The sequence below is a fragment of the Mytilus galloprovincialis genome, chromosome 6 (genome assembly GCF_965363235.1).
Source record: "Mytilus galloprovincialis chromosome 6, xbMytGall1.hap1.1, whole genome shotgun sequence".
In the NCBI taxonomy this organism is placed as follows: Eukaryota; Metazoa; Mollusca; class Bivalvia; order Mytilida; family Mytilidae; genus Mytilus; species Mytilus galloprovincialis.
The window spans coordinates 489,598-607,246 of record NC_134843.1 but is presented as its reverse complement, the minus strand read 5'-3'; the positions used below and the strand labels follow the sequence as shown (position 1 = coordinate 607,246).

At 32.9% G+C, this 117,649-nt stretch overlaps 2 protein-coding genes across 9 annotated transcripts; both read right to left on the bottom strand.

Annotated features, from left to right (window-relative positions):
- Window positions 1–5,965: 5,965 nt before the first annotated feature.
- Window positions 5,966–16,372, bottom strand: LOC143077948 (uncharacterized). Its single transcript, XM_076252999.1, has 7 exons — window positions 16,343–16,372; window positions 15,600–15,670; window positions 12,417–12,538; window positions 9,577–9,705; window positions 8,315–8,410; window positions 7,248–7,371; window positions 5,966–6,633 (listed from the first exon to the last, which is right to left on the bottom strand). Exons 3-7 carry the CDS (start codon window positions 12,522–12,524, stop codon window positions 6,446–6,448), a joined length of 645 nt encoding a protein of 214 aa, XP_076109114.1. The 5' UTR covers window positions 12,525–12,538; window positions 15,600–15,670; window positions 16,343–16,372; the 3' UTR covers window positions 5,966–6,445.
- Window positions 16,373–25,013: 8,641 nt separating this feature from the next.
- LOC143078649 (nephrin-like) lies at window positions 25,014–116,594 on the bottom strand. Of its 8 annotated transcripts, XM_076253504.1 has the most exons (23): window positions 116,443–116,594; window positions 97,921–98,012; window positions 73,084–73,218; window positions 65,307–65,438; window positions 52,115–52,300; window positions 50,881–51,213; window positions 50,091–50,381; window positions 48,275–48,565; window positions 47,860–47,985; window positions 45,613–45,780; window positions 44,286–44,591; window positions 41,721–41,990; window positions 39,615–39,896; window positions 38,997–39,115; window positions 37,529–37,904; window positions 36,812–36,910; window positions 35,704–35,862; window positions 34,985–35,142; window positions 33,710–33,835; window positions 31,431–31,590; window positions 31,040–31,122; window positions 28,647–28,860; window positions 25,014–27,996 (listed from the first exon to the last, which is right to left on the bottom strand). In XM_076253504.1, exons 3-23 carry the CDS (start codon window positions 73,130–73,132, stop codon window positions 27,884–27,886), a joined length of 4,041 nt encoding a protein of 1,346 aa, XP_076109619.1. In that variant the 5' UTR covers window positions 73,133–73,218; window positions 97,921–98,012; window positions 116,443–116,594; the 3' UTR covers window positions 25,014–27,883. The 8 variants fall into 8 exon arrangements, with proteins under 8 accessions (XP_076109619.1, XP_076109618.1, XP_076109621.1 ...); XM_076253503.1 differs by lacking the exon at window positions 97,921–98,012 and having other exon boundaries at window positions 116,443–116,567; XM_076253506.1 differs by lacking the exons at window positions 97,921–98,012; window positions 116,443–116,594 and adding an exon at window positions 76,683–76,761.
- Window positions 116,595–117,649: the final 1,055 nt, after the last annotated feature.

The window sequence follows — 117,649 nt, the reverse complement described above, 5'->3', positions numbered from 1 at the left end:
GTCGGCATTCCAATGGGAACTATCCGTGCCCCTCTTCTTGCAGACTTGTTTATTATGAGGCGGACTTCATACAGGAAATCTTAGGAAAAAAGATTAGAAAAGAGAGGGACGAAATATACCAGAGTCAGCAATATCCGTTAACTTTACTTTCCGCTATATAGATGATGTTCTCTCACTAAGTAATTCAAAATTTGGTGACAATGTTGAACGCATCTATCGATTCGAACTATCGGTTGCACTTTGTAAATACAACTGTTTCTCAAACCACGCCTCTTTTGGGGAAATTTAGAATATTCACAAAAAAATAATTTTGTTTACATACTGGTTCCCAGTTATGATCTTTGTGTTCCATCTTATAGAGACAAAACTTGGTAATGTTGCCAGTAAATATACTAGTTGTATGTGCATATTGTTTATATTTAAATCTGTGGTAACCTTTTATTCGAGGTAGGGGTTGTTAAGAAAATTAGTGTTAGTTTAAACTGTGAGAAGTTCAGGGCATATAAACGTTGAAAATATGCCGCACAGCCCTATATTTTGACATTTGTAAAAAATGAAGTGCATATGAACTTTCAATTCTAGATTAAGATTTTATTCAAAACTTCATAGTAAAAGTGGTACAGTTTTAGCCGTTAAAGGAGTTCATATGGGAAATTGCATTGTCAATATTTACCGAAATGCAACATTTACTCTATTACTAGAGATAAAAGATACAACAGAGACAGTCAAGTCGGCCTCATATCTTGACTTACATCTAGAAATTGACAATGAGGTTCAGTTGAAAACAAAACTTTACGACAAAAGAGATGATTTCAGCTTTCAAATTGTGAACTTTCCATTTCTAAGTAGCAACATTCCAGCAGCACCTGCATTCGGGGTATATATCTACCAGTTAATACGATATTCCCGTGCTTGTATTTCCTATCATAATTTCTTTGATAGAGGGTTACTGCTCATAAGGTAGCTATTAAATCAAGAGTTCATTATGGTGAAGTTGAAATCATCCCTTCGTACATTTTATGGACGCCATCACTAGTTGGTTGACCGTTATGGAATAACTGTTTCACAGATGATATCGGATATGTTCCTTTCGTTGTAACTACAATCCCCTTCCCTTTCATGGATGTGACCTACCGAATTAGACTATTTACTGGATTTGCTATAACATGAGCAACACGACGGGTGACACATGTGGATCAGGATCTGCTTACCCTTCCGGAGCACCCGAGATCACCCCAGTTCTGTATCTGTATCTGTATGTATACGTTGAAGACACCAATTCTGGCTTTTACTCAACGGGAGAGAGAGACACATATTGGCGGTGTTTGAGAGCAGCCTGAAGCTCTCAACTGTATCTGCGCATACAATACGGTATTCCAGTTGGTTCCAGTGTAGTATGCTCTTGACAAAGAAAGAGTTCTTATATGGATCGGTGTTGCTAGGAATAGTTTCTAGTGCCTTAGAATTGTTCTTAACTGAATTTGGCACTTACAAAGTTTTAGGTTTGATTTTTCTCTTAGGTTTACTTTTAAAAAAAAAATCGTCGGGATTAATAGCTGGGACCAACCCCTCTACCACTTTGTACAGAAATACCAGCCGTTGACTTGTTCTTCTCGTTTTTAGGTTGTCTAGTTCTAACTCGGCTAGCATTTTGGTGACCGACCCCTCTTCTCTAGACCTATAGTCGCCTGTTATGAATCTAGCTGCTCTGCGTTGTATTCTTTCCAATTGATTTATATCATGTTGTGTATATGGGTCCCACATTATGGCACCATATTCCATAGTTGATCGTACTAATGATATATATGCGGTCTTTTTGCTATCTTTTGGGCAGAAGCGTAGATTTCTTCTTAGAAAGCCGAGTGTCGAATTGGCTTTCTTGGCTACATTTGAGATATGCGTGGTCCATTTTAGGTCTTCTGATATTTGTAAGCCTAGGGATGGGTTGTGTTGGACTTGTTGCAGTACATGTCCGTCTAGGCTGTGCATCTTCTGGCTTTTGTTCTTGATGCTAAGTATATAGCACTTCTTTGCATTGAAGCGCATACCCCAGTTTTTGGCCCGTACTTCTAGGTTTTGGAGGTCTCGCTGTAGGAGTGTGTGGTCATGTTGACTATTTATGTTCCTGTATAGGAGGCAGTCATCTGCGAAAAGTCTGACAGATGATCATACTGCATCTGGAAGGTCGTTAATGTGGCCGAAGAAGAGAAGGGGTCCTAGTAATGTACCTTGTGGTACACCGGAGTCAACTGAAGCTTCTTCTGATTCCTCCCCATCTACGACAGCTTTCATTTTCCTTTGGGTTAGGAACATCTCCTACCATTTGTTTAATGGTCCTCTTATACCGTATTCATTCATTTTGCTCAGCAGTTTGTTGTGTGGCACAGTGTCAAATGCTTTGGAGAAGTCCAGGATAGCTACATCAATTTGTTTTCCTGCGACAAAGGCTTTCATGAAGTCATCTAGTGTGACTAGCAGTTGAGTTTCACAGGAATATCCTGACCTGAAGCCATGGTTTAGTGATGTAAGTACTCTGTGCTTCTCTAGATGTTTAAGTATATATCTATAGATAATATGTTCCAGTAGCTTACATGGTACAGATGTTAGTGATACTGGTCTGTAGATTTCTGGTGCATGTTTATCTCCCTTTTTGAAGACACTTGATATATTTGCGTTTAGCCAGTCTCTTGGTAGTGTACCAGTGTTGATGGATTTTTGGAATATCATTGTAAAAAGTAAAATCACAAAAATACTGAACTTAGAGGAAAATCAATTCGGAAAGTCCATAATCACATGGCAAAATCGAATAACAAAACGCATCAAGAACTGTCATATTCCTGACTTGGTACAGGCATTTTCAAATGTAGAAAATTGTGGATTAAACATGGTTTTATAGCGCTAACCCTCTCACTTTGATGACAGTCTCATAAAATTTCGTTATATTTACATTGATGCGTTCAGGTGCTAGTTGTTTTGAGCAACCTTTCAATATACGGTTTGGTTTGCCGTCTGGTCCTGATGCCTTGGATGTATTCAATTTTTTCAGCAGCTTGTCGACTCCATCTGGTCTTATGTCTAAAGGAGGTATTGTGCTTTTTATATGCTTTGATGTTGTTGGCAGAGTTTTGTCTTTATCTCTTGTGAATACTGAACTGAATTGTTGAATCAGTAGTTCTGCTTTCCCTTTGCTGTCATTGATTAGGTGTCCATTGCTTTTTAGGGGTGCTATTCCTATGTTGTCCTGTTTTCTTGATTTAACATATTTCCAGAAGGGTTTTGAGTTGTTGTTTTCTAGCCCTTCTAGGATTGTGGTGTTGATGTAGTTATACTCAGCTTTCCTGATTTGCCTCTTACATTCTTTTTGAAAATGTCTATAGTTGGTCCAGTTGTTAGTTTCCTTTGCCTGTTGGTATAGCCTTGTTTTCTTTTTAAACATTTTCCTGACTTTATGATTGATCCAGGGTAGACTGGTTTTAGATAGGATGAGTTTTGATGATATATGGTTGTCAAGGTTCGAATAAAGGTCTGTCTTGAACTTGTCCCATAATTCCTGTACTGTGGCGCCTGTACGGTACAGTTCAATGATGTTGGTTGAAAGGATAGTCAGGTCTTTGTGTAGATCTTCCCATTTTGCTTTGGAGTATATGTAGCATTTGCGGGGCTTCTTACTCTGATAATGTGGTTTTGTGTCGCAGTCTGTTACAATCATATCGTGGTCAGATATTCCTGGAGCATTAGAAGATGTTTTGATAAGTGACAGGTTTGATGTCAGCACTATGTCCAGTAAGTTATTGCCTCATGTAGGTGTTTCGTGTATCTGTGTTAGTGAATGTGATATGATAACTTCCATTAGAGCTCTTTGGAATCTTTGTCTTGTGCATTTTGGTTTACGGACATGGTGTTCCAGTTTATGTCTGGGCAGTTGAAATCTCCAGTTAGTATGATGGTATGATGGTTTGATTTTTTGTTTGAAATATGGTCTAATGATTTATCTAATTCCTTTATGTGTTCCATGTTCCGGTGTGGCATATAGAATGAGCCTATTGTGAGATCTTGTTTGTCTTTCAGTTGTATCTTTACCCATTCTATCTCACATTTTGTTACAAACTCTGGTTTTTCAATTGCAATAATGTCATTTTGTACAAGAATGAAAACACCGCCTCCCAGTGTACCTCGATCATTTCTGTAGGCTGTGTAGTTTTCTGGAAAAACTTCACTAGATTTAATTGCATCTTTAGTTGGGTTTTTTTCCAGGATGTTCTCCTTTCAGCCAAAGACTCTGTGCCACAGACACTCAAATCAATGAATGTGTTCGTAGATAGTAAATGTTTTTGTGTTCTGTTAAATTGTTCCTTTTAAAATTGTTATACGATGATGACTGATGTACCCATATTTTGACTATTTTATTTATTGTGTCTGTTTATTTAACGCATCAATGTAAATATAACGGAATTTGATGAGACTGTAACTAAAGTGAGAGGGTTAGCGCTATAGAACCAGGTTTAATCCACCATTTTTTACATTTGAAAATGCCTGTACCAATTCAGGAATATGACAGTTCTTGTCCATTCGTTTTTGATACGTTTTGTTATTTGATTTTGCCATGTGATTATGGACTTTCCGAATTGATTTTCCCCTAAGTTCAGTATTTTTGTGATTTTACTTTTTTCCACAGATGATGTCAGGTTTGATGTAGCTGACTGCAGCTGAAAATTCAGATGTCTTGTCCCGGATGCTTTTACAGTTCAGTGTAATGATTCTTAAGTTTTGTTTCTTTGGTATATTGAATACGTTGCTGCTGTTTGTTCTGTTTTTGCTCCTATTACTCTTTGATGTGTTGTTATTCATTGAATTATTTCCTTTTGGACTGCTGGCTTTTAGTGGATTGAATGTATTTGACGTAATTGATTCGAATGTGCTGTTGTGGTTTAAAGGATCATAATAGTTTGAAGTGTTCAATTCGTAACTGTGGAAAGTGAAAGTAGAAACGTTGATGCTTCACATTTACAACATAGCCATTGTACATTAGATCTTTGCAGTAGGACGTAGTCTGCAGAACATAGTTCTGTTTGTCTTTTTCATTTATAGCCATGGCGTTGTCAGTTTAATTTCGAAGTATGACTTTGACTGTCCCTCTGGTATCTATCACCCTCTTTAAGATTCACATTAGCGAACAAAACATTATGTCAGTGACGTAATATACATTTCTTGAATCACCAATAATACAAATATAAGGTATTTGGAAATAATTGTCTCAATACTGTTAAATCAAAATTAAATTTTAAAAGAAGTCCGTAAATTACCAGTTTATCGTGCTTCATATTAGTTGACCTTCCTTCAAATCATATTCTATTATACCAGGATACCAGTTTAGTGGAGGTACGTTCTCAAAACATACTTAAGCCGCCTATTTCCATGTGCCAACACTAGTCATAAGCCTGGTATTCAGCGGTCTTTTATAGCTGAACATGCGGTATGGATTGCACTCATTTTTGAAGGCCCTTCTGTTACCTGTAGTTGTTAATTTCTGTGTCATTTGATCTCTTGAGTTGCCTCATTGGCAATCATACCACATCTTATTTTATATTGATTATTATTTTTAGGTACCTTTTGGTAATTCAGCTCTTCACGTATTTTCATACTTCTTGATTTCAAATATCTGGATTTAAGCGTTCTGGATGAAGGCAGATCCATAAAAGCGATTCGAAAGCACAATTATATTTTATATTTTTATACATACATTCAGAAATGAATGTCGGAACACCTACGAACCTTAGAACCTATGGGCATTCTGCATGGAAATAAACTCATCATAGATACCAGGACTAAATTTTGTATATACGCCAGACGCGCGTTTCGTCTACAAAAGACTCATCAGTGACGCTCGAATCCAAAAAAGTTAAGCCAAATAAAGTACAAAATCCAAAAAAGTTAAAAAAAAAAAAAAAGGCAAATAAAGTACAAAGTTGAAGAGCATTGAGATCCAAAATTCCTAAAAGTGTTGCCAAATACAGCTAAGGTAATCTATGCCTGAGGTAGAAAAGCCTTATTATTTCAAAAAATTCAAAATTTTGTAAACAGTTAATTTATAAATACAACAAAATCAATGATAATTCATGTCAGCAGTGTCCAGCTACAATCATCTATTTCCCATCTATTGCTAATGTTTAGATTATTGTCAACATAATGCTTCATGAAATATTTGCCACTGGACTTATGAGCTATTATATTAAATTATTCACAAAGTTACGAAACAAAAACATTCTGTCACTTTATGCGCACTTCTTGGATCACTAATGCTATTTAGATACTGTATTTGACTTTTTGAATCACCAATCAAAAAGATAAACGTATTTTGTGATTGATTATCTCGATATTACTAAATCAAAATCGGATTCGAAATAAAATACAAAAAAATAAATAATCCCAAAGTTTAGATATAGTTTCATATGAGACAATATGACCTATGGAAATATTCAGTATTTGTGACACATGTTGTTTGTAAAAGGGTGTAAAACGTAGTTGAGAGACACGTTGTTTCTATTCTGTAAGACTCCCAAACTGGTAGACAAACTGCTCTTCTCTTTCTTATCACGTTACCAACGTTATTTGAATTTCCCGGTAACTTCACACCTGAAAGTATTATGCAGTATATCACACCTGGATCAACCCGAGACACACATATCATCCCCAAAAAAGTCTTTCCTTAAGGCAGTCATATCTTTCAAAAGACATTCACTTGTATATATACCTCCCAAGTTTCCGGTATTTATACATCTTTGGCTTTCAGGCTTCTCATTTTGCGCGTAAATAGTGAGAGTAAATCCTGAAAAGCTTTTCGGACTTTCGGCATATTGTTTAACGTAGATATATGAGCAGACGAGATATTTCTGCGATTCCAATCTTGTTTCTGGTAAGTATTTCGTTAAGATAATTAACTGGCATTATAGTTCAATAAATATTTTAAATTTTATGCTTTGTAACAGTGAAAATATGTTTTAGGTATTTAGATATCTAGGTTGACAATGTTTGTATTAAAAATAAGAGTTTTTTGTTCCATGTTGATGGCTTCGCTGTGACTTTGAGACGAATAACAGAAATATATGTGTTGTTCCTTGCGTTACGATCCAGAGAAAAAGGATAGAACCGAATCTTCTTGGTTTGTGAACGATGTTAATATGACTTACATTATTGGAATTGATATTCTGAATAAAAGAATTTGTTTCGACTACTTAATTGAAACTAACCTTCTTGGGAAATATGTGTGCACATCAATAGTTCTAGGAACTCAATATATCTATCCCCACATATTCGTTTGACCATCTGCATGCTACTATACTGATCTTGTTGAGTAACTCTGTATAAACATCTCTGAAAAAAGTGTGACCTTAAAATGTTACTTATATCCTATAAATTAACGTTTTTAAGGGTAAGACTATCTAAAATTTTCTCATATAAAAAAATATAAGGATCTACTAGTTCTGAAGGATAGAATTGTCCAAAACTTCTCTAGACTATACTTTCCAGAATCTAGAATGGAAGAATTGCCAAATTTTTCAGGTTTTGCTGCTTTAACATTTTGTATGGAACGTATCTGAGCGTGTTTCCCGGAAAACATGTGGTTTATAGTCAGGCCCTTGAAGTGTTCAGTTTCAATCTTTTATATGAATCTGGTTATATAATTTTCTTATGTGAGTATGAAGCAGGAGACCCTTACTGAAGTTGTGTTCACTTAATTCATTTTGAAATTTATTCCAGGTCATATGGACATTAATTTCATAATAAGGTCTTCAAATAAACTTTAAAATAAATTATTTAGATTAAACAATTTCAAATCATCCCATTCTAATTCATCCCCGAGACAGAAAAAAACCTCTTAAAATATAAAATACCCTGAACAACAAAAGCACACAATAAACACTTAAACAAAATAACACCATATATTTGTTTAGACAGTTACTATAGATTGCCGTTTTAAACATTACCTCCTTGCACTATTCCATTCAAAATACTCCTTGAGATATTGAGATAAGACGTGGCACGGTACTTGTCTATCCCAAATTCATGTATTTGGTTTTCATGTTATATTTGTTATTTTCGTGGTGTTTTGTCTGATGCTTGGTCCGTTTCTGTGTGTGTTACGTTTCGGTGTTATGTCGTTGTTCTCCTCTTATATTTAATGCGTTTCCCTCGGTTTTAGTTTGTTACCCCGATTTTGTTTTTTGTCCATGGATTTATGAGTTTTGAACAGCGGTATACTACTGTTGCCTTTATCTATATACATTTTTCATCATAAGCCTTAAAGTATTATTACCTGTAGTTGTCCTGTTGTCTTGACCATTTTGGTATTTGTGTATTTATACATCAGACAAATATCGTGTGGTTGCTTCATCACTACTACTTTTAAGTCCTAAATAAAAGATTATACATATGGATACATAATGGTATGAAGCATACATGGTTGTAACTATATTTTTTATATTATTATTTTTATTACTGCTTATATCAAACAAAGGCATATATTGTAGTTATTGGGTTTTATTGTCGTCAAACAAGAAACTTCTTTACATAGTTGGTGAAAAAGTATCAGGTTTTTTGTATTTGGTTGTAAAGATATGTTAATTAACTTCAATTAAAGCAGGTTGAATGATTAAAATAATTAAAAAAAAATAGACTAAATATACATGTTTTAAGGGGAGACAACACTGTAAACAGTCTGGGTTTTTTTTGCAGTGAAAATTGAAAACTTATTTGCAGCCACTGTAGCTCTTTTCGGAGCAGACGAACGTACCCTGAAGCCTTAATTTTTTGAAAGACCAGGTAAAAATCTATGAATCCATAAAATTTTGATTATGAAAAATGTGCAGGTATCATGTCTTCAGGGGTATGCACATGACCTGATTTCAGTTTTTTTAAGCTTAAATTAGGCAATGTTTTTCCCAGTTTCTCTGGATAAAACTTTTTAATACTATTAAAAGTACACTTTTTTATTTCATTATAAACTAGAGAACATTCGGATTCCAGTGATATCTAGTTTTATATAAGTATCTTAATTAATCAGTCCACCACTAAGGGTCACTTATACATGGTCCCTCAAAATATGACGTCATAGAAAAAACTGTTGATTGCACCCTAAAAATAATGAACTGAATTCAAAACGGAAATTCCCTAATCAAATTCGCAAAATCAAAAGCTCAAACACATCAAACGAATAGCAACTGTCATATAATACAGTCATTGGCTTTCGAACGTCTTGGTTTGAACGTTTCATATAAAGGTAAAGCCAGAAATGCACCAAATTTATAAGGAATATGGATTCCTTTACTGAATATTGCATCAATTTTTCTTGAGACTAGAGCTCATATTGTCAATTGTTACTAAATCTTTCACCTACTAGTACTTATGATGGGACTGATGCCCATGTCAAAACTTACTGCATATTTGACCTAGTTCTCCAAATCATTAATACTTACTAGAAATCTGTTAGTCCTGACTCTAAAGCCTACATTGTCAATGCTTACTGGATATAAAATCTGTTATACTCCAATGACTAAAGATTCTATTGTCAAAACTTACCAAATCTTTGATGTGATAAATGGTCTGATGGTCACCGGTATTGGTTGTCAATTCATCTACTTGTAATTTATCATCGTCATGTACAGTTGTGGTCAATAGGTTGGAATTTTTTTCATTACCATGTATAATCTATAATAAAAGTTATTCTTCAATAGTTCTTTGTTAGTAATTTTTTGATACAGTTGATAGATTCTGGAAAAGGCAAGAGGATTCTAGAATATGAAGTCGTCGGTGTATAATAATACAGCTCGTCGAAGTTATGATACCGACAAACAGTTAAACGGACATCAGTATAGGAGCAGTAGACCATCTCTCGATCAGCGGTTCCAAATGGCAAAGCAGAGCTAATCAGAGTGAATTATAGATACTTCAAAGATGTCAAGTAGCGCTCAAACCATCTTTGCTAGCTAATGGTTAAATTTGGGCTTGCGAAGGAGCACCCAAACTTGTTTTGAGGACATTGATGGTAGTAAAATGGCTTGTAAAAGAGGGACGAAAGATACCAGAGGGACAGTCAAACTCATAAATCGACAATAATAACATTAACGGTACAAATTTTTCTGCATTAGATGCGCATTTCGACAATACATGTCTCCTCAGTGATACTGACAACGCCATGGCTAAAAATAAAAAAGACAAACAGACAAACAATAGTACACATGACACAACATAGAAAACTAAAGAATAAGCAACACGAACCCCACCAAAAACTACAGTTTGTTTATTTAACGAAAATTCGACTAGAAATCATTTCCTATATGTATTCAATCACATGTAGAACAAAGTGATAAGACATCTGATTTAAAAGAGGCTGACAATAAGAAGAAATCATAGTCTACAGAATTTTAATTTCTACAGGAAAATTATGTAGCATTCTTAAGGAAGGTTAACGAAAAATCGGGTATAGTTTTTGACGGTAAACTTGGTTGCTTTCCAATCACAAATAAAATAGATAACAGAGGAAAGCGACAGAAACAACCCTATAATAGACCTTTGCTACATCACATTGAAACAAAATTCAAAACCACAATATAAATTTGTAGTGCAATGCATTTTATAACAATTGTTGGAATGAACTAAAATACAGTTTGTTAGATGAAGAAGTATTTTCTTCTTCGTGATTGGAATACTTATTCGTTTGAGATATATGACAACATGGAGAACAGTGTTGACACTCGATTAGGAATAACGCGATTGCTCTAAAGATGATAATTATACACGAAGTAGTAGTAAAATAAGACTGACAATAACGTAAGAAGATACTTCGATGAATGGTTATGATCTGACCCCTGAAAAAAAAAAATTGACAAGCTCTATGCATTTCCCTCAGTTTAAGTTTGTAACCCGGATTGTTTGCTCTATCGATTTATGAGCTTCGAACAGCGGTATACTACTGTTGCCTTTATCTACCAAGACTTCGAATAAATTCAACTTGGGGAATAATTTATGCCGATTATTTAATGCAGATATCATACTGTATAAGGAAACATACATGGATTTATTTGTTTCATTTATATAGGTATCCAAGTTGAGGTAACGAATGATAATGGTGACATTTGTCACATTGACGAGAAAAGATAAAGACTGATGCACAGTTACCTAAATATATAGACAAGTTGTTTTTTGATGAAAAGAAGTTAATTACACAAGAACAGACCGACCTAGTTTGGATAATGTTATCACATGATGAAATACTTATCAAAGAACCCCCGAGAAGAGTATCCTTACTTCAGAAGCATATTTTAAAAAGTAAAGTAGAGTAACGATAACCGAATAATTTAGTCTTTCCTCGTTATCGATCTCTCTTACTTGTGAGGTAAATGAAGTAATAGTAGATCAGTGGAATATAACGACTGGATTTTTCGGGTTAGAGCATTAGAGTCCACTACCATCGTCTTACACCAAAAATAATAAATCATAATTGAGGATATGTGTAGATTACCGAAAATTAAACGAAAAGATCATAAAAGATGTGCATCCGATACCGAGGATTCAAAATGCGTAGATCTCAGTGATTTATATCAGTTAACTTATGTATTGATTATCAATCAAACTCTATCTAGTGACAAGGAACAGAGTGCGTTTATAACCTTAAATAGTTGACTTTTTGTTATGCATCAAACCATTCGGGACTCTGTAATGTCGTTTGTGTAGGTGCTATTTAACATTTTCAAACGAGACTTTCAATTGATCGGCAGGGGTAATTGTAATAATTTTATCAGAGTAAGTCTTTGGAATACTTATAACTGATCTTAACTGTTTTTCTTGAATTGAGTTGAAGACAAGTATTAGGTGGACAGAAGCATTGAAATCGAAGGAGTACACAAATACTACTCAACAAAAGTAATGATACACAACTTTGAACTCAAATTTATCATAAAATATAATAAATAGGAAAAACTGTTAAATTATCTAATGGAAAACTTTCCATTTGCAAATGTATATGATTAAATAATCTGATCAAATTAGAAAATATCGTGTTAATTAACACAGGGGTCAAACTTATTTTGCGGAAAATGATGACTTAATTTTGAAGATGAAAATTAAGTATTCAAATATCTACACCGGCATTTAAAATTTTAAGCAGCGTTTAAAGTTTAAAGTTCGTTTACTACTGATTTTTCATTTTTGGTTGAAAAAAACGATTTTTGAAATAATCGCGCTTTTGCCTTGAATTAATGGTTTTCATTAGTGAATGATACTGCAAATCTTAGACCAATTGGGCAATTATTAACCTTGGCACAGTGTAACCATTTTCATCATATACCGAAAATACATTGCTTGTATCGTTTCGTTTGTTGACTAGTATATGATTTGAGAAAAACTTAATCATGTCTTACCGATAATTCATCTTCTCCACTTTCAGAGCTACTACTATCATCAAAATCGTCACCATTAAGTTTATGTATGAAAATAATCAGGTATGTGAGTAAAATTCTTCCTTTCATTTTGTATAATGGACCTGCAAAAAAAAATCTAATGTATAAAATGGAAAATCTAAACAAAAGAGCAGATATAATGATAACCCTTTAATATATGGTCTATTTTTAATAAAACACTTCAATTCTTCCAGATTAATGTACATTTAAAGGAAAATTGATATGATGATCTATACTTATTTATATATACTGTAGAGGCGCCATCCTTGTTGTTGGTGTAATAAATATGTCAAAATTGATAAAAACAAAATAATCATAATACGCATAAAAAATAATCAATACAAAAAAATCAATTTAATTGATTGTACATTGTCAACATCATAGCATTACAATATGACAAAATAAAAGTGAACAAGAACAAACAGTGACGAAAATCATGACAATATAGCATAAGACAACTACTGACGAAAATCATGACAATATTAAATAAGGCAACTACTGACGAAAATCATGACAATATTAAATAAGGCTACTACTGACGAAAATCATGACAATATTAAATAAGGCTACTACTGACGAAAATCATTTACATATAACATAACGCAAATACTGACGAACATGATTTAGATATAACATAAGGCAACTACTGACGAAAATAATTTAGAATGAAATTCAAAACAGTGTGGCTGTGGCCATTGATTGACACATTAAATTCATCCATTGACTGGGACAATTTAGTGAACGTTTGTATGTAACAACTACTGCTCACTATGTACTTTTTAAAGACACCTAAACTATGGGGTCACCAAAGGTTCTCAACACCTTAATAAAGTAATTCGAAAAACTAATCAGAAATAACACGATGTTTTGATTTATATCAATTATATAAATCAAAACATAAAAGCTTATTCCTGATTAATTGTTTGAATTATTTTATAATTAAAGGCGTTAAGAAACCTTTGGTGATCCCACAGTTTAAATGTCTATCGTAGGTACGTCGTGAACAGTGGTCGTTACAGACAAACGTTCACGTAAATTGTCCCAGTCAATGGATGAATTTAATGTGTCAATCAATGGCCACAGCCCCACTGTTTTGAATTTCATTCTACATATGACACAAGGCAATCACTGACGAAAATCATTATGATTTTTTCCTTCTCCTAAGACTTGTAATGTCGCTATCTGCAATGAACAGCAGTCGTCGAATTAGAGTACGTGAAGATAAGTATTTAACAGAAATTAATTGAAACTTATTCCTTATAAGTTAAATAAAATAAAAGATTTTCTTAATAAAATCTAGTCTATGTACGAAAATCAGTTAGATATTACATAAGGCAACCACTAACAAAAAGTCATTACGATTTTTCTGGTTAAATCTAGATCAGTGGACAACGGGAGGTCTAACAGAACAGACAATGATGACCCCAGGAAAAACACCCAACTATAAAAAAAAAAAAATGGAATACAATTCTACAAAACCACAAGTAGAATCATGTTTGGTTTGAACTTTTCATGAACATGGTTCATTTAAATGATCCAAATTCTAAAATATCTATGAAGAAATTTCATAAAATGGATTTTTAACATTGTCATTTCTAGTTCATGGTTTTGAGTTACTAAATACCGGTGGTCGAAAATTTGTCTACTGCTTAAATAAAGTCATCATAGAAACCAGGATTAAATTCATATTTACTCAGACGCGCGTTTCGTCTACAAAAGACTCATCAGTGACGCTCGAATCCAACAAAAAAAGAACGAAGTTGAAAAGCATTGAGGACCAAAATTCCTAAAAGTTTTATCAAATACAACTAAGGTATTCTATTCCTTAGGTATAAAAGTCTTAGTATTTCAAGAATTCAAAAGTTTTTTAAACATTTAATTTAAAAATATTACCACAAAAGTGCTGACTACTCGGCTGGTGATGCCATCGGGGAATAAAAAATCCACCAGCAGTGGCATCGACCCAGTGGTTGCATATAAACTCATCCATCATAGATATCAGGATTTTATTTTATATTTACGCCAGACGCGCGTTTTGTCTACAAAAGACTCATCAGTGACGCTCGAATCCAACAAAGTTAAATAGGCCAAAGTACGAAGTTGACGAGCAGTGAGGATCAAAATTCTTAAAAGTTTTGCTCAAAAGTGTTGTAAACAGTTAATTTATAAATATGACCATATCAATCATAATTAATCTGAATCAGGGTTTTCATTTCTGAACTAATTCTTTCATATTTCTCTGCATTCTTTGATTATAATTTTCCTATTATGATTATCTATACTGTAGCACCCATTTTTTATCTGTTATTTTGGGTCGATTTCTCCCTTTTCTATATTTTTTTGAGTGCCTTTCTCTTTATTCTTTATTTTTTATTCCAATCTTTATTTCTTGTGTCCACATTACTCTACTCGGTAAACCCCGTCTAGACCCTTCTCCATTTGAAAAAGCAATTTTGTTTGATGCAATTGCCAATTTTATTCAAGTGGCATTGGATACAAATATAAAATGTCCAAATACGAAAGCAGAATGATAATGAAGAACTAAAAATAACTGTAGAATATAAAATATGAAAACTAATAATATTTAAATTATATTACGTGTTTAGGAACACGAGGACAGTGTTATATACCTAACTTTCAAAATATCTAGTGTTCAGAACCTTTGAAGGCTTGAAAAACGAATTACATTGTAGTTAATTAATTTGTGTTTTGAAACTTCTTCATTCGACAAACTAATTATTAATAACACATTGACTTTGAAAAAAATCATCCCCAACCTACAGTGATGCCTATATATTAATTAAAAAAACCATAAATAAATACATTAGAAACAAAATAAAGTATCTTTACTACTTCGGGTAATAACCTAGCATTCTGATAGTGGGATCGACCTGCTGGTAAAAAATCAAAAGAGTTATTACCCTGAGTGTCTCTGTATTTACTTTAAGAAGGAAGATATCAACATGATGTAACATCCATGAGGAGTTCACTTCCACATCGTGCCACGAATATAAAACTACTAAAACAATGCCTCAGCTATATTATTCATTTATTTTTTAAAACATCTATAAATTGATATTTTTACCCAGAAAATTTAGAAACATTTTAAAATAAACTTTAGAAAAAATATTTAGATCTACTTACATATGGTTACATCGATCTTTACAGGGTTTATTAAATGAAACTAAAGTTGTCGATCAGTCATCTATTTAATACTGAAATAATTAGAGAATTTACAATCAATAATTACCTAGTATGATGACATTATGATGCATTATAACTTTAATACCTGTTATTTGTATCAAAGACTATTTAAAGATGTATCGGTATAATAAATAAAAACATGTAAATTATAGCCTACTAAACTACTTTTTACGTCTTTTCATTACATTCGTTTTACTAAAAAGTCATATATCCACTAGAATTGTTACACAATATGTTTTCGATGCCACTGCTGGTGGAATTTTAATCCCCCGAGGGTATCACCAGCCCATTAGTCAGCACTTCTGTGCTGAAATGAATTATTATTGATATGTCATATCTATATATAAACTGTTTACAAAACTTTTCAATTTTTGAAATACTAAGACTTTAATACCTTAGGAATAGAATACCTTAGCTGTATTTAGCAAAACTTTTAGGAATTTGGGTCCGCAATACTCTTTAACCTCGTACTTTATTTTTTGGATTCTAGCGTCACTGATGAGTCTTTTGTAAACGAAATACAAAATTTAATACTGATATCTATGATGAGTTTATTTTTACATTTTATTATAAAAAAATTGGATTTTCAAACTCTAAAATAAACAACATTGACGTAATATATATAGTAAGTATATCAAGATAAATAAGAGTTAATTATATAACTATAGCGCAACAGTACTCACATTGCAACGAGTTCCCAGTTTGCACCCATTATGCATATAAAGTGGCGGATATTTTATAGGTTTTCTTTATCAATCATCATTATGCATGCTAAATATCGAACGTGTCGAACAGCTGATATTTTGCAGATCTATACATACAAAGACCGATATTGATATTGAGCCCTTTCAGTGGAGTCCGGAGTCTCATTAACAGCGGCCGGTGCCCTATTGTTAGAACCCGGACCCATCATTTTTTGTAAAAAGAACCCGAGCGAAAAGAAATCATGAAAGGTGTCTTCTTAAAGGAGACGGGAGTCCATTGTGTGGAAAAAGAAACAGGTACTTGTCTATTGGAATAAATTGTTTTGTTGACCTATACGGATGTCATTTTGGTTTTGGGTTGGATAATTTCATTGTTCATTAACTAAATCCATGAAAAGGAGAACGATATACGTTTGTTTTATTCAGAACAACTGAAAACAGGTAACATAAAATATAAATCTGACACTAGCTCCTTCGCATAATTGACAGTTATATTTATAACGTGGCAGATGCTTTCGTCATTCTTATTGATGAGGATTGTAAGTTCTCCTGCAGATAATTTGTGGTTCTCTCTGGCACTACGGCTTCTCCACTAATATAAACTGACAGTCACTTCTTATTGATGAGGATTGTAAGTTCTCCTGCAGATAATTTGTGGTTCTCTCTGGCACTACGGCTTCCTCCACTAATATAAACTGACAGTCACTTCTTATTGATGAGGATTGTAAGTTTTCCTGCAGATAATTTGTGGTTCTCTCTGGCACTACGGCTTCCTCCACTAATATAAACTGACAGTCACTTCTTATTGATGAGGATTGTAAGTTCTCCTGCAGATAATTTGTGGTTCTCTCTGGCACTACGGCTTCCTCCACTAATATAAACTGACAGTCACTTCTTATTGATGAGGATTGTAAGTTTTCCTGCAGATAATTTGTGGTTCTCTCTGGCACTACGGCTTCCTCCACTAATATAAACTGACAGTCACTTCTTATTGATGAGGATTGTAAGTTTTCCTGCAGATAATTTGTGGTTCTCTCTGGCACTACGGCTTCCTCCACTAATATAAACTGACAGTCACTTCTTATTGATGAGGATTGTAAGTTTTCCTGCAGATAATTTGTGGTTCTCTCTGGCACTACGGCTTCCTCCACTAATATAAACTGACAGTCACTTCTTATTGATGAGGATTGTAAGTTTTCCTGCAGATAATTTGTGGTTCTCTCTGGCACTACGGCTTCCTCCACTAATACAAACTGACAGTCACTTCTTATTGATGAGGATTGTAAGTTTTCCTGCAGATAATTTGTGGTTCTCTCTGGCACTACGGCTTCCTCCACTAATATAAACTGACAGTCACTTCTTATTGATGAGGATTGTAAGTTTTCCTGCAGATAATTTGTGGTTCTCTCTGGCACTACGGCTTCCTCCACTAATATAAACTGACAGTCACTGAAATTAGCTTTTAACCCCACCAATCCATAAATAAAACCATTTCATCAAGGTCCGTTTTTGTTGTAAACTCTCCAATGTATTTAATGTTGTTTTGTTACGTTTGGGTCCTTTTATATAAAGCATATTGTTAAAGCTAGTATTTTGTTCTTGTTTTAAAATATCGCAGGTATTCTCACAATGTGCTCACTAGCTCCAAAATAAAAGTGATTCTCGTATGATAATGTTGGATTTTTTATTATTTCATATAGGTTATTTTATGCCTCTGTTTCATAGTGGAGATTATTCACAAGTTTTGTTTCAATTTTTTCAACGTGCCTTTTGTTAAGTGTCTGTACTTTCTGAAGATATAGTTTTAAAATCGTTAACTAACTGTTTATACATACTAAGTAGTAGTTTAGCTCATTGAACTTAAAAACAGAAAAAAAACAGAAATATAATGATAAAAACCAGAAATATAATGATAAAAAACAGCCATGTACAAGTGTGAATAGAAAGACATAAGTTTAATCAGTCAAAGACGAAATATTCAAAATGAGTCAATCAGCTTTTGTTTAGTTTCCTGGTTCAAAGTTTTTGTTCATCTCTTTTGTTTTAAAAACAATACTTACATTGTAAAGTTACCGCAATAATAACACCAGCAGATACATCAAAGATGTCATCAACAAAATGCTTAACCTTTTTTTTTATTTACCTAATATACTAGTCAATAAAAGAAACGATACACAAGTTTGAACTCCAATTTATCATAAAATTTTTAAAAAATTAGGAAAAACTGTTCAATTATCCAATGAAAAACATTCATTTACAAAGCAAATGCATAATATGTAGAATAGAATCTGTCCAAATTGGAAAATAAGAAAAATATCGAGTTAATGAACACAGGGTCAAATACAACACCTCTCAGTATACAAAAAGAAGAACTGCGAAATCATATGGTTGCAATGACACAGTAGATGGTATTGATAGGTATTCTGACTAGTCCTTTCGGTGAACGTGATAAGCATTTTCATATCTACTATTTGAAGTAGACGCAGTCATGATCATCGTCATTATAAACCACCTTATACCGGATGCCTTATACAAAGGCCGTTAAATATTAATTACATAAGCACGAATCTGCAATCTCTACAACTATTAAAACTTCATTCTCGGTATAACTTAAATAATTATTAAAAAACCTCATTCAAACCAATACCATCATTACAGCCATGTGATCATCTCGGATATTGCAAATCACAGAATTTTCAAACTAGTTCACATAAAATGTTCCTTCGCTAACAAAGGTATTGATGCCATAAACTTGGGCAAGATCCTTCATCATAAATCAGTTCACTCGAAAATATCTCCTTATTTTAAAGATCAGTCTGTACAAATCATTTCTTATACCTATACCAAACTAATTGGAACTAAAATATGCATTAACAAACACATACTGAAGCATATCAATATTAACGACTTCAAGTCATATAATAAAGATCGTACCTGATTGTGCTAGTTCCAAATTCCGAAATAATCCGGTTGGTCGCTTTATTACTGGTGACCTTTAAATTGTCAACAACACTTTTCTGTTTAATGAGTTATCCAAAGGATGAAAATATGGTGAGTCAAAATTTATCAATTGGAAACACAACTTCAAAATACTGATGGATTCAGTCGTGGATTATGCCAGGCAATAGGATAAACACGGGAAAGAAGATGTAGTTACTCTTTACGAAGGGATGAAGTCTATGAGGTCGTTGATACACATAAGCATTAAGAATACAGAATTGGTCTATAAATATTACCCATACTACATCAATCTTTGAAGACCGAAATGTTGCAAAGCACCTCTCCTACCTGTATGACAAATATGATGTTGTCCCATAAAGCACAAACCAATATTGTTTTTATGTGTAAATCACATAAACATAAACTCCTTACTATGGAAAATGAATTCGGTATTGACAATTTACTTGGAAACTCAACATATAACCCCACAACACTTACCAAGAAGAAGCTCGTGGATAATGATAGGGCTGTTCTATGTTTCTTTGAAATTCAATCAAAGATGAAGGACTGGATCTTCCATCAGGTATTGGATACATAAACTACATAAGTGTCCTTAAAACAACATTATTGTCCAGGGTCTTTCAAGTGTTCCATGAAATCTCTTTCTATATTAATAACATCAATTTTATCAGTTATCAAAGCCTGGCTTCAAAGTTATTGTGAAACTACCCAATCTAGGGTGGCCTGATTCAGATGTGGATAATAAAAAAAATCATACATCTTTTAGAGTACATACAAATTAATATAATCTTAGGCTTACATCTTGTAATAGCATTAAAGAAATTGACGTTTCTACACTTACAAAAGTTTTCCCCATTCCAAACCAAAAGACAAATTGATAGAGTTTGTCCTGATTTGTTTCCTAAAAAAATTACCAACGTATGTATGAACAAATAACTATTCACAAGGAGGGATACATCGTACTTTGTAAACAAAAATCTTTGATCCAAACAAAAAACTCTGAAACTGACATTATCTAGGTGATTGATCTATTTTTACACAACAAATTTGTTACGTTTTGAATTTACATTCCTATTGGAACCAACTGTGCTCCACTTCTTACCGACTTTTTTCTTTATTCATATGAGGCTGACTTCATACAGGAACTTCTTAGGAAGAAAAAAAGAAGCTTGCAGTATCATTTTAACTTCACTATCCGCTATATAGTTTTGTCTTCTCTCTCATTAATTCAAAATTGAAATAAAGGACACAACAGAACAGTTAAGTCTGCCTCATATGTCGACCTACATATAGCAATTTACAATGAGGGTCGGTTGAAAACAAAACTTTACAAAAAAAGATATGGTTTCAGCTTCCCAGTAGTGAACTTTTCATTTTTATGTAGCAACATCCCAGCAGCGCATCCATATTGAACTCCCAGTCGATACGATATTCCAGGGTTTGCGTTCCTATCGTGATTTCCTTAATAGAGGGTTGCTGCTCACTTATAGAATATTAAACCAGGAGTTTCAAGTGGTGAAGTTTAAATCATCCTTTCAAAGTTTCCCGGACGGCATCACGAGTTGGTTGACCGTGACGGAATACTTTCACAGATGACAACGGACACTGAAAAATGGATTAGATAAAATTAAGAATAGAAATCTTTTTGGAACAAAATTGTCTAGCAAGGAAAACATCTATGTATAGGAAAGTGACCACCTAATGCCCATTTGGGTAAAAAACAACTACTAAAGTACCAAATGAAAAATCACGAAATCCGGGAAGGTAAATCAACAACAATGCTTTCACGTCTTGTGTGATTCAAATTACCATAAAATAAATTTGCGGATACAGTTACATAAACACACCAACACATGTCTAAACAGTAGTGACGGCCAAGCGTTTATAGATAAACTAAATGAGGCTAGTGCTGAACAACTCATCCTGTTTCCAACCGAGGGAAAGTAATACACTAGTTTCGATTACAACCCTACCAGGGCAGTTTACAGATATCCACTCACCTGATTGGTTAAGCAACCACGACATTGCCATTGGTACTCTGAGATGCACAATTCTAAGAAAGAAAAAAAGACATGAAAGGACTTTCTTCCAATACGCGAAGGGTAACCACGATCAGATGAGAGAAGACACAAGGGACTTCATCAGAGACAGATACTTCAATGGGCATCAAAACAAAATGTCTGTAGAAGAAAACTGAAACAGAAAATATATACCAAAATTAATTTACAAACTAAAACACCACAAGGAAAACAGTCAATACCATGGATAGAAAACAGCATCAAGGCCATGATAAAACGAAGAACACAACACACGGCAACTACTAGTATAAAAAAATAACCAACAGCGAGAGAATAAAACGAAAATGGCAAGAATTATGACGCACAATTAAAAGAAAATTGAAACAGAACACAACTACGTCAACACCTTAATATGCGATATAAAACAGGATTCTAAGCCATTTTGGAAGTATTCTTACAACAAGAATGCAGACCAACATGCCGGGAATACCACCACTTGGAAAAGATACTTAAATGCGTCGAAAGTGATCGGTCCTGATGGTATACACCAAGGGGTACTGAAACAATTAGCAGAGGTAATGGCTAACTTTTTTCAACCATACACCAATAGAGGAACCATCCCAGATGAAGCAAAAGTGTTAATATATACCCATTATTCAAGAAGAACTACAGAACCATCCCTAAATAATTACAGACCAGTATCTCTAACATGTATCTCTTGCGAACCTACTTGAACATGTCATTTGCTCAGAACTTATGCAGCATTTTGAAGTTCACAACATCCAAAATATTCGACAACATGCATTTAGAAGACACAGCTGTGAAACATAACCAATCAACGTCAGACACGACTGGTCAACTGCCATTGACAACAGAAAACAAACTGACATATTTGATTTGTATTTAAAACAAGAATGTGTCCTCAGTACACGAATGCCCCACTCGCACTATCATTTTCTATGTTCAGTGGACCGTGAAATTCTGGTAAAATCTCTAATTTGGCATTAAAATTAGAAAGATCATATCATAGGGAACATGTGTACCAAGTTTGAAGTCAATTGGACTTCAACTTCATCAAAAGCTACCTTGACCAAAAACTTTAACCTGAAGTGGGACAGACGGACGAACGGATGCACAGACCAGAAAACATAATGCCCCTCTACTATCGTAGGTGGGGCATAAAAACATTTGACACCGTAGCGCACAGCTATTAAAAAGTAAACCTGAAAAATTTGATGTGCCGCATAACATCTTGAATTGGTTGGTTAACGCCTTCTTATATACAAGAACTCAGTGCATGGTAGTGAACAGGATTAAACCGAGATATCACTAGTACTAATACCACACAACGGTTCTCGGAACCATCCAATTTCTAAGCCATATACATAGTAGAAAGTGTAACACCTAAAATAATATTGTTCTCTGACAACTGTGTATGCTACAGAGGAATAAAAAATGAAGATGACTGTGCAATACTACAAAAAGATAGCAATGCTACTAATTTTGTTATATTTTTTCAATCAATTTAATGCAACATGATGACATTGAGTCACAAGAAGAAAAAAATACCATTTGAATACACTCTGAAAATACGGAACTCTTTTTTTTATAACATCTATCAAATATCTAGAAGTAAACATCACAAATGACCTACACTAAGGAAAGTACATGGGGATATATCCAACCAATCTTCTTATTTTAAGATTACTAAAAAGAAACCGCTCATCATGTCCAGTTGAAGTTGGAAGTTGTACTCTTGGAATATAAAGGACTGATACCATCTGTTTTAGAATATGCAAGCACTGCCTGGGACCAACATCAAATATACCAAGACCAGCTGGACAGAAAAGAGCGGTTAGGTTTCTAACATGAAACTACAACTACCAACCAGGAAGTATGACTGCAATTTTAGACCAGCTGTAATTACATCACTAAAAGAAGGCTGAACACAAGACAGTCTCTTCGTGTTATGCAAAAGTATACATGGTCAAGCAAACTTACAATCTAACCAACTGAAAAAAAACACCATTGAAGGAAAAGGACCTAAATAGTTATCAAAGGCACCAGGATTATAATTTAGTACGCCAGACGCGCGTTTTGTCTACATAAGACTCATCAGTGACGCTCATATCAAACAAGTGAAACTGCGAGCTACTGCTCACTGATGATACCCCCGCCGCAAGTGGATAATATTAATAGTGTAAAAATATGCAAGTGTTCGGTAAACAGGAAGTTGTCGAGTGATGAATCTGAAAACGCATCACACGGTATAGCTGACTTATAAAAATCCTGAAACCAAATTTCAGAAATCCTTGTATTGTAGTTCCTGAGAAAAATGTGACGAAAATTTTTAACTTGGTTATCATGTGTAAAATCATACAAGTGTTCGGTAAACAGGAAGTAGTCGAGTGATGAATTTGAAAATGCATCACACGGTATAGCTGACTTATATAAATCCTGAAACCAAATTTCAGAAATCCTTGTATTGTAGTTCCTGAGAAAAATGTGACTAAAATTTTCAAGTTGGCTATCATGTGTAAAATCATACAAGTGTTCGGTAAACAGGAAGTTGTCGAGTGATGAATCTGGTTGTCGAGTGATGAATCTGAAAACGCATCACACGGTATAGCTGACTTATATAAATCCTGAAACCAAATTTCAGAAATCCTTGTATTGTAGTTCCTGAGAAAAATGTGACGAAAATTTTCAACTTGGCTATCATGTGTAAAATCAGACAAGTGTTCGGTAAACAGGAAGTTGTCAAGTGATGAATCTGAAAACGCATCACACGGTATGGCTGACATATATAAATGTTGATACCAAATTACAGAAAGAGTGGATGTGTAGTTCCTGAGAAAAATGTGACGAAAGTTTCATGGGACGGACTGACTGACGGACGGACGGACTGACAGACAGAGGTAAAACAGTATACCCCCCCTTTTTTAAAGCGGGGGTATAAATATTTATAAAGCCAAACAAGTACAAAGTTGAAGAGGATTGAGGATAAAAAATTCCAAAAATTTGTGCCAAATACGGCTAAGGTAATCTATGCCTGGGATAAGAAAATCCTTAGTTTTTCGAAAAATTCAAAGTCAAAGCCTAAAAAGCCAATATTTCTTGAAGCTTCAAACAAAATCAGAGACATTAAAATTCAGTTTCATACCAAACACCTTAAAAGATTGGAACCAACTGCTACCAGATATTTTCACCAAAATTCAGACAGTAGAAGAACCAACTAAAGCTTTCAGTGAAATTATCAGAAGATTGCTTGACACACTCATGGTGTATTGATATCCTTGGATGTATCACCATATACCAAGATCAAGACATAGAACCAGATCTGATTACGCTTCCGGAGCAGATCTTAAAATGTTAAAGTTTTCAAAAGGAAAACCAACAGTCTCAATTTTGCTAAAATTATAAATCAAAACTAGTGTAGCAGGGAATTACATTCTCTTGTCTTTGCAGGGGAAAATCTTGGAATATCTCTGACATTTCATATCTCATCAAGAACAAATTTCTTCACACATTACAATTCTTTTACCAATGAAGCCAAACAATTTTACAGACAATGGATGGAAGACTTGACAATACCTTGTCTTCATCAGACCACCATGAAATATAACAACCGAACAACCCAACTTAAAAGATAATTGTATTAATAAGAAATATTCTATCATTTCAAGAGCTTTAATATTAATTTGTAAAATGTAACACTTTGTTGAAATCTCATACATTCATTCAGCTTTTAACCTAAAAAAAATGAAAAATAAATATAAATATTCTGTTATTGTCTTTAACTGTCAAATAAAAATATTTCTTTCCCCATATAAATCCAGTTCCTTAACTTCATCAATAACATAGATATAATAATGCACCTTTGTAAAGCTAAAAATAAAAAGAAATTTGCTAACACAGGAATCCTAAATATTCCAATCAAACATTATTTACACTTATAAAAAGCCTGACATAAAGCCAACCCATTCTATTGATCATTCTCACTCACTTTAACAACAGTTACTCATAAAACACATGAATCATATTTTTTCATTTTGATGCACTGTAGCAACAGCTATTCATAAAACAGATTTAAAAAAAAATATCAGAAATATGACATTTTATTTGTATTTTCTAAATGCATGACAAGTGACGCTGTGCCCATACAGAGAGTACAATCTTTTATCATTACTCCAATGCTTAGTGTGCTGCTCCTTATTGAGTAGAGATATAAAGAACATACAATAAAAAAAAATATCAGGCTTTTAACAATAAAATAAAGCTAGGATCAAAATGGGGTGGAAAACTCAAACTTTAAATATAAATCTAAGAACTTTAATTTTTTATTTCTTTTTTTAGAAACGGTAATATTTTAATGAACATTATAAACTATAAATAACTGTTACCTTGACTCATGTAAACACAACAAACTTCTCTCAAAATTTTATTATCTTATTATCTAAGATTTCAAAAAATATAAAAATGTAAAATAAATGGTCAGATGATAATTTGGGGAAAACTAAGAGATATGGCTATGTGATGATATGTGTGAATATAAGAGTTAAAAATTAAATTAAAAAATAAGCTTAAATATGGAAAATTGCACTAAAACTTTGCTGTAAATTAAAGCTTCAAATTAAATGATACTGATTAATAAAAAAACATATATTGCTGATAAAAAATAACAAACAAAAATGTGTCCAAAGTACACAGATGCCCCACTTGCATTATCATTTTCCATGTTCAATGGACCGTGAAATTGGGTAAAAAATGTAATTTGGCCTTAAAATAAAAAGATCAACCAATAGGGAACATGTGTACTAAGTTTCAAGTTGATTGGACTTTAACTTCATCAAAAACTACCTCAACCAAAAAATTTAACCTGAAACTAACACTTTGAATTTCTATGTTCAGTGGACCATGAAAATGGGGTCAACAGTCTAATTTTGTTTTAAAATAAGAAAGATCATATCATAAGGAACATGTGTACTAAGTTTCAAGTTGATTGGACTTCAGCTTCATCAAAAACTACCTTGACCAAAAACTTTAACCTGAAACTCACACTTTGAATTTCTATGTTCAGTGGACCATGAAAATGGGGTCAACAGTCTAATTTTGTTTTAAAATAAGAAAGATCATATCATAAGGAACATGTGTACTAAGTTTCAAGTTGATTGGAATTCAGCTTCATCAAAAACTACCTTGACCAAAAACTTTAACCTGAAGTGGGACGTACAGACGAACGTACAGACAAACGTACAGATGAACGTACAGACTGAAGGACGCACAGACCAAAAAAATGTCCCTCTACTATCTTAGGTGGGGCATAAAAATGTATTAAAAATAAACATACAAAAACTGGAGGAAGCTTAATCCTTTCATCCTTCAGTGTTATTACAATGCCTGAATCATCATCCATAACAAAATATATATATGCTTAAAACAAACTCAAGGAAAAAAAGATGGATATATCTAAATCGTTTGAAGAATTCAAACAAGAAAAAGAGTATCATAAAAAAAATCACTTATTCCAAATTTTGTCTTAAATTAAAAAATTAGCAAGTATGAAACAAATAATGCATTCAAACATTAACAAATCTGATATACATATAAAAACAAATCAACGTTCAAAGCAATCAAGTGACCAAATTGTTTTAATTATGATACTTAATATAACAACTTTAACAGAATCTACTAAGCAATGACCAACAGATCTATGATATGTTATACACATGATTGACTAAGGTAAATAATAAGGTATACATATGACAAGGTGGGTGTTTGGGTGTAAATAAGACAAAGTGGGTGTAAACAGGACAAAAATCTCATCACTTGATGAGAAATATACACAGTTTGTATACAGGAGACAGTTTCATAGCATATCAATGAAATAATGGTTTAATTGCTACTCTTCATCAGGAGGGTTACCTAAAGGGTGACAGCAATTTAATTTTCTAAGTGTTTGGCAATATTTATAGAAATCTAATGGACAGTATGATATGAAGTGATAGACTGCTAATTACACAAAACATAATAAACAATGCATAATAAACTCTTCATCACAAAGATACAAAAATAAATGTAATGCATAGCACCATAAGAATGTTGACAATGGTGATGATTATACTGACGAGGGCAGTGATAGTTCAGTATAATAACTGTAGTACCCATATAATAATACGGGAATTATTGTCAATCTGATGAGATGGTGAACATATTTCACAGTACTTATTGAACACTATAATCACAGTCCATAGTCATTAATACTGGTCACTATATGTATCTGTAATTATCATGCCACTAATTGTTTGGACAACAAAGATCTGTTTACAATTGACTCACAACTTTATACTGTTTCTTGTTATCATCATCAAACTAGTTCTATCGAAAAACAAGATCTGTATATAAGCACCTCAGATCTTACTTTATTATATATAAATCCAAGCTTAAAAGATAATATTGAGATGGTTTTTTGGAATGATTCTTGTAAATACGCTGGTTCTACCAGAACTAAATCACAAAGGCAAGAATCACAGACAGACTGCTACACAAGATGGCCTCTCATGTCATCTTCTTGATATGTCCGAGAGGGGGCTCTAGATATTGGTCCATTATAGGAAGGATTTGGTATAATGTTTGTGGAATAATTTTCTCCTCCTGCAAACAGAAACAGATAATTTCAAATATCAAGCAATCCAAAGGTTATACTATGTTTGATATTCAATGAATAATTCTCTCCAGAAAATAGAAATTATAAATACATGTTTTAATTGTTATAATAGAAAAGTAAAATAGTAAAATGTGATATTACTAAAGCTGATTTATTATTAATAACATACATAAAGGATTTCCCCACTGAAGTTCTTAAGTTGTCTTATGCACAATGAAAAGTGCAAGATATAAAATTTGTGCATTACATATTACAAAAAATTCACAAAAATTTGTATACTGAAGATAAGAATGAATCTACAGAAGGTGAAACATAGGGATACAAACAAAGGTATAGTATCTCTCAAGGCAACATGCCTGTTTAATAGTTGACCTTTATTGGGAACCAAATGAAAGTTTAAACTTTTCCAAAAATGAGCAAAACTATACCCTGAGGAATATTTGCCACTTAACTTGATATCATTCAGTGAGTGTTTAATGTGTTGTTAAAAGTTCTGCTAAGTGTCTCATGATTATTTTTTCCTGCTATCCACTCTGAGTTATATCCTGATATAAAAGAGGTATACTTTAAAGGGAACATCATTACACTTTAATCAGTGTTTTGATTTTATAAGTGACATCGGTTAATATTAACTTACCTGGTGGGCAAACATATCGTTCATCCTCAAAAGGTGGAGGTAACTCCTCCAAGTCATAATTTCTGGCTGGTAGAGGAGGGACTGGTGATTGACAATAATGATTTGTAGCCCCTTTACTGGATGATCTGATAGGAGGCTGAGGGGGTGGAGTTTTACCGCCCAGTCTACTACTGGATGTTGTCCGACTAGATCTGTCAGAGAAATCTGTTGTACTCTACAAAAGAAATAATGATGTCATCACCAGAATATACACAAAATATAACCAAGTTTATCAAATATTTTTTTTATAATTTATCAAGTTTTGATTAAGAATTTGAGGAGAAATGATACAGCAACCAATGTATGTAAACCAAAGAGAGACACCTACATGTCAAAAAACAGTTTACTGTCAAACATGTTTAACCCCGCTGCAGTTTTGAGCCTGTCCCAAGTCCGGAGCCTCTGGCCTTTGTTAGTCTTGTATGATTTTTAATTTTAGTTTCTTGTGTATAATTCGGAGTTTAGTATATATGACGTTCATTATCACTGAACTAGTATACATATTTTTTAAGGGGCCAGCTGAAGGATACCTCTGGGTGTGGGAGTTTCTAGCTACATTGAAAACCCATTGGTGGCCTTTGGCTGTTTGTCTGCTCTAGGTCGGGTTGTTGTCGCTTTGACACATTCCCCATTTCCTTTCTCAATTTTACTATAATGGACACTATAAAACAATGCAGTGATTTTGATTTTGATTTTTGGTGTTTTAAGCCACTTTTAAGCACAGCTTTTGGCTATTTCCTGGGGGCCAATTTTTATTGAGAGAGAAAGCTAGAGTGTCCAGTGAAAACCCGACCTTCGGTAGGAAAACTGACAATCCTAGTCAAACAAGAAAGGAGTTGAGGGAACCCGCAAGAGTTGGATTGTTACTCATGCTGTTTTCTGCATTATATGTGGCATTAGGAGTAAAACAAAAGACATTTGTAAAGGGCCATAACTCTAGAACAGTTCAGGCGGAAACCTAGTTGAAATAGAACAAAAGAATCGAAGCTCTTTGTTAGAGAAGGCCATAAATGCTTACTGTAATGTTTACTATAGTAACAAAAATTTTAAAAGTTAATAGAAACAAATAAAACGACAATTTTCTTCTCAATTACAAAGTGTTTTATTTTAAAAACACCATTTGTAAAAAATTTTTTACCACTGACAGAGAACATACCAATCTATTATTTCAGTATTTTTTGTGTCTGCCCTTCCATTATGTGACTCAAGAAAAAAATCCAAAAAATTGGTAACAATTGTATCGAAAAGAGAAAATCGAGTGCACCTTTTTATGTTAGGGCGTGTTTGAGGTGTATATTTTGTCTTTAAAACGTACAAAGCAGGAGTATTTGATATATCATCTCTCTTCAGATTCTATCATTTTTATATATCAAAGCTACAGGTTGACTTTATAACATAAAAGAATCACAGTGCAAAAAGATGAAATATATGGGTCAAGTGAGATACCTATCTTATGAATCACAAAAACAGAGTAGGTGTGTTTGAATAGCTATTTTTTTACTGAAAGTACTTGACGACAGTCTTGTAAGTTGGATGATGAAAATGCATATCTTCGAAAAATATAATTTTTTGTGTGTGATAACTAGGGTTTATAATCTTTAACCACTGCCCTTCTACTTATATTTAATTAGAATTTTTTTACATGATTAAGAATTTTTGAAAATTCCACCTGACAACAGATCAGACAATAGTTTTAAGTTGAATCAATGCAGACAAGATCATTAACCGATGCTCATTAGCTAGTAGATACATTTGTCTTTTAAAATAAAACTGACATATAAGGATCGTAATGGTGCTATGTGGATAAAGTTATTGGTTTTCAAGACCAAAATTGGCAGCGCATCATCCCTACAATGGCTTCCATTTCTATGATTGTGAAAATGAACTGGCGTAATGGGGAGATAATTTAGACGAAGTGGAACACCACAAAAATTCAAAATTGATCTGTATTTTGTGGTAATAAGCATAGTGTATAAGTTTCAAAGCGTTTGGTTGAGGCATAATAGTTAGAGAATGGAAAAGAAAAATTCAGCGATTTTTCACTTTGTAAAGGGGCATTACTCTAAGATGGTTAAGTGACGCCACCGAAATTTAAATTTGATCTGTGTTTTGTGGTAATAAGCATTGGGTTTAAGTTTCTTAACATTTGGTCAAGGCAAACTAAAGTTAGATAACACACTAGTATTTAAACTTGATCTGTGTTTTATGGATATAAGCATTATGTATAAGATTCATAACATTTGGTTGAGGCAAACTTAAGTTGGAGAACGGAAACCAATTTTGGGACGTACCGACAGACAAGGGTAAAACTTAATGCCCCCTCCACTTCAGTAGAGGCATAAAACCATACTTACTTTTGGTCGAGTATCATCATCATAGCCATTGTCTATATAGTCATCAAATGAACCTTTACCTCGACTATTAATCTTATATGGATCTGTAATATCAAAATGATTGATTGTTTAAGGACATTATTATATAGATCTCATCTAGAATATCAAATAGTTAATATCTTTAGAACAATATTATGAAGATCTGGAATATCAAAATGGTTGATTGTTTAACATTATTATATAGATCTAATCTGGAATATCAAATAGTAAATTATCTTAGAACAATATTATTTGGATCGGAAATATCAAAATGGTTGATTGTTTTAGAACAATATTCAATGGTTGATCAGATGAGGTGTCATGTCTTTAGTAGAATATTATGTGTTTGTTTGTGTGTATCTTATAAACTGACCTTCATATCTCCATTGTTGTCTGTCTGGCTCATCTAAATAGGTTCTAGAATCAGAAAGGAATGTTTTATGGTTCATCATTGGTGATTCAGATTTACTGGGTGTGTACGGCCTACTCTGATAAGCTGGCGGAGGCAGAAAAACACGCTTCACATCCTCGTCCTGTAATAATATATTTATGAATGTTTGTTCTCTGACCATAGTTATACTCCACATTATATAAAGGCTGATATCTACTCTATAATCTTAGCTTTAAGGCAAAGTGCAGAATTTGGTATAAAAGAAATAATTAAGCCATGTGCAGATTTTCTATAAAAATATACTTTACTAGTGCATTATGTATACATGTACATGTATATATAAAATATATGTATAAATATATTCTTAAATTTATGCATTACCAATAGAAAATCATTTATTTTTATAAGACGTTTCACTCAATTACTTATTTCATTCTCCAAAAATGGTAAATTTATGCTCCTTTTAAAATTAATCCTATATGTAATATATAAGGGAAAGATATCAATGGACTAGATGGAAAGGAAAGGATGAAGTGTTTTAATTCATGACACATTTGAACTATCAGCTTGTCCCTGAAAACATTTGTTTTATTCTGAATCCATCTCATAGATGAACAGAATGGACACATTTTTGTATGATATAGATGCTGACTTGATGTATTAGTAGTTTATTTTAATTATAGGTTACAGACTTGTAGGGTGCCATCTCCATATATTACCCCCATGTCTGAATGCTCTTCCTGTGACTATTGCCTTAGAAAATCTGTATATATGAATCTTTCCACTGATAATCTTTTCTCCTGTAAATCTCAGAACATAAACAAACAAGTATCTATCCCTAAATAACCTTCACCCAGTGACCTTCACCCATTGCTGTCGTGCTACCTTTCCTGACAATGCAGTTATTCATTATCTGTACTAGAGAGGACTTTTAGGGTGCTGCAGCCAACTTAGTTCATGTAATTACTTTTAATTATTCATTTAAAACAAATATTCATTATAATTAATTGATTATTTCTATATCAACAAGAATGTGTCCAAAGTACACGAATGCCCCACTCGCACTATCATTTTCCATGTTCAATGGACCTTGAAATTGGATAAAAAATATAATTAGGCATTAAAATTATAAAGATAATATCAATAAGAACATGTGTACTAAGTTTCAAGTTGATTGGACTTCAACTTCATCAAAAACTACCTTGACCAAAAACTTTAACCTGAAGCGGGACAGACGGACGAACAAACAGACGGACGAACAAACAGACAGACGAACGAACGGACAGACAGACGGACGAACGGACGCACAGACCAGAAAACATAATGCCACTCTACTATCGTAGGTGGGGCATAAAAACTATATTTTTACTACAACTTTTCTAAAGCTTTTGAATGATATACTGATTCTTTGACTTCTGTATTTAAAATAGTATCAATTCCTATCCAACAAGCAGATAAGAGGTACACATGGCATTATGATAAAAATATCCTTTGAAAGAGTCCTTGAAACCAATGATTAAGGAAAAGCATTGCTGACAATTAAAGTAAAAGTAAAAATTATGATAAACAATGAAGTTACTTCAAGATTTTCACAAAAGTTCCAATGCAATTTACTCTTGTGTTGTATTTGAAGCTAGGATGACTTTGTACATTGTTAGAGCAGATAAAAAACACAGACTATAACATTTACCTTTAGGATAATTTATTCTCAATTTGAATGAATTTTTTTTTCCGGTGTTATAGAGAATATCTTTGAAAAAGAATACTATTAAAAATGAAGGTCCAGTGATGGAAAAAGCTGGAATGGCCTTTTACTTTTAGGCTGGGTGAACCAAAAAGTGAAAAATATTTTTTTTCAAATTAAAAAAAAAAAAAAAAATCCTTTATCATGAAATGCTATTGATAAAAAAAAAAAGAAAAGCATCAACCTAAAGTATTCATTCCTGATGCATATTATGGATGCTTTATGGATCCTTTACAATACCACAAGTGTATAGAGAGATATATCAAAGTAGTGGGGAAACTGGTGCCCTGTATATGCTGACAAAGATTAGACACTCAATGGACAAACTGGTCCCTTGTATATGGTGACAAAGATCAGATAACTCAATGGAGAACTGGCACCCTACATAAGATAATATTGTAAAGTTTACCCCTGATGAGTCGTGTGGATGGCACCCTACATAAGATAATATTGTAAAGTTTAACCCTGATGAGTTGTGTGGATGGCACCCTATATTAGATAATATTGTAAAGTTTACCCCTGATGAGTCGTGTGGAAGACAACAGTTTCCCTTTATCCCTCGTACACTTGATCTTACTCCGACCTTGATCTGGTAACAATTACAATGAGAACTGTTTGTACTTGTACTTTTACCATCATTTTGCTACGGAAACAAAAAGTTCAAGGTCATGCAAGTCATGCTGAACTACATGCAGGTAAAACATTGAACAGTGCTGTTTGATTAACCTGACAAATTATTTGTCATTTGGGCTTTACCTCAAAATTATAATTTAAAAAGTTGCAAAAACCATTCCTTCATTTCTTGATGTTAATGTACAAAAAAGCTGTTAAGCCAAAGCTATACTACTGATAAAATTGTGCAATCAAAGCATATAATCCAGATCACTTGAAAAAATCTTTTGTTTATTTCAAACATTTTACATATTGTTTTAAGTTTTAAACTTTAAAATATTACTAAAATATTTGATAAATATAATATTCACTTTAAATATGAATTAAACCCCCTCTTTTTTTTAAATAAACAATCAAACAACACTGTAAATTTAGAATATTAACAATTTTGTTAAAAAACAGAAAACAGGGGAGATAATTATCCAAGGGAGATAAATTAAATTAACCCATGCTAGGTATAAAATTGGAATTTAATTTTATATCTCAAATATATTGGCTTCAGATATGTCATCTTCCAACCTTATTGAAATGTTATTTTATAAAACAATTATATGAAGTTTTAAGCTGGACAATTATTAAGTCAACAGTGTATTTGACAATACATGAACATGATGAACCAAATACTGTAAGGATCTCTTAGATGGACCAATTACTCAAAGGTTCTCCAACACAGAAATACTTGTAAATAAATAAAGAAGATAACAAAATTAAAACACTCAATACCTTTCGTTTCCTCTAGATAACAGAAACACAAAATCATTAACAATATGTAAACATGCTTGAAATTTATCTTTTCTACTTCTGAAACAATACTGTTGCAAATGTGTTTTCTCTCCCACATATATCTATAAAAACTAGCATGTCATTCATGCAACAAAATTCTGATACTTTGTATAATAACATTCTTTATGGAAACTTATAATTGAAATTGATCATGCAAAATATATCGTTAATTTCAGACCGGGAACAGGTAACAAGATTCACAATTATTATAACAATGCTGGACAATAAGGATATTAGCTCAAAACTGACACAATCCATTATTATAAACACAGGAAAATCTCACACCAGGCTAACGTCTAAAACTTCTAAAGAAAAGTGAATACAGGGAAAAATTTACCTCATAATTACTGTAATCATCAGAAAAGCCATCCATATTCTTCTCATAAGTTCCATAACTCCTACCGTCATCTGATGGAGTCATGGGATACATACTGGCTTCCTTATTTGGTCCATATAACTCTATAGTATTGGTATGACTGGTTGTATCACTGTTACCTACAATAAATAAGTTACAATTATAACATGGTGTCATTGGATACATACTGGCTTCCTTATTTGGTCCATATAACTCTATAGTATTAGTATGACTGGTTGTATCACTGTTACCTACAATAAATAAGTTACAATTATAACATGGTGTCATTGGATACATACTGGCTTCCTTATTTGGTCCATATAACTCTATAGTATTAGTATGACTAGTTGTATCACTGTTACCTAGAATAAATAAGTTACAATTATAACATGAAGTTATATGATTGTGATACAGATATATTGTGTCAAATAAAATATAGATATGACAAGGACATCCACCTAAAACAATTCTCTATATTATATGAAGATATAGATGTTCGGCTGTAAAGGATTCACATATCTGTACAGTATTAATGTTATCTATATAATTATTTTTCTCTTCCTTATATAACAAAGAACATTACCAGTCTACTGATAAGAGCCAGTTGAAAGATCCAAACAATACAGACAACCAGTTCAACTAAAACTGGTTACTTTCTAATCTCTAAATCTGGTACCCTATACTTACTACCCTATACTTACTTTCTAATCTCTTTTTTCTCTTCCTAACAAAGAACAGTATCAGGCCAATATTCAGAGCCAATAGAAAGATTCCAACAATACAGACAACAAGTATTATTATCACTGGCATGTCATCATCGTCCGACTGAGCTAGCTGATTATCTCCTTCCTGTGCGGACACTGAAATGTAAATAACATGTCCTCTTCAACTTAATAAAATAAGAGTTCATGATTGATTTACACCTTAATGGTTCATTTTTTTTAATTATGAATTATGGTCACCTAGAAGTGGTATTCCCTGATTAAAAAGGACACACAAAATCAGTATCTTCTTTGTGGGAATTGTAGATGTAAAATTTCCATTTGTTTTTTCAGCTCAGAATTTATTTTCAGTACATTTTTTAATGTCAGTTTACAAGGAGGTTTCTGATTTGTATTGAAATGAGAAATTTTAGTTGATAATTTACAAACTATGTTGTTTTGATTTGATTACGTTCAATTTCTATTACAGATTTGTATATTAAAGTTTTCCCTTGTAAGGGCTTTTCTAAAATCAATTGTTGCTCTATGAAATGATAAGTAATTTCTTGGTACCTCTTATTAATGTTAAAAAACAGTCACTATAACACTTACAGAGTAAAGCATTTATTTTCATGCAACCTGTTTTGCTATATTTATCAAGGTACGTTATTCACTGTGTTTTGTGAAATCCGTAAAAAGATCAAAGTGCAAGACATGTTAAATTTTTCGTTTATTGTGAAATGGCAATTTTATTTCGGATTCATCCGTGCAGATACCCCCCTTTACGCTCCTCATTTATAAATGACAAACAAGAACACAATAGAATCTTCCCAATGCTGCTTTATATCAATTAAATGAATGATTGAATTTTTCTTAATTCCTTCTGATATTTGTACAACCTTCAACGACCTTCAGTAGGATCTAGTGTGGGAGATTATGTCTTATTATTTCTGGTCCATTTTTTGATTCTGTAATAACCTTGATGGTCCATAGAATCTATACAAATGTTGACTTTTATTGGTGCAGATAGAGGACATGAGAAAGTCTTAACTCAGGTAGTCTTTAATTTGATTTAACAATTGACTTTGCTTTTACAATGTGTACTTACACAAAGTCTTGGCTTTTATAGGTACAGGAGAAGATGATGCTGGACCATGATCATTCTTGGCCTTTACTGCAATTGTGTATTCTGTAGCTCTTTCTAAACCTAAAAATAGTCCAACATGTAAATAAAGATTAGTCATAAAATAATAGCAAGACTTCCAATGTAGTCTGCATTGTACACATTTTATCTGTCCAAAGGTAAGAACTAATAAAACTTTTCTTTTTTCTTAAAAATTCTTATAAATTTTTAAAGAAAAGAAGGCTGGAGAGCAAATGCAATGCAATTTCTGATATATTCATTATTTCAAAGAGGCATATCTCTTTTAAAAATATGTGATTGGCACTGATTTTCAAACTTGTTCGAGACAATGATTGCATAAACCTATGATATAAGTTTCATAAAAATCTTGGTGACCATTTTCGATATTGACATTTGTCCAAGACATAGGTGATATAAACCTTTGATATTTCATAAATATATGACAAGAATACATGAGAGTGCACTGATTTTAAACTTGTCTGAGATGATGTTGATATAAAGCAATTATAGTTTGATAAAAAAAACTGTCCAGAATTGTACATGTTAGAATGCTAACAAGACTGGAAAGATGGCTGATATGTCTATGCCTCCTGCAACACATCGCAAGGGGGACAATTAAATAGTTCAACATAGTTATTGAGATGAGTACTAAAATAATTTGAAAGTTCTTTGATTGCCTACCTTTGATTGAATAGATAGTACCATCCTCCTCTTTAAGCTCTATGGTTGTCTTGGTATTCATGTTAGATTTACGTATTATGACAATAAAAGTCTGTGTTAATCCCCCATTAAATCCTGGTTTCCATGCGACCGTTATACTGTCGTGTGTAGAGTTGATGAACTTTAAATCGTATGGAGCATCAGGAATACTGGTTCCATCAACATTTATTGTAAACATGTCTGTGACTGTCATATTTTTATTAGCCACTTCACAAATGTAACTTCCATAGTTAGCTTTCACTACATTCACTATCTTCAGTTCTCCTTGATAGAGGTTACCCTCTAGAAATTTACTGTAAACTTGAAACTGGCCTCCATTAGAAATTTCTTCATTATCCTGTAACATATCAGGATTATCTCAGATTATAGAATTCTTAAATTTAACAAAAACAGTAAAGTTCACAAATTTTAAATAAACAAAGTAATATTTCTAATGATTTTAAATACAAGTTTTTTAAAAACAGTTTTTGCAGCTATATTTACCCCTGTGTGTTTGTAATAGTTCTGTCCCCTTTGTATTTGCAGTAGGACTACTCCCTTTGTGCTTGTAGGAGTGCTGTCCCCATGTGTTGTAGAAGTGCTGTCCCCTTGGGTTGTAGGCGTGCTGTTCCCTTGTGTTTGCAGTAGGACTACTCCCTTTGTGCTTGTAGGAGTGCTGTCCCCATGTGTTGTAGAAGTGCTGTCCCCTTGTGTTGTAGGCGTGCTGTTCCCTTGTGTTTGCAGTAGGACTACTCCCTTTGTGCTTGTAGGAGTGCTGTCCCCATGTGTTGTAGAAGTGCTGTCCCCTTGTGTTGTAGGCGTGCTGTCCCCTTGTGTTTGCAGTAGGACTACTCCCTTTGTGCTTGTAGGAGTGCTGTCCCCATGTGTTGTAGAAGTGCTGTCCCCTTGGGTTGTAGGCGTGCTGTTCCCTTGTGTTTGCAGTAGGACTACTCCATTTGTGCTTGTAGGAGTGCTGTCCCCATGTGTTGTAGGAGTGCTGTCCCCTTGGGTTGTAGGCGTGCTGTCCCCTTGTGTTTGCAGTAGGACTACTCCCTTTGTGCTTGTAGGAGTGCTGTCCCCTGTGTTTGCAGTAGGACTGCTCCCTTTGTGCTTGTAGGAGTTCTGTCCCCTTTGTATTTGCAGTAGGACTACTCCCTTTGTGCTTGTAGGAGTGCTGTCCCCTTTGTGTTTGCAGTAGGACTGCTCCCTTTGTGCTTGTAGGAGTGCTGTCCCCTTTGTGTTTGCAGTAGGACTGCCCCTTTGTGCTTGTAGGAGTTCTGTCCCCTTTGTATTTGCAGAAGGACTGCCCCCTTTGTGCTTGTAGGAGTGCTGTCCCCTTTGTGTTTGCAGTAGGAATTACCCCTATTTTTGTAGCAGTGGTGCCCCCTTTGTTTGCAATGGGTATGACCTCTGTGTTTGCTACAATGCTGACCCTTTTCATCTGACTGACCTTTTTCCATTTGAAATGAACTTCTGGTGATCCTTCAGCTTTACACATCAATTCAATTGTGTCTCCTTGGTCCCCTGCAGCCTTGGCATACTGTGGTGACTTATCTATCTTAGGGTCAACTGAAATAGAGAGAATATACTGTGGTGACTTATCTATCTTGGGGTCAACTGAAATATAGAGAATATACTATGGTGACTTATCTGTCTTGGGGTCAACTAAAATAGAGAAAATATACTGTGGTGACTTATCTGTCTTGGGGTCAACTAAAATAGAGAGAAAATACTGTGGTGACTTATCTATCTTGGGGTCAACTAAAATAGAGAGAATATACTATGGTGACTTATCTGTCTTGGGGTCAACTAAAATAGAGAGAATATACTGTGGTGACTTATCTATCCTAGGTTCAACTGAAATATAGAGAATATACTACTATGGTGACTTATCTATCTTAGGGTTAAATAATGGCTTTCATTATCATTGATTCCTTGCTGTCTTTGCTTTATTTGTTAAAAGTTATTTTTTATATAGTTGCATTTCCTAGTACAACATGAGACCGTGGTCACATGTGTATTCATCCTATATCATATCTTTTTATAAATTATTTCTCTGTTAACTTACAAACAACAATAAGTTTGGCCTCTTTTGTTGACGGAGAACCTATTCTGTTGTCTGCTGTACATGTAAACATCCCTGAATCCTCTTTGGCTAGCTCGGTCACGGTCAGGTAACTTTTACCAGATGAGTCATATGTCTGCTTGGTTTTAGTCATATCAAAGCCTTGTCTAGACCATGTAATCATATTAGGGACCAATGGATTAGCTTCAGCCTCACATTCAAAATAAGCTATTCCACCAATACCTTTACTGACTTCTTCTGTAATAGTGGTAATAGAGGCAGGATCTGAAAACAAAATGACAACTTAGAGTTTTACAACTTATAACAAGTCAAGGGAGGTAAATATTGATACAGACACCTGTCTATTGTAATAGTTATAATAGAGGCAGGATCTGAAAACAAAATGACGACTGATAGCTTTACATTTTATAACAAGTTAAAGGGAGATACCTATCTATTGTTAATAACTTATGTTGACCACTTAATCTTTAGGCTATATGTGTTGTAGGGTTGCCGTTTCATTGTCATATAACCCAAACCCACATCTCACTTTAAGCATACTGTTTAGATGCACACATAGAAAGTGTGCTTGGTAGAACACATGCTAACATATGCTAATATATTACGGATTACAAATGTGTCGAGGTTTGTGATTGGATAACAACACAGAGATGTCAGTATATATTCAGGAAACTGCCGGGGTATATACGACGTTTTTTACCCCAATTGGAACCTCAAAAACGTCATCATAACAACGGTTACTATGTGACGTAGTCAAAAGCTATACAGAACACTAAGGAATGTCAGAGGCTCACAGAGGGAACATAATGACGTGCTTCAGTCAATAATACATTTTTAATACAAAATCACGCAATTTACACTTTTAATACTTAAATTTAATGTTAAAAGTGTTTTTATAAATTATTACATACACGATAAAATCATGTTCACAGCAAGTTAGAAAATCCATCACGTATGCCGAAAATATATATCAAGTTGGGTTTTTCTATGTGTTGCAGTAAAAAACAAAGCCACACACACACATACAAACACAAAATATGATATCTAAAAACCTTTTTTGAAACTATTTTTTAACGGAAAACAAATTGTCAAGATAAAAAAGGTGCATTTAAATGAATTTCTCAAAATATTAAAGAAACAATACACATGTAATGAATATACATGCTGCCTTGTGAATGTTCAACAAATACCTGCACTGGAAAATAACATTAAATCAGGGGTAATCCATAATATAAGTGTAATTCAGGTCTCAGACAGGGTATATACTGTGACATTCCTACAGCTCCTTCGGCTCAGGGGATATAACACCTAAGCCAGGAATGTCACAGTATATACCCTATTTGAGACCGGAATAACATATAATATTCATGGGCAAATAAGAAAAACAAGTTCTGTTTGCTTCTGTTTACTTACATGTTACATTAATAGTAAAGTTGTGATATGTTGACCCTTGAGTGTTTTCTGACTTTAGTGAGTAGGACCCAGAATCACTCTTAGCTATACTAGACAGTTCCAGTATACCATTACTGATGTCCACAGCTTACTTACATGTTACATTAATAGTAAAGTTGTGATGTGTTGACCCTTGAGTGTTTTCTGACTTAAGTGAGTAGGACCCAGAATCACTCTTAGCTATACTAGACAGTTCCAGTATACCATTACTGATGTCCACAGCTTACTTACATGTTACATTAATAGTAAAGTTGTGATATGTTGCCGCTTGAGTGTTTTCTGACTTAAGTGAGTAGGACCCTGAATCACTCTTAGCTATACTAGACAGTTCCAGTATACCATTACTGATGTCCACAGCTTACTTACATGTTACATTAATAGTAAAGTTGTGATGTGTTGACCCTTGAGTGTTTTCTGACTTAAGTGAGTAGGACCCAGAATCACTCTTAGCTATACTAGACAGTTCCAGTATACCATTACTGATGTCCACAGCTTACTTACATGTTACATTTATAGTAAAGTTGTGATGTGTTGACCCTTGAGTGTTTTCTGACTTTAGTGAGTAGGACCCAGAATCACTCTTAGCTATACTAGACAGTTCCAGTATACCATTACTGATGTCCACAGCTTACTTACATGTTACATTAATAGTAAAGTTGTGATATGTTGCCCCTTGAGTGTTTTCTGACTTTAGTGAGTAGGACCCAGAATCACTCTTAGCTATACTAGACAGTTCCAGTATACCATTACTGATGTCCACAGCGGAGGAGGAAGCCTCCACACCATCCTTGTATAAACTGTATGTAAGGTCAATAGGATTTCCTAAAGCTGTCATGTTCAAGGTCGCACTCTGTCCTTCTACTATCTCTATGTGATGGGTGGCATAGGCATTAAATACTGGTTTAACTGTAAAAATAAAATATAGTATTAAATACTGGTTTAACTGTAAAAATAAAATATGGTATTAAATACTGGTTTAACTGTAAAAATAAAATATAGTATTAAATACTGGTTTAACTGTAAAAATAAAATATAGTATTAAATACTGGTTTAACTGTAAAAATAAAAGATAGTTATCCAATACTGGTTTAATGGTAAAAATAAAATGTAGGCATTAAAAACTGGTTTAACTGTAAAATTAAATATAGGTTTAAAATAATGGTTTGACTGCATATATAAAGCAAAAGTATATTAAAAATTCTTCGCTGAGCACAATCTAATATGACCGCAGAGGTCCAACCCTGCACAGATTGGGCAAATCTGGACACAATATTCAAGCTTGATACTGTCTGAATTTAGACTGCCATCATATTTTTGACATAGTATATGAAGGTTTCCAATGCAAATTAAATGTGGTCAAAGATTTTTAAAATCTATTACACAATACTGTGGAAATGAAGATTTCTTCTTGAAACTCCTCCCCCCTTTTGGAGCAATTACCACCAAACTCAATCCCAGTCATCCCTTTGTAGTATTGGAACCTTGTAGTACAAATCCTTCCCTTTGTGATATGGAACCTCATGCATGGTACAAAGTCAGAGAGATCCATACACCTACACACAACCTATTATCCCGAAACTATAACTAGAGGCTCTAAAGAGCCTGTGTCGCTCACCTTGGACGTCGCTCACCTTGGACTATGTGCATATTAAACAAAAAGTAAAATCACAAAAATACAGAACTCAGAGGAAAATCAATTCGGAAAGGACACAGATGGATTTATGACAAAATTGTGTTTTGCTGATGGTGATGTGTTTGTAGATCTTACTTTACTGAACATTCTTGGTACTTACAATTCTCTCTATCTATAATAAACTTGGCCCTTTAGATACAGAGGAAAATATTTTGTAAAAATTTACCAAAATTTACCAAATTAGTGAAAATTGTTAAAAATTTACTATAATGGGCAATAATTCCTTAAGAGGTCAACTGACCATTTTAGTCATGTTGACTTATTTTTAGATCTTACTTTGCTGAACATTATTGCTGTTTACAGTTTATCTCTATCTATAATAGTATTCAAGATAATAAACAAAAATGGCAAAATTTCTTTAAAAATTACCAATTGGGGGGCAGCAACCCAACAACTAGTTGTCCAATTCATCTGAAAATTTCAGGACAGATAGATATTGATTTGATAAACAATTTAACCTTGTCAGATTTGCTCTAAATGCTTTGATTTCAGAGTTATAAGCCAAAATCTACATTTTACCCTTATGTTCTAATTTAAGCCATGGCGGCCATCTTGGTTGGTTGGCTGGGTCACTGCACACATTTTTTAAACAAGATACCCTAATAATGATTGTGGCTAAGTTTGATTAAATTTGACCCAATAGTTTCAGAGGAGAAGTTTTTTGTAAACTATTACAAAAATTTATGAAAAATTGGTAAAAAATTACTATAAAGGGCAATAACTCCTTAAGGGGTCAACTGACCATTTTGAACATGTTGACTTATTTGTAGATCTTACTTTGCTGAACATTATTGCTGATTACATTTTATCTCTATCTATAATAATATTCAAGATAATAACCAAAAACGGCAAAATTTCCTTAAAATTTCCAATTCAGGGCCAGCAACCCAAGAACCGGTTGTCCGATTCATCTGAAATATTGTAATGGATAGATCTTGACCTGACAAACAATTATACCCCTTGTCAGATTTGCTCTAAATGCTCTGGTTTCAGAGTTATAAGCCAAAATCTATATTTTACCCCTATGTTCTATTTTTAGCCATGGTGGCCATCTTGGTTGGTTGGCTGGGTCACCGGACACAATTTATTAATAAGATACCCTAGTGATGATTGTGGCCAAGTTTGGTTAAATTTGGCTTAAGTAGTTTTAGAGAAGAAGATTTTTGTAAAAGTTAACGACGATGATGGACGACGGACGCCAAGTGATGGGAAAAGCTCACTTGGCCCTTCTGCCCCCAATTCCTAAACTGCTGGTACCATAAGCCCCAAAATCAATCCAACCTTCCTTTTGTGGTATTAAACCTTCCTGATAGATTTCATAGATATCCATTCACTAAAACTAAAGTTATGGTGCGGAAACCAAATGTGTCTTCAGAAGACAACTAAAGCAGACTATGACAACAAACCATTAAACAAACCTAAAAATATTTTTATGGTCGTGAGAAATTAGAGGAATTGCAGGAAAGGCTTACAAATAATAACATCATAATTTGATTTTGTAAACTTACATTTAACATTGAGTGTGACTGCATCCGACCATCCTTTGTCCAGAACGAGGTTTTTAGCTTCACAGAAAAATGCAGCTCCATGATCGTCATAAGAAGGACTTGCTATCTCTAAGATATTTGTTGTTGTATATCCACCATGGTCTGCTGGAGTGTTTCCCTGGTTTGTCCCTCTCATCCTTGTACCACTCTTCACCCAGATAATAGAAGCTGCAGGATTACTTGGTCCAGAGGTACATGTCAGGCGTAAAACTTGTCCAGATTTAGGTTCAGGAGGTGAAAAAGAGATATTAACTGACATGGGTGGAACTGCAATAATAATTTAAAACATTTAGATTTTATAATAATCGTACTTAATATTTTTTTTAAAGAAAAATTGTCTACAGAATTTGAATTTCTACAGGAAAATTAGTAAGGTGAATCAGATATTAAGCTGAGTGATGTAGCTTTCTTATTAATTATATCACTTATTTCACTGATACAAGGATAAATATTAGAATAAGGAGAACCATGATGATTGTCATTAGGATAATGATCCACAAGAGACCATAGTATGAAGAATGTCTGTTTTCCTTATATCTTGTAAGTTGAATAAATGTTGTACTTACAATACACAGTAATGGTCAGTTTTCATTATAACTCATAAGATAAGTGCAGGACTTATAATACACAGTAATGGTCAGTTTTAATTATAACTCATAAGATAAGTGTTGGACTTATAATACACAGTAATGGTCAGTTTTCATTATAACTCATAAGATAAGTGCAGGACTTACAGTACACAGTAATTGTCAGTTTTCTTTATAACTCTTAAGATAATTGTGGACTTACAATACACAGTAATTGTCAGTTTTCTTTATAACTCTTAAGATAATTGTGGACTTACAATACACAGCAATGGTCAGTTTTCATTATAACTCATAAGATAAGTGTTGGACTTATAATACACAGTAATGGTCAGTTTTCATTATAACTCATAAGATAAGTGCAGGACTTACAGTACACAGTAATTGTCAGTTTTCTTTATAACTCTTAAGATAATTGTGGACTTACAATACACAGCAATGGTCAGTTTTCTTTATAACTCATAAGATAAGTGTGGACTTACAATACACAGTAATGGTCAGTTTTCTTTATAACTCATAAGATAATTGTGGACTAACAATACACAATAATGGTCAGTTTTCATTATAACTCATAAGATAAGTGTGGACTTACAATACACAGTAATGGTCAGTTTTCTTTATAACTCATAAGATAAATGTTTGACTTACAATACACAGTAATGGTCAGTTTTCTTTATAACTCATAAGATAAGTGTTTGACTTACAATACACAGTAATGGTCAGTTTTCTTTCCAAGGGAACAGACGTAGCTTCATTTGATGCTGTACATTTAATTTCTGCTTGGTTATCTGAAGGTTTTGGAACATAAATCAAATCTGATGTCACCACATTGCCAACATTCACCTGAGGTTCAGAGGTCAATTCTTCATTACCTGGAAAATAAAGAGCAAGCATATCTTTAAACCAGAACCATTCTCTTTAAAAACTTATTAAATAAAACTATTCCATTACTGCATTTGGATTTTATTTAATACTTTAATAATAATGATAAAAGATTGGAAACACAGTTGTTTTTTACTACATACCTTTAAAACAATATGTTGTTCAATGTAGTCCTTTGTTGATGTGGTTCATACACGTTTGTCATTTTTTATATAGATTGATTGAGTTAAGCCATTTCAATTGATATTTTATAGTGTGTCTTTCTATGTAATGTTCCATTATTTTTTCAGATAAGTGTGAAGGTTTGGTACCATTAAAACGTTTAAACCTGCTGTTATAGACCACTTTCGATTTTGTCTGTCACCGAAAATAAAGAGCTGCGCTATAAGCGCATGATACGCTCGTTGCTCTTTTAGCTTGTCTTTATGCTTTAAACGAATTTTTTTGTACATTAATTAGGCTGTTAGTTTTCTCATTTGAATTGTTTTACATTTGTCATTTCAGGGTCTTTTGTAGCTGACTTTGTAGTATGGACTTTGCTCATTGTTGAAGGACATACGGTGACCTATGGTTGTTAATTTTCTAAAATTTTTTGAAAGGTCAACAGATATAAACAATTCACCAAAGTTTCATAAAATTTTGTGAAAGTGTTTGAGTGATTGTCCTAAAACTGGAAAATCCCCCCTTTTTTCAGCATAAAAATTCATAACACGGAAACGTAACATCTGAAATTTGTAAAATTCAAAAGGGAGCATAAGTTAATAGATATAAACACTTCACCAAAGTTTCATTAAAGTTGATGGAAGCATTTTAGAGTTATTGTCCGAAAACTGGAAAATCTCCTTTTTTAAGGATAAAACTTCGTAACATGGAAACGAAAAATCTGAAATTTATAAAAATCGAAAAGGGAGCTTACGTCAATAAATATAAACAATTCAACAAAGTTTCATAAAAGTTATTTGAAGTACTTTTGAGTTATTGTTCGAAAACTGGAAAATCCTCCTTTTTAAGGATAAAACTTCACAACATGGAAACAAACAATCTGAAATTTATAAAAATCGAAAGGTAGCTTACGTCAATAAATATACACAATTCAACAAAGTTTCATAAAAGTTGGTTGAAGCGTTTTTCAGTGATTGTCCGAAGTGTGGACGACAGACGGACAGACGAACAGGCAACGGTATACCATAATACGTCCCGTCTTAGACGGGCGTATAAAAACTTGTCAATTATGCAAAACTTTATGACGTCATTTACCAGATAGAGGGGATTGTCTGTATCCCTGCACTATAAACGTTCATTAAGCGTCTTAGTGATCTTCATTGTGCAGGATAAATTAGAAATAGTATTTGATCTGTAGGTACTTAATCACAATTCCCTAATGATAGCAGTGCTGAAAGACAATAATGAGAATTCCATTTGCAGAATAATTCCTGCAATGTAGCTTGTTGTCTGCTCAATGGTCTGGTTGTTGTCTCTTTGACACATTCCCCATTTCCATTCTCAATTTTATTATACTTTTCCAGTCACTTGCTCAACATTGGAATGGAAGTGACAACGCCCCTAAACGCACGAATGAACTTCACTAAAACCAAAGTTTTTGATGGAAATGCATCGAACTCGAAAGTTGTCTATTGTTTGCACCTGTCCTAAGTCAGGAATCTGATGTTCAGTAGTTGTCCTTTGTTGGTGTGGTTTATAAGTGTTTCTTGTTTTTTATGTAGATTAGAATGTTGGTTTTCCTGTTTGAATTGTTTTACATTAGTCATTTTTGGGCCCTTTATAGCTTGCTGTTTGGTGTGAGGCAAGGCTCAGTGTTGAGGCCGTACTTTGCCCTATAATTGTTAACTTTTTATACATTTTGACTCGGATGGAAAATTGTCTCATTAGCACTATTACCACAACTTCTTATTTATTTCTCTGAACCACTTCAGGGTGACAGGTGGATGTTATTTTATGTTTATGAACCACTTTAGGTTGGCAGATGAACCACTGCAGGCTGACATGAGGATTTTATAGACATACCTTAGAACCACTGCAGGCTGGCAGGTGAATTTTATTTTACATACCTTTGAACCACTTTAGGGTTGCAGTTGGATTTCCGCCACTTGATACACACTTCAGGCTTTTGGCAGAGCCTGCTGCGATGTAGTCATTGGGGTTATAACCCTCTATAGCAGGTCTTCCTGGGGGGTCTACAATACAAAACAAATGAACAATACTATATCTTTGTTTCTTATCTGTGCTTGATGGTCAAAGTTATTTACTAATTTACCTTAGAAGTCATTGGAAAAATTCTATAACAGATTGATATTTGGTTATGTGTAACAGTCAACGATTATTTCATAACAGATAGACCAATGGTTTAAGTTAACAGTCAAGCCTATGGTAAGATATTACTCATCTTACTACATGTTGTATTTCAAAACTGACAAAAGATGATTTCGTGGCAGTCATTGTTGACTTTATATAAAACATACTTACACAAAACACTTAGTTCTATGGTGCTGACAACAGTACTGTAGTTAGCTGCCTGGCACATAAACAAAACAGTAGGCTCCTGGTTTGTAAGGGTAACAGTTAAGGTTGATGTAGTGATGTAACCTCCCTGGTCAGAAGCTTCCACCTGTTCGTTAGCTCCAGCCACGGTCAGTCCTTTAGACAGCCATGCTAGATTAGTTGGAGGGTTAGTATTTGAGGATGTACATTTGAGTTGTATCTGCTCTCCTGCCTTCCCTAACTTCTGTCCTGTGATGGTTACAGACTTTGGAGGAACTGAAATAAACAAATGTTGTTTATACTCATATCAGTCATGCTAGTGATGGTAATTGACCACTGGACTGAAGGAGGACTAGTACTTTAATCATTTTAGTCGAAAGATTTCTAAGGTGAAAAAAATCATACAATAATTCATTGAGTGATATTAAAAATATCAGTTTGCACATAAGTTGAAAAATATTTTTGTTATTCTGACCAAATTCAGCTTTATGTAATTAACTCTGCAGTTTTAAAAACACTGATATGGTCAAATGTAAGCCTGACCAGTCAAAGTCAGCTTAGGTAAATATGTAAAGTTTAAAAACACAGATGAACTCTATAGAAAAAACCTGAAAAGGTCAAATGTAAGCCTGTTTCTTGTTTCTCTTTTTAATACAGATTAGACCGTTGATTTTCCCGTTTGAATGGTTTTACACATCATTTTTGGGGCCTTTTAGGTGTGAGCCTAGGCTCTGTGTTTAAGAACGTACTTTGACCTATAATGGTTTACTTTTATAAATTGTGACTTGGGTGGTGAGTTGTCTGATTGGCACACATACCACATCTTATTCTATCTATTGAATAGAGAGTTGTCTCATTTGCAATCATACCACGTCTTCTTATATCTACTGACCACTTGAAGTCAGCTTAGGTAAACTATGAAGGTTAAAAAACCTTGAAAAGCTCAAATGTATGAAAAAAAACATATCCACTTCTGGACCCTTGGTCATAGTTTGATAGATGGCACTAAATAAGAAGAAAATAACACTACTAAAACTATATCCACTTCTGGACCCTTGGTCATAGTTTGATAGATGGCACTAAATAAGAAGAAAATAACACTAATAAAACTATATCCACTTCTGGACCCTTGGTCATAGTTTGATAGATGGCACTAAATAAGAAGAAAATAACACTAATAAAACTATATCCACTTCTGGACCCTTGGTCATAGTTTGATAGATGGCACTAAATAAGAAGAAAATAACACTAATAAAACTATATCCACTTCTGGACCCTTGGTCATAGTTTGATAGATGGCACTAAATAAGAAGAAAATAACACTAATAAAACTATATCCACTTCTGGACCCTTGGTCATAGTTTGATAGATGGCACTAAATAAGAAGAAAATAACACTACTAAAACTATATCCACTTCTGGACCCTTGGTCATAGTTTGATAGATGGCACTAAATAAGAAGAAAATAACACTAATAAAACTATATCCACTTCTGGACCCTTGGTCATAGTTTGATAGATGGCACTAAATAAGAAGAAAATAACACTAATAAAACTATATCCACTTCTGGACCCTTGGTCATAGTTTGATAGATGGCACTAAATAAGAAGAAAATAACACTAATAAAACTATATCCACTTCTGGACCCTTGGTCATAGTTTGATAGATGGCACTAAATAAGAAGAAAATAACACTAATAAAACTATATCCACTTCTGGACCCTTGGTCATAGTTTGATAGATGGCACTAAATAAGAAGAAAATAACACAAATAAAACTAATCTTCATACAAAGAATACTTACAATGGACAACAAGAGTGACTTGTGTTGTCAGAGGTAACTGTGTTGCCTGATTGGATGATTCACATCTATAAATAGCATCATTGTCTAACGGATCAGCAGTAAATGTCAACTCGTTTGTAGATTTACCATGACCAATACTAAAGGAATAGTCTAGCTTCTTATCATTCTTGAACCAAACCACTTGTGGAGCAGGATTCCCTCCTACAGACTCACAGATCATACGAACTGTATCCTTGGCTCTTACAGGACTTTTAGACTGGTACCCTGTTATAATAGGGATGGCGGGGGGATCTGTAAAATAAAAGTAAATGAAAATATACACCCTATTTGATTTTGGATTGGGGATATATTACAGTAATGTGAAATGCAGATGAAAAACTGAAATTGAGGCACTTTGCCTTTGCTTTTGTTTCATCAATATATTATCACATAAAGCTTTCTTTTGCATTGAACTAAGAGTATAGTGTCTGGATAAATGTTATCAATAGATCACACACAAATTACTAGATCAAGGCTTTTCTGCCCCTGGTATGAGCAGATTACTACTAGCTCTATCTATTAGAACCTATACAAAACATGGCATAGACATTGATCTATATCATTAAGGAATTTTCATGCCATAAGTAGTGGTATAATGCTAAATCAAAACTATTCACCTCTGTCTACCAATTATTGCAGAAGAAATTTACCAAATAAATATTTTTTCATGTAATGTTGCTTTTCCCATGTCCATAGTTATAATCTAATGTTTACTTTGAGTTAACCGGCTACATTTATAAATCAGACTTACAAAGAATATTAAGTGTAACCATGGTCTGTAATGTTGAGATTGTGATAGCTTCATGTGTAGCTCGACATGTGTACACAGCTCCCTGTTGCTCATTCCTGAGATCTCCTCGTATTGATATAACACTCTTAGTATTCTCCCTTTTATCACCTTGTATTGGTTCAGTAATATTAACAATATTTGTGGTAACAAGTCGTCCATTTTTATACCATTCTATCCCAGCACCAGGTCTGGCATTCTTAGCGTGACAAGTTAACTGTAGTATCGGTGTGGATTCATTAACATCCACTTTTGTACCATTACTATAACCATCAATCTCCACAATGTCTGGTGGAACTGAAATTATTATCATTAATTGGATATGGAGTAAACCTGTAAACTTAGATCTCAACTGTAGTATATTTACTGTTCTTTTTCAGATATATCCAAAAGGTTTACAATGTAGTTCACTGTTAATAGTGAAAGCCTTACTAAGAAAATAATCACCTGTTATTGTCATGGTAGTACACTGTAGCTCTGGACCAATGGACCATGAGCCATTTAATTTTCTAATAATATAATCAGCATAGTTTAAGCTCTGAGAGAAGCCTCGGTAGCTGTGTGGTCTAAGTAGTTGAACTACTATATCAATAGTCAGTCAACATTGAGGTTGTGTATAGGAATCCCATATTGATCAAGTGAACTCTAATTTCAATTGACTAGGATTGTTAGTTTGTTAGTTTTCCTACCAAAGGTCAGATGTTTTCTCAATGTACTCTGGGTTCCACACAAATAAAAAACTGATCACCACAATAGCACAATAGTATTGAAAGTGGCTTTCAACCCCAATCAATCAATCAATCAATCAAGCTCTGAGTGGAGGTAACTAAGGCTCTGTACCTATCTTCATCAACATAATATCTACCTAATTTTGTCAGGGTAGCTCAAGCTCTCATTATGGAGGTCACTCAGGCTCTGTACCTATCTTAATCAACATATCTACCTAAAATTGTCAGGGTAGCTCAAGCTCTGTACCTATCTTAATCAACATATCTACCTAAAATTGTCAGGGTAGCTCAAGCTCCGGTTATAGAGGTAACTGAAGTCCTGTATCTATCTTAATCAACAGAAGCTCTGTACCTTTATTATGCATTATAATTACATGTACCTAGTATTGTCAGGGTAGCTCAAGCTCTGTGCCTATCTTAATCAACAACAGGAGCTCTGTACCTTTATTATGCATTATAATTACATGTACCTAGTATTGTCAGGGTAGCACTAGCTCTGAGTGGAGGATTGCCATCGCTGGGTAAAACCTGGCATTCAAAGCTTCCATCATCTGACAACTGAGTATTGACAATATGTAGATTAAACTCATTGATGTCCCCATCTGTGTTGGTTATAACAGAATACCTGGTAAAGGCAGGAATACTAGGATCAAATCCTGAAAAATAGAAATGTGTATATACAGATCACAGGATCCAATAAATTCATTAGGTAATATATAAGTTACAAATAGGAATATAAGGTCAAATCCTCAACAACAATAATACATACCTGTTGTTACATGATGAGTGCATCATGTGTATTGATATTTGTAAATTGAAAAATACAAACACCAATATGAAAGTCAAAACAGGGGCAGATTCAGCCATTTTCAAGAGGGGGGTTCCCAACCTAGAATAAAGGGGGGTAGGGGTTCAAACCATGTGTCCCCATTCAAATGCATTGATTGTCCAAAAAAAGGAGGGTTGTTACAACCAGACCCCGCCCCTCTCTGGATCTGCCACTATAAAAGCTGGTATGTTTGGAAACTAGATGGGTGATTTGTCAGTCCCAATCTGCAGCCAAAGTTATCGATTAACATTTGATGGAATCTTCAGCATCAGTCAGTTAAAAAAAATCCAACTAAAAGTGTGTTCAATTTGCATTATTATTCTGCTGAACTAGAACACTTTTTTTTAAATTTTAAGAGGCAGCTGAAGCCTGCCTCTGTCTGCAGGATTTTCTCAGTGTTGAATACCCATTTGTGGCCTTCAGTTTATTTCTGCTCTTTGGTCAGTTGTTGTCTCTTTAACATATTTGAAATCATTTGTCCTAGATATAAGGGTCAATACAATATGGTTTAGGAATGCAGGGTGATTAGGTCCACAGTTTTTATGCATTTCCTTAATTATCCAGTGATAAAATACAGAATGTTGACAACTTTCTCTAAATAATAAAAAGACGGACTAATAAATCCACTTTGTTTAATTCTGAGACATCCATTCTTGTTTAACCAAGGATTGGATTTGATTGTAAACACCATAAATATAATTCCTCTCTTTTAAACATTTAATATCACTTCACCTGACGGCAAGATCGAGGGTCAAATTCCATTCAAGGAAAAATATCACCTTGGTAACTGTAAAATGTTTCAATATGTAGTATTTAATATCTTTTTGTCCTAAGGGCTAGCAAGGTTATATGTTTGATTAGATTTCAGGGGCGAAGTTAAGATTTGAAGTTTTTTGTTTTTTGTTTAATACTGAAAATATGCCAGAAGAAACGAAATGATTTAATTCTGAAACCATCTACTGTCTATTCACTTTATTTGTGGAAATCTAATTTAGGTTGATACTGTCGGTAAACATAAACCAAGATTTACATGTTCAAAGAGTTGTATACAAATGTACAATTTTCCCTCAATTCCATAAAATGTGTACTTACGAAAACTAATGAATGTTTAGTTACGAAATCATTTATATAGTTATACCAACATTTTCCATATTATCATATAATATAATTTTCCATATTTTTTATAGAAAAACTAATCGAAGAATTCAAATAGAGAAAAATATTCAACGAATGACCGAACACCACATTAATTCATGAATGCGCATAGCGCATGAGTTAATTATCAGTGTTGTTTGGTCACGAGTTGAATATTTTTCAATATTTGAATTCTTTAATTAGTTATTCTTTTTATTACAATGGCAAATATTTTTTTTAAAAGAAATTAATGTAAAATATGTAAGGAACTATATCTTTTTTCTACGCATTCACAATTTGTTTTGATCCGCCGTTATCAACGTCTTGACAACGCCTATTGTTGTATAACCACGTTTATTTCACATGTGAAATTATCGGTTTTTATTTAACTGGGAAATCAATGTAATTCATTGCAACCAATGTAATATAATTTTCCATATTTATATTATAATATAATTTTCCATTTTATTATAATATAATAAGATGTAACTACATCAATGATAAGGGCATGAAAACTGATATTCCTAGATTTTACCGACTTATTGAGGGCCCCAGACAGTCATAAAAATCACTGTTAGAGGTAAGAGCTATCCAAAACCCTGAGTGCTATTGACAAACTCCTAGGCTAGTGGTACAATCAAGTACTGCAGTAGACAGTAATGGACTCTGGCACTGATTACTGGGTTATATACTCTCAGGTGTTACAATGAGTAAGATATACAGTTGTTTATAAGTTGCACATTGTTTCAAAAAGTACTGTTTAGAAAGTGTCTAGTCTACGACAAAGTACACTCAGCTTGGCTGCAGATAATGATACCATTCCTCACAAATCAAAACAAATGTTTTTCTATTAGAAATATCTTTTAACCACAGAACCATAAACTCATTATTGATAATGGATTATGGATTATTGATTATTGATAATGGATAACATTGCATCTCTTGCCTATCTTTGATCCCTGACCTTGGCCACTGGTGTAACCTTGGATAGATAAGTGATGCAATGTATCCTTCGGGTTGTTGTCTCTTTGACACATTCCCCATTTCCATTCTCAATTTTATTATTATCATATTGAATGTATTGTTAAGAATCTCTATTCTAAAGTTTTCCAACTGTTTTCACTAATCTGTCAGCTAGTATTTCACTTTTAAGATCTACAATGAAATTGAACCATTCTGTTAGAATGATCAGATTGTTAACAGTAAGGAAGGGTGTCATGTGTACATTATTAATGGCCAGATTGTTAACAGTAAGGAAGGGTGTCATGTGTACATTATTAATGGCCATTTCTAGTAATTAGTATAAATCACATTTACAGTCATAACTTATCACTGTATCAGTATATGACAATATCAATTGCTATTCTATCACCTCTTATTTCTTGTACAAATTGTATATGCAAATGGCATTTTTGTGCAAATAGAAACAAAGAAACCTAATCTATAATTTTTTTTTATGTAAATTAGCTATTATGATGGGCTTTCAGAAAGTAAGCTCAACCCCATAACTAGTAAATGTAAAATCTGAAATTTATAAAAAATTGTGAGACAAATATTTTTTATTTAAATTACACAACATCTAACTTCATCCCTCTCTTGGGCAACTCTTATATGGACTCCTCATATATGAATTTACTGGTAGTATAAACATGATAATAGCCATTTACTATACTGACAATTCAATGATTGTACAAGCCTGGAATCAGATAAACCTATCACAATGGGAAGTCTATAGCAGTGAACCCAACAAAATTCCTAGCACCATCAACTCCTATAGTGTGAATGAAGAGAAAAATTAATTACTGTATGTATACCTTTAGGTGCACACCATTATATCTTTATGTATGTTTGTAAACCTATTGGTGAAATGCCAAACTTCTCAATTCAATTACTCTCCTTAAAGTGTTTTTAATGATAGAAAATTACAATACCTCAAATTACAGTGGAAACTTTAGGATTAATACAGGAATTTTTGTAACTAATTATGTTGAAATCAATTGAATTCAATGTAAATTTGAAAATTTGATAATATGTATTATTTTTTTTCTACAATACATGTTTAGAGTGGTCGTGTGACAGGACTTGTGGATTTAATTAAAGTGTTTAAGATATGTTAATACACCTGGATGGCAGACTAAACACCCCTACTGATACAACAACACCTGCAAATGGAATTTAACTTTTTATCTACCTCTTATGTTTGCTTTTCCAACAGGAATCTGCAAAATGTTTACTATATTCCATCTGGGGTTCATTGAATAAGTTTGCAAAATATTTGCTTGCATAATGATTTAATATAATAAACACTGGAGTTAGTAATAACATATTTCTCACTTACTTTGAGATCCCTCCTAAAAAACAACATACATAAAGCCTCAATAAAAAGATCAACCTTAAAAATAACATACTAAAGCCCCAACAAATTTAGGATCACCCCTCTACAATAACATTAAAAAGCTTCAACCAATTGGAACCCCCTCTATATAATTACAAGCCTCAATAGATTCAGATCCCCCTTCAATTACATCATTGAGAGTCCCCCCTATAGCTCAGTATTTTTTCACATTTCAAACAATATTTTTCTTCAATGGTCAAAATAACAATTACTGACAGAACTGTACATATCAATATTATGTAGTCAAGTGACCTATACTGTCAATATTCATGTATAATATTAAAAACTTGATACAAAATATCTGGGAAAACATGGATAACAGAAAAAAAAGGAACCTGTTAAATTGTATAGAAGTGTCGGTCTTTTATCATTCATATTTCATTAACATAAATTGTCAGAAACATGCATGAAATATTTGCCACTGGACGTTAAGCAACAATCATCAACATATAATTTTCCTGTGTTGTGTACCATGGAAAATAAATATTTTTTGACTTCGAAATTTTTAAAGCATTGGATCTGTTTTGTTCATAAAAAAACACCATGAAGTAAATTCAGAATAATAAACCATGAGCCATCAATTAACACCTTGTAAAAAAACAGTAAATTCAATATAAAATGGAGAAAAAAATCACACTTAATTCACTGTAATTATCAATAACAAATAATTGTTGTCACTTCTGTCAAAAAATCTATAAGTTCAATACCGCAGGGCACTCTGTTACAATGGATGTTGCTGTAAATCTTAATTAATGATAGTAACATGAGTTATCTCCCATGAGCTATACATTCATGAGGAAAACATACTTCTCGTTAATTATAATCAGCCAAAATGATTAACAAAACATGAGAAAAAGCATTTCTGAAGACAACATTAATGTCCTCTTCCTATAACCTCGGTGTTATGGACACAAATATTTAAATTCACAAGCATTTGGGCCACAATTGGCACACTAGCAGATAAATATTAGCATCATGAGTGTTATGTAGAGTTATGTTTAGTGACAATATTAGAAGCCTGGTATCTTTGATGAGTTGGTGTCTGTGAGATTTAAACTTGGTTTTGAAAATTATTACTGTAACTTACTGACTCGATATTAGTGGAATAGTAATATTATGGTCCTCTCAGATACCATTTTTTCCCTTGGGTACGCCTCAAGTCAGGGCAATAGTAGCTGCGGAACCGTAGCTCTTAGGTCCTTATGTTATTTTTTACCGCAAATAGTCAAAAAATAACATAAGGAACTAAGAGCTACGGTTCCGCAGCTAGGGCAATAGTTGCATCTCAGGGGACAATAAACTTACTATTCCACTGCAGGTACTCAGTCAATAATTATAAATCGTTATATATCTAGAACTTCCATCTCTGAAACATTCATAGGGATAAGCTCAATTATTTGTATAATTATGTACCTAATAGTAGATTAGCAGCAGGGACATGTCTTCTGACTGGGAGAATATTCCTGTATTAAATAGAGGTCAAGAAGTTTGCGTTTCTTGCACTTTCAATATAAGCCATCTGAAGTACAGAAAAAAAGCTGGATTTCTTTATTACTTTATTAGGAGAAAGGTGACTGCTCCTTATTACTTCAGATAACAATCAAACTTATCAATATGGTGTTTGTAATGACTAAGTTTACATTTTTCTAAAGGTTTTCATCAAAACTACACATTCATGATGATTTTTATCTTTTCAAATCATATTCTTGTGACTCAAATTCAATTTAAACTTAAAAGCATTTTAATTTGAATTTAAATTCTAAAGTAGATATGTAATCATGTGAATTTTCTCACCAGAAACAAGTATTTAACTTCAAAGGTTTTCTTTTGACACAGGTAAAAAGTCACCTGGTATGGTGATGATTCGTGTGATGGACACACGTCAAACTCATGCCATTTGTTGGCCTTTGCAGCTTTAAAAAAAATGTCAATAAAAAAACATTGGCTACTAAATAAATCGTATAAATCTCTCTGCTGGGTGTTGAATTTCTTTATATAAAAAGACATTATTTATTTTTGACATTGTTTCTAGTGTTCAATGATGATAAATAATTCTGCAACTGAAGTGCGTAAAAATCGATGAGGACTTCTAATGTCAGATAGCAAATTATTTGAATTAAAGAATCTCTGTGATAAATATGTGGTTGACTGACATTTCATTTCACACTAATTCCTTATGGAAGAAAGAACTAAGAGCTGAGTGGACATGATAAATTCTTAGGAAGAATAAGCTTGACCTCAGTGTTACACCAACTTTTGTCAGATAATTATGAATTCTAAGGTCATCATGTACAATTTCATTACAATCCAATAATATTAGCTGAAAGTTACATTCGTTTATATGTACTACAGAGAAAAACTATCAGGACTTAAATCAAGTGTAAAAACAAAGTGAAATTAGTAATGGGTTTGTAGTCTCTGTAGCCACAACAATAAGGACACAGCGTGATCAAAGAAAAGTGTATTCTGATAAATTCTCTCAATATCAAATTGGTTTATCTAAAACACAGCTTAGAAACTATAAAGAAAACATATCTTCATAGTAAATATGATTGCTCTCAGAAAACAATTAAAACCACTATCTAATGTTGATTATCTTATGGTATACATTGTATATAAAGCAAGAAAAGGACAATTATTTTCTGAAGTTGTTATCTTTTGTTTTGGCCAATCGTCAACACCTTCATTAACAAATAAACAAGGAGAGTTACTCTTACACAATGTTTTTATACAATGCTAATTACTTCTTTATTTCAAAATAATCTAAAAAAAAACAATTTAATCATAAACTGGACTTAAATATGTGATTATTATGGAATACCTATCAACGATAATTAAGGGAAAAACTCTAAATTAGCACGTTAACAGATTTGATGATTATATTTCTAGCCCTATTATAGATTTCACAATAACAATTATCTTTTGATATGGGAACAATTAGTTAATTTGTATCGTCAGCATCATAGTCTGAAAGACCATGTAATTAGAGGCAATATTTATTTTGCTTCAGTGGAGTGAAGAGAAAAAGTAATCTATGGAGGAATCAAGTAATAATGGGATGGTACCATGTGCTAAGAAAATACCAATATCTGCCTGCAGCATTTATCCAAATCACATTTTTGTATGCCAAATTCATTTTCCTATTAATTTCCATACAGCTTTTCCAATCTTTTGATTAACTGGCACATCTCAGATATCTGATTTGGTCGAAAATGTCCTCTTTACTTAATTGCTATTCTTCTAGAAAAATGTCTTGTCACATAAATATCCACGGGGAAAAGGAGACATTTATTCCTGATTGTTCATTTCACTTAAGAAAAAACATAGCTAAAAGGTAACATAAATAATGAATTTACTAAGTGATAAAATATAAACAGTGCTATAGAATGCATACCGACCATGCCGTGGTGTAGTGGTTAGTATATCACCGACCATGCCGTGGTGTAGTGGTTAGTATATCAGTGGTGTAGTGGTTAGTATATCAGACGACCATGCCGTGGTGTAGTGGTTAGTATATCAGACTACTAACACAAATGTTTTTGGGTGATCCCCGTTTCGTGGCGAAAATTTCAGGGCAAAATTTTGGGCTCTTCCTTGACACCATTTGTGAGTATGGTCTTGAGAAACGATGATAGCCCATTAGATTTGAACGATAAATTAAGAGAGAGCCATAATCTCTTGCACGTAAAAGACACCCTTTTTCGAAAAAGAGCAGGCTAATGCTGCTACAAGGCAGTACTTGCACCCACAAAGTGGAAAGGGATTAATACAAGCATGGAAGTATTATATTGTCAATATAATACTTCCATGATACAAGACACAAATACTTGTTTCCCAATCCACTACAAATAGATATAGGAAGATCTTGTATGAGTGCCAATGAGACAACTCTCCATCCAAATAACAATAAACATGTTTAAACTTTACCAACCATGCAAGACCCTAATGGGTACACATATAGCCAAGATTGTTAAAAATAAAACTCGTCAACTTTGCAAATTGTTTTAGGTCCCTAAAATTGTTATCATCTGACCTCTATTGTCTCTTTCCCATGACATGTTTTCAGGTTTTAGACCACTTTGTCTTTTTTATTTGTGGTAAATATGTCAACTTAACATCTTCACATGTCTAAGTTAAATAATAACTATAAAAATAAGTATGGTTATGTTCTTCTCATATATGTTATGATGGTATGAACGGGAAGGATTGTACCTGATATTCATATGATGAAATCATAATCTTTCAATCAGTTTAATTGAAGTCTGGAGCTGGCATGTCAGTTAACTGCTAGTAGTCTGTTGTTATTTATGTATTATTGTCATTTTGTTTATTTTCTTTGGTTACATCTTCTGACATCAGACTCGGACTTCTCTTGAACTGAATTTTAATGTGCGTATTGTTATGCGTTTACTTTTCTACATTGGCTAGAGGTATAGGGGGAGGGTTGAGATCTCACAAACATGTTTAACCCCGCCGCATTTTTGCGCCTGTCCCAAGTCAGGAGCCTCTGGCCTTTGTTAGTCTTGTATTATTTTAATTTTAGTTTCTTGTGTACAATTTGGAAATTAGTATGGCATTCATTATCACTGAACTAGTATGTATTTGTTTAGGGGCCAGCTGAAGGACGCCTCCGGGAGTGCGGGAATTTCTTGCTACATTGAAGACCTATTCGTGACCTTCTGCTGTTGTTTTTTCTATGGTCGGGTTGTTGTCTCTTTGACACATTCTCAGTTTTATCTGCGAACATTATTTAGTTAGTTGACCAGCATTAGTTTGTTTACAAACATTACTTAGTTTACAGCATGTTTATCCTCAACAAGTATATATATACATTTATATGAACCTGATTTATGTATTCATCACATTTTTGATTAATTGATTGTTGCTTGCTTAACATCCATTAACTTTTTGATCTGAATGTCACTTATTAAGCAATTTTTTTTTTATTAGAAATATTAGTAATAAAGGTTTTTTAAGGAGTTAATTGATTTGAAAACTCAGTCTTTCAATCCCAAACTTAACAATGAAGGACTTGATTCCTTTTAAGACTGAGCACATCAATATACAATGTTATTACTGTCTGGTAGTTTATATATATCTCTCAGTACCAATATCAGTAGGAAATCTGTTTATCTCTTTATGTCCTATTAAGAAATCAATTTAACATTGAGATCATTAATTACCAATGGAATGAAATCATGTGTCTACAAACTACTAATCATAATGTCAACCTCCTAGTCTGTCATTAACAACACTATTTATACAACAACTTTCTACAAACATTTCTCCAAAGAAATTCTAAGGAATAGTTTACACTCACAGAGCCTGACTAATGAATGTTTATATTTTCTAACTAATACACTGATAAAAGTAGAATAATAGTAAAAAAAATATGTCACTTAGCAACTTCATTATCATTAGAACAACTGTGACCCTGAAATCAAGGTCAGATCATCCCAACTATACCATAATCACTGACCCCTGAAATTAAGGTCACATCATCCCAACTATACCATAATCACTGACCCCTGAAATCAAGGCCACATCATCCCAACTATACCATAATCACTGACCCCTGAAATCAAAGTCACATCATCCAAACTATACCATTATCACTGACCCCTGAAATCAAAGTCACATCATCCAAACTATACCATAATCACTGACCCCTGAAATCAAGGTCACATCATCCCAACTATACCATAATCACTGAACCCGAAATCAAAGCCACATAATCCAAGCTATATCAAGATCACTAACCCCTGAAGTCAAGGTTGCATAATCCAACTTTACCATAAAAACTTGTCCCTGAAATCAAGGTTGCATCAACAAAAAACTAAAGGTAGAGTCTTCAAAAATAAATAACAAGAATGTGTCCAAAGTACACGGATGCCCCACTTGCATAATCATTTTCCATGTTCAATGGAGCGTGAAATTGGGTAAAAAATATAATTTGGCATTAAAAGTAGAAAGATCATACAATAGGGAACATGTGTACTAAGTTTCAAGTTGATTGGACTTCAGCTTCATCAAAAACTACCTTGACCAAAAACTTTAACCTGAAACTTGCACTTTCATTTTCCATGTTCAGTGGACCATGAAATTGGGGTCAAAAGTATAATTTGGCTTTAAAATTGGAAAGATCATATCATAAGAACCATGTGTACTAAGTTTCAAGTTGATCGGACTTCAGCTTCATAAAAAACTACCTTGACCAAAACTTTAACCTAAAACTTGCACTTTCATTTTCTATGTTCAGTGGACCATGAAATTGGGGTCAAAAGTAATTGGCTTTAAAATTGAAAAGATCATATCATGAGGAACATGTGTACCAAGTTTCAAGTTGATTGGACTTCAGCTTCATTAAAAACTACCTTGACCAAAAACTTTAACCTGAAGTGGGACGAATGGATGGACGGATGGACAGACAAACGGACAGACGGACGGACGCACAGACCAGAAAACATAATGCCCCTCTACTATCGTAGGTGGGGCATAAAAATCATCAGCTATAAAATATGTGACATGACAAAAACCCAATTGCATGACAAAACTGTTATAATTAAAGACTTATAAATCAGAAGAACTGCTTGAAAACATTTAAATTTATCACTTCCTATCAACATGATCAACTGCCTTCAGAATACATAATAAATTCATATTCAAACCTTTTCTCTTCGACATTTAATACTTTCAGTTTCTAACATTCTATATAAAATTCTATATAAAATTTATACTGTGAAGATCAGTTTTTATGACAAGAATATGAAATAAGCTAGTGAATAAATGTTTTTATACATATATATGCAAATTAAAACAATGTAGTCATTCTGTTTTGGTTTGCTTTCTACTTTTGATGGATAGTACCACAAAAAACAACAAAAATTAAGTATTTATGATAATTAGAAAAGTCTTGTTTTTATAATCTATTTTTTATACATTAATGGCCAATTAAATTTTTTTCTAGATCTTAAAATCTACGTCTGCCATAAAAATTGACCTGAGCCATTTGTCTGTCCTGATAAATGATGATAGATTGGGAGAGGGATCGACCACATCTGAATACAAAGTAGGATTCAATATATCTATAGGCTGACGAAGAAATAAACAAATCTCCAGGTAATAAAGAATGTATATATAATAACCTGAATGACGTTAAAAAACAACACTTCTACATTGTACATATTTGTGAATTAAAGTGTTGTTAGGTCTCTTGTTGAACTGTTTTTTACATTTGAATTCTTGGATCAGTGATAATTGATGTAAATATTTAGATAGGCTGTGAATTTTACTTTTTCCATACATTATAGACAACAACTATTGCTGCATGAACTTTGAACTTAGAATACAGGATTTATTAGTTTTAATTTTTTAACATATGAAAAATCAGTTTTAATTTGATGCATAAATCACTATAATTCACTACAAGCAATGTAATTAAGCATTTAAAGTATAAAAATCTTACTTTTCATCTTGTTTGCCTCAGAATTTCTTTAATAATTTTGCAATGAAACTATAAATTTATTGATGAGAAACAAAATCCACTAGTATTGATGATTGTACTGTGCATACATTATACCATATAAGCCATAAGTCTGATGCTCCAGACTAGTAAAATGTTTATTGGGACTAGTAAGTATTTGTTAAGACACATAATTAAATTGTTAAAATATTGGTCTTCAGACTAGTAGTTGAAATAGACTTGTAATATGCAATTTATATTAGATTATTAGTGACTTTATTGTAGATATTCATCTTGATACTTGATTTAAGGGGTTATTAAGAGAGAAGTTGTATAATCTTGGATTTACTCTTGAGGTTCCATAATAACTACAATGTCTTTAATGGTAGAACAATTAAGTAGCTACAAACAAAGTGAATATATAAGTGTTGTTTTAATTTTATCATACATTGTGAACAAATTGAATTTCCCATATATCATGATATATATGCAATTTTAGTTATATGATGAAAATTTACACTCATGATAAATCTTCTCACTAGAAAAGTTGTAAGGAGTTGCAAGGGTTTTAACATGTTCTACTGCACCCAACCAAATATAAATCCACTGTTTAGACTGGTAACTACAGTAACCCAGTCACACTGTAATGATTTATAAATCCACTGTTTAGACTGGTAACTACAGTAACCCTGTCACACTGTAATGATTTATAAATCCAATGTTAAGACTGGTAACTACAGTAACCCTGTCACACTGTAATGATTTATAAATCCACTGTTTAGACTGGTAACTACAGTAACCCTGTCACACTGTAATGATTTATAAATCCAATGTTTAGACTGGTAACTACAGTAACCCAGTCACACTGTAATGATTTATAAATCCACTGTTTAGGCTGGTAACTGCAGTAACCCAGTCACACTGTAATGATTTATAAACCACATATATAAGTAAAAAGGTAGGTGTTATCATAATGGTAACTCTTATTTCAATTTAAATCTCAAAATCTTCATAAATTGAAGTGCTTTATTATTAGAAGTCCATTAATGATTTACCAAAAAAATGATTTAATCGACATTTATGAAAGTTTATTTCACGAGACAGAAAATTCATGCATATTTTGCTCATCAGATTATTAAATGACTTCACTTACCTATTAAAAGTTATATAGCCAATGTTTTATGACTCCAGAATTCAGAAGAAACTGGATCAGTGAGGGTATATGATTCAGGAGAGGAGAAATATTTCAGGTCAATTTTTAATCAAATGGATAAATATATATAAATAGTGGGTGTAATTACAAATTACTGATTCATTATCAATAATTTAAACAGTATTATTGCTTACTTAAAAAATATACATTTGTCATTCCTATTAAAATAAATTCATGACAAATGGGAAAATGCAAATAGAATTTCAAAAAAAAGAAGAGTTAAGACAGTTTCTGAATCAATCCTATACTTCCTTCATTCCTTTCAGCATTGTTATATCACCATTGATTACGGAGAGAAGCCTCATTAGTAAGAGAACACTTCCCCTGGGGGGAACCTATTGATGACAAGGTCAGATAAAATGTCTTTTTACAAAGATTCCAAACTTCACTTATCAATCAAAAATTTTCAATATATAATATATCATCTTGTAAATTATAATTTGATTATTAAAATATATGTACATGATTTGGAAACAATATTGTTTAATGGTATTATCTGGGCCAGTATATATAGTTAGTGATAGTCAACTTTTTTGGGGGAAAATATGCAAAAGCATGTGACATTATAACATAGAACAATTTTAATAGAAACAACTATATAATATATATTGGATTGCTGTAATATTTACCTAAAGGTTCTCCATTATATATCCACTGAATTCTTCCAACTTGGTTTTTCACTTTACATTCAAATGTAACACTGGTTCCCTGAACAACTCTTTTATCTTGTGGAGTAACAGTAAATTCTTGCACAGCAAAAACTGAAAGGAGACAGCAGAAATATATCTATATATGAACTTGCAACCATCTGATTCACACATGTTAAATTTAATCTCCTCATAACAGTTCACACAGACTACCATACACAAAGTCAAATCTCCCCAAAGCAGGTCCATACTGATTCTCATAGTTAAATCCAATATCCTCATAACAGTTCAAACAGACTACCATATATACAGCCAAATCTCCCCAAAGCTTGTTCATACTGATTCTCATATATATAGTGGAAGCAAATCTCCCCAAAACAGGTTCATAGAGATACACATAGTGGAATGTAATCTCCCCAAAACAGGTTCATAGAGATTTACATAGTTAAATCAAATCTCCCCAAAAGTTCATAGATTCACATAGTTAAATCAAATCTCCCCAAAAGTTCATAGATTCACATAGTTAAATCAAATCTCCCCAAAAGTTCATAGATTCACATAGTTAAATCAAATCTCCCCAAAAGTTCATAGATTCACACAGTTAAATCAAATCTCCCCAAAACAGGTTCATACTAATTCTCAAAGTGAAATCAAAATCTCCCCAAAACAGATTCATACTTATTCTCAAAGTGAAATCAAAATCTCCCCAAAACAGGTTCATACAGATTCACATGTATATATTGAAAAAATCTCCCCAAAACAGTTTATACAAATTTACAGACTGGCATTTCAAATTAAATCTCCCCAAAACAGGTTCAGAGATACACATATGAAAACAAATCTCCCAAAACAGGTTCATAGAGATAATATACAAAACATTTCACATACTACAAACTGGTATATAACTACATATACTTCATATATGTTGAATCAAACATAAGAAGGAACTGACCAGGCATATTCAGTGAAACATCAGAAAGTAATTTTTAACTACTTTTTGTGTGTCTTATTTTGATTCTCCTTTTATATTTTGTCTAATGTTGTAGAGATTGATTTTAAGGATTGTTGACATAGTCATAACCTGGTTTTATTTATTTACTTGGAGATAAAAGAGATTTAAGTCAGTATATTGAGGTACTTGTGTATATTATTATGTTGACTATAGCTACTAGAATACAGTCAAGTTTTCCCCCTCATTTGTCTTGGTAGACTACAAGTAACAATATTGATAAATCACTGTTATTACTGGTTATAACAAACTTCTTCAAGATCTAATTATATCAAAGACACAATTTGTATTACTTTATTTCACTATATGGGTTTAAAGCTTTTCTTTAAAGATAAAATATTTGCTTGTTAAAATATTTGATTTACGTATGAGAGATTTGGCGAAATGTTTGCATAAGTTACAACCTTTGTAAAACAACAATTAGTATATTAAAGTTTAAAATATCAAGAACTTTTTGGAGAAAGTCCACCACTACAAACAAATTGGAAACTAAGAGCACTGTATATGAAGATAGTCTAAGGCTAGAGGTACCAATTCTTGTACTAGTATATTAACTCTGATCAAGTTTGTTTGTCTTTTGGCTGCACTCAATCACCAAAAAGATTTACCATTGTGGCAAGCAGCTGTTATTTTACAATTTCAATGTGCAGCAATTTGATAATCTATCTGCACAAATCTTAGACTGGTATATAATTAACGCTGGTCAGCCATATTAAGGATATCTTAGACTGGTATATAATTAACGCTGGTCATATTTAGGAGATCTTAGACTGGTATATAATTAATGCTGGTCATATTTAGATCTTAGACTGGTATATAATTAACGCTGGTCATATTTAGGATATCTTAGACTGGTATATAATTAACGCTGGTCATATTTAGGATATCTTAGACTGGTATATAATTAACGCTGGTCATATTTAGGATATCTTAGACTGGTATATAATTAACGCTGGTCATATTTAGGAGATCTTAGACTGGTATATAATTAACGCTGGTCATATTTAGATCTTAGACTGGTATTTAATTAACGCTGGTCATATTTAGGAGATCTTAGACTGGTATATAATTAACGCTGGTCATATTTAGGATATCTTAGACTGGTATATAATTAACGCTGGTCATATTTAGGAGATCTTAGACTGGTATATAATTAACGCTGGTCATATTTAGGAGATCTTAGACTGGTATTTAATTAACGCTGGTCATATTTAGGAGATCTTAGACTGGTATATAATTAATGCTGGTCATATTTAGGAGATCTTAGACTGGTATATAATTAACGCTGGTCATATTTAGATCTTAGACTGGTATATAATTAACGCTGGTCATATTTAGGAGATCTTAGACTGGTATATAATTAACGCTGGTCATATTTAGGAGATCTTAGACTGGTATTTAATTAACGCTGGTCATATTTAGGATATCTTAGACTGGTATATAATTAACGCTGGTTATATTTAGGAGATCTTAGACTGGTATATAATTAACGCTGGTCATATTTAGGAGATCTTAGACTAGTATATAATTAACGCTGGTCATATTTAGGATATCTTAGACTGGTATATAATTAATGCTGGTCATATTTAGGATATCTTAGACTGGTATTTAATTAACGCTGGTCATATTTAGGAGATCTTAGACTGGTATATAATTAACGCTGGTCATATTTAGGAGATCTTAGACTGGTATATAATTAACGCTGGTCATATTTAGGAGATCTTAGACTGGTATTTAATTAACTCTGGTCTTATTTAGGAGATATCTATAGGTTATACTGTAACCTTGTTTACTTTCAGAGGGGCAGAAAATATATACCAAAGGGATATTCAAACTAATAAACAACAATATATACAAATCACAACATAGCTATCTTAAAACTTGTTCCTACGAAAAACCAGGTGTATTGGAAGGGTAAGCAGATACATGTACCAAAGGGATATATATTCAAACTTATAAACAACAGTATATACATAACAACATAGCAATCTAAAAACTTGTTTACTACCAAAACCAGGTGCTTTGAAAGGGTAAGGAAAGCCTGCTCCATATGTGGCACCCTGATCATGTTGCTTATAAGGAAGTACAAAATCCAAGATGTCACATTTGAGGAAAACAAGACAGAATGGTCAATAATATGCCTTATCAATTATATTAAATTGGCTATTAATGTTGTTGATCTAAAGCATTATAGACCTATATCTTGTATCTCCTTTTATTTAAAAAAAATTTCAGATCATTACTTTTTATTTTAAAGAACTCATTCTGGCTCTTCAGTATATTGGGGAGCGACAGATTCATATAATCTATGCAGTGCAACAAAACTCTAATAGATATTAAAAGACCTCAAATAAATCGTTTTTATGTATGTATATATGTAAGGAATTCAAATTATTATTGAACCTGGTTTTTATGTTTAGAACAAAGAAATAATAAAACTTGAAATTTTACAGAATTAACACATAGTAAACTAATTATAAGTTTTCTAATTGAATTTTGTGCCTAACAAGGACTAATCACCACAAACATGATAAAAGATCTATTAATTTGTCTTAATTGACATAATAAACAATTTACAAACTAAAATAAACTCTTCAGCTGGAACCAATGATAGAGAACATTTGGCACAAAAGTCTTGTAATTCTTCTACATTGATAATCATGATAATGGCTGATGTAAAATGATGGAAAACTTCCAATAATTGATTTACTGTAAATTCCATCTTAATTCAGAAATCAGAGGTACACCAGTTTTTCTTTTTAATTCTAGATTTAAATTTACATATATTGACCTGGGAATGAAATTGATTATTTAATGGATTTCAATCCAATATACATTTGATAACAGAATTAAGTTTGATCCTACATCAGCAATGATGGTGGAGTGAATTCCTTGTTTGTTTTGTTGTATTATTTATACAATCAAAACAACAGACAAGTAACATGAGTAAATAAGAACCACTTAATCTGTGAACCTGACCCCAACAATTCTACTTCAATGTTAGTACAGAAGGTGGCAATAAATGACACAGCATATATTGGATAATCTGATTCAAATTAAACAACAGAAATGAAACATTTATTAAAGATGGTATAAGGTCAATCTAACCTGTCTCCTATACACAAGACCTGTGACAAGACTCAGAAACAATAGAATATTCCATTCATTCATGTACTGTTCTTGTCTTAGCCATTACCACAAAACATCAATACTAATAGGTGGGAGCTCTGCCCAAAATGTACATGATGAACAATATTGTAGAGCTTACTATTAAAGATACTGTAGATCAGCAATTGTCAATGGAGTAGAAACGACTCAGCTTTGCTCTACACACTAGACATGCCAGAAGGCTCATAAGACAAAATAATTGCTATTCATTTGTACATAAGACACACTATGTAATTCACTCAGTCAACATGGTCAAAGGAGAGAATCTATTAAACTAAGTTATCTACTTTTTAGATTTTAAGTAAAATAGACTTTTACCCCATGTTGAATAAACCAATAACTCTGAAACTGAAGAATACCAATGTGAGCTTTACATTTTCAGGGTCGTAACTATTATGTGAGGCAGACAAGGCAACTATTTAAACCATGCCTCATTCTGTATTTACCTGTTCCAAGTCAGGAGCCAAGTCAGGAGCCATTCAGTGGTTGCCCTTTGTTGCTGTACATAATATTTGTTTTTGTCACTATTTTGTACATAATTCAGGCTGTTAGTTTTCTCCTTGATTTGTTTTACATTGGTCATTCCTGGACCTTTTATAGCTGACTATGCAGTATGGGTTTTAATCATTGTTGAAGGCTGTACGGTGACCTATAGTTTTGAATGTCTGGGTCATTTGGTCTCTTGTGGAGAGTTGTCTCATTGGCTTCATACCACATCTGCTTATTTTTTTTTATTGTAAGTTAAACATGTTCAATTAAAAGATAAAAAACCCTAATCAGCAAACATATTTAAGAAAACTGTTGATTTCCTTTCCTCAACAGATTGAATGTGTCTACAGCTCTTATCATACATGTATATATACTAACTACTATTGTCTGTGTGTCATGTAAATCCTATTTTCCCCCTTTTCACACCTCTACAAAGTTCCATATCATTGTATGTGGCATTACCATTTGAGATACTATATGTAGGGTATAAAGATAGAATAAATTTAACTTCCAATAGCATGAATAGAGAATCATTTCTCACTACAATGACTAGCACAATAAACCTTTACAATATAGATAATACAAAATAAAATGCTTTGCTGAGAGCAGCCTGATACGAACGCAGAGGTCGAACCCTGAATAGGTGGGGGAAAATTTGAACACATAATACAAGCTTGATACTGTCTGAATTTGGATTGGGATCAAAGTTATGACATAATACAGGTTTCTGACACAAAATAAATGTGGTCAAAGTTTTTACAAATCTATTGTGCAATATTGTGCAATTGAAGTGTCCAAAAATTTCGAAAAAATACACTGCGAGTTAAACACAAGTTAGTGTCTGAATACTAGAAAAAAATGCTTCTTTTTGGCCCCTATTTTCTACATATTTGGGGCAATTACCCCCAAACTCAGTCCAAACACTCCCTTTGTTATATGGAACCTTGTGGTACAATGTCAGAGAAATCCATACAGTTACGCAAGTTATTGTCTGTAAAATAGAATAAAGGGCTGCGCTTTAGTGCATAATACGCTCGTTGCTCTTTTAACTTGTCTTTTATTGGAAAATTCCCCCTTTTTTAAGCATAAAAATTCATATCAAGAAAATGTGAAATCTGAAATTTATAAAAATTGAAAGGGAGTTTACATCAATAGATATAAACAATTCACCAAAGTTCATGGACATTGGTGAAAGCCTTTTTGAGTTATTGTCCGAAGTGTTAAAAATCCCCCTTTTTTTATGAATAAAGCCCCATAAATCCAAAACTTAAAATCTGAAATTTATAAAAATTAAAAGGGAGCTTACATCAATAGATATAAACAATTCACCAAAGTTTCATGGACATTGGGGAAAGCCTTTTTGAGTTATTGTCCGAAGTGTTAAAAATCCCCCTTTTTTTTTATGAATAAAGCCCCATAAATCCAAAACTTAAAATCTGAAATTTATAAAAATTGAAAGGGAGCTTACATCAATAGATATAAACAATTCACCAAAGTTTCATGGACATTGGTGGAAGCCTTTTTGAGTTATTGTCTGAAGTGTTGAAAATCCCCCCTTTTTTATGAATAAAGCCCCATAAATCCAAAACTTAAAATCTGAAATTAAAAAAAAACGAAAGGGAGCTTACGTCAATAGATATAAACAATTTACCAAAGTTTCATGGACATTGGTCAAAGCCTTTTTGAGTTATTGTCCGAAGTGTTGAAAATCCCCCCATTTTTATGAATAAAGCCCCATAAATCCAAAACTTAAAATCTGAAATTAAAAAAAAACGAAAGGGAGCTTACGTCAATAGATATAAACAATTCACTTAAGTTTCATGGAAATTGGTGAAAGCGTTTTTGAGTTATTGTCCGAAGTGTGGACGACGGACGGACGGACAGACGGACGGACAACGGTATACCATAATACGTCCCGTCCCGGGCGTATAAAAATGCTTGACCCTTAATTCCTAAACTGTTTGCCTCATAACCCTTAAAATAAATCCCAACCTTTTACATGTGGTATTAAACATTATGGTACAGTTTCAGAGCAATTGAAATACTTATACACAAATTATTGTCCTGAAACTAGACAAATGTTTGTTTTCAGCCCCTTTTGAGTCCCTAATTCCTAAAGGGTTGGGACCATCATCCCCAAAATCAATCCCAACCTTCCTTTTGTGGTATTGAGCCTTCTTAAAAAATTTCATAGAGATCCATTCACTTAAACTTAAGTTCAACTATCTCCCAAAAGAGCAAATATTAATGAAAATCAAAACCCTGACCACATGCACACCTTCAATATATGTACAAACAGCCAGTAAAGTGATGTATCTTTATATTTCATTATTTATGTTTCATTATTTTATTTGTTGTCTTATGATTTAAACTGGTTTGTAACTGTAAAGTACATACTAGATATAAAAATCACTGATACTATTATATATTTTGTATTATGTCAATTCTATATGCTGCACTGGTTATGAACAAACGGCTATTATTATTTCCCAGTGTGTTAATTATGTTGTTATACATGTACATTACTAAGAAAAGTAAGCTAATAGAAATGTTACAATCAACATTCCATGTATCTATCTTTTTATGTAATAATTCATTGTTTTAATGTTTCCTGGTGAAATAAAGGCTAAAATTCTGTTAAATTTTATTCCAGTTTACACAAAAAATAGCCATCAATGGCCAGTTTTAGCCAAACTATACAGCTATCAATATAATGATATGTCTTTACTTTGTCATCCTCCTCTTCACATGAACATGATAGAGGTTATATGTTAACCCTTAGATCTGATTGGCAAGCAAAAATATTTACAAATTATTAGTGTTTTTTGGATAGCTTTATTGAAAGTTATCTAATTTATGAAAATTAGTCTAAAAATATTAATTTTTGTTTTGACTTATCTGCATAAGTTAAAGTAAAGGTTAATTCTACTAAAAGCAGAAACTGTTTATGATTTACATAAACCATAATGTTTCCATCAAATTGTTTTGTTTTAAACAATTGCACTCCTATGTCCCTAATTTGGTGAAATACAATACATATTGTTCTTGTGCTGATACATGTAATATTCAATTATAAACATTGATATAACTCACCTGAAGAAATAAAACATGTAATCCAAATATAATACACTGTATAATCCATAGTTATCACTATAACATAATTCACTTAAATCTCAATTGTAAACTTTGGAATCCTTGAAAAACTTGGCTACAACTCACACAGCTATTCTGAAAAAAGAAAACCACAAAAATAAAGTACATTTACAATCTAGGCACAAGCTCCTGATAGTTATCATTGAGATGTCTTACATTTAATTCTGTAGTAAATTCTCTTTGTATACTTGTAGATACAGGTTGAAGATGATCAAAGTTTGGTAATTGATGACTTCCTGCAGAAAGAATACACAACACACATACCATCCATCCTTACCTTAACATTCTTGCATGCGCACATGTCAGTACACAATACTACATGGTAATCACTTGTCTTATTAATAAATCCACAATCTCTGTGTAGTGCCAAAATATGCATGAAGGCTACACCTAATTAATTATATGTTCTAAGGCCAAGCTTATATCACCTGGTTTCAGTTTCAATAAATTTGTGACAACCTTTTCTATTGTTTTATTTGAATATCATATAAAACTGCTTCTTCACTAATTGATACGCCTCCAGCTCCCACCATGTGAGATTCTCAATAGTTTTATGAAATCATGGTAGTTATCTAACCAGTGTAGAAGTAGATTGATAGGTTCAATCTTAGCACTATAAACTCTCAAAGGGAAAACAGAGCAATAGAAACAAAAGTTAATCTTAGAGGGAAAACTGAGCAATAGAAAAAAGGTTAATCTCAAAAGGAAACTTGCAATGGAAAAAGTTAAATATATCAAAAGGAAAACTGTGAAATGGAAAAGCCATTGAAAAAATTCCCAAATTTGATAGGGAAAAAACTGCAAGGAAAAAGTCACATTTCCGATAAATTTATGAAGTAAAAAATTAAATTCACAGGATTTTTTTGTTTTTGTATTTGAAAATGAATTTTTTTATGATAAATTGTGTCAAACATTTAGATGATTTTATGAATCAAAATTTGAAATGTTTAATATAAATTGTTACTGAATCAATTTACTTTCTCTGAACTACCAAATAAAGTTGCAATGTTTATGTTTTTTGTAATTGAATAAACATTCTTTGATTTGTGGCTGTGGACAGGTTTGGAGTATCCCAGATTGTTATCAGGTTATTTACCTAATTAACTGCCACTATATAGGTTGTCTGTCAATTGTCTACTGTCTGAACAGAGTACACATTTGTAACACTGTAAAACCACAGGAAGAAACTAATATGTTGAAAATAAAATTAAGTTACTTCTTTCAATAATATTTCATTTAAATTATCAGTAAAAGTTCAATATTATATATATACATTTAATAAGATAGAGAAAAGTTACAAGTCCTCCTGAAATTCGTAAAAAAAAGGAAATATCAAATTAACTATTAATTTATATGTTCTGTGACATTATCTCTTACATTAAACAAATTAACTATTAATTTATATGTTCTGTGACATTATCTCTTACATTAAACAATCAACATCTTCATCATTAATAACTGTAATTCAAATTAATTTTCATTGTAATAATATTAAAAGTTTCAATTTGGTTAAATTGATAAAACATTTAATAATTATTCACTCAATCAGAAGACACAAATACTCATTTTATATAAATCTTCACACACGATTTGATTCTTGCACAGTTTGAGAGTCTTACGTTAAAAATAAATAAATTTAATAAGATTTTGAAAAATTGCCATTAAAAAATATTCTGAATTTATCTACGTAAACATAGTATGACAATGTATGAGAAAGCTATCTAACTTTGATTAAATTTATTTTTGTTCTGATTTTAAAGAATTTCTGGAGTAAAAAATTAATAGTTATAGCACTGACACATTTATTTCATTATTTGTAAAAAAAAAAAACTAAAAAAAAACTGATCAAAGAGTATAAAATGGTTTCACCAAAAAGTTTCTGAAAAATGTTTCATTTGCAACAAATAAAACATAGAACAGTTATAGCTGATGATAGAAAGCATTCAAAACAATTTCATCTTATCATTCCTACAGATAGGGGGCATTAAACAATCATTTATGATTTGATTGATTGATCGGTGTTTGATACATGTACCACATTCAGCACTATTGTGTTAATTTGTGGAAGTCAGTTTTTATTGGTGGAGGAAGTAGGAGTGCCCTGTAAACACCATCAAACTTCGGTAGGAAAACTGACAATCCTAGTCAATTAATATTTGGCCCACCTGCCACATGCAGGATTCCAACTCACAATGTCAGTGTTAACAGGCAAGTCAAAATTAGTTCATCTACATAGACCACTGGGACACCAAGGCCCCTAAATAATCATATATATGGAATAAGGTAACATCCAAAAACATTTCTTTATAAATAACCATACTGATGAAGTAAATTATCATTTAAAAAAATATTTCATAATTTTGGGGCCTTTTATAGCTGACTATGGGGAATTGGCTTTGCTCATTATTGAAGGCCATACAGTCACCTATAGTTGTTAATTCTGTGTCATTTGGTCTCTTCTGGAGAGTTGTCTTTTTGGCAATCATACCACATTATCTTTTTTATATCTATAGATGAAATAAGGTTTCATCTGAAATCATTTCATCTAAAACAATGATAGATGAAGTATGTAATAATTTAAATATGCAAATTCAAGATAAAAGCAAGATGTTAAATTCAATATTTAAAGACAAAATATTTCAAATTAACAATAACTGTCCTTAACATTACAATTTATCAACATTCTGTTATTGCAATTAATAATTTACTTACCACCATAGAGTATAAGAATAAGTCACATAAAATATATGTAATCCTTTGTAAAATGCTTTTAGATTTCGAAAATGTGTAGGCACAAAAGACATAAATAAAATAATCTGTGCCTGTATAGACGTAGCCACAGTTGATGTCGATATTCAATACTACAGGACGATCTCTCCCTTTCTTCAGAATGTATTGGAAAAACTATGAATGCAGTTCGTGTTTACTTTAAATCCTTCAGTAAAAATCAAACACTCAACCATGCAATGAAAAAGAATTTTCACAGGTATGTTTACAAGCTTACCTTGGGTTACCTGTAATTTTACATCATTTTGTCATGCAAAGAAATACCATGGAGAAATTAAGGTTCCGTACAAAAGATTGCCATTTCCTTTTTGTTGATCTAACTTCTATAGTTAAATTTAAATGATTGTTATAAAAGGCTAACATCATTAACTAAATAATGGAAATCTCCTATTAAGAAGTACATTACAACCGGGGCTTCAAGACAGTACTCAAATTACACTATTAAACCTTGTACATAATCATCAAAAGTCATGGATATGAATTTAAATTGAGAATTAAAAAATATGAATTCAAAAATCTGTTTTCCATTTTCATTCTTAACTCACAAAAGATTTGTAATTTTTTTTTTTCTGTTCGTGGAAAAAAATAATTGAAGAAATCATTAAAATTGTATGAATTATTGAATTATCACTAATTGTCCTCATTGATAATTCATAAACATGATAATGTAAAAATCCTCTGATATGGCTTCAGCTGTTAAGGTGTAAAAACTATCAAGTCAAAATCTAATATCTCTATTTTTAAAAACATACCTGACTAACTGTGTTATTCCATTTCCCAATAAATTCAAGAAAAACTAGCAAATCTTAAAATTATAGAATATAACAAGTGGATAAAAAATTATGCTATCAGCTAATCTGCATAAAATGTATTAATATTATCTGAATAATGCTGGAATTATGATAACACCTGTACCCTGCCCAGAGATAATGTCACCATTGTAAGGTGTCAGAGGTGACACTGTTATTTAATTATCTAAATCACTCTCCATGTTTCCATCAAGAGGTGAATATATAATCAGGTATTAACCTTAACAAATGTTTCCTTATCAGTAATTAATTATTTCTACTATATATAGACGGAGCCTTTCTGCTGCAGAATACAAGTTTAAAAAATAAGGATAAGATCAGTACAAACCAACACCTTTAAAGAAAAAACAGAAACAGCAGTTAAAACTAAAGCCAAATAAAATAGTATGTGTGGTTCCAGTTACATCTGAAAATAAGTTAGGGATTTTTTTTTATTTTATGTTTTTTTTTTTACATTGAGTTTATGGGAGCAACATTCTGACTTTAACCATATATTTTTGTTAGCCTAAGAATTGTTAAACCATAGTATAAAATATTATAACTCCAAATTATGCTTTGGTATACATGCTGTGAACTGTACATAATTTAAAAAAAAATCCTCAATAGAACATAGCCATGTAGGAAAGACTTTCATAGTTAAGATTACCCTAAAATCTGGACACAATTGCAATTTTCTTAGAATAAAATTATTTAATAATAATATTATATAACTATGGTGTCTCTAGTCCAAATAATTATGACTTAAAATATCCTTGCCAGAGTCATAATTATTTGGACTATGGTGTCTCTTAAATTGTAACTGTTAAGTTTAAGACACTTTTCAAATATCAAAACGCCCACCATAATATTTTTGAAGCCACACTAAGTTGGTCTACTCTTCTGGGATCTCAGGTCAATTATTTTTTTCAACTCAGTTTATTTTATTGAAAAAGTGTTTTTTTTTCTAACATAAACACTCAATGTCAATTGTCATATTCCCCCTCATCTTCTATGTATACTTATTAGTTGTCTGTAACTTTTCTGTTAACAATTTATCTTAGAATTTAAAAACTAGAGGCTCTAAAGAGCCTGTGTCGCTCACCTTGGTCTATGTGCATATTAAACAAAGGACACAAATGGATTCATGACAAAATTGTATTTTGGTGATGGTGATGTGTTTGAAGTTCTTACTTTACTGAACGATTTTGCTTCTTACAATTATATCTATAATGAACTTTGCCCATTAGTAACAGAGAACTATATTTGGTAAAAATTTACATAAATTTACCAAATTAATGAAAATTGTTAAAAATTGACTATAAAGGGCAATAACTCCTTAAGGGGTCAATTGACCATTTAGGTCATGTTGACTTATTTGTAGATCTTACTTTGCTGAACATTATTGCTGTTTACAGTTTATCGCTATCTATAATAGTATTCAAGACAACCAAAAACGGCAAAATTACCAATTGGAGAGCAGCAACCCAACAACCAGTTGTCCAATTCATCTGAAAAATTCAGGGCAGATAGATATTGACTTGATTAACAATTTAACTTCTTGTCAGATTTGCTCTAGATGCTTTGGTTTCATAGTTATAAGCCAAAAACTGCATTTTACCCCTATGTTCTATTTTTAGCCGTGTTGGCCATCTTGGTTGAATGGCCAGGTCATCGGACACATTTTTCAAACTAGATACCCCAAAGATGATTGTGGCCTAGTAGTTTCAGTGGAGATTTTGTAAAAGATTACTTAGATTTATGAAAAATGGTTAAAGATTGACTATAAAGGGCAATAACTCCTAAAGGGGTCGACTGACCATTTTGGTCATGTTAACTTATTTGTAGATCTTACTTTGCTGAACATTATTGCTGTTTACAATTTATCTCTATCTATAATAATATTCAAGATAATAACCAAAAACAGCAAAATTTCCTCAAAATTACCAATTCAGGGGCAGCAACCCAACAACCGATTGACCGATTCATCTGAAAATTTCAGGGCAGATAGATCTTGACCTGATAAACATTTTTATCCCTGTCAGATTTCCTCAAAATGCTTTGGTTTTTGAGTTATAAGCCAAAAACTGCATTTTACCCCTATGTTCTATTTTTAGCGGTGGCGGCCATCTTGGTTGGTTGACCAGGTCACGCCACACATTTTTTAAACTAGATACCCCAAAGATGATTGTGGCCAAGTTTGGATTAATTTGGCCCAGTAGTTTCAGAGGAGAAGATTTTTGTAAAAGATTACTTTAATTTACGAAAAATGGTTAAAAATTGACTATAAAGGGCAATAACTCCTAAACGGGTCAACTGACCATTTTGGTCATGTGACTTATTTGTAGATCTTACTTTGCTGAACATTATTGCTGTTTACAATTTATCTCTATCTATAATAATATTCAAGATAATAACCAAAAACAGCAAAATTTCCTCAAAATTACCAATTCAGGGGCAGCAACCCAACAACCGATTGACCGATTCATCTGAAAATTTCAGGGCAGATAGATCTTGACCTGATAAACATTTTTATCCCATGTCAGATTTCCTCAAAATGCTTTGGTTTTTGAGTTATAAGCCAAAAACTGCATTTTACCCCTTTGTTCTATTTTTAGCCGTGGCGGCCATCTTGGTTAGTTGACCAGGTCACGCCACACATTTTTTAAACTAGATACCCCAAAGATGATTGTGGCCAAGTTTGGATTAATTTGGTCCAGTAGTTTCAGAGGAGAAGATTTTTGTAAAAGATTACTTTAATTAACGAAAAATGGTTAAAAATTGACTATAAAGGGCAATAACTCCTAAACGGGTCAACTGACCATTTTGGTCATGTTGATTTATTTGTAGATCTTACTTTGCTGAACATTATTGCTGTTTACAGTTTATCTCTATCTATAATAATATTCAAGATAATAACCAAAAACAGCAAAATTTCCACAAAATTACCAATTCAGGGGCAGCAACCCAACAACCGATTGACCGATTCATCTGAAAATTTCAGGGCAGATAGATCTTGACCTGATAAACATTTTTACCCCATGTCAGATTTGCTCTAAATGCTTTGGTTTTTGAGTTATAAGCCAAAAACTGCATTTTACCCCTATGTTCTATTTTTAGCCGTGGCGGCCATCTTGGTTGGTTGGCCGGGTCACGCCACACATTTTTAGCTCACCTGGCCCGAAGGGCCAAGTGAGCTTTTCTCATCACTTGGCGTCCGTCGTCTGTCGTCGTCCGTCGTCGTCGTCCGTCGTCGTCCTGCGTCCGGCGTTAACTTTTACAAAAATCTTCTCCTCTGAAACTACTGGGCCAAATTTAACCAAACTTGGCCACAATCATCATTGAGGTATCTAGTTTGAAAATTGTGTCCGGTGACCTTGCCAACCAACCAAGATGGCCGCCATGGCTAAAAATAGAACATAGGGGTAAAATGCAGTTTTTGGCTTATAACTCAAAAACCAAAGCATTTAGAGCAAATCTGACATGGGGTAAAATTGTTTATCAGGTTAAGATCTATCTGCCTTGAAATTTTCAGATGAATCTGACATTCCGTTGTTAGGTTGCTGCCCCTGAATCAGTAATTTTAAGGAAATTTTGCTGTTTTTGGTTATTATCTTGAATATTATTATAGATAGAGTAAAACTGTAAACAGCAATAATGTTCAGCAAAGTAAGATCTACAAATAAGTCAACATGACCAAAATGGTCAGTTGACCACTGTAGGAGTTATTGCCCTTTATAGTCAATTTTTAACCATTTTACGTAAATCTTAGTTATCTTTTAGAAAAATCTTCTCCTCTGAAACTACTGGGCCAAATTAATTGAAACTTGGCCACAATCATCTTTGGGGTATCTAGTATAAAAATTGTGTCCGGTAACTTGGCCAACCAACCAAGATGGCGGCCATGGCTAAAAATAGAACATGGGAGTAAAATGCAGTTTTTGGCTTATAACCCAAAAAACAAAGCATTAAGAGCAAATCTGACAGAGTTGAAATTGTTGATCAGGTCAAGATCTATCTGCCCAGGAATTTTCAGATGAATTGGATCATCGGTTGTTAGGTTGCTGCCCCTAAATTGGTAATTTTGAGGAAATTTTGCTGTTTTTTTGTTATTATCTTGAATATTATTATAGATAGAGATAAACTGTAAACAGCAATAATGTACAGTAAAGTAAGAACTAAAAATGAGTCAACATGACCAAAATAGTCAATTGACCCCCTGAGGAGTTATTGCCCTTCATAGTCATTTTTTAACAATTTTCACAAAATTTGTAGATTTTCACTAACATTTTCCACAGAAACTACTGTTATAGATAGAGATATTTGTAAGCAGCAAAAATGTTTAGTAAAGTAAGATCTTCAAACACATCACCATCACCAAAACACAATTTTGTCATGAATTCATTTGTGTACAATGTTTAATATTAACATAGACCAAGGTGAGCGACACAGGCTCTTTAGAGCCTCTAGTTTAAACTAGATACCCCAATGATGATTATGGCCAAGTTTGGTTTGATTTGGCCCAGTAGTTTCAGAGGAGAAGATTTTTGTAAAAGTTAACGACGACGGACGACGACGGACGACGGACGACGACGACGGACGCCGGACGCAAAGTGATGGGAATAGCTCACTTGGCCCTTCGGGCCAGGTGAGCTAAAAATAGCATCCAAAAAAATAAAAACAACACGAGTCAACACTGGACCCGATGTAGCCTTGAAACTTTAAAAAAAACTTCATTTGGAAAATGTCAAAGGGAAGTAATTATTCATAGCTTAATCAAACATAAAATATATGATATAGAATTGTCCATTTCCCGAACCTGGTTATAAACATAAAGTGTACCACTTCAATAATATAAAGCCTAGTTCTAGATTTCCATGTCAGTCTTCTTCTTGTCTCCGTATGATACAGGATCATACAGGAAGGGGACATGTCTCGAAACCCTCCGAGTCAGAGAACAACACAAGGGATTTAACTCATGATAAAAGGTTTGTGCTTAAACTGGAATCCCTCCTGCTATCGGGACACTATAGCTATGTACCTTATTTGTTTGTCTTCACAGATTTAGCAATAAAGAAATTATATTAACTAACTTTTTAACAGAGATATTTTACAATAATGTGTGTTTTGACAACTACATAAACCTCAAACAAAAACTTTTTTGTTGACGTCTTTTTTCGGATTTGTTTGCATATTTTGAATTTTTATTTAATATCTGTGTTTGTTCATCTGTGATGTAATTTAATATGCTAACACAGTTGTGGCTGCTGGGTACCAATTATTGAGAAATAAAATTGACAAACAGAATGGAAATTGAGAATGTGTCAAAGAGGCAACAACAGGCCGCCGGCCAAAGTGCAGGAAACAGCAGACGGCCACCGATGGGTTTACAACATGTAGCAAGAAAATTCCGCATCTGGAGGTGGGCGTCAGTTGACCCTTGAACAAAATGTGTAATAGCTGAGTGAAAATGGACGTCATACAAAATTCTAAAACATATAACTTTAATTCAAGAAGATACAAGACAAACAAAGGACAGAGGCTCCTGACTTAGGACAGACGGAACAATGCCTAAAAAATAAAGCGTAATTTTTTTTAATGAAATAATGTTTTACAATACGGTGTGTACCATCAACTACATAAAAAAAGTTTAGACGTCTATGTCAGATTTACTTTGTATGTTATTTTATTTTTTATTTTTTAAGACAGTTGTGTTTATAATTTATATGTCTGTCACTGTATTTTAACACAGCCTTGTGATGTTGGATCCACATTATTGTCACGTTTGTTAAGGTCGATCAGCGGTTATACAAGTGGGAGATTTACCTAGCTATAAAACCAAGTTTAATTTATCACTTTTTTTTTTACAGAAATGTGGCCTAGGAATATCTTAGTCAGCTGTTTTCCAGTCTTTCCGCTAGTTGATATAGTCGAGCGTTTGATTGTCAGGTTTGTTGGATTCCCCCTTTTAAATTTAACCTAGAGTTCGGTATTTTTGTTAATACTTTTCTCCAGGAAATCGAAAAATTGATAAAAGTGCTCAAATTATTATCTGCTTGACAAAACATTTCAGTGCGCGTTCGTGTTCGCACAAACCCTGATAAATATGACAATAACCCATTCAATGGCCTAAACTTAACACTACCCTTACCCTAAAACCTAACCTAACCATAACCATGAATGAACCTCAACTCTAAAGTATAGGGACCCTTAAAGTATGGGAAACCATAATATTAAATATTTCAACTCAAAATTATGCTTTAGTATATATACATGCTGTGTACTGTACATAATTTAAAAAAAAGATCCCCAATAGAACATAGCAAAAATACTAATACTACCGAAGGCATATCATATCAGACTGTATACTAATACTGCATAGGGATTTCCACACATCCATAAGTAATCTACACGAGAGACAAGTTTGACAAATTAATCTGACTAAATCCATCTCTTTGATTAAAAGATTGTGTCGTGATTATATAAGCCGTCATGACCAGAATAACTGAACATGTTAAACGGACATCTTACCGAACCAGTATCAATTCATTGTTGTATTTAAATTGCTCCACTATCAGGTTATTAATCATGTCTCTTTCTAGGTTTCAATTTAAACGTCATGTTCATCTCAATTTGCTAGTATTAAATTGAAATAAAAAATAGATCTCCGTCTGCCCTTAGTGATATTGTTGTACTGAAAACATTAAACAACATGAAATCTCTCTTCAGCTATATTGTTATGGTAAAGACATTTATACTATCCCCAAATTTACACCGAACAGTTACTTTATCCATAAATTCCGGGGCACACCTGACAGTTATACTATTTCCCCAAGTTTACACATATCCCCAAGTTTACACCTAACAGTTATACACTATCCCTCAGTTATAATAGGCGAATATAAAAGTGGAACGGTCATACCTATTTTTAATCTGTCTATTCAAAATTAACTGTCAAAGTTCGACGATATATTATATGTCTCACTGCGGCTACTTATACAACTACACTAGTCAGAATTATCGTCCGGCTACTTATACAACTACACTAGTCAGAAGATATATATGTCTCATCCCGGCTACTTATACAACTACACTAGTCAGAATTATCCTCCGGCTACTTATACAACTACACTAGTCAGAAGATATATATGTCTCATCCTGGCTACTTATACAACTACACGAGTCAGAATTATCGTCCGGCTACTTATACAACTACACTAGTCAGAAGATATATATGTCTCATCCTGGCTACTTATACAACAACACTAGTCAGAATTATCGTCCGGCTACTTATACAACTACACTAGTCAGAAGATATATATGTCTTATCCCGGCTACTTATACAACTACACTAGTCAGAAGATATATATGTCTCATCCTGGCTACTTATACAACAACACTAGTCAAAATTATCGTCCGGTTACTTATACAACTACACTAGTCAGAAGATATATATGTCTCATCCTGGCTACTTATACAACAACACTAGTCAAAATTATCGCCCGGCTACTTATACAACTACATTAGTCAGAATTATCGTTCGGCTACTTATACAACTACACTAGTCAAAAGATATATATGTCTCATCCTGGCTACTTATACAACAACACTAGTCAAAATTATCGTCCGGTTACTTATACAACTACACTAGTCAGAAGATATATATGTCTCATCTCGGCTACTTATACAACTACACTAGTCAAAATTATCGCCCGGCTACTTATACAACTACATTAGGCAGAATTATCTTTCGGCTACTTATACAACTACACTATAGTCAGAAGATATATATGTCTCATCCCGACTACTTATACAACTACACTTGTCAGAATTATCGCCCGGCTACTTATACAACTACACTAGTCAGAAGATATATATGTCTCATCCCGACTACTTATACAACTACACTAGTCAGAATTATCGCCCGGCTACTTATACAACTACACTAGTCAGAAGATATATATGTCTCATCCCGACTACTTATACAACTACACTTGTCAGAATTATCGCCCGGCTACTTATACAACTACACTAGTCAGAAGATATATATGTCTCATCCCGACTACTTATACAACTACACTTGTCAGAATTATCGCCCGGCTACTTATACAACTACACTAGTCAGAAGATATATATGTCTCATCCCGACTACTTATACAACTACACTAGTCAGAATTATCGCCCGGCTACTTATACAACTACACTAGTCAGAAGATATATATGTCTCATCCTGGCTACTTATACAACTACACTAGTCAGAAGATATATATGTCTCATCCTGGCTACTTATACAACAACACTAGTCAAAATTATCGTCCGGCTACTTATACAACTACACTAGTCAGAAGATATATATGTCTCATCCCGACTACTTATACAACAACACTAGTCAAAATTATCGTCCGGCTACTTATACAACTACACTAGTCAGAAGATATATATGTCTCATCTCGGCTACTTATACAACTACACTAGTCAAAATTATCGCCCGGCTACTTATACAACTACATTAGTCAGAATTATCGTTCGGCTACTTATACAACTACACTATAGTCAGAAGATATATATGTCTCATCCCGACTACTTATACAACTACACTTGTCAGAATTATCGTCCTTAAATCTTTCCCTTTAAGTTTACTCCACATAGTACATTTTGTAGTATAACATGATACAGCCGTTCCACTTCCAAAAGGTCTAAAACCTAAATACTCAAATATGTACAGAGATTCATACGAAAAGAATTGTCCGTGACATAGAAATTAGATAAATCTAATATGATATGTACATACATAAAATTGAGAATGGAAAATGGGGAATGTGTCAAAGAGACAACAGCCCGACCATAGAACAGACAACAGCAGAAGGTCACCAACAGGTCTTCAACGCAGCGAGAAATTCCCGCATCCGGAGGCGTCCTTCAGCTGGCCCCTAAACAAATATATATACTAGTTCAGTGATAATGAACGCCATACTAAACTCCAAATTGTACACAAGAAACTAAAATTAAAAATGAAAAAATAAAATGTTTCTGTTAAAGTAGATGGAGTAATTAAGATTCTGTTGAAATAGACGACAAAAAATAGAATCTGTTGAAATAGACGACAAAAAATAGAATCTGTTGAAATAGATGACAAAAAATAGAATCTGTTGAAATAGACGACAAAAAATAGAATCTGTTGAAACAGATGACAAAAAATAGAATCTGTTGAAAAAACGACAAAATAAGATTCTGTTGAAACAGTTGGAAACGACAAGAATTACTTCTGAACTCAATATTAAATATGTTCGACGGCTACTTGAACCCGAATAAGTACGTGTCACAAAATATTTATCAATATCAAATGAACTAGGAACGGTCCAATATCTATGTTAAACATTCTTTTCCTCGTAAACCGTTAACACTCCACAAAACACTTATATTGATTTCCTCGCCAACCTTTTAAATTCAAACTATACTTTAGGCAAGACCTACGTATCCTGAGAAAATGTACCAACCATATATTTATCTGGATAAAAGTGTGTGAAATTCGCACACCTCTTCTATTAAAACCTGTCTACCCTGCTATTAACCATCACTGCGCTTAACAGTACTATATCATCTACTAAGTTAAACATATCTTATGTTGACAACTGTAAAATTATTTTTGTGAAGATGTTATTTTCACAATATGTTATCTAACCAAACACGGAGAATTATATATAGATCTATATACAACAAGTATGTGAACATGCACATTTCAACCCCATTTTCAAAGCAAAAACAAATATAACTCTCAAAGGGGATGATGAAATCCTATGCAGTCTCATATGGTAATACATCATGACGAGATCTACCTATTGTCCAAATAAAGTCATGATATCTTTAAAAACAACAGGGGGGGGGGGGGGGGTGCATGTTGAAAAAAAATCAATAATAGGGAGATAACTTCTAAAGGGGATGATAAAATCCTACACAAGTTCATCTGGTAAAAGTTCATGAAGAGGTCTATCGATGGTTCAAATTTGGTGTTGATAACTCCAATAGAAGCAGAAGGAGAGCGTGCCAAATAAAGACTGGAAAAAGAAAGAAAAAACATTAGAAAAACAATAAGGTTCCCTCGCCTAGAGGAAAGACCTTATAAACCCCGTACATACTTTTCCTTTGATATTATTGTGAAATATCAGAACACTTTAATACGTTAAACCGATTTTAAACAGTACAGCAAACTATAAGTACTAACCAAAGTGTCCTTATCAGAGCAAATATGGTTGTCACAAACACTGTAACCCATTCAATGTAATTATAACAAAAATTTATGAATGGCAATACCGATCAATGAACCAGAAACGTTCTAAAGAGTTCCGATTTATTTGTATTGATGTACTTGATTGATATGAATGCAGATCAACTATCAGGAAACGTTCTAAAGAGTTCCTATCTTACTGATGTACTTGACTGATATCAATACATATTTTAAAACCGTACCAAGAAACGTTCTAAAATGTTCCGATTTATGTGTCCTGATGTACTTGATTGATATAAATGCAGATCAACTACCAAGAAACGATCTAAAGAGTTCCTATCTTACTGCTGTCCTTCGTTCTTATGTTGTACTGTTATACTACTGTCCCAGGTTAGGGGGAGTGTTGGGATCCCGCTAACACGTTTAACCCCGCCACATTATTTAAGTATGTGCCTGTCCCAAGTCAGGAGCCTGTAATTCAGTGGTTGTCGTTTGTTTATGTGTTACATATTTGTTTTTCGTTTGAATTGTTTTACATTGTCTTATCGGGGCCTTTTAAAGCGGACTATGCGGTATGGGCTTTGCTCATTGTTGAAGGCCGTACGGTGACCTATAGTTATTAATGTCTGTGTCATTTTTGTCACTTGTGGACAGTTGTCTCATTGGCAATCCTACCACATCTTCTTTTTTATATTGACTGATATCAATACATATCAACTACCAAGAAACGTTCTAAAGAGTTCCGATTTATTTGTACTGATGCACTTGATTGATATGAATGCAGATCAACGACCAACAAACGTTCTAAAGAGTTCATATCTTACTGATGTACTTGATTAATATGAATGCAGATCAACTATTAACTATCAGGAAACGTTCTAAAGAGTTCCTATCTTACTGATTTCTTGACTTATATTAATGCATATCAACTACCAAAAACGTTCTAAAGTGTTCCTATCTTACTCATGTACTTGACTGATCTTTATGCAGATCAACTACCAAGAAACGTTCTACAGTGCTCCGATTTATTACCGATAAAAAGTTCATACCAGTAATATACACAGAACGATATCGACGATAAGTTCATACCAGTAATTTACACAGGACGATATCGATGATAAGTTTACACCAGTAATACAATAAGGGCGATACTGATAATAAGTTTATACCAGTAATATACATAGTACAATACCGATGATACGCTCATACCTGTTATATTTTTAGAACGATATCGATAGAAAGTTCATACCAGTAATATACACAGAACGATAACGATAATAAGTTCATCGGCCAGTAATATACTTTGGACGATACCAATGAAAAGTTCTTGCCAGTAATTTACCTAGCACGATACCGATTAAAAGCCCAAGCAAGTAAAATAAAATACATAGGACGATACCGATAATAATTTATTATGCTATTACTGGTATGAACTTATTGTCGGTATCGTTCTAAGTATATATAACAGGGTTGCGTTTAATATCGTAGCGGCTTCGTAGTGCTACGTATATTTATGACTATTGAACGTGTATTTAGCGGCTTTTTAGCCTAGCTGTAACATAGATATTGATAGCAGCTACGTATCCGCTACGATATTGAACACGACCCTGGGGTATGGGCGTATCATCAGTATTGTCCTATGTATATTACTGATATTAACTTATAAACTCGATATCGTCCTATGTATATTACTGGTATGAACTTAAACTCGGTATCGTCCTATGAATATTACTGATATGAACTTAAACCTTAAACTCGGTATCTAACGTGTAACTTCATATAATCATTGTCGTCCTATACTTAATTCGTATTGTATAATATCGGGTTTGATCATCAGAGATTCAATAAATGTTATCAATCAATCAGCAGAAACCTTATGTTTGTGTCCTACAATGGACACATTGTAATAAACATGTTTGATACCAGCTTAGATAATATAATATGGCATATGGAGTGAATTAAGAGACCTTAAACATTAACAATAACGAAGGAACTAACTTAGGAGGAGGTGTTAAACGCTAAGGGATATAGAAGTCAGAATGTCATAAAAAAGACATCAACATGTGCATCAGGATGGCTATTGATTAACCCAGAACTAGGGAGGTTATCTCTTTTAATGCATTGCTACCACTGTCTTTTATAACATATTCCAGGACAGGTCAATATCAGATTCTTTTATATTTTATATTACTTGAATGGACTTAATATCATCCGTTTAATGACCTCTCGATGAAGTCATATAAAATTGAACCAAATAACCACTGTTCATTTGAATGATATAAAAATCATAGGAGAAGAAAATGAATATTGGTATTCATTAAAATGATTAACTATCAAATGTCACACTTTGTCTGCCGAAACCGACGAAGACAATACGGAGGCAATTTCCCTCTACAGAAAGAGGTTTGATATAGACGTAAGATCTGATATATAGACGGGAAGAAAGTAAAATCATATATTTCTTCTATTTTCATGGCTGACCACTTCCAATTATTATAAGAACAGTTTATCACAGATGGTCCTATATATCATCGCAGAATCATTGAAGTAATAAATCAGAACAAATTGCCTCTACATACCATACCGGTAGCATCGACTAGAATAATGTAAATTATATATCACAGGAATCGGGGTTGAAGAGAGAATGGTTTTGAACAGGAAAAGATTCAGGGATTGGTGACAGGTGCAAGTGTCTTAGGTTTGAATCTGAATCTAGGTTCTTAGCAATTTTAACTTAATTTTACATAACTAGTAATTGAGAACCGATATCTCCACCATCGACTTCTCAAATAGCGATAAACGAGTTTACAATACTAGTAATCAACTGTCCTATTCCATTAATAAAAAATCACCCAAAGTTTGTAAAAATGAAAAGGATGTTTCTCGACATTATTTGGCAATACAATGTTAATCTTTTTTTTTGGCTTAACAATAATCTCAAAATCAGCTGTTTGATTGTGTATAGAGTTAGATGTGGTAGGCATTGATACGAATATACATGTGCTGTTATATATGGCGCGGAATCAGGGTCAAAAATACTTATTTACGTATAAAAATCAACATTTACTGGTCTCTGTTTTAGTTTTGACTACATTTTTATACATGTTGGTGTTTCGATGGATTACTTGTTTGACTGTAATAGTTCTGGTTATTACTTGTTTGACCGTCTGTAGTAGTTGTTAATTACCGGTCTGACTGTGTTAGTCCTGTTAATTACTGGTTTGAATGTGGTAGTTCTGTGAAGTACCGGTCTGACTGTGTTAGTCCTGTTAATTACTGGTTTGAATGTGGTAGTTCTATTAATTACTGGTCTGACTGTGTTAGTCCTGTTAATTACTGGTTTGAATGTGGTAGTTCTGTTAATTACCGGTCTGACTGTGTTAGTCCTGTTAATTACTGGTTTGACTGTGGTAGTCCTGTGAAGTACCGGTCTTACTGTGTTAGTCCTGTTAATTACTGGTTTGAATGTGGTAGTTCTGTTAATTACTGGTTGACTGTGGAAGTTATGTTTATTACTGGTTTGAGTGTGCTAGTTCTGTTAATTACTGATTTGACTGTGGTAGCTCTGTTTATTACTTGTTTGCCTGTGGTAATTCTGTTAATTACTGGTTTGGTTGAGGTAGTTCTGTTCACTACTGGTTTGACTGAGGATATCCTCCTGTTAATTACTGGTTTGACTGTGGTAGTTCTGTTCAAAACTGGTTTGACAATGGTTATTCCGTTAATGACTTGTAGTATTATAATAGTTCTGTTAATTGCTGGTTTCACTATATCTCTCGGTTGTTCTGTAAACTAATGGTTTAACTGTTGTAACGTTGTGTGTGTTACTCGTTAATCACACATCTATTGTAAGTTAATTTCACGGCTGTCATTTGATGCTGTGGTCATTTTTCTAGTCGATCGTCCAAATCAAACCAATATTTATTTTCTGAATAAAAGTACTAACCCAATGTTGAGTTACTACAACTTCAAGAAACTGATTTGAGAAAAAACAGAATAGTTTTTAAGATGAAATGTTAAAAATATGCAACAACTTTTATTGAAAGAGAAGAGAAACTAATTAACTCTTGTTACATTAACGTGGATCTGAACAAATTGAAAGTTCAATTTAAATTTCACATCAACCACAATTTAATATTGAAAAGTAACTCAATCGATATTCATAGATAATATGTTATGTTTTATTTTAGGATTTTGTGAATTGGATACATTGAAGTGCTTGTATCTTTTCAAATAACACAGAACGAAATCTAAATTATTAAACTTCTATTTACATTTTGAAATGTGCTCTTCAAACCAAAGAAAACCAACAGTGGAAAGTATACACTTGATCACAATTAATATTCAATACAGAGTATAGCTTAATGCTGTCACAATTTTAAAAATGCAATAACATTAAAATATGAATTTCAATACTATTATCAATTTTTGTAATTCACGTTTCTATTTGTTGATGATATTCGTGTATTGTTAAATAATTGTTGGTGTCAACAGATTTCCTGATTAGTATTATTTGACTAGGAATAACTACAATATCAGTCAGTTATCTGAATAGGAATAACTACAATATCAGTTATTTGACTGGGAATAACTTCAATATCAGTCAGTTATTTGACTGGGAATAACTACAATATCAGTCATTTATTTGTCTAGGAATAACTACAATATCAGTCAGTTAATTGACTAGGGATAACTTCAATATCAGTCAGTTATCAGTCAGTTATCTGACTAGGAATAACTACAATATCAGTCAGTTTTTTGACTGGGAATAACAAAACAATATCAGTCAGTTATCTGAATAGGAATAACTACAATATCAGTCAGTTATTTGACTGGGAATAACTACAATATCAGTCAGTTATTTGACTGGGAATAACTTCAATATCAGTCAGTTATTTGACTGGGAATAACTACAATATCAGTCAGTTATCTGTAGGGATAAATACAATATCAGTCAGTTAGTTGGCTAGGAATAACTACAATATCAGTCAATTATTTGTCTAGTAATAACTACAATATCAGTCAGTTAATTGACTAGGGATAACTACAATATCAGTCAGTTAATTGACTAGGATTAACTACAATATCAGTCATTTGTTTGTCTAGGAATAACTACAATATCATTTAGTTTTTATACTAGGAATAACTACCATATCAGTCAGGTATCGACTAGGAATAACTACAATATTAGTCAGTTATTTGACTAGGAATAACAACAATCTCAGTCAGTTATCTAGCTAGAAATGACTACAATATCAGTCAGTTATCTGAATAGGAATAACTACAATATCAGTCAGTTATTTGACTGGGAATAACTACAATATCAGTCAGTTATTTGACAGGGAATAACTTAAATATCAGTCAGTTTTTTAACTGGGAATAACTACACTATCAGTCAGTTATTTGACTGGGAATAACTACAATATCAGTCAGTTATTCGACTAGGAATAACTACAATATCAGTCAGTTATTTGAGTAGGAATAACTTCAATATCAGTCAGTTAATTGACTAGGAATAACTACACTATCAGTCAGTTAGTTGGCTAGGGATAACTACAATATTAGTCAGTTAATTGACTAGGAATAACTACAATATCAGTCAGTTAATTGACTAGGAATAACTACAATATCAGTCATTTATTTGTCTATGAATAACTACAATATCAGTCAGTTATTTGTCTCGGAATAACTACAATATCAGTCAGTTACTTGACTAGGAATAACTACAATATCAGTCATTTATTTGTCTAGGAATAACTACAATATCAGTCAGTCATTTGTCTCGGAATAACTACAATATCAGTCAGTTACTTGACTAGGAATAACTACAATATCAGTCAGTTAATTGACTAGGAATAACTACAATATCAGTCAGTTACTTGACTAGGAATAACTACAATATCAGTCAGTTAATTGACTAGGAATAACTACAATATCAGTCAGTTAATTGACTAGGGATAACTACAATATCAGTCAGTTATCGACTAGGAACAATTTCAATATAAGTCAGTTATTTGACTAGGAATAACTTCAATATAAGTCAGTTATTTGGCTAGGAATAACAGTTATTTGACTAGGCATAACATCAATATTAGTTAAGTATTTGACAAACCGGGAATCGTCATCAGCTTTGAACAAATCACAAAATTTAGAATTTTCTTAAGACACAAAATTCATTGTGATGCTGTATATGAAAAATGTTTAGGTCTGAATATCTTGCATGGTTATAACGTCACCTTTAGGATCCTATTCAATTATACTGACTACAAGTTAAATTAAACAATTATAAAATATCAAAGAATCCGTGAATGGCTGAACAGCATGGACGCATTTAATTTGTCCGTGTTAGGTTATTATAAGGTGAATGTTTGAACAGTAGGAAAGCATATAATTTGTCCGTGTTAGGCTACAAGCTATTATCACGTGAATATCTGAACAGAAGAAAAGCATCTAATTTGTCCGTGTCAGGTTAATACCAGCACAATAACGACCCCAATCAACTTAATGTCCATAAATAAGACTTAATGTCTAACAGGCCTAATCGTATAAGTTCTCTAAGATGACCAAATCATTACAGAACAATTAAACTTCTGTCTTTATGTCCACCAGTTCTCACTTCAGGCTAACACTTACAGGTTATTATATGGTTAGATGTGTCGTTATAAATGGAGAAAAGTTGGAGGATACTTTTGTGAATAGTTCTCTAGTGGGAATCCAAATATATTATATGGATGAAGGGCAGTTAGAAGGTACCACTGCTTATATTTGTCTAGTAGCTTCACTTATTGACCAGGATCATTTGGGAGCTATCACCGGTAATATTTGAGAACGGATGGGAGGCATTGAGAACGGCTGGGGTGTACAGTAGTTAACATTAGAGAAAAGTAAGGAGATAATGGAGCTAACGTTTGCTCTCTTGGAAATATATGGCCGAATGGTCTAGCGTGTCGGATACAGTGCAAGGCGATTTCGTGTCACGATATGTCAGCATATCGAGTTCAAATCCGGCGAGGGAAGAACCAAAAATTTGCGAAAGCAAATTTACAGATCTAACATTGTTTGGCTGATGTTTAAGCGAATTATATATATATTAAAAACCAATTCTTCAGAGAACAATTGAAGGTCTTTCCACCTCGATAATAAGAATGAAATTTAAAAAACGATGTTAGAAAATGTCACTCCCTGTTGATGTAATGTGGTAAATCAAACTGATATAAAAAAAAATAAGATTATTAGGTTTATGCAGAAGACTTAATTGTTTTATAATGAACCAGAAAGAATTTTTGGCAAAGGTCAAAATCTAGAACGTCAAATTGACCTTTGACCTTGACCTCAATTTTGAGGTCATAGGTCAGTGATCTCAATTCAAAAGACCCTAGGTCAATCACTTGTATGGTTGTGGAGAAATACTGATTTCAAATACAAAAAGGGGAGAAAACTCCTATAAGGGTTTACCAAAACTCTTCGACTTAAATAGGTTGAAGTTGCGCCTTTTTGTAAATTTATTTGTTAAACACATCATATCATTTACTGTCACAGTTTCTTTGGAATAACGATAACAAGCAAAATTCAAAATTTATTACATGACCTTGACCTTTGACCTTGACCTCAATTTCCTTCAAATGAACAAGGACTTCATATCAAAAGACTGTAGGCCTCTACGACTTATAACGTATGAATTTATCCAACATATCGCCTATCTTAAATTTTCAAAGGGAAATAACTCCCATAATATGTCTTCTGATCACTCCAGTCAAAATTAACCAAATCATTCTAAAGAATAGACGAACAATTTGGTGAAAACAGTTTGCTAAAATCTTTTACGGTTTTAGAGATATAGCAATAACAAGAAAAAGGGGATGCGGGGAGATAACTCCTGTAAGGATAAGTGTTCGGTCACACAGGGTGAGTTTTGAAACCCCCATTACTGTACAACATCATTGGCCAAAAATCCATTCGATATGTTGTAAGACAAAAAAGCATCTCAGACGGCAGAAGAAAAAAAAAAAATAATAATAATCAGAAGAAAAACAAAAGGTCTTTCCACGAAAAGTGGAAAGACCTAATAATGCGGTCTTCCTAATACACTTACATTTTTCGGATTCTACAGACGGAATTGAATTCCCCTCAAAGAAAACTCAGAATTCGTATGTAATGAACTGCCGTTAACCATTAATACTTTTAAAACTAACAGAAATCTGAAAAAAACTCTGAGCCGGGTTTTATTCAAAAGTGACAAATTATTGTTCATCTTGCATACAAAACCACACACGGCATAATTATGTGATATTAGGACATTCCCAACTGAGTTTACGGCATTCAGTAACGTCTATAATCTTGTAGATATATTACATGTCTATAATCTGGTAGATATATTACACCGAATGATTTTAGGATTAAGTAATGTTTCAGACTTACTATGTCAAGCTGAGAGTGACAATAGTAGAGTAAACAAATCTGTCATGTTCATAGTTGTTCAATAATAAAACAGTCTAAATGACGTCAGTGAAAATATCATAAAACCTCTCCACGTAAAAGAGAAATCTCTTTCAGTATCAAACATATTTAAATCATGTAATATTTTTGTTAAATATATTCATCTGTATTTTGTAAAGACCTTGATTGATAAAGATTCAAGTTGGCGTTTTGCTATTAAATTTATATTTGCAATGAATAAATCTGCACTGTGGATTTTTTAAAGCATTATTCCAAATAATAATCTTTGTATAGGTTCAGCACATTGTATTGCACCCATGTCAATGTTTAACATCATACTTACAATATTAATCCCCCTCCCCGAAATAATCCAGTGAAATTCACAAAGAACAGAGGTAACAAAAAATTGCGATGTCATACGAAGTTGATGAGAAAACTAACCTGGTTTGCTGGTGAAATGCCAAAACACATCATAATAGTTCACAAATTATTTTATATACATTTTGTTGTTATAAACATGTCAAATTATTTAGCATAAAACCGCTGAACCCTGACTTATTTCCATCGTGGGCTTTGTCCTTTCGTCATATATATATACTTCCTACATTTTACTTAAAACCTTTTATCAATTAAATTTGAAATATTTGATTTAATAATCATACAGTTCTATTGAAGCAATGGACCGGAACTGTCTTTATTCAGCCGCCTTATACCTCAACGATTTGTGGTATTTATTTTTTTCTATTCTCCATAAACCTCACATCTTTTATTTTCATAAACTTTATGTAAAAATATATACTTTAATCGGTTGTACACGATATACTATATGGATATCAAATAATTTATAAATGCTCAAAAAGTTGTTCAAATATTTAAAGTGTTGCAACAAAATGTATTAACACATCTTTATTATTTTTTTTTTAAATCGTACCAACTTTTCCCACGCTGTTGTAACTACTAACAAAGGTATTTAAAAAAAAATAAAAATGAGAAGCGCACCTGTCGAAATCCTACAATCTGATTGGTTTGTCAGTCTTAACATAGATTGTCGCAATTACCTGTATCTTTGCTAAAAAGAATTACACTCTAAAATTTATATGATACAACTTTTCTCATAATTGTTTAGTAAAAAGCGAACATTGAAGTAAGGTATAAAATAAATAAATTACTAGTATATATCCAGATATGCATATTGAACGTGTTATACTAATCAAAGGCGGACTCTGGAAGGGGGAGAGGAAAATGTGGGAAAAAGGGGGTGGGGTAAATTGTAGTTTTTGTTTTAGTATGGTAGATAAGGAAGCTGTCTATTGTTGTGGTATGGTAGATAAGTTAGCCGTAGATGATGTAGTATGGTATATTAGTTAGCTGTACGTGTTGTGGTATGATAGATAGGTTAGCAATCGGTGTTGTGGTATGATAGATAGGTTAGCAATCGGTGTTCTGGTATGATAGATAAGTTAGTCGTATTGGTTATGGTTTGGTATATTAGTTAGCCGTTGTTCACAGTTACGTTTGTGTTGTGGTATGGTAGATGAATTAGCCGTTTGTGTTGTGGTATGGTAGATGAATTAGCCGTTTGTGTTGTGGTATGGTAGATGAATTAGCCGTTTGTGTTGTGGTATGGTAGATGAACTAACCGTTTGTGTTGTGGTATGGTAGATGAATTAGCCGTTTGTGTTGTGGTATGGTAGACGAGTTAGCCGTTTGTGTTGTTATATGGTAGTAAATGTATATAAGTTAACCATTGGTTTTACGTAGGTGTTGTGGTATGGTTGATGAATTAGCCGTTTGTGTTGTGGTATGGTAGATGAACTAACCGTTTGTGTTGTGGTATGGTAGATTAATTAGCTGTTTGTTACGTAGGTTTTGTGGTATGGTAGCCGTTTGTGTTACGTAGGTGTTGTGGTATGGTAGCCGTTTGTGTTACGTAGGTGTTGTGGTATGGTAGCCGTTTGTGTTACGTAGGTGTTGTGGTATGGTAGCCGTTTGTGTTACGTAGATGTTGTGGTATGGTAGCCGTTTGTGTTACGTAGATGTTGTGGTATGGTAGCCGTTTGTGTTACGTAGGTGTTGTCGTATGGTAGCCGTTTGTGTTACGTAGGTGTTGTGGTATGGTAGCCGTTTGTGTTACGTAGGTGTTGTCGTATGGTAGCCGTTGGTGTTACGTAGGAATTGTGATATGGTAGATAAGTTAACCGTATTGGTTGTGGTATGGTACATAAGTTATCCGTTGGTGTTACGTAGATGTTGTGGTATGGTAGCCGTTTTTGTTGCTGCTTTGGTTAATAGTCGTTGGCGTTGTTGTGTAGTTTTTTTTTTTATTATTTACTACAACACAATCATGTCGAGCCTGTTAAATGTATCTTTTAAAACAAAAAACACAACAACATAGATATTTAGAGATAAAATCACTTATCTAAAAAACAAATGTTGATCTACGGTATATTAAAATACCCCAGGATAATAAATATATAGTTCGTTTACAATGAACAACTGTGCGATCATAAACAGCTATTTTCAATCATATTGTACAATACATACCTTTTAAAATTATAATTCACACAATTCATTAGTTAAGCCCAAATGCAGCCATTTGTTTGGTAATTATCTTATTGAAACTGTGCTTATTAAACCTGAAAGAATTGCAAAGAAAACAACTCAAGTTTCATTTCCATTAGTTTGTACAAGTAATATTTGCCGTTTGTATGTTCCTTGATTTCAAATAATTATTTTCTTTTTTTTTATCATTATTTATGCTATGTGTTGTCCTTTTATTATTTTGTCTACTTGTTTAAATACGACACCAAAAAACTAATAATTTATACAGCCGTTAACAAATTATCGACACCGAAAGACTATTTAGCACGCCTTTCACAAATAAAACGTTATCGAAAGCATGGTATCCACCTAGGTTGCGTTCAATCTTCGATATTGAAGCAACCCTGAACTAGTAGCTAGCCTAGCTGATATCAATATCTACGTAGCAGCTAGGCTAGCTACACGTTCAATAGTTATAACTCTACGTAGCCCTATGTAGGCGCTACGATGATGAACGCAACCATGGATACTATGCTTTCGATAACCGGCGTTTTATTTGTGAAAGGCCTGTAACATAGTCTTCCCGTGTAGTTTTATTTGTTAACGGCTGTATATCAGTCTTTTAGTGTCGTATGTAACCCAGATGAACAAAGTAACACAACCTTCATGTTATTACAACCCTGGTAAATAGTCTAATTTGGTAGGTGACATCCATGAAAAGGGAAGGGGACTGTAGTTACGACGTAAAGAACATATCCGAAATCATCTGTGAAACGGTGATAACAGTCAACCAACTCGTAATGGCGTCCGTAAAATTTACGAAGGGATGATTTCAACTTCATCTTTTGGAACTCTTGTTTTAATAGCCTCCTTGTGAGCAGCATGGAAATCATGATAGGAAATACAAAGCACGGGAGTAATCAAGGTTTAAATCTGCTTGTACATCTAAATTAATATATGATACAAAGCACGGGAGTAATCAAGGTTTAAATCTGATTGTACATCTAAATTAATATATGATACAAAGCACGGGAGTAATCAAGGTTTAAATCTGATTGTACTTCTAAATTAATATATGATACAAAGCACGGGAGTAATCAAGGTTTAAATCTGATTGTACATCTAAATTAATATATGATACAAAGCACGGGAGTAATCAAGGTTTAAATCTGCTTGTACATCTAAATTAATATATGATACAAAGCACGGGAGTAATCAAGGTTTAAATCTGCTTGTACATCTAAATTAATATATGATACAAAGCACGGGAGTAATCAAGGTTTAAATCTGATTGTACATCTAAATTAATATATGATACAAAGCACGGGAGTAATCAAGGTTTAAATCTGCTTGTACATCTAAATTAATATAAGATAAGATAAGATAAGATATTTATTTTTCCAATTATGGGCCCCAAAGGGCATAAACATTACAACATCAATAATTTTTTTATAATACAATACAAACAATATATGATACAAAGCACGGGAGTAATCAAGGTTTAAATCTGATTGTACATCTAAATTAATATATGATACAAAGCACGGGAGTAATCAAGGTTTAAATCTGCTTGTACATCTAAATTAATATATGATACAAAGCACGGGAGTAATCAAGGTTTAAATCTGATTGTACATCTAAATTAATATATGATACAAAGCACGGGAGTAATCAAGGTTTAAATCTGCTTGTACATCTAAATTAATATAAGATAAGATAAGATAAGATATTTATTTTTCCAATTATGGGCCCCAAAGGGCATAAACATTACAACATCAATAATTTTTTTATAATACAATACAAACAATATATGATACAAAGCACGGGAGTAATCAAGGTTTAAATCTGATTGTACATCTAAATTAATATATGATACAAAGCACGGGAGTAATCAAGGTTTAAATCTGCTTGTACATCTAAATTAATATATGATACAAAGCACGGGAGTAATCAAGGTTTAAATCTGATTGTACATCTAAATTAATATATGTAGCATACATGCAGTCAATATCTCCTGAAAGTCATGATGGCTTATTCATCAAGTTATGTTTGCTAAGTTTCTTTGGAGATGGTTTAACAATAAATTTTTATTTTTAGCAATAATTACAAAACAAAAGTCAGGCTGATAGACTACGTTATGCATCCCTTACACATCCAAGGATCTTGTTTCATGAACTGATATTTTGTAGAAAGTGTTTTACTCATTATTTCTACGATAAACTTAATTATCAGGGTCAAATCAATACTACAGCTCTATGCTTTACCTTTATATCCTACATTAGCTCTTGATAAGAGGTGAGGTGATATTATGGAATTATTTGTATGTCCATATCTTCTTAACATTCGAGGAAAGCATATCGATATAGTAGTTACGACAATTGGATCATAGCCTTCGTCATCTTTGAAACAAATATTTCATAAGGGTCAACCAACTATTGATGGCGTCTGTTCAATTTCAACGGGATAATTAAACTACCCCTTGGAACTGTTGGTCTAAAATTGTCTATGTAAATAGTAACTCTATTGAAAACATCCTGTTAGGAAATGCATACTTCGGAATATCAATAAGGAGATATATATATATATATATCTATATGTAGGACTCAAATCTATGGCAGTTTCATAAACTATGGTAAATGTGACGTTACAAACGCCAAACAACTCAAATCTATGGCAGATTATTGTTTTCTCCAAATCTATGGCAGATCTGGGGTTGAAGTCAGAAAACTTTGCCTAGTGCTCGGAGCTCGGAGCACAAAAATCGTGCTCGAAACATGAAATCCAGCATTTTGATTGTTTGATTTTGGAGTATGAGTACAAAGAACTGATTCGAAAGTTTTATGACTTCAAGGTCAGGGGGAGAGAGTAACATATAAAGTCACAATTGAATAACGCCATATTACATCTTCGCCGCCGCTAACGATGGCGGAACCCATAGATTTGAACACCATTCAAGATGAAGTTATTTTCCTGACAAAAAATTGCCGATGGTTTAAAGGAAGATGTGACATACTATTCCGAAGCGGGACAAGATGTGCTGTACCGGTCAATGCCCGCGATGAATAAGGGCACCGCTTTTTTTCAGTATCGCATATTTTTGAAAAGGAGTTTCGGGAGTTTCAAATCCACATCAAGCAGATACCATGCACAGATTTAAAAAAGTTTATTTTTTACAGAGCACATCATTTCATTTTGAAGTCTGTATTAAGGTTTAAGAATTTATAATTTATGACTTTTTTTGGTTGACCATTATGGAATGTTTATTTAACAAATGTTTATTGACATGTTCCCGTTGTCGTATATTTACTCTTTCTTAAGACAAGTCATTGGTCGAAAATGTACTGCATTGTTTCCCATTTGCCAAAAAAATGCCATAGATTTAGAAACAATAAAAATCCGCCATAGTTTAGGAAACTACAAATTTTGCCATAGATTAGGATTGTAAAAAATCTGCCATAGATTTGGGATGGCATGACGTCATATTTACCATAATTAGGATTCTGTCATAGATTTGGAACCCATCAAAGATTTGAGTCCTACATATTTACTACATATACAGGTGCTGCTGGAATATTTCTACATAGAAATCGAAAGTTCACAACTGGGAGGCTGAAATCATCTGTATTGTTGAGGAAGTTTGTTCTGAACTGACACTTATTGTTAAGGGAGCTACCATTTGATTTTTATGGGGGGGCTAGGATGAAAAATGTTGTCCTGCATTTTTTTTAGTTGTAATCTCTGTCCTGCCTTTTTATTTTTCACTCTATTCGGTCCTGCTTTTTTTTTAGTTTATCCTGACTTTTTTTACATAAATTCGTCATCCTGACTTTTTTTTTTTTTGCAAGTGTCTCATCCTGCCTTTTTTTTTTTTACCCAAAACTCCTGTCCTGCCTATTTTTTTCAAATTTCATCCTAGCCCCCCCCATAAAAATCAAATGGTAGCTCCCTAATTTCTACATTTCAATCAAAATATGAAGCAGTCTTGACTGTATCTGTAGCATGATCGCTTTGCTTTCCCTTTCTCTTAGTATTTAACATGGATGGTGTGATGGATATTTATCTTGTTAACATATAAGCTTTGTTTGACCTTAACCCTGGTAAAATGTAAGGTTGGTCTGACCTTCTTTTTTATATGATTGATAAATTTGACCTTCGTCTTGTTAACATGGATGGTTCATTTGACCTTACTCTCGTTAAAGTGGCAGACTCGTTTGACCTTCCTGTTATTAACATGTAGACTCGTTTGACCTTCCTCTTATTAACATGGTAGACTCGTTTGACCTTCTTCTTATTAACGTGGTAGACTCGTTTGACCTTCCTGTAGTTAACATGGCTATGAGTTTGACCTTCCTCTTGTTGACATGATGAATTCATTTGACCTTCCTCTAGTTAACATGAATTAGTTTGACTCTCCTCTTGTGAACATGATATATATTCTTGTAACCTTCCTCTTGTTGACAAGGTTGGTTCGTTTCACTTTCCTCTAGTAAACAAGGTCATAGGCGGATCCAGGGGGAGGGGGGGCCTGGGGGGCCCGGGCCCCCCTTTTGTGGGAAAAATTTGGTTGATTATATAGGGAATCATTGAAGCATGACTGGTGCGGGCCCCCCCTTAGGTCAGTCAGCGGCCCCCCCTTAGGAAAAGTTCTGGATCCGCCACTGAAGGTAGAACCGTTTAACATTCCTCTTGTTAACATGGTTAATTAGTTTGACCTTCCTTTTGTTAACATGATGTATTCGTATAACCTTCCTCTTGTTAACACGATTAATTAATGTGACCTTCCTCTTGTTGACACTGTTAATTGGTTTGACCTTCTTCTTGTTAACATGGTAGATTTGTTTGACCTTCCTTCTTGTAACAAAGAAGTTAGTTGAACCGTCTTCTATTTTGGCGTAAAATTTTAGTTTGACCTTCCTCTCGTGTATATGTAAGGTTTTGAAATTCGTGGTTTATATGGAAGTTTCGATCTTTTTTTTTATGATAGACAGGAAAAGTTTGCGATTGTTAAGATTCACATTGTTAACATTGTAGATTATTTAAGCTTCACTTTTTACACGAAAAGGCTGAACATACGTTTGAGAGCCAATATAAATTAGGAGATAAATAGTTCACACCAGAGTGCAAAGAACTCTACTGTTAACATCAGCCTTCATTTTAAAATCCAATGTGTGTTACATTCAAAATGTATTGATATTCATATAAATTAAATGTTGAGTGGTCTTTTTAATTGACATTCAAACAGAGTTGTATTTTGTACTGAGTTGAAACAATCCGTTATTAACAGTTAATTAAACAACCATTAGAAGTACTGAAATAACAAATAAAGTACAATTTTAGATTTGTAAATAACCCATCAAATCTAACAAATTGTATTATTATCACAGAAAGATAAATAATCCATTTTCTCTTGAAATATTTAAGAAGGTAATGTGTTGTCGGTTAGTTAAACACAAAATTTGTGTAATACTTAGAATCAATAACATAGAAGTTCCACTTGGAAACTTTTCTATAAGAAAATACATTTCCATAATGGAAAGACAAATTTGATTTCCTCATGCTATATTTGTTGGTCTAAATCTCTATCAGATTCGTTCCAATGACTGGTCAAGATGAAATCAATAATTTACATTTTCCTATTCACTTAACAAACAATCTTTAATGTATTATCTTAATTGCTTCAATTATTTCCATATAGACCGTTACAATTATAAAAAGATAACATTTCTTCAGATACAGTATGAACATTCGCCAATGATTATAATGCTATACAGTATAAACATTCGCCAATGATTATACAGTATGAACATTCGCCAATGATTATAATGATATACAGTATGAACATTCGCCAATAATTATAATGCTATACAGTATGAATATTCGCCAATGATTATAATGTTATACAGTATGAACATTCGCCAATAATTATAATGCTATACAGTATGAATATTCGCCAATGATTATAATGCTATACAGTATAAACATTCGCCAATGATTATACAGTATGAACATCCGCCAATGAGTATAATGTTATACAGTATGAACATTCGCCAACGATTATATGCTATACAGTATGAACATTCGCCAATGATTATAATGTTATACAGTATGAACATTCTCCAATGATTATTATGCTATACAGTATGAACATTCGCCAACGATTATATGCTATACAGTATGAACATTCGCCAATGATTATAATGCTATACAGTATGAACATTCTCCAATGATTATTATGCTATACAGTATGAACATTCGCCAATGATTATAATGTTATACAGTATGAACAGCCGCCAATGATTATAATGCTATACAGTATGAACATTCGCCAATGATTATAATGTTATACAGTATGAACATTCGCCAATGATTATAATGTTATACAGTATGAACATTCGCCAATGATTATAATGTTATACAGTATGAACATTCTCCAATGATTATTATGCTATACAGTATGAACATTCGCCAACGATTATATGCTATACAGTATGAACATTCGCCAATGATTATAATGCTATACAGTATGAACATTCTCCAATGATTATTATGCTATACAGTATGAACATTCGCCAATGATTATAATGTTATACAGTATGAACAGCCGCCAATGATTATAATGCTATACAGTATGAACATTCGCCAATGATTATAATGTTATACAGTATGAACATTCGCCAATGATTATAATGTTATACAGTATGAACATTCGCCAATGATTATAATGTTATACAGTATGAACATTCGCCAATGATGATAATGTTATACAGTATGAACATTCGCCAATGATTATAATGTTATACAGTATGAACATTCGCCAATGATTATAATGCTATACAGTATGAACATTCGCCAATGATTATAATGTTATACAGTATGAACATTCGCCAATGATTATAATGTTATACAGTATGAACATTCGCCAATGATGATAATGTTATACAGTATGAACATTCGCCAATGATTATAATGTTATACAGTATGAACATTCGCCAATGATTATAATGCTATACAGTATAAACATTCGCCAATGATTATAATGTTATACAGTATGAACAGCCGCCAATCATTATAATGTTATACAGTATGAACAGCCGCCAATAATTATAATGCTATACAGTATGAACATTCGCCAATGATTATAATGTTATACAGTATGAACAGCCGCCAATGATTATAATGCTATACAGTATGAACATTCGCCAATGATTATAATGTTATACAGTATGAACATCCGCCAATGATTATAATGTTATACAGTATGAACATTCGCCAATGATTATAATGTTATACAGTATGAACATTCGCCAATGATTATAATGCTATACAGTATGAACATTCGCCAAGGATTATAATGTTATACAGTATGAACATTCGCCAATGATTATAATGTTATACAGTATGAACATCCGCCAATGATTATAATGTTATACAGTATGAACATTCGCCAATGATTATAATGTTATACAGTATGAACATTCGCCAATGATTATAATGCTATACAGTATGAACATTCGCCAATGATTATAATGTTATACAGTATGAACATTCGCCAATGATTATAATGTTATACAGTATGAACAGCCGCCAATGATTATTATGCTATACAGTATGAACATTCGCCAAGGATTATAATGTTATACAGTATGAACATTCGCCAACGATTATAATGTTATACAATATGAACATCCGACAATGATTATAATGCTATATAGTATGAACATTCGCCAATGATTATAATGTTATACAGTAAAAAGATTCACCAATGATTATAATGTTATACAGTATGAACATTCGCCAATGATTATAATGTTATACAGTATGAACATTCGCCAATGATTATAATGTTATACAGTATGAACATTCGCCAATGATTATAATGTTATACAGTATGAACATTCGCCAATGATTATAATGTTATACAGTATGAACATTCGCCAATGATTATAATGTTATACAGTATGAACAGCCGCCAATGATTATAATGCTATACAGTATAAACATTCGCCAATGATTATACAGTATGAACATTCGCCAATGATTATAATGATATACAGTATGAACATTCGCCAATAATTATAATGCTATACAGTATGAATATTCGCCAATGATTATAATGTTATACAGTATGAACATTCGCCAATAATTATAATGCTATACAGTATGAATATTCGCCAATGATTATAATGCTATACAGTATAAACATTCGCCAATGATTATACAGTATGAACATCCGCCAATGAGTATAATGTTATACAGTATGAACATTCGCCAACGATTATATGCTATACAGTATGAACATTCGCCAACGATTATATGCTATACAGTATGAACATTCGCCAATGATTATAATGCTATACAGTATGAACATTCTCCAATGATTATTATGCTTTACAGTATGAACATTCGCCAAGGATTATAATGTTATACAGTATGAACATTCTCCAATGATTATTATGCTATACAGTATGAACATTCGCCAAGGATTATAATGTTATACAGTATGAACATCCGCCAATGATTATAATGTTATACAGTATGAACAGCCGCCAATGATTATAATGCTATACAGTATGAACATTCGCCAATGATTATAATGCTATACAGTATGAACATTCGCCAATGATTATAATGCTATACAGTATGAACATTCGCCAATGATTATAATGCTATACAGTATGAACATTCGCCAATGATTATACAGTATGAACATCTGCCAATGATGATAATGCTAAACAGTATAAACATTCGCCAATGATGTTAATGTTATACAGTATGAGCATTCGCCAAAGCTGATAATGTTATACAGTATGAACATTCGCCAATGATTATAATGTTATACAGTATGAACAGCCGCCAATGATTATAATGTTATACAGTATGAACATTCGCCAATGATTATAATGTTATACAGTATGAACATTCGCCAATGATTATAATGTTATACAGTATGAACATTCTCCAATGATTATTATGCTATACAGTATGAACATTCGCCAAGGATTATAATGTTATACAGTATGAACAGCCGCCAATGATTATTATGCTATACAGTATGAACATTCGCCAATGATTATAATGTTATACAGTATGAACATTCTCCAATGATTATTATGCTATACAGTATGAACATCCGCCAATGATTATAATGTTATACAGTATGAACAGTCGCCAACGATTATATGCTATACAGTATGAACATTCGCCAATGATTATAATGCTATACAGTATGAACAGTCGCCAATAATGATAATGTTATACAGTATAACATTCGCCAAGGATTATAATGCTATACAGTATGAATATTCGCCAATGATTATAATGATATACAGTATGAACATTCGCCAATGATTATAATGATATACAGTATGAACATTCGCCAATGATTATAATGTTATACAGTATGAACATTCGCCAATGATTATAATGTTATACAGTATGAACATTCGCCAATGATTATAATGTTATACAGTATGAACAGCCGCCAATGATTATAATGCTATACAATATAAACATTCGCCAATGATTATACAGTATGAACATTCGCCAATGATTATAATGATATACAGTATGAACATTCGCCAATAATTATAATGCTATACAGTATGAATATTCGCCAATGATTATAATGTTATACAGTATGAACATTCGCCAATAATTATAATGCTATACAGTATGAATATTCGCCAATGATTATAATGCTATACAGTATAAACATTCGCCAATGATTATACAGTATGAACATCCGCCAATGAGTATAATGTTATACAGTATGAACATTCGCCAACGATTATATGCTATACAGTATGAACATTCGCCAACGATTATATGCTATACAGTATGAACATTCGCCAATGATTATAATGCTATACAGTATGAACATTCTCCAATGATTATTATGCTATACAGTATGAACATTCGCCAAGGATTATAATGTTATACAGTATGAACATTCTCCAATGATTATTATGCTATACAGTATGAACATTCGCCAAGGATTATAATGTTATACAGTATGAACATCCGCCAATGATTATAATGTTATACAGTATGAACAGCCGCCAATGATTATAATGCTATACAGTATGAACATTCGCCAATGATTATAATGTTATACAGTATGAACATTCGCCAATGATTATAATGTTATACAGTATGAACATTCGCCAATGATTATAATGCTATACAGTATGAACATTCGCCAATGATTATACAGTATGAACATCTGCCAATGATTATAATGTTATACAGTATGAACAGCCGCCAATGATTATAATGCTATACAGTATGAACATTCGCCAATGATTATAATGTTATACAGTATGAACATTCGCCAATGATTATAATGCTATACAGTATGAACATTCGCCAATGATTATACAGTATGAACAGTCGCCAATAATGATAATGTTATACAGTATAACATTCGCCAATGATTATAATGTTATACAGTATGAACATTCGCCAAGGATTATAATGTTATACAGTATGAACATTCGCCAATAATGATAATGTTATACAGTATAACATTCGCCAATGATTATAATGTTATACAGTATGAACATTCGCCAAGGATTATAATGTTATACAGTATGAACATTCTCCAATGATTATTATGCTATACAGTATGAACATTCGCCAAGGATTATAATGTTATACAGTATGAACATTCGCCAATGATTATAATGTTATACAGTATGAACATTCTCCAATGATTATTATGCTATACAGTATGAACATTCGCCAATGATTATAATGCTATACAGTATGAACATTCTCCAATGATTATAATGTTATACAGTATGAACATTCGCCAATGATTATAATGTTATACAGTATGAACATTCTCCAATGATTATTATGCTATACAGTATGAACATTCGCCAAGGATTATAATGCTATACAGTATGAACATTCGCCAATGATTATAATGTTATACAGTATGAACAGCCGCCAATGATAATAATGTTATACAGTATGAACATTCGCCAAGGATTATAATGTTATACAGTATGAACATTCGCCAAGGATTATAATGTTATACAGTATGAACATTCGCCAAGGATTATAATGCTATACAGTATGAACATTCACCAATGATTATACAGTATGAACATTCGCCAATAATGATAATGTTATACAGTATAACATTCGCCAATGATTATAATGCTATACAGTATGAACATTCGCCAATGATTATAATGTTATACAGTATGAACAGCCGCCAATGATTATAATGTTATACAGTATGAACATTCGCCAATGATGATAATGTTATACAGTATGAACAGCCGCCAATGATTATAATGCTATACAGTATGAACATTCGCCAATAATGATAATGTTATACAGTATAACATTCGCCAATGATTATAATGCTATACAGTATGAACATTCGCCAATGATTATAATGTTATACAGTATGAACAGCCGCCAATGATTATAATGTTATACAGTATGAACATTCGCCAATGATGATAATGTTATACAGTATGAACAGCCGCCAATGATTATAATGCTATACAGTATGAACATTCGCCAATAATGATAATGTTATACAGTATAACATTCGCCAATGATTATAATGCTATACAGTATGAACATTCGCCAATGATAATAATGTTATACAGTATGAACAGCCGCCAATGATTATAATGTTATACAGTATGAACATTCGCCAATGATGATAATGTTATACAGTATAACATTCGCCAATGATTATAATGCTATACAGTATAACATCCGCCAATGATAATAATGTTATACAGTATGAACATTCGCCAAGGATTATAATGTTATACAGTATGAACATTCGCCAATGATTATAATGCTATACAGTATGAACATCCGCCAATGATTATAATGCTATACAGTATGAACATTCGCCAAGGATTATAATGTTATACAGTATGAACATTCGCCAAGGATTATAATGCTATACAGTATGAACATTCGCCAAGGATTATAATGTTATACAGTATGAACATTCGCCAAGGATTATAATGTTATACAGTATGAACATTCGCCAATGATTATAATGCTATACAGTATGAACATCCGCCAATGATTATAATGCTATACAGTATGAACATTCGCCAATGATTATAATGCTATACAGTATGAACATTCGCCAATGATTATAATGCTATACAGTATGAACATTCGCCAATGATTATAATGTTATACAGTATGAACATCCGCCAATGATTATAATGTTATACAGTATGAACATTCGCCAATGATAATAATGTTATACAGTATGAACATTCGCCAATGATTATAATGTTATACAGTATGAACATTCGCCAAGGATTATAATGTTATACAGTATGAATATTCGCCAATGATTATAATGTTATACAATATGAACATTCGCCAATGATTATTATGCTATACAGTATGAACATTCGCCAATGATTATAATGTTATACAGTATGAACATTCGCCAATGATTATAATGTTATACAGTATGAACAGCCGCCAAGGATTATAATGTTATACAGTATGAACATCCGCCAATGATTATAATGTTATACAGTATGAACATTCGCCAATGATTATAATGTTATACAGTATGAACATTCGCCAATGATTATAATGTTATACAGTATGAACATTCGCCAATGATAATAATGTTATACAGTATGAACATTCGCCAATGATTATAATGTTATACAGTATGAACATTCGCCAATGATAATAATGTTATACAGTATGAACATTCGCCAAGGATTATAATGTTATACAGTATGAAAACCCGCTGGAAACTATTTAATATAGAGCAGTATTAACCCGATTATAATCAGAGAGCCCACAAAAAGCAGTATCAACCAGGGCATATTCAAAGAGACCATATAGAACAGTATTAACCAGAGTATATTTAAATGAGACCGACCATACAGAGCAGTATTAACCCGATTATAATCAGAGAGACCACAAAAAGAATTATCAACCAGGGCATATTCAAAAAGACCATATAAAACAGTATTAACCAGAGTATATTTAAATGAGACCGACCATACAGAGCAGTATTAACCCGATTATAATCAGAGAGACCACAAAAAGCAGTATCAACCAGGGCATATCCAAAGAGACCATATAGAACAGTATTAACCAGAGTATATTTAAATGAGACCGACATACAGAGCAGTATTAACCTGATTATAATCAGAGAGACCACACAAAGCAGTAACAACCAGGGCATATTCAAAGAGACATTATAGAACAGTATTAACCAGAATATATTTGAATGAGACCGACCATACAGAGCAGTATTAACCCGATTATAATCAGAGAGACCACAAAAAGAATTATCAACCAGGGCATATTCAAAAAGACCATATAAAACAGTATTAACAAGTGAAACTGCGAGCTACTGCTCACTGATGATACCCCCGCCGCAAGTGGATAATATTAATAGTGTAAAAATATGCAAGTGTTCGGTAAACAGGAAGTTGTCGAGTGATGAATCTGAAAACGCATCACACGGTATAGCTGACTTATAAAAATCCTGAAACCAAATTTCAGAAATCCTTGTATTGTAGTTCCTGAGAAAAATGTGACGAAAATTTTTAACTTGGTTATCATGTGTAAAATCATACAAGTGTTCGGTAAACAGGAAGTTGTCGAGTGATGAATCTGAAAACGCATCACACGGTATAGCTGACTTATATAAATCCTGAAACCAAATTTCAGAAATCCTTGTATTGTAGTTCCTGAGAAAAATGTGACGAAAATTTTCAACTTGGTTATCATGTGTAAAATCATACAAGTGTTCGGTAAACAGGAAGTTGTCGAGTGATGAATCTGAAAACGCATCACACGGTATAGCTGACTTATATAAATCCTGAAACCAAATTTCAGAAATCCTTGTATTGTAGTTCCTGAGAAAAATGTGACGAAAATTTTCAACTTGGCTATCATGTGTAAAATCAGACAAGTGTTCGGTAAACAGGAAGTTGTCAAGTGATGAATCTGAAAACGCATCACACGGTATGGCTGACATATATAAATGTTGATACCAAATTACAGAAAGGGTGGATGTGTAGTTCCTGAGAAAAATGTGACGAAAGTTTCATGGGACGGACTGACTGACGGACTGATGGACGGACAGACAGAGGTAAAACAGTATACCCCCCCTTTTTTAAAGCGGGGGTATAACCAGAGTATATCTAAATGAGACCGACCATACAGAGCAGTATTAACCCGATTATAATCAGAGAGACCACAAAAAGCAGTATCAACCAGGGCATATCCAAAGAGACCATATAGAACAGTATTAACCAGAGTATATTTAAATGAGACCGACCATACAGAGCAGTATTAACCCGATTATAATCAGAGAGACCACAAAAAGAATTATCAACCAGGGCATATTCAACAAGGCCATATAAAACAGTATTAACCAGAGTATATTTAAATGAGACCGACCATACAGAGCAGTATTAACCCGATAATAATCAGAGAGACCACAAAAAGAATTATCAACCAGGGCATATTCAAAAAGACCATATAGAACAGTATTAATAGGAGAATATTTAAATGAGACCGACCATACAGAGCAGTACTTACTTAAGCCATATAGAGCAGTATTAACCAGTTTATTCAAAGAGACAATATAGAACAGTTTTAATCAAGGCATATTGAAAGAGACCATATAGGACATAATTAACCAGAGTATATTCAATTGAGACCGACCATACATAGCAGTATTAACCAGAGCGTATTCAAAGAGATCATGTATGAGAACAATATTTACCAAAAACTTATTTCTGCGCTAATACTGAGACGTTCATCATTCATAAAATCATACAGAGAGACTGATTAACCTTTTTGAAAAAATAATTCTGTTACCGATTGTCTAATCTCAAATATGGATCGTGTGTATTCAAATTAATTCACTTATTTATTAACTATATCATTATATAGCGATAATTGTACACTTTTAGAGTAAATCTGTAACTGATATTTTCCTAATAACTCCATGATATCTTTGTACTTTCTCTAATAATTGATAAATTCCTCAATAGTATTTGTAGGTCAGCCCTAGGACTATTAGTTCGTCCACTTACGATTATAACTCTTTGTGTAACAAAAGTACAAATGAAATATTACTTTTTTTTCCTCGGAAATGAGCGAATCTTGATAAAAATTGTTTCGTTTTAGATGAAAGTTTATTATATATCATTTGTATTATACCATAGATTCATCCTAAGGAGAACTACATATGTATCATGCCACAGTTAAGGAATTCCGATGATTAAACTTCAAACTTTTACTATGACATTAAGACGTTGTTGACCACTAACAGACATAGTATTATCCATCATTTAATTCTTTTTTTACAGTCTACACACCTTGATTTTGTTTAAAAGTCCTTTTACTCTGACAATAAGGAAATAAGTGGTAATTTATTCCTTTTAAATGTGTCCAAATTAGTGATCACAAAATCCAGAATAATAAAATCTAAATCTTTAAACTCTGTTGTCTCTTTTTGACAACTATGTAACATATTAAACTACTGTTCTAGAGTATGGGAATATTATTGACAAAAGTTCATGTGCATTATTTCAACCGTATTCTTAAGGTCAAAATGAGTATTGTGACTAGCATAGTTTTAGTGAATTGGGTAATATGTACATGCTTATATGTACATCATATAGTTAATATGGGTTCAAAATGGTATGTACAGAAAGAAATGTTTGAAAAAAGTTAATTTAGAAAGAATGATAAGCAAAATTTGGTGCTGTATAACTAGAGGTATTTCGTTTCGATCAGGATTTATTGGTGTTCGCTTAAGGCAAAGGGTTGTATGTACAGATACTTAATATTAGAATATCACAATACTAATAAACCAAATTAGATTAATATGTACAAACTGTAGCACTAGAGCTCTATTGAAGATGAATACCACTTTATACTTCTATGTCCAACCTATAGGTTGACCCTCGAGGTTAAAACGTTTTATGGGAGAAAGTCAACCAATTCAATATTAAAACAATGGTGACGATACTAATTACAAGGCTTTCTAAATAACAAGCGTACATTTTAAAGAAAAGTATTTGTTAGAATGTGTTGTTAGAAAAACATTGAATGTTTTATTTAATCATTTATCGATATAAGTGCATGAGAAGATTGTGAAACTGAAATTAAAAATAATAATAATCTTTGTTGCATTTTGATATAATTCATTTGAACACTTCAATAGGATAAAATTATATCGAATGGATCAATTATTGACTAATTAGTTTATTATCTAATATGTTTAATATCTTTTGAATAATTACGTTGTAATAAAACATGATCTGTACCTGTATATTCTAATTCACCCGACACCGTCACCCATACCCCACCGCCTCTACACGACCAAGGGAAATATATGGTGGAAAACAGTTTTTTTTTTAACGTGTATAAATCTCCCTCAAATAAAATACATAGGTGGATCACAACTATGATGACTATGTAGCACTATTTGATTTCTTCAGAAACGTCTTACTTATTATTTTGAATACTTGGTCATTACAAGGAAGCTGAAGAACATGGAACTGAATACAATCGATTAACTATCATCCATGTGATAATGGTATAATGATAAAATCTAGTACTTTACACCATGTCTTTGTAGGTGACTGAAATCTTTTAAAGGAACAGAGATAAATGGATTGATTAAATCAAGTGAAAATCCATTATTCCCCGTGGGCTTTAAACAATTACTAACATGTCTGAGACAAGCGGTAGTCAGGCAAGTTAAAGTATCTCTGGATTAATATTTATTCACTATTTGAAGAAGATAACATGTATTTGAGACATACATGTGAGTGTAGGTTAAGCAACTCTCTCTTGAAACACTTGCTTGGATGTAAGCGAAGCACTCTGAGAGGAAATTGGGCAGGAATGTGAAACAACCAGATCTTCCGACCCTTCACAAACAGTTTGAATATTTAGAAATACTCGCCCGCCCAATTATAAATTTTTCTTACCGAATAATTAGACATGTCGCTATATCAACACTACTGATTTCATGGAGTTAAAATAGATTTCATAAACATGATGCATTTACGACTGCTGTTTTATCACACTTTAAAGCATACATAATCTTATTTAGTATTGTCATATACTTATAATCGGCAACGGAATTGTTTATCCAATCTAAATGTGTCGCCCTTTTTCATATAAAAGATACCAGAGGGAGAGTCAAACTCATAAATCGTAAATAAACTGACAACGCCATGGCTAAAAATGAAAAGGACAAACAGACAAACAATAGTACACATGACACAACATAGAAAACTATAGAATAAACAACACGAACCCCACCAAAAACTAGGAGTGATCTCAGGTGCTCCGGAAGGGTAAGCAAATCCTGCTCAACATGTGTCACCGTGCGTGTTGCTTATGATATAAGGAAGATTTAAATATTGGCCTGTTCCAGTGCCTCATCTCTAGCAATCAGTACATAGTAATTAAAAATGACCCCCGAAGATTAGTATCTCTCCCTCTATGTTTAGTTTCAATTGAAGTTAGCTGGTATTTGAATATTGTACAGAGATCATGTTATGCTTCACATCTGGAAAACAATGACAAATGGTTGGCTATTAGAAAACTACTGTAGATAAATGAACAAAGTCATAACAAAATGATGATATTCGTGTAATAAATTTTTATCTAACACCATACTTATAAAAATAAGGATTTCAATGAGACAAGTCTCCATCAAAAGACAGAATGACGCGCATGTTAGCAACTAAGGATCACCGTAGGTTCAGGAAGCTAAAAAAATATCTGGGATCGAGTACACATAGACTATTATATTTCATACTAACTGACTGTACAGTGCAGTATATACATCATTTTATGACGCAGCTTCTGTTATGAATGAAATATTCATTGAAACAATCTAAGACAATCTTATAATTTGATATAGTACATAATTATACTCATTATCGTGTAAATAAATTTACAGAACCTCATCAAATATTGATGACGGAAATGTATTGAGTAGTTCTTTCGTGTGATCGTGTCTGAAGACATTGATCACTAACACACAAGAAACGAGGGGGGTATAAATAATAAAATCTAGCTCTAGCATTCAAGAAAGAAAAACATTGTCACAAATTATAAAAAAAGGAATCAACGAATAGTAGAGTATAAACCATACTGAACGAATGGAATTACTTCATTGGAGAATATACCATCCTGACAAATAGGATTAGTTTAAACCATGTTGAAATTCATTCATTCATTCACTCATATATACATACAATACATAACTTCGGAAATTCAGTAAGGCGAAGTCTTCCAATCAGATGTTTAAAATATCTCGCTAGTATGAATGTGCGTATATTTATGTTGGGTATTCAATTGTTAAACCATTATATTTACTTTAAGTTCTATTCTTTTCTCTGAAAGCTTCAAAGTTTTAAATATCCGGTAACATTAAAACATGTTTTCTTTATATTCAAATACAGATTTCGTCGTTCAAAGAAAAATTCTGATAATGTACATGTCTTATTTAATATCCTCTCTTACCTGGCAAAAACCGTTGGTCAGACAGATGTAGTCCGTTATTTAACTTCACAGATTGTAACATTCATAGATCTACAATGTATATTTACTGTCGATGAAAGACTAACAGACATTACAAAGTAATCTATGTATCTACTGATTGTCAATGTAAACTAATAAACTACAAAGTAAACATTTTAACAGGTCATTACTGAATCTGATTTGTATCTATTGTGATACAGGTATACACTAGGTACAGGTGTGTAATAACGGTAATTAAGTTAATGTGAAACAGCGGGTCCTATATTAAACCAGGTAGAACATCTTCTGGTCACTGTAATTATATGTGGCCTAAGCATAATTATCTGGGATGAACACAGGGTAAAGTGTTAAAACTGAATTATCACTTAAAGTGTGAAAGTATCCAATTATAGTAGATTTGGAGGTTTACCCTGTACAGTGACGATTTCAAATTAGATAGTATATTTCTGTTTCACAAAGTAACACAAAAAAAAAGATAAAACAAAAACGAAACATTACTCTTTTTTTTTTATCAAATTTATTTTTTAGTTTATACAATTTAAATCTGACATCGAGATATATAGTTATGATAGATCTTAACAAAATAAGTAGACTGTTCTAAGTATATTAACCAGAAATCCAGAGGACATCTAGAACATTTTTAGTGTTTATGTATCCACATTTATGTACTAAATGGTGTTTAGAGGTCAATCTATCTAAAACCAAAGTTATTATATTTAACAAACCTGGTAAACTTTAAAAGAATATTTTTATTTCGAAAAAGATGCAATAGAATGTGTTAACAATTATAAGTATTTAGGTTTAAAATTTATATCTAGTGGACTTTTTAAGCAAGGAAAGGAAGAATTATACAAAAAAATCACTAAAAGCTGTATTCAAATTGCAAAGATCTTTATCCTCTTCCAATCCAAGTATTTCTACTCTATTACATATATATGACCATACAATAAAACCCATTTTAATGTATGGCAGTGAAATTACAGGTATGTTTAAAACTAGCTCTGCAGCATGCCAGAAAGGAAGTGAATATTTATTACAGCACATTTATATGAATGATTTTTTTTAGATAAATCCAATTTAAGATATATGAAGTATATATTAGGTGTTCACAAAAAGTCTTCTAACCTAGCTGTGCTAGGAGAGCTTGGTAGATTCCCTTTATATTTTTCAGTTGTATTATCAATGCTAA

Excerpts from the sequence above, each read along its gene's own strand:
- LOC143077948 (XM_076252999.1), bottom strand. The coding sequence starts at position 12,524 with ATGAAAGGAAGAATTTTACTCACATACCTGATTATTTTCATACATAAA. Across the intron at positions 8,411-9,576 it reads TTTATCACATCAAAGATTTG|GACTTAAAAGTAGTAGTGAT; the intron begins GTAAGTTTTGAC and ends TCTTTTATTTAG. Across the intron at positions 7,372-8,314 it reads AGACAACAGGACAACTACAG|AGATGTTTATACAGAGTTAC; the intron begins GTAATAATACTT and ends CACTTTTTTCAG.
- LOC143078649 (XM_076253504.1), bottom strand. The coding sequence starts at position 73,132 with ATGGATTATACAGTGTATTATATTTGGATTACATGTTTTATTTCTTCA. Across the intron at positions 52,301-65,306 it reads ATATAATGGAGAACCTTTAG|GATTTGATCCTAGTATTCCT; the intron begins GTAAATATTACA and ends TCTATTTTTCAG. Across the intron at positions 31,123-31,430 it reads ACAACAATGGAGATATGAAG|ATCCATATAAGATTAATAGT; the intron begins GTCAGTTTATAA and ends TTGATATTACAG.